The sequence below is a fragment of the Oryctolagus cuniculus genome, chromosome 7, assembly GCF_964237555.1.
Source record: "Oryctolagus cuniculus chromosome 7, mOryCun1.1, whole genome shotgun sequence".
Taxonomy (NCBI): domain Eukaryota; kingdom Metazoa; phylum Chordata; class Mammalia; order Lagomorpha; family Leporidae; genus Oryctolagus; species Oryctolagus cuniculus.
Window position 1 is genome coordinate 118,871,766 of NC_091438.1, and position 138,133 is coordinate 119,009,898.

Here is a 138,133-nt window from a genome sequence, read left to right on the forward strand (position 1 = left end):
AGAAGCTGGGAGGCACCAGGAGCACTGGAAACCGGGGTTGGCACTGCATCGATGGCTCAAAAAGACAGGTGCTCGTGCCCGCTTTGCCTCTCACTCACAGTCCTACCTTGGCCTCAGGCCTGAGCGTGTGCAGGGTCAGAGCCCTGCAGGGCTGGGTTAACCAGCAGGGCTCCTTCCCACCCAGCTGCTGATTCAGTCCCACCCCCAGGCCTGCACGGCTACCAAGCGCCCAGGTGCTGGCCTCTGACCGACCCTGGTTGTCCTGCCTGTCTCCTCCCAAGGGGTGCTGGGAGGCTCAAAGCAAAAAGCCATGTGAGTTAGGGCACTCCTGAGAGCTGACCGAACTCCCCACAGGAAAGGAAAAGATACTGAGGACCAGCGAGACGCAGCCCAGTCTCACAGTCAGTGTTCGGAATCTGGGAGGGGATGCTGGGTGGGAGGGCCGAGGCCTGGGAGAAGCCTGCAGCTGCTGCTGATGGCTTCAATTACCTCCCAAGCAGCCTCGAGCCCCCTGGCATGGGCCCCAGGCTGTTAGCAGCTTGTCTTTCAGATGAGGCAACACTACTTGGTGCTTGTAGCAGATGCTGGGAGTGTCCTGTGCCCCTTGCTGTTCCCCGTTCCTGTGCGTGCTGACCTGTGATTCTGCCCGAGGGTTTTCTCTGGCCTCAGCGCCTCTCAGGCCTGGCCTGCCTGCACGCAGGAAAGTACCAGGGAGCTAACACCCATTCCCCGACGGCAGACCCCAGTCAACGACCGCCAGATGCACACCCCGGCTCCCCGCCCCTTGGGGCACGTTCTGCGCTATTGTTCAGAAGTCCTTAGTGGAGTCGAGCCCTGGCTGAGTACAGCAGAAATCTGCTAACACATCCTGTGTTGGCTTCTTCCCCGCCCTGTCTCACCTTCAAACACTACTACAGGTGCTTTTCCTGATCACCTCTGAAACCACTTGTCTGAAATCCTTGTTTCCTTTCCTGGGGGAACCCGCCTTGGAGAGTATAATAAGAATGGTGCCTGCCATTCACTGAACACCTACTGTGTGCCAGGCATTGCACACATGCTCTCACGTGATTTCCATGACAACCCTTACTGGTGGTTGCTATCTCCCTGTGACCACTTGAGGTTGCTCAGGGTCAGAGAGGTGAGGCAGTCTGGCCAGGGATCCCCAATCCACCAGGGAGAGGGGGAGCATGTAGGTCAGACTCCTCTCTGCATCTGTTCCTTAAATGTTATTTATTTGAAAAACAGAGCAAGGGGTGGGGGGAGAGAGAGAGAGAGAGAAACAGTCTTCCATCTGCTGCTTTACCCCCCAAATACCCATAATAGCCAGGGCTGGGCCAAGCCAAGAACTAGGAACTCTGTTTGGGTTTCCCACATGGGTGGCAGGGACCCAAGTTCTTGAGCCATCAGCTCGTGCCTCCCAGGGGGCACATTTGCAGAGCGCTGGATGGGAGGCCGAGTGGAGGTGGCATCTCTGGTATGGGATGTGAGTGCCCCAGGGGCAGCCTAACCTGCTACAGCATGATGCCCAAGTCTGCAATACATTCAAGGGACCTGGGCATTCAGGCCTGGTCCTGTGACCCGTGGGTGGCCACGCCCAGAGAAAAGGTGGCGTGGACACCAGGATGTGACCCCTTTGGCCCCGACACTGTCCCCGTGGTAGACATCACCACCAGCAGCTGCAGTGGGATGACTTCCGAGGGCTGGTCCAGGATACTGATGGAGGAGGAGGCTGAGCTGGAGAGGAGACCTGCAATACCTCATGGTGACTGCAGCTGATAGGCTGGTTTGTGGCTATTCTTGCGGACTCCCAGGAAGAATTAGGGACCCCTGGAGATGGGTAAGTTCTTGCTTACGTAGGCAGGGGTTCAGGGTTACTGTCTTTTGGGTCAAAATTTTGTAACCCAGGCTTGGGAAGCCATAAAATATGAGGCTACATCTGACAACATTTCTACTGGGTTTCTGGGGACAGAAGATGGTCTTGGTGTATGGAAATGCAATGCTTTGCTTCTGGTTTAAGTTTCAAAGCAAGTCTCCATGCTGCACATCTTTGTTACAGGAGCAAGCAGTTGGGTCACGTGGTAGAGCAGCTCCCTTGATGGTACTCAGGGGCCCTCATCAGACGTCCCATTGCTGGGAGCTTTGAGAGCGTCTTCCTGCGTCTGGCCTCAGTCCCCTCATGTGTGACAAGCCAGGCGGCTGCACCGGCCCCAGGCTCTCTGAGGTCCCACGTTTGACAGGGCCCCTGGCTCTCCCTCAGTGCCACCTGGAAAAGCTAGGCAGATTCCTGCCCCAGCCGGGCCTGGACGCAGATCTGTAATTGAGCCTGCAGGGTCTCTGTGACAGGCAGAGCCCGTGAATCGCAGCCGGGGAAGCAGCCCAGGGAGACACAGTGTGCAGCTGCTCTTGCTCGTGCTCTGGGACAGCCTGTCCCTGGGGTTCACACGGAGAAGGCGGAGCTGCCACGGTCATTCCCCACGGTGCAGACACCCAATGGGCTGGAAGATAGGAGGCCCAGGAGTCGTGGTGGGGTGGTGCTTGCTCCTCAAAACCTGCAGACACAGACATGGACAACTTACACAAATTGGGGCTTGGACAGAAGGAACACACTGGCATGGAGGGGTCACACCCCCCTCTCCCCTCCTCTGGGTCCCTCCCTGGTTCTCAGACCAGAGCTTGGTGCACCCAGCACAGGCACCAGTAGAGAGCAGGCATCACTGAATACAAGTGGCAGAAAATAGTAATGACCTGGGCCAGGCCCTGTGCTTGTTACTCTGTTTCTATGATTTACTCCTACGTAAGCCCAGGAGCTACCCTGATGCTTGAGCCGAGAAGACACCTCCACAGCACCGGGTGTTAAAGAACTCGTCCAGGCTCACTTAGCTAATGACGAGTGGCTAAGGCAGGCTTCAAACCCAAGCCTGGGGTTTTGCTCCAGAGCCTGGGCTCTGAACCACGCCGGGAAATGACTGGTAGTGATGATGACAACAATGCAGACACCTGTCACAGGGACACGGGGGAATCAACAAAGGATGGGAGGAGTCGGCCAGGAGCCCTGGCAGAGGGAGCGTCAGGTACAGAGGAAGAAGCCCTTGCAAAGGCAGGTTTAGAAGGACTGCAGTGCAGAGGGCTGCGCTGGGAGATGACCCTGGGGCCAGGTCCCTGAGAGCCTCAAGCTAAGGTGCCAAGTGGAGGGGTACGGGCTCTAGCCAGTGGCCGAGGTTTTCAGCAGGGGCAGGGGCAGGGGCAGGCAGTGACATGGCGGGGTACCAGGCCCCTCCCAGTGGCCCTGTGGCCTTGGGCGCATCACTTCCCCTCTTAGGATCTCAATTTCTGTATCTGAAACGAAGTGATCTTTCCTACCTCACAGGGATGAGGCAAGGACTAATGAGACAATGGACAAAAAGGATTTTGTAGACTCCTGATTTTACAAATGCAAGATGGTGGGTGGGGTGGGAAGTGGCGGGCAGATCAAGTCAGCTTGTTTTACGTAGAGGCTCCCAGATTCACTCCAACTTCATTGCTACTACAAGCTGATATTTGCTATTGCCATCTGGCCTTCATTACATCACCTGAGGACACCCCAACTCTTCTGAATCGAAAGAAATTCTTTCTATTTCACAAGTGAACACACTGAGGCCCAGACAGGAGCCAGCCGCCCCAGGCCGGCAGCCCAGAGGGGCAGTAAAAGCAGAACCGTGTTACAGCTGCAGAGCTGTGCCCTGCCTCCTCTGCGTTTCACATAACCCTGTTCATATAGAGCAGTTGGTCTGAGCTGATGCCTACAAGTGGCAAACCATGGGCATACGGGGGCAAGGGGGCAGGCAAGGACTAGGCGCCATGGGGACTGTAACACCCGAAGTTGTCATTAACCTTGAAGGTCTACAGCAGGTCATAAATTCAAATTCTTCAACTGCATGATCAGTGTGTGCACCAAAAGCCCCATAGCGAGGAGTCCCGCCTACGGCCTGGTGTACGCATCTCAAGGCAACCTCCGGTTCTTCCTGTAGGGACAGCGTAGGCCCCAGCACTGACCTCAGAGTCACCCCTTCTGTAGCTCAACCCCAGCTCTGCTGCTGGAGGCTGACGGGTGCTGGAAAAGCCGCATCCTGGCTCTGAGCTTCAGTGTCCCGGAGGTAATACAAGGATCATACAGGGAACTTTGAAAAGGTCACAGAAAGTGAAATTAAAAGATAAGCTTATTTTGGTGCAAAAACAAAACCAAAACCAAAAAACCCTGAAATGCATACATACTTGTAACACCTACCTACAGGGATGTTGAGAGGATTAAATGAGACATTCCCAGACTCTGCAGGACACTCAAGGACCTGGTCACAGTGTGGTCTTGGGAAGGAGCACGGGGGCACAGGGAGGAAGACTGACTTTTTTGGGTAATCTTTTTTTTTAAAGGCTTATTTACTTATTTGTAAGGCAGAAAGTTACAGAGAGGTAGAGGCAGAACAAGAGAGAGGTCTTCCATTCGCTGGTTCACTTCCCAGATGGCCACAACAGCTAGAGCTGCGCTGATCCAAAGCCAGGAGCCAGGAGCTTCCTCCGGGTCTCCCACGCGGGTGCAGGGGCCCAAGGACTTGGGCCATCTTCTACTGCATTCCCGGGCCAAAAGAGAGAGCTGGATTGGAAGTGGAGTAGCTGGGACTCGAACCAGCACCCATATGGGATGCTGGCACTGCAGGTAGTGACTTTATCCACTATACCACAGGGCCAGCCCCAACCTTTGTTTTTTTAAGCAATGTGTATAGGGTTCTTTGTTCTAATTAATGGAATTTCAAGAATGAGAAATTGCTTGTAAAGCACTTAGGACAATCTTGGCACCTAATTAGACACAATATTATACTGATTTTTTAAAAAAGGTTTATTTGAAAGTCAGAGTTGCACACACACACACACACACACAGAGTGAGAGCGAGAGAGTGAGAGAGCGAGAGAGAGAGAGATTCCATCTGCTCATTCACTCCCCTAATGGCCGCAACAGCCAGGGCTAGGACAGGCTGAAGCCAGGAGCCAGGAGCTTCCTCTGGATCTTCCACGTGGGTGCAGAGATCCAAGCACTTGGGCCATCTTCTCCTGCTTTCCCAGGCACAGTAGGGAGCTGGAGCAGAAGTGGAGCAGCCAGGACAGGAACCAGCACTCATATGGAATGCTGGCATTGCAGGTGGAGGCTTAACCAGATATGCCACAACACTGGTCCCTATACAGTAACTTTTAAAGAACTCTGTGAGAAAGGACCCCTCCCAAAGCTAAATGCTCCTTGATGGAACTGAAGAGAAAGTAGGGAGCTGAAGACAAGTGGCCTTTCTCAGCCAGGGCACACCTGCCTTCCACTTGGCTCTGTGTTGGTGGAGCCCGGGCAGGAGCCAGAGAACCAGGGCATGGCAGCTTCAGTGCAGAGGGAGGCGGGCCCACCAGGAGGGCCGCACTGTCCGCCAGTCGCTGGTACAGCCTGTCTCTGTGGCCTATTGGCTCAGTCCCAGAGCCTCGTGGAGCCATCGGTTTTGCATGTATGGAATGAGGACAACACTAGTAGACAGTGTGCTGGGCTGCTGTGAGGGCTACACCAGGCAGCTGGGCAACAGAGCCCCCAGTCTCAGGTCCCACGAGGCCCCTCCGAGCAGCACCCCAAGCAAGAGAATGGCTCTGGACTGTGGCAGAGAGAATCTGAATGTAACTAATGGCGCTCTGCCTTGTCCCCTCGCAAGGAGGGGGTCGGTGTTTACACTTGTTCTACTTTGAGCAAAAGCAACTCCGACTGCTAAAAGCTGTGCTTCCCGGTGGGCTCCACACCATCTGCTGGCGCGTGCACCTGGATTAGCTGTGCTGCTGGGCTGCGTGCCCTCCAGGGGCCCAGCTGTGGAGTGGGGGATGGGTCCGGGCCCACCCTTGCATCCACACATTCATTCAGCGCATTTGCGCTGGGCCCTGTCCAGGCTATACCTGGTGCCGGGCACTGGAGAGACACGCAAGGTCGCTACTCCCAGGAAGTGTGTGCTTTGTGGGGAAGAAGCCAAAGAAGTAAGCAGAGGAACGGATAAGTGACTATGGTGAGTCCCGAAGTCCTGATGTGTCAGAGAGCGCCTTGGGTGGGCCTCGTTGGAGACAGTGGCGGTGGAACAACTCTCCCTGGGCCGGAAGGACAAGGAGGCCCCATGAGACCACCAGCGTGTGCTGGGCAAAGGGAAGAGCGGATGCAAACGCCCCAAGGACGGGGCACAGGCAGCGAGGCTGAGGGACAAAGCCCGGCGTGTCTGCAGACAACATGGAGACAGCGCCAGAGCGCAGGGTACTCGTGTCTGAAGCGCAGGCAAACAGGGTTTTATGCAGAGAGTGGTGGGAGCCACGGAGGGCTCTGAGCAGGGCAGCGGCAGGACTTGCCCCTGCGCTCACCGTGGCCACTGCTGCATGGGGAGAACTGATTATGGCAGGCGTGAGAGGCCCCCAAGGAGACCAGGTCCGAGGCTCCAGCAGGGGGACGAAGTGATTACTGAGCAGGGATACGCTGGGCAGTGGCAGTGAGACTGATAAAGTGTGTGAGGCCCTAGAACCGTCTCTAGCGTGTGGCAGCTGCTCACTGCAAGGTGGCCGGGGCTTGGAGCCCCCTCGGCCACATGGCCTCCCTACAGTAATACCTCTGACAAATACCAACATTGGATCAGCACAAGTACTGGCCTGGAGGCCGCTGTGGGCTGGCCTCCAGCATGCATCCCAAGGCCACGTGGGCTGCTCGCCTCCAGAGGACACTGCCACAGGCCGCGTGTGCTCTGGCTCGGATTTGCACCAGCCTTCGGGCTTCCCCAGAGTCTCACTCCGCGTCAGGCAGGACAGCGTGCGGTGCCTGCAGGGAGAGGGTCCGGCTTCCAAGCCAGGCGTAACCGTGGCTGAGGGAGGGTTTGGCTCCCGGTCCTGCCTGCTGTTCAAATTTGCTCATTCAGTGTTTGTCGAGCTCCTGGGCGGACCAGACTCCGCCGGGGATTCAGAGATGCACCTGACGCAGTCTGCCATGGAAGTCCCGTTTGGGTGGAGGGGAGAGCAGACACACTGGCCCGTGTGTAACACGTGCTCCGTATTTGTTGCTAACAAGCAGGGGCCCCCACAGTAAGCCCCTGGTATGTGGAGCCAGATTATTACTCAGGAGTTCCTTCGTCCTGAAATCCTTGAACTTCTCCAAGCATAGCTTCCCCGCCCCAGCATCCGGGGCCCCGCTTTGCTCGTCTCACGTGAGGCTACTCTTCCTCTTCCTATAGCTTGGCTACCGCCATTATCACACGATTTATTGTTCCCTCTTCTTAGACAGTCCTCAGCCTACGCAGTCGCACACACCCTCCCTTGGGCCTGGCTACCTGGTACCTGTTAAAGCCCAGTTAAAAAATCAGCATTTTGGGGTAAGCACTGTGGCGTAGCGGGTAAAGCTGCCGACTGCAGTGCCAGCATCCCATATGGGTGGCGGTTCGAGTCCTGGCTACTCCACTTCCAATCCAGCTCTCTGCTATGGCCTGGGAAAACAGTAGAAGATGGCCCAAGTGCTTGGGTCATTTGGGGAGTGAACCAGCATATGGAAGACCTCTCTCTCTCTCTCCTTCTCTCTCGGTGTAACTCTTTCAAATAAATAAATAAATCTTAAAAAATCAGCATCTGCAGAGCCTTTCCTGACTCCCTCCAGACTAGGCTCCTCCTCCACCCTGCACTGCGTGCCCCTTTCCTGTTCCTCTCTACCTGGGGCCTGGGACCTGCCACTGGGTGTGGCTCAGAGGAGCGGGTGGTCAGCCAGCACTGCCACTTGCGGGAGTGGGTACTGGTTTCTATGAGAGTTGCCATAACACAGGAGCACAGACTGAGTGCCTTAGGCCAAGAAATTTACTTCCTCACAGCTTTGGAGATCAGGATGTTGGCAGCTTTGGCTTCTCCCCAGACCTCTCTCTCTGGCTTGTGGCCGGCTGCGTTCCCGCTGTGTTTGTGTCTTTGCCTCTTGCGACCAGGCTGCCAGCCACACAGGATTCGAGTCTACCGACAGAACCTCTGTCAAGAAGCTATCTCCAGGGGCCAGCGCTGTGGCGCAGAGGGTTAACGCCCTGGCCTGAAACGCCGGCATCCCATATGGGCGCCGGTTTGAGACCAAGCTGCTCCACTTCTGATCCAGCTCTCTGCTACAGCCTGGGAAAGCAGTAGAAGATGGCCCAAGTCCTTGGGTCCCTGCACCCATGTGGGAGACCCAGAAGAAGCTCCTGGCTCCTGGCTTCAGATCAGAACAGCTCTGGCCATTGCGGGCAATCTCTCTCTGCCTCTCCTTCTCTGTGTAACTCTGACTTTCAAATAAATAAAATTAAATCTTTAAAAATAAAAAAACACACTACCTCCAAACAGGGCCTCATCCCTGGTACTGGGAGGTAGGACTTCAATGTGTGAATTTGGGGAGGGCCCAATTCAGCTCACAACAGGCTGTGAAGGGCAGCAGTGTCTGTGGCATCAGCGGGCAAGAGGCACAAGGGGGAGGCCAAACAAGCCGGCAGGTACTTGGCTGGCGAGCTCTTGAGCGCCAGGCCTCAGGCTAGATTTCAGCCATGAAGATCAAGCTGAGGAAGAGGAAAACTAACTCGCCACTTAGAGGGGCGAGAGCGCAGGGAAGGAGAACTCTTTGGGGCTGGGATAGGGGATATAAATATTGATCATGTTTATGAGATGTTCTCAATGGCTATTAGCTCCGAGCTCATTTTCCAACATAAATAAAAGAAGATAACCATTAAGGACTGAAGGTCTAAGAATAGGCAACAAAATACCTGGACTCTCATAAACAACAAACATTCACCCCCTTCTCCACCTCTGAGGCCATTTCAAGAAACATTCCCTTACTTGGAGGGGGAACTCACATGGGGAGAGGGGAAGCAGCTCCTCAAAGGCCGCGCGTCTAAGAGCAGGAAGCCGACTACTACCCTACTCACAGACAGCCACAGAGAGGTACAGAGGCAGAAATCTTGCCAATCACAGGACCTGTCAGGACCTGTTTCTCACCTGCCACTGTTATCTGTATATTTTCCTGATTAAAAAATAAGCAGTACATGAATTGTCTTCCCCGTGAAGACAAGAATCAGATCGCAGTGTATAAAATGCAGCAATGAGTTCACATGGACATAAATTATCTAACTAAGTGAGGGAGAGAGGGCAAATCCTCCGGAGAGAAGGTTCCAAATAGCTGAAGGAGGTCCCAGCTCTACTCTGCAGGAGGGGAGCCGTGGTGGGCCCCAGCCCGCCCAGCCCTTGTGCAGTCTGGATTTGACTTCTTTCCAAGGAATCAAGCACCGAGTGTGGACAGTAACTCACCATGGAAACGTACCTGTAAGCACCACCTTGACCAAGCATTGCTGGTGATTAGGTCAGGTGGTTACTGTGTGCTCACATATCCGGTATGACGTGAGGAGAAGGGTGCCTCACCTCCACTGTATTCTTCCCCAGAACCCATAATCCCAATTTAGTCAGAGGGAAATCCTCAAGCTCAAGTTTAGGGCCCGTCTACCAAGTACTTGTGGCCATGGGAAGAAAGAGTGAGACATGGTCATGGAGCAGGAGATCAGAGAGATGTGACGGCCAAGGCCAGCCAAGTCCTGGAACAGGAACAGGGCATTAGTGGGAACACTGCTGAAACCTGGCTAACAGGAATACATCAAGGGTGGGGTTTTAATTTTGACAAATGGACACTTTAAGGTATGATGTTAATAATAGTGAATAATAGTGGATACCAGATGTGGAGTATACAGGAATCCCACTTTTTGTAAGTCAAAAGTTATCACAAAACGTTTAGATAAGGAGAGAATGACTCTCCCCCCACCAAAAAAAAAAAAAACAAACAAAAAAAAAAAAAAAACAAAAAAAAAAACAAACCAATAACACCTTTCTCTTCTAAAACCTCTCTCTAAATTGGACATATATCTGTACATATCTTTTCCTTTTTCCCCACTATGGAAACAGCATTTTCCTTGCATAAATGGTTCATATTATACATATGGTACTGCAACTTCCTTTTCTTTTTCATTTAAAAGTATGTTTCCACGTCAGTACCTACAGATCTCCACTATCGAATATAGTAGCCACACGTGTGGCTATAAGCACTTGAAAATACAGACAGGTCAAACTAAGATGTATTATAAAATAAACACAGAGACAAGTACTCTCCCCCTAAAGAATATAGAGGGGAGTGTTTGTTGTAGCACTGTAGGTTACGCCACTGTTTGAGATGTCTGCATCCCACATGGTCTGCCTGTGATCAAGTCTCACCTCTGCTGCTGATCCAGCTTCCTGCTAATGCACCTGGAAGGCAGCAGGTGAGAGCTCAAGTACTTGGGTCCCTGCCACCACACAGGAGACCTGGATGGAGAGCTCGGCTTTGGGGTGGTCCAGCCCTGGCTGCGGAGGGCATATCCAACCAGCAATGGGAGATCTCCATCTCTGCTACTTTGCCTTTCAAATAAATTTTTAAATGAATAAACATTAAACTATATTAAATATCTCAGTAATTTTCATATTGATTACATGTTGACATGGTAACACTTTTCAGTATATTTGGCTCAAAATATATTATTAAAAATTCATTTATGTTTCTTTTTACTTTTTTTAAGATTTATTTATTTGAAAGGTAGAGTTACAGAGAGGTAGAGGGAGAGGGAGAGGGAGAGAGAGAGAAAGAAAAAAAAGTCTTCCATTCACTGGTTCACTCCCCAAATGGCCACCATGGCTAGAGCTGGGCCAATCCAAAGCTAGGAGCCTGGAGCTTCTTCTGGGTCTCCCACGCAGGTGCAGGGGTTCAAGGACTTGGGTTATCTTCTACTACTTTCCCAGGCAATAGCAGAGAGCTGGATTGGAAGTGGAGCAGCTGGGTCTCAAACCAGTGTTCACATGGGATGCCGGCACTGCAAGTGGTGTCTTTACCCACTGCACCACACTGCCAGCTCCTCTTTTTACTTTTAATGTGGCTCTTAAGTTTAAAATTACATATGTGATGTGGATTATATTTCTATTGGCCAATGCTGTTACACAGCCTAAATTTACTTTTTTTTTTTTTTTTTGCTACACAGTATTCCAGAATCTGGATACATTACAATTTCTTTATTCATTCTTTTTTTCTAATGTACATTTAGACTGTTTCTGAAGTTTTACTATTATCAACCATGTTGTAATTAAAATCTTTGTACATGTCTGCTTTGTATACACATAAAAAAAAGTAAACAGTAGCATATGAAACAAATCAAAAGCATGAAGCCTATTACCATCAGCAGACCATGTAGTTCATTTTTTTTTTTTTTTTTTTTGACAGGCATAGTGGACAGTGAGAGAGAGAGAGATAGTGGGAAAGGTCTTCCTTTACTGTTGGTTCACCCTCCAATGGCCGCCGCGGCTGGCGCGCTGCGGCCAGCGCACCGCGCTGATCCGATGGCAGGAGCCAGGTACTTATCCTGGTCTCCTATGGGGTGCAGGGCCCAAGCACTTGGGCCATCCTCCACTACACTCCCTGGCCACAGCAGAGAGCTGGCCTGGAAGAGGGGCAACCGGGACAGAATCCTGCGCCCTGACCGGAAACCACTGTCTTGACCCCTCAAGGTCAAGATTGCTTCCCAAAAGGTTAAGTTAATGGCTCTATGACGTCCACACTCTCAGAATATCAAGGTACACAGGTCCCTTCCCAAGCAGGAGCTCACACATGGTCAAACTTTTTGAGGTTTGAGTGCCAATAAGCTAATGAGCTCAAAGGCAAAGGCAGGAACCCACCCCAAGGTCTGGACTACGAAAACTACTGACATTCACAGAAGTAAGGTTCCAAAGAAGACTGTCAACACAGCATCCCTCGTGGACAGCACAAACATAAATTCAGGGGAAACACCTGTGGCATCTCAAACACTATGTAGTTTGGTATTCTCTTGAATAAAAGCAAACTTTTAAAAGATTTCTAAGACTGAGCCGGCGCCGTGGCTCAATAGGCTAATCCTCCACCTTGCGGCGCCGGCACACCGGGTTCTAGTCCCGGTTGGGGCGCCGGATTCTGTCCCGGTTGCCCCTCTTCCAGGCCAGCTCTCTGCTATGGCCAGGGAGTGCAGTGGAGGATGGCCCAGGTGCTTGGGCCCTGCACCCCATGGGAGACCAGGAAAAGCACCTGGCTCCTGGCTCCTGCCAGGATCAGCGCGGTGCGCCGGCTGCAGCGGCGGCCATTGGAGGGTGAACCAACGGCAAAGGAAGTCCTTTCTCTCTCTGTCTCTCTCTCTCACTGTCCACTCTGCCTGTCAAAAAAAAAAAAAAAAAAAAAAAAAAAAAGATTTCTAAGACAGAATGATGAAAAATAATGTGGTAAGCTGGCGCCGCGGCTCAGTAGGCTAATCCTCCGCCGGCACACTGGGTTCTAGTCCCGGTCGGGGCACAGGATTCTGTCCCGGTTGCCCCTCTTCCAGTCCAGCTCTCTGCTGTGGCCCGGGAGTACAGTAGAGGATGGCCCAAGTGCTTGGGCCCTGCACCCCATGGAAGACCAGGGGAAGCACCTGGCTCCTGCCTTTGGATAGGCGTGGTGCGCCGGCCGTGGCGGCCATTGGAGGGTGAACCAATGGCAAAGGAAGACCTTTCTCTCTGTCTCTCTCTCTCACTGTCCACTCTGCCTGTCAAAATAATAATAATAATAATAATAATAATAATAATAATGTGGTAAATGATTATATTATCAGCTTCCTTGTAATGAAATCCTATCAAATACACAGCATTAAAAAGTAATCAAAGGGGCTAGCACTGTGGCGTAGCGGGTAAAGCCGATGCCTGGAGTGCCAGCATCCCATATGGGCACCGGTTCGAGTCCCAACTGCTCCAGTTCTGATCCAGCTCTCTGCTTTGGCCTGGGAAAGCAGTAGAAGATGGCCCAAGTCCTCAGGCCCCTGCACTCATGTGTGTTTTCCTAATGGTGGGAGTGGGGTACAGAATCATTTGTCTTTTTTTTCCTTAAGATTTATTTATTTATTTATTTACTTACTTACTTATTTGAAAGGCAGAGTTAGAGAGAAAGAAAGAGCAAGGGAAATCTTCCATCTGCTGGTTCACTCCCCAAATAGCAACGGCCAGGGCTGGGCTAGGCTGAAGCCAAGAGAAAGGAACTCCATCTTGATCTTCCCAGGTGTGTTAGCACGGAGCTGGAGAGGAAGCAGAGCAGTGAGGACTCAAACCAGTGCTCATGTGGGATGCTGGTGCTGCAGGCTGCAGCTTAACCTACTGCACCACAACACACGTCCCAAGACTCACTTATTTATTTAACAAACAGATTTCCCACCTGCTGGTTCTCATTTGTCTTTTACTTTGGAGAGAATGTCCCTCGCATATCTGAGTCCACTGGCCCCTAAAAAATGTTACTGGTCTATCAGGCCCCTGAATTTTCACGGGGTTTCCTCACCCTCTCAGGAAAGCACGTGTCTCATTCAGGCTTCTAAGATACTTGCTGTTTCTCGCTCCTTTGGCCCAGAGTACGCTGCAGCAGTGAGATGTTCTGCACAATGCCTAGGCAGCACGGACCTCTTCACACCGTATTGTGAGAGGGCAAGGGAGCCAGCCCTAGGCAGCACGGGGAACGTACTCAGCCTGTTGCAAGCAAATGCAAACTGTTTCTGACTTTCCTTTCTGGCAGGGGAGGGAAAGGAATTCATTCACATCAATAGCAACATACACGTTCCTGAGAACATGCTGACACACTCGAGAAAGATGCCGCATTGGCACAGCTGCCCCAGGAACTACTGCTCGGTGGATTCTGCTGTAATCCCCTTTCAGGATCCTACTAGTTTCCGTGGGGAGCAGACCAATGACTGAAAAAGAGGCCTATGAGGGGCCGGCGCTGTGGCGCAGCAGGTTAGCGCCCTGGCTTGAAGTGCCGGCATCCTATATGGGTGCCGGTTCGAGACCTGGCTCCTCCACTTCCAATCCAGCTCTCTGCTATGGCCTGGGAAAGCAGTAGAAGATGGCCCAAGTCCTTGGGCCCCTGCACCCTGTGGGAGACCCAGAAAAGCTCCTGGCTTTGGATCGGCGCAGCTCTAGCCATTGTGGTTATTTGGGGAGTGAACCATCAGATGGAAGACCTCACTCTCTCTGCCTCTCCTCTCTCTGTAACTTTCAAATAAATAAATAAATCTTAAAAAAAGAGGGCTACAGGACCCCCTTGCCCCCGAATCCTTTAGGTCTTGAAGGATGGCATGAATCCTTTGCCATTTTCCCGATTACCAGCAAGGCTGAACATCTTTTAATGTTTACTGGCTTTCTGATTTCCTTTCCTTTGAATTCCTGTTAGTCATAATGCTTATTGTCTGTCTCCTTCACTAGACTGGAAGCTCCCTGAGGCCAGAGACGGCCTTACTTATCCCTGTGACCCTTGTACTTGGCACGTAGGAACTCGGAACATGCACACTGAATGAGTGACTTTCACAAGATGGAAAAACAGCACTTGAATGGGTACCACAGTCTTCTTGGCTCTTGAAACTGGTCTCCTCTGCTTACGGGTGAGTCTATCCCTGACAGCATCATGTCATTTTGGTTGATTTAAAAGAAAACACAATGTCATTCGATCAAACGGTCTTTCCTTTGAAATCATGGCAGTGTTACTTAAACTAATCGAAGCTCCCAAATCCTTGTTTTCTGGATGGACTCCCTTTGACGGCAAGACTGGGCAGTAACAAACTGAGCCCTCACCCCATCGAGCTGTGATAAACGCATCCAAAACACATTACAAATCTCATAGTGAGGCCCTGGGGCCTGAGGCAGCAGCAAAAGCAAACCAAGGTTGACAGGCACAAGTTTAAGAACATTATATTCTATAAATGAAAAAAGGCCAGCTGCCTGTTCCTTCACCAATAAACACAGTAAATGCATTATCTGGGCCTCCTGCCATTTTTCAAATCTGGAACTCTTTAATGATACCTGTTCGGGTAACTCTAAACTTCATTTGTCAAAGAAGAAAAAAAAAAAAACCACAAACCCACACACTTTAATTTACTGACTCTCAAGTGTTTCTTTGCTTTCCTTTAAATTGTTTTTTTTTTAATGTTTCAAACTTTTTTAGGTATCTGTACAAGAACATTCTCATGCTTCTGAAACACACGTCTTTAATTTTTTTAAAGATTTATTTATTTATTTGAAAGGCAGAGTTAGAGAGAGGAAGAGGCAGAGAGGAAGAGAGAGGTCTTCCATCCACTGGTTCACTCCCCAGATGGCTGCAATGGCTGACACCATGCTGATCCGAAGCCAGGAGCCAGGAGCAAGAAGCCCCTCCCACACAGGTGCAGGGGCCCAAGGACTTGGGCCATCTTCTACTGTTTTCCCAGGCCATAGCAGAGAGCTGGATCGGAAGTGGAGCAGCCAGGACTCGAACCAGCGCCCAGAACGGATATCGGCACTGCAGGCAGTGGCTTTATCCACTACCCCACAGTGCTGGCCCCGAAACACACATCTTGTTAGGCCCTGGCCTCCTCAAATACTTTCACAGACTGCCATCCTCTGGAGGTCGAGGCCAAACTCCTTGACGAGACCCTCCAGGCCCTGGTGACTGCTCTGCTCCATTTCTCACCACCACTCGGTATCTTAGAAGAGAGTACAGCTCCCTTGTACTATTTGCATTTACTGAAACCAGCCACGATCTTCACTCTGCTTTTGTACACAGACTGCTCCCGGCCCCTTACGCCTTGTTTCAAACATGATCTCCTACGTAAGTACTTTCCTCCTCTCAGGGCAGTGTTGATCACTCCTTTCTGCATTTTCTCAGTATTTTAAATAAACGTCTATAGAACACCCAATATGCTATGCCCTAATTATTGACTGGTGCGCCTGTCTCCCCACCAAACAGGTCCTCAAGCATGAAAATCAAATTTCACTGGTGTTTCCCCACTGCCAGTCCTTAACACACAAGATGAACAACACCTATTTGTTGAGTGTATGAACAAAGATAGACTCAGTCTCTACCAAAAGACAAGGAGCTCCAATTTAACCACTTGCAAGAAAAGCATCAGTGAACTGCCCATGCTGACTCCGATGGTGTTTACTTTCCCAAACTTCCTCCAGAAACTGAGCACACTTGGAAAACATGGGTTCACGCCTAGATTTACAGGTAACTCAGAGGCCCCAGAATACCTCTCTGCCCATTTCAGGCACATCTCTTTCATTTTTAACAGGCTAGGGCCCCAAGGCGCTTCTTATTGGGTGGGCAAGGATGTCTGCAAGGCTCCTCCCCTTCGGCAAGTGTTCAGAATAGCTCCATTAGTGATCATGGGAATTCTGTAGACGCATCAAGAAAACAGCCATAAACAACACGGCCTGCTTTCCAAATCTCCAAAGCACATCTCTGCAATCACTCTACTTTCTAACCATCACCACTAAAGACTTTCAGCCAGAGAGCGCTTTGTTTTCAACTTACTCTGGGTTCCTAAGTTAGCAAACTCTTTGATTGTTTATGAGGCTTCCTATGTCCAGTCTCTCTTCCTGCCCCAGCTTCTCTTCACAAAGCCTGTTAACACAAAACTGACCAGTTTCTGCTTGGAGTCAGCCCCAATGTCTTTACCCGATTCTCAAGTCCCTTCCAATCTGGTCCTGGGCCTAGGCCTGGCCTTTCTCTCCTGCCTCAGCTCCAGCCCCACTCCTGTGTGTTCCTCCTCTACTGCCACACTGATCAGCTTCCAGTTATCTCCATCTGAGTCTTTGCAGACCCTGCTCTCCCTGCCAGGCGTCCACTTACACCCTCCCATGAACTACTACTGCCCTTAGGACAGCACACAGGTGTCACCTACTCCAGGAAACATTCCCTGACTAGATTACATGGCTTTGTCTTGCAACCACATAACCAGTCATTCAACTATTCAATCAATAGTTAAGGAGACCTAGAATGTGTCAAGCTGTATTCCAGGTACTGGACTATGGCAGGGAACCAAAGATTCTGCTTTCATCAAGCTCCAATTGTTAAAGTGGAGGGATACACAAAATATAAATGTGAGGCTGGCGTTGTGGTGTAGCAGGTACAGCTGACGCCTATGATGCTGGCATCCCACATGGGCACTGGTTTGTGTCCCAGCTGCTTCACTTCTGATCCAGTTCCGGCTCCCTGCTAATGTCTGGGAAAAGCAGCAGAAGGTGGTCCAAATGTTTGGGCCCCTGCCACCCACATAGGAGAACCAGATGAAGCTCCTGGCTCCTGGCTTCAGCCTGGCCCAGTGCTGGCTCTTGTAGCCATCTGGTGAATGAACCAGCAGATGGAAGATCTTTCTCTGTCTCTCCATTTCTGTGTGTCAAAGTGTACTAAACATTCTGAAGAAAAATAAAGCAAGGTGGAGTATTAAAGGGTAGTCGAGAGGGTAATTTTAGTTAGGGTAATTAGTGAGGCTGTTCTGATAAGAGAAATCAAAACCCTGAATCAGAGGAAGGAGCATGCTTAGGATGCACATGTAAAACAGCAAGGGAACCAGGGGACCACAGGGGAGTGAGGTTAGGGAGAGAGCAGGGAAGCTGTTGTATAGCTGGTAAAGCTGCTGCCTACAATGCTAGCATCCCATATGGGCGCCAGTTCATGTCCCGGCTGCTCCACTTCTGGTCCAGCTCCTTGCTGATGACCCGGGAGGGCAGTAGGGGATGGCCCAAGTGCTTGAGTCCCTGCCATCCATGTTGGGAGACCCAGATGAAGCTCCTGACCTTGGTCTGGCTCAGCCCTGGTCATTGTGACCACTTGGGGGTGAACCAGCAATGGAAGATCTCTCTCTCTCTCTCTGTCTCTCCCTTTCTCTGTAACTCTTTCAAATAAATAAATAAATCTGAAAGAGAGAGAGAATGAACGAATATGTCAGAAAATGAGATCAAAGAGGCAGCCAGGGCTTACATCACTCTGGGTCCTGGAGGAGACAGTAAGAGCTCAGGATTTTATGCCAAATGAGATAGAAGCCTCTGGGAGGTTATAAGCAAGGAAGACATGATTGTCTTACATTTTTAAAGGTTCATTCTGGTTACTCTGTGGATAACAGACTAAGTGGGGAACGAAGAAGAGCACAGACATCTGGACGTCAGTAAATTCCACATGTATCTGTGGGCTACTCTATGGACAAATACGTTCCAAGTGTCTAAGATACCCAGTAAAACAGGCTTTCTGACTTCAAGGAAGTTAGTCTAGTGGGAGACAGGGTCCTAAGCATAAGCAAGGAACACAGGTACAGCAGAACACAAGGCTTTTACAGCAGGGGCCAGAAAAGGAATTAGGGAAGCAGAAACACATGACAACGCTCAGATGCTTCAAGAAATCTGATGCAGTCAGAAACTGCAAGCAGCCTCGTGAAGACGGAGGGTCAAGTTGGGGACAGAGCTTGGAAAGAGGTGAGAATGGCGAGGGAGGAGACCTTTATATTAATTCTTAGTAAAATTAGCCTAGATCATAGATAGCCCTGTACACCAAGGTTAAGGTGCTTATATTTTACCCTACATGTGATAGGGATCCACGGATGGGTTTCAGTGGAGAAGTGATGGATCACTAATTTTGTATTTGTATGTTTTCAATTTAAATATTTATTTATTTATTTGAAAGGCAGGATGAGATAGAGAGGGAAGCAAAGAGAGAGAAAGATCTTCCATCTGCTGGTTTCACTCCCCAGATGGCTGCAACGGTCAGGGTCTGGCCCAGGCTGAAGCCAGGAGTCTGGAACTCCAGATCTCCCACATGGGTGGTAGGGGCCCAAGGACTTGGACCATCTTCCTCTGCTTTCCCAGGCACATTAGCAGGCAGCAGGATCAGAAGTGGAGCTGCTGGAACTCAAACCCACACTCTAGCATGGGCAACTGGTGTCACAAGCAGCAGCTTAATCTGCTCACCACACCACCAGCCTGGGGTCTCTAATTTTGCCATGTCAGTTTGTTTATCGTGTGGAGAGGCAACTGTGAAGAGGGCAGGACTGGGGTAGAGAGAGCAGTTAGGAGGTGAAGTAGTCTTCTGGGCAAGTCCTGATGTGATAGCACAGATGAAGAGGCAGGAGATCCCAACGTATTTGGGGAATAAAATGTTTAGGACATGGCTAGCTGTGAGTAGATGTGGGTTTCTGCTGAGCTCCCTGGGGTTCCTACCTGAAGACTGAGAGAAGACATGTTACATCTTAGATGTCCCTGCGACATCCAGGAGATAGCATCTGAAACTAGGGGATAGGTCTGGGTTAAAGATACAAACTAGAGTATCACCATATGATATGAGCTGGGGGCAGGTGTTTGGTTCAGCAGTTAAGACACCTGCATGCCATATTAGAGTGTTTGGGTTTAAGTCCCTACTCTGCTTCCAATCTGGCTTCCTGCTAATGCACACCTTGGAAGGCAGTAGGTAAGAGCCCAAGTACTTGGGTCCCTGCCACCCACATGGGAGACCCAGATGGAGTTGTGGGCTCCTCACTTTGGCCTGTCCGAGCCCCAGCTGTTAAAGGCAACTGAGGAGTGAAATCAGTAGACAGAAGATCTCTGTCATTCTGCCTTTCAAATAAGTAAAAATAAATTTTTAAAAAAGAAACTGTAAGGATGGATTAAATCAACCAAGGAGACTGTCTACAATCAAAGAGACCTGGGTTCTGAATCTCAGAGCTGTAGCGCACTATCTGAGTCCTGAGTAAGTCACCATACATTTCTGAGCCGCCCTTTTCTCATCCCTAATTGGGTATAAAGGTTACCACAGTGCTGGCACATGGTACCCACTCTATTATTCTAGCGGGAAGCTGAGCAAGATGCCTCTGCTGGGGGAGCCTCAGGGGCTGGCGTGGAGCTCCTGCTCAGCAGCCCCTGTGCACCATGAAATGGGTACTCAGCAAACGGCTGCTGAACAAATGAGTGCATCTAAAAAGCTGAAACAGTGCTGCCTTCACGGAGCAGGTAAGAGAATGAAACAGGACTTTAAGCAATATAAAAAGATCCACGTAAATGTTAGCAAATCATCTTAGGAAAAGTACCTAGCACTGGGAAAGCTAAGACAATAATGTTAGCCCTTTCTCATCTATTCTTGCTTCTCAACCCTTTCTTCTTTTGGGGGATTTTAAATCTCCCTCTCTCCACTGGCTTCTTTTTAGATTACAGATTTGCTTTGGTCTCCTCTAATCTAAAATCCCTCCCTGGGTTATTACCTCCCTCACACTTCTGTCCCATCACTCTTTAATTTCACTAACTTAACCCTTTCTCAACTCAAAATACTTTTAAATCCACAAACCACTCCTTTTGTTTTAGGAAAAAAAACCCAGTTTATTATTTTTAAAAACCAAGTATCATTTACATAATTGTTCAAACAGGCCCATATAGAGGTACTTCATTTTAAATTATGGATGGATGTAGTTTTTTCGACTGCAATAATTCATTTCAAGAGAAATTTCATTATGTATCTTCCACTGAGCCCCAGACCAAGAGCGGCCGCCGTATTCAAATCAACCCTGAGGTGGGGGGAGCTGGAGGCCAGCTCCTCATTAGAAGCCACAGCATGGGGGCTCCAAGACCAACGCGGAAGGTCTTCCAGGGAGAGCTGAAACGTTCAGATAAGTGAGCTCTGGAAAGAAGGGGTAGTGTGCTGGCTCTGGCAGGCTCACCCCTGGGGTAGAGCAAAGAGAAGCGAAGGGGAGTTCTGAGAGGCACCAGAGCTATCTAAACTCAGGGGGATGGAACCGAGTGAGCAGCAGCAGTAATTGAGTTTCAGTTACCTGCAGGGTGGGGAAATAAAGCAGTAACTTCATCTGCCTGACATGGGGAAGTTTAGAGGTGTCCTTGGCGTACTCACAGTGAAATCCATCACCCTTTCACCGTGTTGGGTGACGGCAACCGTACGGCGCTTCCCAGTGACAGCCAGTGTGCGTCCTGTTAGGCAGCGGCAGCATGCTACAGCTAATGAAGCATGTTCCTGCAGGCCTGTCTCCCAGGGCTCTCTGCTTCCTCCCTCTGAAGGAATGGCACCATGGGAAAATTTAGCACAGCCCTCACCAGCCATCACCCAAACTCAAAAGAGTCTTTGAATGGCAGAGAGAGGCCCATTTCCTCTCTGCCTGGCCCAGGGTTGGGACCGTCCCCGGGTCACTTTTTGTGGGTCTGTACAAACGTGCCGACCGGCAGCGAGCCGCTCTTCACCTGAGCCCGGATTTCAGCTTGGTGCTTTAATGTGAAGACCAGAGCTCTCACCGTCCGCCGGTATGGCCCATTAATGAGGCGGGAGCAGAGATGAAACGTTTCCCGCTCAATATTTTCAACCAGTAGGTGATCCATCTAAAAAACAGCAAAATTATCAAATTAGGTCCTTGCATTGCATAAGGATTAAAAGCAAGAGAGGCTGGAGCACTCTGCTCAGAGGCCTCCATTAATCAAGTGAAATTCAAGGACATCTACTTCCTGCCACAAGAGAAACAGGAAGAGCAAATTAATTCCACCCTGGCAATTAAGGAACAAGGCCATGTGCTTTGTGACAGGGACCTCATTCACAACCCCTGCCGGGTGGTAATATTTGCCATTATAACAGGAAACTGGCCTGAACTAAGCAACGGGTACTGGGCCCTGTACTTTACCAACCAGGAAATGAAGACCAAGAGTAATAAATCAGGGTAACAGTTTATACTTTGTATGTGTGTTTAAGGTGCCTTTTAACCCCTTATAGCATTTTAGAAATGCTAGGTCTGGATCCTTACATGTGCATAGAGCAGTTTATAAATCACTTTTTGTAAGATTTATTTTATTTATTTGAAAGACAGAGTTACAGAGGGAGGGAGGGAGGTGGGGGAGAGAAAGAGAGAGAGAATGAAACTTCCATCTGCTGGTTCACCCCCAAAATGGCTAAAATGGCTGGGGATGGGCCAGGCAGAAGCTAGGAGCTTCATCCCGGTCTTCCACATGGGCTAGCCCAAGCACTTGGGCTATCTTCTGCTGCTTTCCCAGATGCACTAGCAGGGAGCTGGAGCAGAAGTGGAGCAGCTGGGACTCAAACTGGTACCCACATGAGATGCTGGTATCGCAGCCAGCAGTTTAACCTGTCACTACAACACCAGCCCCCCATTTTTCACATTTAATGCTTGAACTCTTAGGATCACATTTACAGATAAGGAAACTGGTTCAAAGGTGAAGGGTCTGGGGGTGCAAACGACTGAAATCTTTACTTAATGTACACTAAACTGATCTTCTGTAAAAAAAAAAAAAAAAAAAGAAAGAAAGAAATTTTCAATTCCCAACTTGACTCTCACTGGGATTAAACATGACAATAGGTCTGATCTGATTTCATCATCATTTAAAAAAAATCATCTATTATTTTTCACTTTATGTTTCTGTGTGGGAGCAAACTGTTGAAATACTTACTTAAGGTATACTAAGCTGATCTTCTGTATATTAAGATAATCGAAAATGAATCTTGATGTGAATGGAAGGGGAGAGGGAGTGGGAAAGGGGAGGGTTGTTGGTGGGAGGGACGGTATGGGAGGGGAAGCCATTGTAACCCATGAGTCGTACTTTGGAAATTTATATTCATTAAATAAAAGATAAAAAAAAAAAAAAAAAAAAAAAAGTGAAGGGTCAAGGTCTTACAACTACTAAGAAACAAGTGAAACGGGGACCTAGACTCCAGGCTGCAAAAGTTCATGTTTCCTCCCTTTCACTACACTTACTACCCCCTCAATAGTCCAGCTGAGATGGGCTGAATTTAGAGCGACCCCTGTAGGTTCAGCTGATCAGAGCAGGCCAAGGGGATGGGATCCCTAGAAATTCTAGGGTAATGCCGGCGCCGCGGCTCACTAGGCTAATCCTCCGCCTAGCGGCGCCGGCACACCGGGTTCTAGTCCCGGTCAGGGCGCCGGATTCTGTCCCGGTTGCCCCTCTTCCAGGCCAGCCCTCTGCTGTGGCCAGGGAGTGCAGTAGAGGATGGCCCGGGTCCATGGGCCCTGCACCCCATGGGAGACCAGGAAAAGCACCTGGCTCCTGGCTCCTGCCATCGGATCAGCGTGGTGCGCCAGCCGCAGCGCGCCGGCCGCGGCGGCCATTGGAGGGTGAACCAACGGCAAAGGAAGACCTTTCTCTCTGTCTCTCTCTTTCACTGTCCACTCTGCCTGTCAAAATAAATAAATAAATTAATTAATTAAAAAAAAAAAAAAGGAAATTCTAGGGTAATTAATCTGCCTCAGCCCCAAGCTATCCTAAGTCACAGATGGAAGCAAAGCCAGGTCTGGGATTTTGCTCACATGCTGTGGCCAGGCCAGGCTACTTGTCAGGGCATCCCAAACCTACCTTCCTCTCTAGGACCATCCCCACTCTCCCCCTCCCCAGTGCTGACCATGGCCCATCTTAAGCACTCCAAGCTGTGTGCTGCACCGCCCATGCACCAGCACATGCTCCGTTGGCAAGGTATACTTTTCCCTAGGAACCACGCTCTGCCTGTGTGTCAAAACATAGGCAAACAGCCTAATAAAAACACCCCAGCACAAAGGACGGATAGTTCTCCAGACTGCCACGATGACCTGAGCTTCCTCATTATTATCAGAAACCATGATATGGTCTATATACTGCATTTGTCTCTGTTGGTAGTAACTTCCTGAAAAGTTCTCTCTCATTTCTTTTTTCTTCCATTCCTTCCTTCCTGACCTCAGCCACTTATTCAGGTATTTGTCTAGCACTTGCTTTGTGCCAAGCTCTGCGCTTAGGCCAAGGAACAAGCAGTGACCAAGGAAGGCCTGGCCTTTGGGTCCCTGGGGTGGGCGGTGGGTAGGAGACAGAGATGGAAGCGGGGACTGTAACAGCGCTGAGCAAGTGCCAGGAAAAAAGAGAGGTGCGAATGCTGGCGAGCAGCTACAGCAAAGCCGCCCAACTCACAAGGGCAGCGCCTGGCTCCAGGAGGCAATGTTTAACCACAGACCTGGAGACAGAACAGGATCTGGGTGTTTGCTTCATGACGAATTCTCTAAGCTGTTCATCTCTGTTTTGTGTACTGTTCCATACATATATTGTACTTCTACATAAAAAGCAAAGTTTAAAAAGAAAACATGCCTCCCCCAAAAAAGGTCACTTGACATTTGATAAAATGTCCTAACATAAAAGACAAATAGGCAGTCCAGGGAACCATGGGGCAGCGTGACAGGTGCAGGACCAGCAGCGTGGTGGGAACAGGAAGCAGGCACATGACAGTTCTCATGCATGCCTCTTCTTAAGGGAGGACCAGTCAGAATGGAGAAAAATATGGGACATTAAAATGCAAATCACAAGGGAAAATGATTCATGTGCCATGTGTTAAGTCACTTACAAAGTGAAGAATGCCTAATTTATAACTGCCTTTGGGTAATACAAACCTACTCAGCAGATGAGTCCCTTCCAGTGTGTCCTAACCTGGTACCTCAGGTAAACCCCTTTGGTGAAAGGACCAGAGGCTCACCAAGACTTTGAGAAAAAATTTTTTTTTCTATGAGATATAACTATGTAAATGGGAATGGGAACAGGAATGTTGCAAGGAACCTAGGGGTTTACTGAGGGACCCAGATCCTTTCTTTGTGTTTCTCCTGATCTGCCTGGTCTCTTTCTCACATGCTTTGGCTCTTCTCTGTGGGTATTACTAACAGTTCTAACTGCCCTCCCCCTAGTGTACACATCTTCTCTAACCAACAGCTCTGCTTCCTCAAAATTCCTTCAACATCCCTTCCGTTTCAAGTTGTTTTCTTGGTATTTCCTGGTTCCTACTTCTCAGACACAGAGAATCTGATTTGTCTTCCTTATCTGCCTGTGCCTGTGTGTTGTCCAATCTTGGATGAACCGGCCATCTCTGGGGGAAAAACATAAAACATGATCACCTAGAGCTGTGCTTCTTCAAGGATTTTGGATTTAGTGGGAAATGGCCATAATCAAGCAGTGATGGCTGCCATCTGTAAGCTCTTTAAAAGCAGGGGAAGGAGTTCTTCATATGGTTATCCTAACTGCAGAACTTCCCACACTGTTTTGTAACTATTTGTCTACCTTCTTCAGGTGAATGCTTGTGTCTCTAGGGCCCACACCACATTGAATCCATTTATAAATCTCCTATGTCTACCACAGGTACTGGTAAACAGTAAGTGCTCAATAAATATTTATTACATAAATGTCCTTTCTCCATACATGCATCTCTCTCCATTCCTGCTCTTTCAATAACATCATGTATGTAGCAGATAAAATTCCTATTTTATATGTTTTGATTTTATGTGTATTTTCTTGTTAGCAAAATCCTACCCATCTTACAAGGTGAGTCCAGTTGCCATTTCTTGCATGGAAACCACCCAGATTCCTGTATTAGATTTAACCACTTCATATTTTGAGTGTCTATACACTTGCTAATGCCACTGTCTCTGATTTAACTAATTTTAGTTAGTCCCTTACAGGCTCTCAGCCAGAACATAGTAGGCTTTAATAGAATACAGAATGCAACTCATTTGTTTGTATTCTCCCCTGGTAGTCAGCAGATCCCTACAAAACACTTGTTGAGTTGAATAGCTGCTGAAAGCAAACTTTGTGTGGGTTTTCCAGTAGCATGAGTGAATTTGTACATATCTGCCCACACTTCTTTTTGACCACTTGAATACATTTATGAGAGAGCTGGTCAAAGCCAGGGGGTACAGTTTGAGGCCATTAAACAAAGAAAAAAGTAGAAGTCCCACATGGGGACATACCCCTGACCTGGATCTCATTAGCACCATCTGACAACCAACTGAGCCAACCAGCCAGTGTTTCCTAACTCTTAATGATACAGGCTCACTCTGAGAATCAGGTTCATTTTTTTAAATGACATAATAGGAAAATGATCACAGGTTGGAGGTAGGAAGAAGAGTGGATAATGAGGAAGGGGAAGTAAGAGAATGACACCACAGGGGACGTTCATACGAGGAAAGATCTAAAAGACAGGGAGGAACAAAGAAGATCTGGAAGGGAGAAAGTAAAAGGGAATGGAGCCCCGGTTTCAGTGATGGAGTTTTTATTCATCTATCCCATTATTCCAAGAACAAGGAAATAATCCATGGATCTAGAAAGCAAGCTCTGTAGGGTAATGAAGAGATGTACCTTTAGTTGTGTATATATTCTTCATCTGTGGCTTTTACTATTAAAGGCTATAACTGAAACAAGAAAGACGGAAACATCTTTCTCTACAAAAATGCAATCGGTACATCTGGTGTTTGCAAAAACAAATGCTAGGATCAAATTGAAAAGGCTGTTTTAGTACCTGGGTTGGTAACTTAGCCCACGGTTTACTACTGCCCGATAAAGTACATTTATGGAGATCTGACGCTGACTTGAATGTACTCAACACTGTCAAAGACCAGATACTGGATTAAGTGGTTCACTGATTTGTCCTAATATGGAAATGCTTTAGATGATGATAGGTGCTAGAACTAACTTTATGTAAAAATGTTTGTATTTATATTCTTTGACATGCCAAGCTAACAAAAATACTATCAAATGCCATTTGTGCAAGAAAAACAGATTGGTTTTGTGGTGTTTTTTTGGCCAAGGAAGACAGTGAGATGCATATTTTTAATTTTTAAAATTTACTCTTTGGGAACAAAACCATTCAGCTGTGCTTAATCTTGATATTTCTTCCAATTACATTGGAAAGCACTAACGAATGTATCACTTTTTTAACTTTGCTTTGTAACACTTGAGTGCTTACCACTTGATGTGCCATTTAAAGGATAATTAATGGATAAACTAAAAGGATAATTATTATAGAGTTTAATATAGCAGGCAAACTGCTCATTAATCCTTGCAAGCATAGCTTCGTTATTATCATTTACTTAAAAAGATACCACAGGGAACTGGTATTTACCACCACATTAACTACATATTATATACCCACACTGTATGTTTCTACAATAATTTTAGTTCATATAAAAATAAACTTTATTTAAAATAGCAAATCTTGCTGAATTGATATTCTGACTTCATATTTTGTTGTTCTTTGAAAGGTTTAATATTCATTTTAAAGCTTCCTTTAAAAAAGTTACACAAACTTACAGCATATCAATTCACCAAACTGTCAAAGACATTAAAAATTATAAACATGAAAAAATAAAGACATTAGGAAAAGATATACAAAATGACACTAACCGAAATTGATCAAGATTAAGGAGACAGGCCGGCGCCGCGGCTCACTAGGCTAATCCTCCGCCTAGCGGCGCCGGCACACCGGGTTCTAGTCCCGGTCGGGGCGCCGGATTCTGTCCCGGTTGCCCCTCTTCCAGGCCAGCCCTCTGCTGTGGCCAGGGAGTGCAGTGGAGGATGGCCCAGGTGCTTGGGCCCTGCACCCCATGGGAGACCAGGAAAAGCACCTGGCTCCTGGCTCCTGCCATCGGATCAGCGCGGTGCGCCGGCCGCAGCGCGCCGACCGCGGCGGCCATTGGAGGGTGAACCAACGGCAAAGGAAGACCTTTCTCTCTGTCTCTCTCTCTCACTGTCCACTCTGCCTGTCAAAAAATAAAAATTAAAAAAAAAAAAAAAAAAGATTAAGGAGACAACACAAATATAAATAATTATGTCAATTTTCTGCAATGCCATTTGAATAATCAATAAAAACATCTTACAGAATATTTGGAATATAATTTGCTTTACGCAAATCTCAGATAACTGTAGCTTGTCCAGATTCATTGAAAAAGCTATAATAATTTACTAAAAAAGGAAATGCACGAAAATGTTAATAAGATTATGTCTTGGTGGTAAGATCAATGGTGATTTTCTTTTCCTCTTCATATTTTTCTCATTTCCTATTATACATTCAAATTTTAAAAACCTAAAACTTTCTTTTGTAAACAAAAGTAAATGATATACAAAAGGTCCGTTTGCTTTTTTTGTGTGTATAAATAGTTGAGATAGGTTAAAATATCTTTTCAGAAAATGTAGTAACAGATCTAACATTTAAGCCATATTTTTGAATTGCTTCTTTTGTTAATAATATTAAATAACTCCTTAAAAAAATTTTAATAAGAATACCCTAGGATATCTTGGAGACAGGAAAAAATATATTTATGTCTGATTTTCCAGAATGTTAATTAGCTTACAAGACCTGTTGTTGATGACAATGACGATGAATATTACTGTTAATGCACAAAAATCCCTCTCCTAGCAGGAATACCTCAAACCATTAATAACATCCAAATTGCTGGTTATGAAGATGACAGGAAATATGTCTATCCGAATGATTTTATTTCCAAGAACTAAAGATGTGGGTGTCGTCAAAGAAATGGGGGAGTGGAATCTTACACTTTTACCTTGCCACTGATATTCCAAAACATAGTCTACCCTAGAATTTTTACTTGAGTGGGAAAGGAAAGAAATTCTGATGGGAAGATAGCAACATTCATGAAATATCCTCTAACCAGCAGGCACACACATCATTTCTTTGTATAAACGGCTAATTCGTATGACCTCACATGGTAGGAATTATATTCTCATTTTCCAAACAAGGAAACCAAGTCTCAGGGCTGGTGTCGTGGCACTGCCTGTGATGTACTCTATATGAGTACAGGTTCAAGTCCTGGCTGCTGTACATCTGATCCAGCTCCCTGTAATGTGTCTGGGAAAGCAGCAGAAGTTGGCCCAAGTCCTTGGGACCCTGTCACCCATGTGGGAGACCCAAATGGAGTTCTAAGCTCTCAGCTTTGGCCTGGTTCAGCCCCAGACCTTATTTCCACCTGGGAGTGAACCTGCAGATGTAAGATCTCTGTCTCTCCCTCTTTCTCTGTAACTCTGCCTTTGAAATATATAAATATTTTAAAAAGAAACAAATCAAGTCCCAGAAATCGATTTAAGGCATCAAAACTAAAAGGTACTAGTAAAAGGGCTTCAACTCAGGTGTTGCTAGTTCTAAAATGTGCACTCCTACGACACTGTCTCTCAGAATGCTTAAAGAATATCCTGTTTGAATAAATCCACAGCATTAAGATTACAAAAGCTAGGGACTGGAGTTGTGGAGCAATGGGTTAAGCCACTGCTTGTGACATCAGCATCTCACATCAGAGCACAGGTTCAAGTTCTGGCCACTTTGCTTCTGATCCAGCTCCCTGCTAGTGCACCTGGGAAGCAGGAGAAGATGGCCCAAGTGCTTGGGTCCCTGATTCTCATGTAGGAGACCAGGATGAAGTTCATGGCTCCTGGCTTCAGTTTGGCCCAGACCTGGATGTTGTAACCATTTGGGAAATTAACCAAATGGAAGATCTCTATCACTTTGCTTCTCAAAATAAAAGTATCATGAAAACATAAGGCTCATTTATCCTAGAATACCTAGCAATCATATTCTAACCAGGACATTACCTTTAATTCCAAGGCTTCTGACAGTAATTTTTTGGCATTTTTCCTAAAGGACTCAGTTTTGGGATCACTTCGAACTTCAATAGCAGGTCTATCCAAATGTTTTTCAATGAAAGTTTTCCACTCAGTATATACTTCTCCGGCAAGACAAGCCACCTCTGAATCTGAGTGTTTGCGCATCTTGTTCACAGTATGACCTGGAACAGGGAAAGAGAAACTAGAGGTAAGGTTCTTCTGTAGTAATCTGAAAAGCACAGGACTAGACAGACTGATGTGTGGCTCTAAGAAACTCATGCATGGGTCCAGAGCTGTGGTGCAATGGTTTAAAGCCCCAGCCTGCAGCATTGGCATTCAATACAGGTGCGGGTTTGAGTGCTGGCTGCTCCTCTTCTGATCCAGCTCTCTGCTAATGGCCTGGGAGAGCAGTGGAAGGTGGCCCAAGTGCTGGGGCCCCTGCACCCATGTAGAAGACCTGGAAAAAGCTTCTGGCTCTTGGCTCTGGATTGCCTCAGCTCCAGCCACCAGGGCCATTTGGGGATCAGCTCAGCTCCGATCATTGCAGTGGTTTGGGGAATGAACCAGTGGATGAAGACCTCTATCTCTTTAACTTTGTCTTTCAAATAAATAAAATAAATCTTAAAGAAAAAGAAGACTGGTATGGAATATTTATACATAAAATATAATTTAAAAAAAAAGAAGAAACTCACTCACATATCCAAGGTTCTTGTGCAAATGAGACTAATTTCACAAAGGCTGAAACAACAAGATAACCACTGGGAAGAGCCACCAGACCAGCGGATGTGGTAAGTCATAAAACAGAAGCATGACCAACTGATTCTCTTTTTAACTGTTTATTATTTGCATTTATATCAAGGAGTGAGACACAGAGAGAAAGAGAAATCAATATTCCATCTACTAGTTTACTCTGAAGTGTTCACAACAGCTGGAATTGGGCAGGCAAAATCCAGGAGCCAGGAACCCCATGTGGCGGGGCACAACACTCGAGCTGCCTCCCAGGATGTACATAAGCAGGAAACTGGATCAGAAGAGGAGGCAGGACTTGAACCAGGCACTCTGATAAGGGATACAGCAGCATCTTCACCCACTCTGCCACAATGCCTACCCCATATCAATAGATTCCTTAAAAGAACAAAAACAAAGGCATCAATTCCTTAATCTAAAAGTTACAATAAAAGAAAATTAATTATGCATTTTCTTGCTTTTTTGAGTGTATTTCAAAAAGAAACAGACAGTTCTCATTGAGAGAATGTTCTTTATTTAGCTAATAAGTGGGGAAAGATTGACAAATTAGAAACGATTTTTGCGTCTCCTGAAGAAATAATTCATTCAGTAGACAATCATCAGTCGATGAAATTATTACGTTCAATGAAAGGCTGATGGGGAAATGTAAAATGGGGGTCAAGATAAGCTTCATCACTTGAGTCCACTACTCAATGCCAGCTTCCCGAAAAGTGGGACCTTCGGGCAGTGGAAGTACTTCATAGCCCTACCTATGAAGCAGTCTTACACCATCCTCCCAAACAAGGGATGAATCACAATCCATTTAGTCATTAGGAGCTCACTTCCAGCTTATAGGAAGTATGAGAGAAACAGATTATAGAACAAATAAACAAATTCAGAACGTGGGATATTCCACAGGACTACAGACATGGTCTCTTCAATAGTCAGGGGGCTTTTTTTTTTTTTTTTTTTAAGGGATTAGGGCTAAGAACTGTTAGAGATTAAAAGTGTCTTAGAGGGGCTGGCGCTGTGGTGTAGTGGGCTAAAGTCTCCACTTGTAGCACCAGCATCCCATACATGTGTCAGTTTTCAAGTTCTGGCTGCTCCTCTTCCGATCCAACTCTCTGCTATGGCCTGGGAAAGCAGTGTTGGATGACCCAAGTAGTTGGGCCTCTGCACACACATGGGAGATCCAGAGGAAACTTCCTAGCTCCTGGCTTCAAATGGGCTCAGCTCCAGCCACTGTAGCCATTTGGCAAGTGAACCTTTCTGTCTGTAACTCTACCTCTCAAAATAAATAAAATATTTTTTTAAAAAAGTGTCCTTTGAATCCAAAGTACCAAGTAAGACATGTGATTCAAATCCCAACTGGAACAAATCAGCTGCTAAAAGACATTTTGAAATAAACAGGAATGTAACTATCTACTAGATATTAAATTATACAAAGAGGGCCAGCACTATGGTATAGCAAGTTAAAGTCCCTGCCTGCAGCGCTGCATCCCATATGAGTGCTGGTTCATGTTCCAGCTGCTCCTCTTCTGATCTGGCTCTCTGATGTGGCCTGGGAAAGCAGTGGAAGATGGCCCAAGTCCTTGGGCCCCTGCACCCCATGGGAGACCCCGAAAAGGCTCCTGGCTCCTGGCTTCGAATCGGCTCAGTTCTGGTCGTTGTGGTCATTTAGGGTGTGAACCAGCAGAATGGAAAACCTCTCTCTCTCTCTCTCTCCGGCTCTATCCCCCTCTGTAACTCTGCCTTTCAAATAAAGAAAATAATTATTTTAAAAAATTATACTAAGCGGCCGGCGCCGCGGCTCACTAGGCTAATCCTCTGCCTAGCGGCGCTGGCACACCGGGTTCTAGTCCTGGTCGGGGCGCCGGATTCTGTCCCGGTTGCCCCTCTTCCAGGCCAGCTCTCTGCTGTGGCCAGGGAGTGCAGTGGAGGATGGCCCAAGTGCTTGGGCCCTGCACCCCATGGGAGACCAGGAAGAAGCACCTGGCTCCTGGCTCCTGCGATCGGATCAGCTCGGTGCGCTGGCCGCAGGGCGCCGGCCGCAGCGGCCATTGGAGGGTGAACCAACGGCAAAAGGAAGACCTTTCTCTCTGTCTCTCTCTCTCACTGTCCACTCTGCCTGTCAAAAAAAAAAAAAAATTATACTAAGCAATTATTGTAATTTTTTTTAAACTTTTATTTAATGCATATAAATTTCCAAAGTACGACTTATGGATTACAATGGCTTCCCCCCCATACCGTCCCTCCCACCCACAACCCTCCCCTTTCCCACTCCCTCGCCCCTTCCATTCACATCAAGATTCATTTTCGATTATCTTAATATACAGAAGATCAGCTTAGTATACATTAAATTATTGTAATTTTGTTAAGCATAATGGCACTGCGGTTCCAAAAGCAGGTATCCATATTTTTTAGAGTTACTGAAGCACGTGGAGGTGGAAAGACAAAAGGTCTAAGATTCTGTTTTTGTTTTTGTTTTGTTTTTTAAAGATTTATCTATTTACTTGAAAGAGTTACAGAGAGAAGAAGGAGAGGCGGTGGCAGGGGGGAGAGGTCCTCCGTCCACTGGTTCATCCCCCAAATGGCTGCAACAGCCAGAGCTGTGCGCAATCGAAGACAGGAGCCAGGAGCCTCTTGCAGGTCTCCCATGCCGGTGCAGGGGCCCAAGGACCCGGGCCATCTTCTGCAGCTATCCCAGGCCACAGCAGAGAGCTGGACCAGAAGTGGAGCAGCTGGAACGCAAAAGATTCTGCTTTAAAATAATTCAGTAACAACACAAAAACAAAAAAGGAAACAATCAAATGGGGATAAAACTTAGTAGTCACTGAATCTAGATGATAAACATCTAGATGACAGGAGTTTGTGGCACTATTCACTTTATGTTTGCATATGTTTGAGATTTTCACAATATAATGGGAAAAACAGAGGAAAGGTCAAAAGTATTGATATATAAAAGTACTTAAAAATAAATATCTACAAAAGTCAAGGAAATCAAGTAAACATTTAAAACTTAAAAAAAAAAAAAGGAAGAATGTAAGACAGATAAAGTCAACAGTTTTCTTAAGTCAGCAGCAACTAGTCAGAATACAAAAAGGAGAAAGTTCTGTGTAAACAAACTAGTAGAAACCACCCCAGTTAGTAAAACATCCACAAGAGCGGTGTGTGAGTGTGCGCACACACTTCTTGTGTACTTCCTAACTACTCAAGACTCTGGAATTGCTCCAACCCCGTCCTTCCACACTGTAGCTAGAATGGCCTTTATTTAATTTCCATGGGTTTTCTTTTAGGGACATTTTTTCCGAGAACACACATTTGGCCATTTCACTCCTCTGCTTAATTCCTTCAATCACATATCCAAACTGCTATCTTTTCAGACAAGTCCCTTCACAACCTGCCACCCGCCCACCTACCTTCTGCTTTACTTTCCTCCACTCTCACGGTCAGCCTCATCTCAGCTACTTGTAGCTCCTAAAGTATTTGAATATTTTGTCTTGTTTCTTTTAAACACACACCCCAGCGAACATCCTATTTTTCTCCCCTCTTTATCTGGCTTATTTTCTTTTTCTTTCTTTTTTTTTGTTTTCTTTTGACAGGCAGAGTGGACAGTGAGAAAGAGAGGCAGAGAGAAAGGTCTTCCTTTGCCGTTGGTTCATCCTCCAATGGCCGCCGTGCCCAGCGCACCGCGCTGATCTGAAGGCAGGAGCCAGGTGCTTCTTCCTGGTCTCCCATGGGGTGCAGGGCCCAAGTACTTGGGCCATCCTCCACTGCACTCCCTGGCCACAGCAGAGAGCTGGCCTGGAAGAGGGGCAACCGGGACAGAATCCGGCGCCCCGACCGGGACTAGAACCCGGTGTGCCGGCACCGCAAGGCGGAGGATTAGCCTAGTGAGCCGCAGCGCCGGCTATCTGGCTTATTTTCAATGAGCCTTAAGATTCATTCAGGGGACCGGCGCTGCGGCTCACTTGGCTAGTCCTTCACCTGCGGTGCCGGCACACTGGGTTCTAGTCCCGGTTGCTCTTCTTCCAATCCAGCTCTCTGCTGAGGCCCGGGAAGGCAGTGGAGGATGGCCCAAGTGCTTGGGCCCTGCACCTGCATGGGAGACCAGGAGGAAGCACCTGGCTCCTGGCTTCGGATTGGCGCAGCATGCCAGCTGCAGTGTACCTGCCGTAGCGGCCATTTGGGGGTGAACCAACAGAAGGAAGACCTTTCTCTCTGTCTCTGTCTGTCTAACTCTGCCTGTCCAAAAAAAAAAAAAAAAAAAAAAAAAGATTCATTCAGAAGTCCCTCTCTTCCAGGAAGTTTTCCTTAATACCCTAATCTTGGTTGGTACCTCTACTCTAAGGTTTCTTAATACCTTATCAGAATAATTAGTATAGTATGCTGTAATTATCTGATGAGTTAATCTTTTTCTTTTTTTTTTTTTAAGATTTTATTTATTTATTTGAGAGGTAGAGTTACAGACAGTGAGAAAGAGAGAGAGAGAGAAAGGTCCTCCTTCTGTTGGTTCACTCTCCAAATGGCCACAACAGCTGGAGCTGCGCCAATCCGAAGCCAGGAGCCAGGAGGCTTCTTCCAGGTATCCCACGTGGGTGCACTTGGGCCATCTTCTACTGCTTTCCCAGGCCACAGCAGAGAGCTGGATTGGAAGAGAGGCAGCCAGGACCAGAACCGGCACCCATATGGGATGCTGGTGCCGCAGGCAGAGGATTAACCTACTGCACCACAACACTGGCCCCAATCTCTTTTTCTAAAATTTTTATTTAAATATTTTTTGAAAGATTCATTTTATTAATTTGAAAGACAGAGTTACAGAGAGAGGCAGAGACAGAGAGAGAGGTCTTCCATCTGCTGGTTCACTCCCCAGATGGCCGCAACGGCTAGAGCTGTGCCAATACGAAGCCAGGAGCTTCTTCTGGGTCTCCCACGTGGGTGCAGGGGCCCAAGGACTTGGGCCACCTTCTACTGCTATCCCAGGCCATAGGAGAGAGCTGGATGGGAAGAGGAGCAGCCAGGACTAGAACTGGCGCCCATGGGGGATGCTGGCGCTTCAGGTCAGGGCGTTAACCCGCTGCGCCATAGCAGCGGCCTCTATTTAAATATTTGAAAGGCAATTAGAAAGATCTATGTTGAGCCGGCGCCGTGGCTCAACAGGCTAATCCTCCGCCTAGCGGCGCTGACACACCGGGTTCTAGTCCCGGTCGGGCCCCGGATACTGTCCCGGTTGCCCCTCTTCCAGGCCAGCTCTCTGCTATGGCCCGGGAGTGCAGTGGAGGATGGCCTAAGTCTTTGGGCCCTGCACCCCATGGGAGACCGGGAGAAGCACCTGGCTCCTGCCATCGGATCAGTGCGGTGCGCCGGCCGCAGCGCGCGTGGCGGCCATTGGAGGGTGAACCAATGGCAAAGGAAGACCTTTCTCTCTGCCTCTCTTTCTCACTGTCCACTCTGCCTGTCAAGAAAAAAAAAAGATCTATGTTGATTTGCTGTTTCCCTCCCCAGATGGCCACTCCAGAGTAGGTGGCAGGGACCCATCTTCCATTGCTTTCCCAAGAACATTAGCAGGAGCTGTACCAGAAATGGAGTATTCAAGACTTGAGCCAGAGCTCTGATGTGGGATGCCAGCTTTGCAGGCAGAGGCTTAACTTACTGTGCCACAATGCAGGCCCCTGGTCAGGCACCTCCTTTGCTCACCACCGTGAGCCTTGAAGGAACAGCTGTGACATATTCATCTCTATCTCCAGCAGTGAGCACAGCGGCAAGAGACAGGGACCAGGAAAGGAAGCTGGCTGAACAAGAGATCCACATGAAAAATAACATGTATTTCTACTGAGGGGAAAATATACTGTACTATGAGATAGAAAGATAAAAACTAAGATGCCAATATAGAAGTTAACTTGTAGATTTAGCGAAAATCTCAATAGGCTATCTTTATTAGAATGCAACCAAATGGGCCAGTGTTACAGTGTAGGTAAAGCCACCACCTCTGATGCAAGCATCCCATATGAGCGCTGGTTTTAATCCTGGCTGCTCCACTTCTGATCCAGCTTCCTTCAAATGATCCTGGGTCCCTGTGAATGTGCCTGGGAAGGCAGTGGAAGATGGCCCAAGTACTTGGGCTCCTGACACCCATGTGGGAGACCAAAAGGAGTTCCTTGGCTCCTGGCTTCAGACAGGCCCAGCTTCAGCTGTTGTGACCATTTAGGATTTAGGAAGTGAACCAGCAGGTAGAAGATCTTTCTCTTTCTGTCTCTGTAATTCTGCCTTTCAAATAAATAAATAAATAAATATTTAAAAAAAGAATCCAACCAAATATTTCTGTACCTTTTTTTTTTTTTTTTTGACAGGCAGAGTGGACAGTGAGAAAGAGAGACAGAGAGAAAGGTCTTCCTTTGCCGTTGGTTCATCCTCCAATGGCCGCCGCGCTGCGGCGGTGCATCGTGCTGGTCCGAGGCCAGGAGCCAGGTGCTTCTCCTGGTCTCCCATGGGGTGCAGGGCCCAAGCACTTGGGCCATCCTCCACTGGCCACAGCAGAGAGCTGGCCTGGAAGAGGGGCAACCAGGACAGAATCCGGTGCCCTGACCAGGACTAGAACCCGGTGTGCCGGCGCCGCAAGGCGGAGGATTAGCCTACTGAGCCGCGGCGCCAGCCTCTGTACTTATTTTAGAACTACAACTGGGCAAGAGTAAAAAACAGTATTCTGAAAAAGAGGAATTCTGAGGTACAATAAGCCTTATAAGGTATTAGAAAATATTATAAGGCAAGAAACTATTTAAAATTCCCACATTCCATAGTGCAGTGCCAGAGTTCAAGTCCTGGCTCAGATCCCAAGAGGCAGCAAGTGACGGCTCAAGTGGGTGGGTCCTTGTCACTCACATAGGAGACCTAGACTGAGTTCTTAGCTCCTGGCTTCAGTTTGAGCAAGGCACAGCTGTTGTAGGCTTCTGGGGAATAATCAAGCAGATGGGAGGTATCTGTCTCTGCCTTTCCTTCTTTCAAATAAATAAAAATTCTTGGGAGGGAGGGGGCATTGTGGCATAGCAGATTAAGCTGCAGCCTATAATGCCGGCATCCCAAACTGGAGAGCTAGTTCAAATCCCAGCTGCTCCTCAAATTCAGTGCCCTGCTAAGGCACCTGGGAGGCAGTGGATGATGATCCAAGTCCTTGGGTCCTTGCCACCCATGTGGGACACCCAGATGAAGTTCCAGGTTCCTGGCTACCGCTTGATCCAGCCATACCTGTTACAGTTATTTGGGGAGTGATCTCTTTCTCTCTTGGTCTCTCTTCTCCCTCTCTGTCATTCTGCCTTTCAAATAAATAATAATAAAAAGAAATTAAACTGTTTTAGTGAAAATAACAACAAACTAATGGTTAAAACACTATTTAAAACTAAGTCATGCAGCTCACTAGGCTAATCCTCTGCCTGCGGCACCGGCACCCCGGGTTCTAGTCCCAGTTGGGGCGCCGGATTCTGTCCTGGTTGCCCCTCTTCCAGTCCAGCTCTCTGCTGTGGCCCGGGAGTGCAGTGGAGGATGGCCCAAGTGCTTGGGCCCTGCACCCCATGGGAGACCTGGCTTTGGATCGGTGTGGTGCGCCAGCCATTAGCGGCCATTTGGGGAGTGAACCAACGGAAGGAAGACCTTTCTGTCTGTCTCTCTCTCTGTCTAACTCTGCCTGTCAGAAAAAAAAAAAAAAAAAAAACAAAAAGTAAGTCTTACAAAAATAGATGGAATGAGCTCAGCATTGTGGCATAGAGGGAAAAGCCACCACCTGCAACACAAGTATCCCATATGGGTGCAGGTTTGAGAACTGGCTGCTCTACTTCTGACCCAGCTCCCTGCTAATGAGTTTGAGAAAGCAGAAGATGGCCCAAGTGCTTGGGCCCCTGTACTCAGGTGGGAGACTCAGAAGAAGCTCTGGGCTCCTAGCTTCAGCCTGGCACAGCCCTGGCTGTTGTGGCCATTTGGGGAGTGAACCAGCAGATGAAAGTTTACTCTCTCTCTCTCTCTGTAACTATTTCAAATAAATCTTTAAAAAAAAAAAAAAAAAAAGATGGGGGCTGGCACTGTGGCACAGTGGGTTAAAGCCCTGGGCTGCAGCATCAGCATCCTGTATGGGCTCCAGATTGAGTCCTGGTTGCTCCGCTTCCAATCCAGCTCCCTGCTACCACACCTGGGAAACCAGCAGAGGATAGTTCAAGTCCTTGGGCTCCTGCACCCATGAGAGATACCCGGAAGAAGCTCTTGGCTCCTGGCTTCGGCTCAGCTCAGCTCCAGCCATTGTGGCCATTTGGAGAGTGAACCAGCAGATGGAAGACCTTTCTCTGTCTCTACCTCTCTCTGTAACTCTGTATTTCAAATAAATAAAAATAAAAATAAATCCTCAAAAAAGATAGACATATTTATGGAATAAAAAGTAAAGCTCAGACCTAAATTATGTAAGAATTTAATATAGAGTAAAAGAGGCATCATTGAACAAAGGGCAACAGAAAAAGGACTTAAAATTGGAGAGATGGTCAAAATACATAGGAAACTTCTCCAATTATGTCCCTGCATAGCCTATAGCTTATTTATTTATTCTCCACTATTTACTGAAGGCCTATTTGTGCTAGATAGGCAACTATTCCAGGCACTAGTCATGTAGGACTTGAACAAGAAATTGTCCCCACTTTAAAGATTCTATTAAAAAAATCCTAAAGGTAAAAAAAAAAAAAAAAAAAAAAAAAAAAGCCGGCGCCGTGGCTCAATAGGCTAATCCTCCACCTTGCGGCGCCGGCACACCGGGTTCTAGTCCCGGTCAGGGCGCCGGATTCTGTCCCGGTTGCCCCTCTTCCAGGCCACCTCTCTGCTATGGCCAGGGAGTGCAGTGGAGGATGGCCCAGGTGCTTGGGCCCTGCACCCCATGGGAGACCAGGAAAAGCACCTGGCTCCTGGCTCCTGCCATCGGATCAGCGCGGTGCGCCGGCTGCAGCGGCGGCCATTGGAGGGTGAACCAACGGCAAAGGAAGACCTTTCTCTCTGTCTCTCTCTCTCACTGTCCACTCTGCCTGTCAAAAAAAAAAAAAAAAAAAAAAAAAAAAAATCCTAAAGGTAAAAAAAAAAAAAAAACCCACTCTAAAAGGGAGACATGGATAACATAATATTAATTCTTTAACTTCACACTGTAAACAATTATTTATCAGGAATTTTTCTACTGACCAGGGAAAGGAGTACATCAATCCTTAACAATGAGGAGGAGAAATGCAGAGCACTCATTAGAAATGATTTAATGTACTTCCTTGCAGGCAGTGCATAGGAAAGTGCTTCTGAAACACACATTACTTAAAAGCAGAAAGTGCTACTGGGTACTTCCCCTTTCTGGGCAGAGCTCTTCACGTCCCTGTGAAACTCAATCAGAAAACAATTTCTGTGTGCTATTGGTCTGTCGTAGATGACATTCAAACACTTGGATGAGTATCTCCTTCATGCCTGTGCTGAGGGTGCAGAAGTGAGGAGGACACAGTCACTTGCCCTGCCAAAGTGTGCAGAGAAGATACACACAAAAATATTCTCTCCAATACCGTGTGCGGTGGCGAAAAGCTGAAACAACCTACAAGATCATTACTAAAGGTCTAAGATGTTAAATATGTCATAGTTCCTTTAAAAAACAATTACTTTGCAATTATTAAAACCTGGAATAGCTCTACATGTAGTAACATGGCCAGATGATCACTTCCTTCAGTTAAGTGAAAAAAGCAGGTCTCAAAAGAGCACACAGTATGAGCCAATATTTATTTTTAAAATTACATATGTGTATACATATAAACACCATATTTGTTTATATGCAGAGAAAAAAGTCAAAGAATTTACAGTAAGATTATTAACTTGTCTCTTCGGCAGGATGCATACATCTATGCTGTTCAGCTCGCAGTCTAGTGGGTGGGCTCAACATGTAAGCATTCCTAACGGCCAGGCTGTGCTATCACGTAGCCACATGGACGTGCCTCGGGAAAAGAGAGCCTTCCCTTCATGGGATCCCCACCTCATCCTTTTCTCTCTCCAAGAAAGGCACAGCTGCCCCAGCTTTCAGAAACGAAGATGTATAAGTCCCTCAGACAGAGTCCTACTCGCCAAATCCGGTGGAACTGACATTACTTTCTCTGTGGCATCTGAAGCTGCTGTGTTTTCCTTCAGAAATACTTTCACTGCCTTTTTTGAGATACCATGTGTTACTGACTCTCCCTTTCCTTCTCTATCTCTTCTTCTTTGCTAGATCTTCAATTATCTGCGAACCCCAGCTTGGGTGTTATCCTTTGTCTCTTTTTCTACTGCCTTCTCTGAGTAATCTTCCCCACTCCTATGGTCCAACTAACATTTGCAAGCAGGTGGCTTCCAATAATCTAACTCTAGCCAACAGTTTCCACTACGCAAAGACCCCAAAACTTCAATCCTCTACTGGACATCTTCACCTGCTTATTCTATAAGCACCAATAAGTCAACATTTGTTGTCATAAAATAGTACCACCACCCACCCATTCCTCTAGGTTTTACCGTCTTTTCTCATGTTCACTCAATCATGCCAAGTCATACAGATTCATTTCTTTAACATCCTCTGTACCTTCTCTTCTTGCCAAGCCATACAGATTCACTTCTTTAACATTCTCTGCACCTCTCTTCCTCCCCACCTTCCTGCTCATTCCTACTGCCCCTACTGTCCTTATCACTGCTCCACAGGTCTACTACAACAGTTCACTAAATATCTCCCAAGTATGGCCCTTCCTAACTCATCCTCTAAACTGAAGTCATGATGACCTGTTAAAAAAATGATTTGATAACGACACGCCCTTACCAAAAATCCTTCGATGGCGTTCCAATGCCTTACAGTTAACTTCTAGGTACAGCATTAAGGTTCTGGATAATCTGGAGCCTCTTCGGCCTTCCTCTCACCAGATCACCCTCTTCCCCCCTCCCCTCAACCCCAGCCCTTTCACCCCTTGTCCCCCACACACAAAGTTCTTGCCATAGAGAGCAGCATTCATGTCCTTGTTTTAGATTATACTCTTTGGCCTTCTGACATTTCTGTGCCTTAGCTCATAGTATTCCCTCTGACTAGAATACTTAAATGCCTACTTTCTCTTCTAACATCTTGAGAGCAGAACCTTTACCTTACATCAAGTTGTAGTCCTAGCTCCCAGAAGAGTGTTTAACACAGAAGAGACAATGTTTACTGTACTGAATCAAACAACTGAATAATAAATTATTTGCATTTGGCTTTCAAATTGGTTTAATACTAACATTTGAATATGAAAGCAGTTGATTGGGAAATCACACAATTACACACCAATTAATGGAACTATACTGTGAAGAACTGAATTCAAAGGTTCTATTGAAAGAAAACACTGGGGGCCGGCGCCATGGCGCAGTAGGTTAATCCTCCGCCTGCGATGCCAGCATCCCATATGGGCGCTGATTCTAGTCCCGGCTGCTCCTCTTCCAATCCAGCTCTCTGCTATGGCCTGGGAAAGCAGAAGATGGCCCAAGTGCTCTGGCCCCTGCACCTGCGTGGGAGACCGGGAAGAAGCACCTGGCTCCTGGCTTTGGATCGGCACAGCTCCGGCTGTTGCAGCCATTTGGGGAGTGAACCAACGGATGGAAGAACTTTCTCTCTGTCCCTCTCACTATCTGTAACTCTACCTCTCAAATAAATAAATAAAATCTTTAAAAAAAAAAAAAGAAAGAAAGAAAACTCTGTAATTCCTATCCACTGCTGAGAATCCTTACTGCTTATCAATACAGGCAAATTATCTCATCTAATTTTTCTAACTAAACAATGGATTCAGGGCCACTATTATATCTCTTTTTACAAATTATAAACTGAAGCTCTGCACAGTAACTTGCCTAAGGTCTCACAGCTATTAAGTATGGAAGACAGGATTGGAACACCTGATTCCATTTGAAGCAAGTTGATTCCAGGGCCTGCACACTTAACCACTAATATCCTATACTTACCTGCTATTAGGAACTGGTTATTAGAGAGTGTTCAATAAGGCTCCTTGGAGATAATGCTGTTCACCTTCTTAGTATTCTCAAACCAAATGCATCAGACCCTGAGAGGAGGCTAGAGGGTGGAAAGCATCAACTCTCTGGTCAGGGCAGTGGAGTCCCTGCTTCTGGCCTGCAGGGGCAATACACCCCACAGGTATGTCCACAGGAGCCATACCCAGACTGGTCCCACATGGAGGAAACCAGCCCAGGCAGGCAGAGCTATAGGAGCTTAAGGGGAATTTAAGTCTAGCAAAAGAGAAGAATCTCCAGAGAGTGAGAGCAAGAAAGGCAATCCAAGGTGCCGGTGCTGAGGCGTCACGAGTAAAGCCACCACCTGCAGTGCCGGCGTCTCTTATGGGGTTATCTTTTTATATTTTTAAGATTAATTTATTTGAAAGGCAGAGTTATAGAAAGGCAAAGGCAGAGGCAGAGAGAGGTCGGTCTGCCATCCGCTGGTTCACTCCCCAAGTGGCCACAACAGCCAGAGCTAGGCCAACCCGAAGCCAGGAGCCAGGAGCTTCTTCTGGGTCTCCCATGCAGGTGCAGGGGCCAGAGTACTTGGGCCATCTTCTACTGCTTTCCCAGGCCACAGCAGAGAGCTGGATCAGAAATGGAACGGCTGGGACTCTAACTGGTGCCCATATGGGATGCCAGCACTGCAGGTGGTGGGTTTACCCTCTACGCCACAGTGCCAGCCCCTAAACAAATCTTAAAACAAAAACAAAAACAAAGAAAGGCAATCCAGTCTGGGACGAGGAAAGAAGAGAGGAGATCTGAGGAATTCCCTTCTAGAAAAATATGGAGCAAAATCGTAAATCTTAGCTCATAAAGGAAATTTCACGGCAACATTAATGACAGCCATTGTGCCAAACACTTTATCTATCTTAACTTAGTCTTCAGAACAACTCAAGGAAGTGAGTGTTTTTGTAATTTTCCATTTTAGAGGCAAAGTACCTGAGGTACTGAGAGGCTAAGTAATTTGTGAAGCACGGCAAGAAACAGAGTCAGGTTTCAAATCCATACACAGGGAGTCCAGTCTAGGACTCACGCATCCAGCCTATGTTACTGTGTCCTCTTGATCTGGATGAAAAACATGAGGCTCCATGACCTTTCCCCAAGGTCACAGGAAGTTAATGGTCTGCAAAAAGTCATTATTTGCTTCATGAACTTTACATTTTTAAGTAGGCAGTGTCACTGGCTGGTCTTACAACCTGGGTCAAGTCCCCTGGTTTTAAGGTCAAGGGGCTTCTACCTTCCAGCACACTGTTAAAGACAAATTTCCTGCGGGAAGCAGTCTCTTGTTCATTTAACAAACACAACCAAATACCAGACATGTACCAGGCCCTGTTTTTGGGCACTTGGATAGAACACTGAGACACAGCCCTTGGTAGTGTTCAAGGAGCTCTTGGTAGGTCCAAACACAAGGGAAGCACTATACTTCCTAAGACGATATTGAACAGAGAACCTCATGAAGGGCCAAAAGGATAGAACAATCAGTTGAGCTGGCAAAGGGGCCCAAGGATACCATAAAAGGGGTAATACTTATCTCTAGTCTTGACAATGATTAAGGAAGGCAGAAATGGGAAAAGGAGCAGAGTGAGCAAGAGCACAGAAGCCTGAAATAGCAAGGCATAATTTAAGGATTATGGTAGGCAAAACAATGGTCCCCGAAGGTGTCTATGCCCTACAACTCAGAACTCATGACAATGTTACCTGACATGAGAAAAGGGACTTTTGTAGGTATGCTTAAGGTTAAGGACCCTGAGATGGAGACATTAGCCTGGATTTTCCACCTGGGCCAAATCTAATCACATGAGTCCTTAATATGGAAGAGTCAGAAAAGTGGATAAGAGAGATGGGATGTGGGAAGAATTTGATCATTGCTAGTTTTAGGATGGAGAAAGGAGACCACAAGTCAAGGAATGCAAGTGGCTTCTAGAAATTGGAAAAGGCAAGTAGTTGTTGTTGGAATTCCATTCCTTTATGGATACTGTCCACAGAGCTTCCATAAAGGAATGAAATTCCAACAACAACTTGATTTTTACTTTCTATGCATCTTTAGGTTTTAGGAGGCAGTATAACATGGCATAAAAGTATCAGCTTTTTAAAAAAATAGATCCATTTTATTTATTTAAAAGGCAGAGTTTCAGAGAGAGGAAAGGAAGGAGAAAGAGATGGAGAGAAAGAGAATGAGAGATCGATCTTCTATCCACTAGTTCACTCCCCAAAAGGCCACAACAGCTAGGGCTGGGCCATGCTGAAGCCAGGAGTCTGGAACTCCATCTGGGTCTCCCATGTGAGTGGCAGGGACTGTAGCACTTGGGCCATCTTCTGCCATTTTCCCAGGTGCGTTAGCAGGGAGTTAGATTGGAAAAATGGAACTGATGGGACTTGAACCAGTGCACTATACAGGTGTTGGAGGTGGCACTTAACCCACTATACCATGATGCCAGTCCCAAGAGTATCTTTGCTTTGCCACTTATTTGGTTGTCTGATCTGGGACAAACTACTTTCAACTCTCCAAGCCTCAATTTTTCCATTTGTAAAGTGAAAAAAAAAAAATAATTACACTTCCTTTCAGAATTGTTATATAGACCAAATGAGGTCACATATGTATATATAATCAATCATAATTGAAAATAAAGCAACTCTGAAACCAGATCAATACGAATGACATAGTTTCCTGAGAATATTCATATACACAGTACTGCAAAGTGAAGCTTGCCTGCTCACCGGGTTGACATTGCAAGATCTTAATTCCACGGCCTCATCATCAGCTGTCTGACGGATACCTCCTGACCACTAGTTTTCTTTATAACAAAGGCACCCATTCACAGAGGCCCTGTAACTGCTAGGTCCATGGGCTTTTTCCCAACTGGCCTTCAGCTTCTCTTGAGAACAAGGAGGCCCTCACAAGCGCTGCCTACACAAGCACTCTCCTCCACGGCCTGCTTGTCCCTGTACTGCCCTGCCTCTCTTCCTCTCTCTAGCCACACTCCCTCAGCTTCTTCCACTGGCTCTTCTTCCTCTTTTCACGTCTCTACCATGATTTTTCCCCCAGGTCCAGGCTTCAGCTCCTTAATCTTTCTTTTTACTCAGAGAATTCACCAACTTATGTGATTTTAAACAAATACTTCCTGGAAAATGACTTCTCAACATGCATTTCTGGTTTAAACTTCTCAGTTGAGGGGTGGCATCCATATGGGTTGCCAGCTCCCTGCTAATGGTCTGGAAAAAGCAACAGAAGATAGCCCAAGTGCTTGGGCTCTGCGACCTAAGTGGGAGACCTAGAAGAAGCTCCTGCTTCAGCCTGGCCCAGTCCTGGCTGTTTTGGCCATCTGGGGAGTGAACCAGCAGATGGAAGATCTCTCTCTCTCTCTCTCTCTGTCTCTCCCTCTCTCTTTAACTCTGAATTTCAAATAAATAAATAATTCTTAAAAAAAAAACAGAAACAAAAAAATTACCAGTTGAGATTCAATTCCACATCTTCAACTTCCTACTGGACATGTCTACCTAAACAGTTTACATTAGGGCAAAATGCTAGGCATAGTAATGAAAATGCAAACACTAGGGTGAGACTGCCATTTGAAATATGCAAAGCTCTAAATTCTGATTTACAAGAGGTAAGACTGAGCAGATGGCAGACCCATAGAGATGGTCCAATAAAATAAAGGCACATATGGCTCAAGTACAGGGCACAAAGGCAGCCTGCTCACCAGGAAGCAACACTGCCCAAGAGATCTGGGTTCTCATCACATCTCTGGCACTAACTCACTGTGTAGCCCTAGATAAGTCACTTCATTTCCCTGGGTCTCAGTTCTCCTGTTTCTAAATTGAGCTAGTTAAATGGAATTATAAGGATTACAACATTGACATTTTTACAAAACTCACAAAAATGGATGAGAAAAAATTATAATATCTCAATTATAAATGGACAAAGAACACAGATAATGTACAAAAAAAAAGGACTAAGTACTACTGAAAACAATTCATTCTCTACAGCAAATGAAAATAAAAGGCTATTTTCACCTAGTAAATCAGTAGAATTTTAAGAAAGTGGTAGGATTAGAAGTAAATTAGAACAAACTTCCTAAAAAACTAAGAAGAGTGGGCTTTTGGCACAGCAGTTAAGATGCTATTTGGGATGGCTGGATTCCATGTCATGTCTGAGTTTGAGTCCTGCCTCATCTTCCAAGCTAGCTTCCTAATAATGTGCACCCTGGGAGGCAGTAGTAATAGCCCAAGTACGTGCATTCCTGCTACCTACAAGGGAGACCGTGATGGAGTTCTTGGCTCCTGGATTTGGCCTGACCCAGCCCTGGCTGTTGTCAGCATTTAAGGAACAAAACGGTGGGTAGGAGACCTCTCTCTCTCCCCTCCATCCCGGTCTTTCAAATAAATAACTAAATAAAAAGGCTTTTAAAAATCTTTAAAAAATGAAAATCAGGGGTTGACGCTGAGGTGTAGTAGGCTAAGCCTCCACTTGTGGCGCTGGCATCCCATGTGAGCGCCGGTTTGTGTCCCAAGCACTCCTCTTCCAATCCAGCTCTCTGCTGTGGCCTGGGAAAGCAGCAGAAGATGGCCCAAATGCTTGGGCCCCTGCACCCACATGGGAGACCCAGAAGAAGCTCCTGGCTCTGGATTGGTCCAGTTCTGGCTATTGCAGCTATTTAGGGAGTGAACCAGTGGATGTAAGACCTTTATCTCCATCTCTCTTTCTGTCTGTAACTCCACCTTTCAAATAAATAAACAAATCTTAAAAAAAGAAAAAAAGAACCAGGACAAAAGATCCATGACCAAGAGGAGTCTGGATTAAGGCTTCAATTAAGCTGGTTTTCTGGCTAAGTGTTCTGAAGCAACAACAAAAGACTGAGAGTTGAGCTTTAGGGAAAAGCACCCCTGTTAGGGGAGAGCGGACAAGGACAGAAAAACCAGAGAAAGGCAAGAAACAGGCATATAGAAGGCTAGATGAGCCATGGAGAAAATCTTGTCCAACTTTGTCATTTTCCCTCATTTGACAAATATATCCTGAACTCCCACCATATGCCACATTAATGCCTCAAATATACTTGCTGAGTAAAATAGCATGGTCCTGGCTGGCATGGAGTTAACGCCTAACAAATAAAAAAAAAAAAAAAGAAGTAAATAATTAAATAAGTCATTACAAACTGAGATAAGGGCTATGAAGGAAACAAGCACTTTAAAAATAGATAGATACAGAATTGGCAACCAGTTCAGTGTCACTTATGTCAACAGAAAGAGTAATCAATGGTTTCAAATTCACGGTTCTGGGAAGATGAGAACAGAGACAAGACTGTTGGATCTGGATGGGATGAAATCACTCGTGTCCTGGCAGAGTAGTAGCAGTGTGGGAGAAGCCAGCTTAAAAAAGCTTTAATGAAGAGGTGGGAGGGCCAGAAATGGGGGCTTGTATCAATCATTTTTAAAGGAATTTGACTGTAAAAGGAAGAGAAATAAGGGTCTGGAAAGTGGCAAAGACAACTAAAGGGAAAGATCTGTACAAGTCTGAAGGTAGGAAAAAGCCCATGAAGCGGAAGAGCGAGGCGACAAAGTCCAGTCCACTCCCCCCAATCGGTTCTCTGTCATCTCCACCGTCCTCCACGTGTTCACAGTGTCTCATCTCAATGAGCACAGCCGTACTTGGTCCTCACAGTTCACTCTCTCCCTGCCTTCAACTTTCTGCTCAAAGGTCTCTCAGTGAGGCCTACTACTGCTTCTCTCATAAACGTTCATAATCCTGCACTTGCTCTGCTTTTCTCTTTTCCATAGCACTTTAAACAAAACACTGTCTCCTCACTAGAATGTAAGTTTCACCAGGGTGGGGATTTTTGTCTGTTTTGATCATGGGCTTCCAGAATAGTGCTTGGAATGTGGCAGGCATTCAATAAGTATCAGCTGAACAAATGCCTGACCGACCTCCTATCTGATCTCCTTTCTCCATTCCTTCCCTATACGCTCTTCTGTTGGCCACCAGAAACCCATACCATGTCATTCTATAGTTTAAAGACATTAAACTGTTCCAACAGCATTTTTTCAAAAGCTCATATGTGTTGCTAACAGATACTCACTTAAAGAAAATTCCTTGGAAAATCTTGGATAAAATAAATTAAACAGGCTTATTTATTGTGAGATTTTTCCTGGCCTATAACATGAGAACATGCACTGAAAATTTGTAAGGGACACAAGACAGTAACATAGCATTTTTTCCAATTTATTTGAATCCAGAGCTTTTTCTTCAAAGTATGCCCAAAGAAATACACACTTGAAACTAGCATATAGGGTAAGCATATAAGGAGAGCTGATTAGTTCTCAAGTTTCTTTAAAACCAGGCTCCATCTCTACCCAATTCTGCCTACCCTAGTCATGCATCCTAGACTTTAGCGGTGCTCAGGATTTTTAAGTTTTCATTCCCCCCTTGCTCTTATCTCTACTGGCAATGAGCTTGCCATTTACTAGGCCACTCTGACCCAGCAAAATTCTGCCTAACCCTATGAAAGCCCCTCCTAATTTACCCAAGCAGTAGTCATTATCCCCCCTATATTCCCACAAATCTTTGTACATCCCTCGATTTCAGCATTTTCACATTATTCATAATGATAAACTATATGCCTATTTCTTCAGAGAGAGTATGAGTGCCTTATAAATATGGAACATGCAGTATGCCCTAGCACCTAGCGTAAGGCATCATACATGGAAAGCCCTCAGTATGTGCTGAATGAAAGAATGACCCTAGATAAAACACACATATCAGATGATGATCCAAGGTGTTTGCTAATCCTCATCTTACTCATCAATCTCAACAATTTAGGGTTTCATCCTTTTATCTTTCTCCTACATTAACTTCTCTTACTTTACCAGATTCTTCCCACTACTATTCAAAATATTGAGTCTCTCCTGTCTTAAAAACCAGAATTTTCTTCAATTTTACTTCCTTTTCTGATATTGTCACCTTTTCCTTTTCTTTCAACACCAAACCTCTGGAAAGAGTTATGTTTTCATAATTTCATTCCACATTTCCTCCTTGTTCCTCAAGATTCTGCCCATAACCTTGCCTTTGAAACTCTTCTAACCAAGATAATACCTTTATTTTATAAAATCTAATGTATAGTTTTTAGACTTCGCTTACTTGGCATTTGACAACAATGGACACTGTTGTCCTCACATTTATCCCTTTGCATTCCATGACTGCATTCTCTTCCATTTCCCTGGTGACACCCTCTCAGTCACCAAGTCTGACTTGAGACCTGTCACTCAAACATTGGTGTGCTTCAGAATTTGGACTTGGTTCTTCGCTTTTCTTATAAACTCTACCTGGAAAAGCTTATCCATTTCCTTCACCTCAATTCCAAGCTATATGTTGATAATGACTCCCAAGTAGATAGTCAGTCTGTCCTTTGCTTCAGCCTTCTACATTCAACATCTTGGCCATTTCCTCTGGGATGTTCCACAGTAAGTCTAAAACTGAACTCATTATTCCTCCCTACTGCCAAACCTGCTGCTCCCCACCTTAGTAAGTGGTACTGCTACCCACCTACTTACCCACATCAGAAACCTGTGCTCAGCCTTCACTCCTTCATCTTCATTCCCAACATTCACTCTCTGGGTCTCCTGGATGTTACTACATGTATTTCTCTTGATTCCATGAGGCCACCCTCATTTCTCATTTGGATGTTTTAGTAGCTGGGAAAGCAGTAGAAGATGGCCCAAGTCTTGGGCCCCTGCATCCACATGGGAGACCTGGAAGAAGCTTCTGGTTCCTGGCTTCAGGTTGAGTGCCGCTCTGGCCATTGTGGCCACTGGAGAGTGAACTAGCAGATGGAAGACCTCTCTCTCTCTGCATCTGCCTCTCTGTAACTCTGTCTTTTAAATAAATTGATTAAAAAAAAAAAGTTAGCAAAGGCTAGAAGAATAGGATCAGGGAAGAGTACAGTAACCCAAGGGCTACTAGCAAAGCAGGGACCAGTCACTGTGGTGCACACTGCTGCTTGCAATGCTGGCATCCCATAATATAGTGCAGGTTCAAGTCCTGGCTACTCTGCTTCCAATCTAGCTTTCTGCTAATATACCTGGGAAGGCACAGCAAGATGACCCAACTAGTTAGGCCCCTGCCACCCATGTGAGAAACTCAAATGGAGCTCTTGGTTCCTGGCTTCAGCCCAGCCAGGCCAGCCCTGGCTGTTGAAGGCATTTAGAGAGTAAACTAGCAGGTGGATGCTCTCTCTCTCTCTGCCTTTCAGACAGATGCATAGATAGATAGATAAATAAATAAATAAATCTTAAAAAAGCCTAGCAACACTGCTGAAATACTTAGCTTTAGGCCCGTGGTAAGGTAAGAAAGCTAATCTTGGGACTCCCACACTGAGGTGGGATCCTTGAAAGGTGAGCTAAAGTACTCTAGGTCAGCGGTGGGCCCTGTTTTATGCAGAAACAAAAGAAGCTAATCCCCTTTAGTGGGAAGTTTCTTCCAACTTAGTCCCATAGGATTCCTACAGCCTGAAATAAAACAATGAGCTCACAATAAAAAATCAACAAGCACATGGGAAAACATGCACCATGTGAGTCAGCAGAAACAATACATAAGAGATTTAAATCCCCAAACACTATAAATATTATTGAAATTAAGAATATAAGAGCTATATGTTAAAGATTTAAAGAAATAAAAAGTACAATAACAAGACTGCAAATAACATGTATAGGACACGGGGGAAAAGGAAAATGGCAAAAATGAAAACAGAGGGGCCGGCGCTGTGGTGCAGTGGGTTAACGCCCTGGCCTGAAATGCCGGCAACCCATATGGGCACTGGTTCGAGACCTGGCTGCTTCCAATCCAGCTCTTTGCTATGGCCTAGGAAAGCAGTAGAAGATGGCCCAAGTCCTTGGGCCCCTGAACGCAGTGGGAGACCCGGAAGAAGCTCCTGGCTCCAGGCTTCAGATTGGCCCAGCTCCAGCTGTTGCGGCCAATTGGGGAGTGAACCATCGGATGGAAGACCTCTCTCTCTCTCTGTCTCTCCTCTCTCTGTATAACTCTTTCAAATAAATAAATAAACCTTTAAAAACAAATGAAAACAGAATTTGTGAAATGACAAACTGAGTGAATGAGTTAAATAACAGATTAGAGTCAGCTGAACAGAGAATTAGTAACTTGGATTAAATATATCTAAAAAATTACAGATTTCTGAGAGACAAGAATATAAAAATTGACACAAGCTGAGTGATATGGAAAATATAAGGCTTAACACTTGTAACTGTAGAATCTCAGAAAGAGGTAATAGAGAGAATGGAGGCTTTTTTCTTTTTCTTTTTCTTTTCTTTTTTTTTTTTTTGAGAAGTACAGAGAGTCAGACAGAACAAGCTTCCAACTAGTAGCTCACTGCCCCAAATGCCTACAATAACTGAACTGGGCTGTGCTGAAGCTAGAAGCAAGGAACTCAACCTAGGTCCGCCAGATGGATGGCAGAAACCCAACTACTTGAGCCATGATTTGTAGGAATTCGGAATCAGAATTTGAGACTCAAACCCAAGTATTCCAATATGGGACACGGATATCCTAATCTGTCTTAACCTCTACCAAATGTTCAAGAGAGGCATTTTTTAAAAAAGATTTATTTATTGATTTGAGAGAGTTAGAGGGAGGCAGGGAAGGAGGGAGGGAGGTGGAGAGGGAGAGGGAGAAGAGGGAGAGGGAGAGGGAGAGGCAGAGGGAGAGGGAGAAGAGGGAGAGGGAGAGGGAGAGGGAGAGGCAGAGGGAGAGGGAGAGGCAGAGGGAGAGGGAGAGGGAGAGTTAGAGGGAGAGGGAGAGGCAGAGGGAGAGGGAGAGGGAGAGGGAGAGGCAGAGGGAGAGGGAGAGGCAGAGGGAGAGGCAGAGGCAGAGGGAGAGGGAGAGGGAGAGGGAGAGGGAGAGGCAGAGGGAGAGGGAGAGGGAGAGGCAGAGGGAGAGGGAAAGGCAGAGGGAGAGGCAGAGGGAGAGGGAGAGTCAGAGGGAGAGGGAGAGTCAGAGGGAGAGGGAGAGGCAGAGGCAGAGGGAGAGGGAGAGGGAGAGGGAGAGGGAGAGGGAGAGGGAGAGGGAGAGGGAGAGTCAGAGGGAGAGGGAGAGGCAGAGGGAGAGGCAGAGGGAGAGGGAGAGGCAGAGGGAGAGGGAGAGGGAGAGGGAGAGGGAGAGGCAGAGGGAGAGGGAAAGGCAGAGGGAGAGGCAGAGGGAGAGGGAGAGTCAGAGGGAGAGGGAGAGGCAGAGGCAGAGGGAGAGGGAGAGGGAGAGGGAGAGGGAGAGGGAGAGGCAGAGGGAGAGGGAGAGTCAGAGGGAGAGGGAGAGGCAGAGGCAGAGGGAGAGGGAGAGGGAGAGGGAGAGGGAGAGGGAGAGGGAGAGGGAGAGGCAGAGGGAGAGGGAGAGGCAGAGGGAGAGGCAGAGGGAGAGGGAGAGGGAGAGGGAGAGGCAGAGGGAGAGGGAGAGGGAGAGGGAGAGGGAGAGGGAGAGGCAGAGGGAGAGGGAGAGGGAGAGGGAGAGGGAGAGGGAGAGGGAGAGGGAGAGGCAGAGGCAGAGGGAGAGGGAGAGGCAGAGGGAGAGGGAGAGGGAGAGGGAGAGGGAGAGGGAGAGGGAGAGGGAGAGGCAGAGGGAGAGGGAGAGGGAGAGGGAGAGGGAGAGGGAGAGGGAGAGGGAGAGGGAGAGGGAGAGAGATCTGCTGTTTCACTCCCCAGATGGCTACAACAGCTGGGGCTAGGCTAGGCTGAAGCCAAGAGTTGAGACCTCTTCTAGCTCTCCTACATGGGTAACAGGAGCCCAAGCACTTGAGCCATTTTCCACTGCTTTTCCCAGGCCATAAGCAGGGAACTGCACCAGAAGTGGAGCAGCAGAGACAGAAATCAGTGCCTATATGAGATGCTGGCAGTGCAGGCAGTGGCTTTATCCACTACACCACAACAGCTGCTCTGAGAGGCACTTCTACAGATAAATTGTGCTAGGCTGCTAGGTCCAGCCTAGCAGTGTGTCCTACTTCATAGTAGCTGGATTACAGCCCCAGCTCCAGCTCTTGATTCTAGCTGCCTGCCAATGTGTACCATAAGAGGCAGCAAGTAATGGCCCAAGGCTTTGGGTTCCTGGCTACCCTTGGAGGAGATGTGGACTGAGTTCCCAGCTCAGTTTCAGCCCAAGCCAGGCCCACCTGTTATAGGCATTTAGGGAGTTAACCAGTGGAGGGGAGCTCTATCTCTCAATTAAAAGTAAATAAATAATGGCTCTAAGTTTTTAACAAATGAACATGGAATGAATCTGCAAGTCCAGGAAGTGTAACAGATCTAGGATAAACAAAAAGTACACGCTGTGGTAGCCAGGCTACAGGGCAGCCCTTAGATTCCGACTTCCTGGTAGTCATACCTTTTTGTAGTTGCCTTCCAAATCATACTAGGATTGGTGTCTGATCCACAGAGAATGACAAGAATTGTGCGTCACTTCTGAGATTAGGTTATAAAAGACATTGTGGCTTCTGTCTTGGTTGTTCTCTCCTAGATCACATGCTCTAGGGAAAGCCACCTGCCATGTCCTAAGTAGCCCTAAGGAGAAGCCCATGCGATGAGGAACTGAGGCCTCCAGCCAGCAATCATGCCAGTGAGCCATTCTGAAGCAGATACTCACACCCTGGTCAAGCCTTCAGAAGACTGCAGCCCCAGTCAACAGCTCAGCTGTATCCTTTTGGGAGACCCTGAGCTGGAACCACCCAAATAAGCTGTTCCCAGATGGCTGACCCTCAAAAAAACTGTGTGAAATAATATTTTAATCAGTTAATTTTACACAGCAATGGATAACTAATATACATGCCAAGATCAAACAGTTTTGAATGGCTTACCAAGAGCCTTCTCCATGTGGTCCAGACTGTCTCTCCAGTCTCACTTCTTGCCACACTCTCTCCAGCACATCACATTTCAAACACACTAAACTTCTTTTAGTTTCTGGAATGTGCATGTGCTCTCCCACCCCCACATTCTGTACAGCTCACATGTTGTACCCCCTATCTGACACATTCTTCAACACCTCTCCCCTTCTCCCAACATATACACTTACTTGGCTAACTTCCTCTCATCATCACACTTGTTAAACTATCTGTTTTTCCATGAGACTTCAGGCTCCAAAAAGGCAGACAATACATATTTCCTTCATTATTATGCCAGCACAGTTCCCAGCACAAACAAGGACTCAGTAAATATTTGTCCCTTATAACTCACAGGATAGGGACAGACAGGAAGGCTAAAGGTTGAAAAATGTAAACGCTCTAAGGCAGTGGCCCAAATGGTATCTTTAGCATAGCAACTGACATAACTACCATAAAGGAATCAATAAACTCCTATATACCACACAACCTCAGGTTTAGGAAAGGCTTGGGGTGGGGTCAAAACTCAAAAATTAGATGGCTTCTGGCTTCTCCTAAGACAAGTCCTTATATGTGCCTTCATTATGACCCTTGAATTGAAATCTCTTAATATCAGATCCAATCATTCTTGTAAGCTCACTCACAATTATACCCAAAGGCCAATTAGAAATGATTTTTTTAAGATTTATCATCTATTTTACATTTGTAGGACAGTCCAACCTATTATGTTGATATTTAAAATCTGATCCCATATGGTAGTTGTGGTATGAGCCTAAATATGAATATATATATACACATAAATGCACAGTTATATACATGTCATAAAATATTAATCATTAGTACCCTCTACTGGTGGAAATTCCTTATCTGCTCATATGAATGATATTATTGCCCTCTAGTGACCACAACCTATAAAGACAGAAAATCCAGCAGCAGATGGAACAATCTCCTTGGCTACAATGATAGGGTTTTATGTTCTTTAAGCATCTCATTTTCTCAGATTCTGGTTTATATTACAGGGGTACAACTCTAAAACTCTTGGGGGGCCCTCTGGGGATTCCACACAACTCTTCCCAGCTGTTAGGGCCAGTGTGAAGCTGCTCTCTCTCCTATTTCTCATGAACAAGAGGTCAAGGGAGGCAGACAAGGCAATGGCTGCATCAGTGAGGGCAAGACAAGCAGCTGTGAGTGACTTCCCTGGACTCCCTGGGGAACCGGGAGCAGCTTGAAGAACACATGTTGGCTCTTCCTTGCATATTATCCACAGTTGAGTACTGTACTAAAATGGCAATTCAATGTAGTCTCTCACCTCTTAAATATCTCCAAAGCCTCAGTAAATGATGCAGTAGCAAACACTGCTATTATTTGGTTCTATAAACTAAGCTTTCTAAGTTATTTCTACTCAAGATATAAATCCAAATCTCTTTCCAGATGTAAGTGAAATGTCCCCTCCTCTATGAGGCCTTTTCTGAATTCCAAAGACATGACTGCTGTCCTTTGTGCTAGCATATACCTTGTATAAATCAGAATGGCACCCAGAACATGAATGTTTCCCTTTATAAGCTGCAAAACTGCACTGCCCCCATTTGTCCACATGTTAGGCTTACCTTCCAAACCCTAAGTTCCCTGAGGTCATGAAACATGTCTTAATCACTTCTGCACACTCAGCACCAAGCACACTCAAAATGTTATCCATATACTATTATTAGTCCACAGGATCACTACAGAAACTGAATGCAAGCATTGAGGAGCTTTTTTTTGCAGTTTGACAGAGTAATTTTATAACTACTAAATCTAATAAAATATTGGGAGCTTATATTTTGTATACTTCAATTCCATTTCTCAGATAATTTTTATTCTATACTATGGAAGTATTGACTGCCAACAAACGGAGAATTTTTAAAACAATGGTCCTTTACCAGAGATAGTTTGAAAAGCACTGATATGGCACATAATGTAATATTTGAGGAAGTGAAGAAAAAAAAAAACAAAATTCACTATTTTTCATAAAATTCAGAAGGAACATACCTATCCTTGTTGATTTTAACACTTCCCTGGAGGGTATTTTCTTCTTTAATTCTTGTAAGGCTTCAACTAGATTCTCTTTGGTTTGATTAGGAAGCTCCAACATAGTTTTCCATCTTTTTATGTCTTCTACAACCACAACTCTCTGGGAAAAAGAAAAGTCATTTGGAAAATGGAACATTTTCATTAGAAAGACATCTGCCTTCACCTGAGCTAATGGGGCTCCTATTGACATATGAATTATTGATTTTGACCTGAACTGAAGCACAGTGTGTCTGATGGCCCCAAATGATGCATAATTGCTTAAAAGCAGGTCCTGCTTACTGCAAATCAGGAAGAGAGTTGCATCTATTAGGAAAAGTGCAAGTTTTAATCTTACCATGTCGGACACTACTGGGCACTTAGCAGTGAGAGGCAATAAATATGAGAAAAGAGTAACGAGGCTGAGGTGAATCAACGCTATAGCTCACTGAAGAGTGTCTCCATTCATAGGCAAGGACAGAGAGCAGAAAAATCAGATGTGTTTATTTCAACAATAAGAAGCACTCTTCAACGGCCCCCCACCTCCTGCAGGATGAAACTCAAACTTTCCCTAGTAGAAAGAATCTTTCAAAAGTTCAGATGTGTAGAAAGGTATAGAGTAACCCATTTATAATAAAAGAAAGTTTAAGATGCTGCCATCCTATACAATCAAATGTTGTAACGTTTGAGTTCCTTTACATCCATCAACAAATCCACTCCCTTCCTTCTCTTCCTAGAACAAACTATCATCTCACAGTTGGTATACATCTTTCCAGTTAGTGTAAAATATTAACAATTAAAGAATCTGGTGAGGATGGGAAAGTTCTTTGTACTATGTTACAACTCTTCAGTAGTTTTGAAATTATCTCAACTAAGAGTGAAAGTAAACTAGGAGACAAAACACTGAAGGTGCTTTCATACTCATTAAAGAGATACTCACCTTGGATCACTACCTTGAGGAGGCGGGCTCAGTTAAGAGACTGGAAGAATTTATAAGACTCTTGTAAAGTTTCTTGATCTAGAACTAGTGTCTTCACATTATGAAAAATCCCACAGGAGGTACAACTAGGATTCATGTAATTTAAAAAATTCTTTTAATGACTGATTTTTTTTTATCTGAAGGAGAGACAGAGAAAAGACAGAAATCTATCCACTGATTCATTCCTCAAAAGCCCAAAACAGCCAGGGCTAGATCAAGCCAAAGCCAGGATCCGAGAACAGCATCCAAGTCTCCCACTTGGGTGACAGGGATCCAGGTACTTGGGCCATCAACTGCTGCCTCCCAGGTACACATCAGCTGGAAGCAGAGGTGGGACTCAAACCCAGACACTCCGATATGGGATGCAGGCAACCTAAGTGGTGTCTTAGCGCCAGCCCTTGTGTAGCTTTCTATATGGTAGTCTGACAGAAATCAACCAAAAAGTGTTGTCTCCGTCCTTTAACTAGGGTCTACTTCCAGCCTAGAAACTGCTGGAAAGGGGGGGTGTGATTCCCCTATTTCTCATCTTTGCTTCTCTTCCTCCCCAGTCTGCTTATCTGCTTTGGTTTCTGGCCCTTCTAGGTTCAAGCCTTAGAAAAGGAGGATAGGAAATCAGGCTTTAGCCCTCTAGGGACTTGGCAGACGTAAACTTTTTTTCCTCTCTTAAAGGGTCGTGCCTTGGAAAGCTCCCTTCTCGGAATCATGTGGCAATGCCTCTTCCAGCCAGCTGCTTGCAAGTCTGCCCTGAGGACCCCAGCTTTTGAGAACGCACTTCACACAGATTCTCTCTATAAGGATCCTTGTGAACCCAGCCACTTTAATTCAAGCCCAGGCCACCATTTTCTCCCACCATTGCCCACGTCTATGTCCTTAAAAATTCTGGGAGGGTAACAGCCTTCTCCATGTAGCCACTTCTCCCTTTGGAAACAATCACTCTTTTTTTTTTTTTTTTTTTAAACCTTCCCAGGCACAGGTGTAATGTGTTCATCAACTCCAGGAACTGAAGTCAAGTTCTCCAAGTGAAAATATCAGCACTCTCACTTAATTCAAAGGAATTCTTTCTCCTATTCCTTCAATTTCAATCTTCTATAAAGCGATGGGATCAGGACTCTGAAATTGTACTGCTGTTACAAGTTCTGCATAATTAAATGATCAAGAATCTCATTTAGGGGGCCAACACTGTGGCACAGCAAGTTAAGACTGCCTGAGGTACTGACATCCCATATAGGCCCTGGTTCAAGTCCCAGATGCTCCACTTCCAATCCAGCTCCCTGCTAATGGCCTGGGAAGGCAGGTGGCCTAGGTGCTTGGGCCCCTGCACCTATGTGGGAGACCTGGAAGAAGCTCCTGGCTCCTGGCTTCAGATTGGCCCAGCCCCAGCTGTTGCAGCCGTTTGGAGAGTGAACCAGTAGATGCAAGGTCTCTCGTTCTCTCCCTCTCTCTGTAAACTCTGCCTCCCAAATAAAGTTATAATATATAAATATATTACATAAATATAATAATTATTTATTTACTTGAGAGTTTAGAGAGAGGAAGAGACAGAGACAGGAGCTTCTTCTGGGTCTCCCACTTGGGTGCAGGGGCCCAAATAGTTGGGCCATCTTCTGCTGCTTTCCCAGGCACATTAACAGGGAGCTGGATCAGAAGTGGAACAGCCAGGACACGAACCAGTACCCATACGAGATGCCAGTATCAAGGTAACAGCTTTACCCATTGTGCGATGATGCCAGCCCCTAAATAATTTTTTTTAAAGATTTATTTATTTGAAAGAGAGTTACAGAGAGAGGTAGAGACAGAGAGGTCTTCCATCCGCTGGTTCACTCCCCAAAGCGGCCACAACGGCTGGAGCTATGCCGATCCGAAGCTAAGAGCCAGGAGCCTCCTCCGAGTCTCCCAAGTGGGTGCAGGGGCCCAAGGACTTGCGCCATCTTCCACTGCTTTCCCAGGCCATAGCAGAGAGCTGTATTGGAAGTGGAGCAGCCAGGACTAGAACCAGCGCCCATATGGGATGCCGGCGCTTCAGTCCAGGGTGTTAACCTGCTGTGCCACAGCGCCGGCCCCAAAAATTTTTAAGACAAAAAATGTCATTTAGGAATATTGTTTAATATCTATTGCTTTGTTTTTGCCTTTAGGGCACAGTCAAAATTCAAAGTCCTTTTTTATTATTCATTATAATATATAATAGTATTATTAGTGTTAAATGGTATGAAAAAGAAAAGAAGCCAAGGGGATGTTTTTAATAGGAAGGTGTAAATATCATGCTTTTGACATTAAATTTTTTTAAGATTTATTTATTAATTTGAAAGAGTTACAGAGAGAGAGAAGGACAGGCAGAGAGAGAGAGAGAGAAAGAAAGAGAAAGTCTTCCATCTGTTGGTTCACTCCCCAATTGGCCACACCAGATGGAGCTACGCTGATCCAAAGCCAGGAGCCAGGACCTTCCTCCGGGTCTCCCATGTGGGTGCAGGTACCCAAGGACTGGGGCCATCTCCTACTGCTTTCCCAGGCCATAGCAGAGAGCTGGATTGGAAGTGGAGCAGCCAGGACTTGAACCGGCACCCATATGGGATGCCGGCACTGCAGGTGTCAGCTTTACCCACTATGCCACAGTGCTGGCCCCAATGATGTATTTTTTTTAATATTTATTTATTGAAAATCAGGTTTAGAGAGAGAAAGAGACAGAGAGATACTGATTCATTCCTCAGATGGCCACAATGATCCTCAGATGGCCAAAGCCAGGAACCAGGTGCTTCATCCAAGTCTCCATGTGGATAGCAGGGGCCCAAGCACTTGGTCCATCTTCTACTGCTTTTTGCAGACCATTAGCAGGAAGCTGGATCTGAAGCAGAGCAGCCGGAACACAAACTGGCACCCATATAGGTTGCTGGTGTTGCAGGCAGCAGCTTTACCCACTAGGCCACAATGTGCCCCCTCCCCTATTCCTGTGATCCATTTTAATAGTATTGGACATTATTCCATTATTTTTATATACAAATGTCTCAGAATTTCAACATCTATTTCCCCATGGGTATTTGGGGGTTTCCTTCTGCCATTATTTTTCCTGTTGTAAACATGGCTTCAATGAGGTTCTACCAATGACAGTTTCCTTTGTACATTGTCTTCCATCCTTTTAAACTTTCTGGGTATTTTGCTTTAGCATATATTGCTTTATTTTGCTTCTGACTATATCTGAGAATCTTAGGCATATTAAGTCCATTTGTATATATATGGTTACTAATTTTAAAATCCCTATTATATGTTTTCTTTAATATTTCTGTATTTTCACCTCTCTGTGATACCTTCTAAGCAATTTTTTTGGATCTAGCTTTCAATTCACTAGTTCTCTAGTTCTCTCTCTCTCTTTTTTTTTTTTTTTTTGACAGGCAGAGTGGACAGTAAGAGAGAGAGACAGAGAGAAAGGTCTTCCTTTTGCCGTTGGTTCACCCTCCAATGGCCGCCGCGGCCGGCATGCTGCGGCCGGCGCACCACACTAATCCTATGGCAGGAGCCAGGTGCTTCTTCCTGGTCTCCCATGGGGTGCAGGGCCCAAGCACTTGGGCCATCCTCCACTGCACTCCTGGGCCACAGCAGAGAGCTAGCCTGGAAGAGGGGCAACTGGGACAGAATCCGGCGCCCCGTCCAGGACTAGAACCCGGTATGCTGGCGCCGCTAGGCGGAGGATTAGCCTAGTGAGCCACGGCGCTGGCCTTCTCTCTCTTTTTAAGGTTTATTTGAAAGCCAAGGTGACAGAGAGAGGAGGAGACAGAGATCTTCCATTTACTGGTTCACTCTCTAAATGGTTGCAATGGCTAGGACTTGGCCAGGTCAAAGCCAAGAACCTGGGACTCCAACTGGGTCTCTCATGTGGGTGGCAGGAGCCCAAGTAGTTGGGCCATGTTCCACCGACTTCCCAAGTGCACTAACTGGCATTCATATGGTATGCTGGTGTTGCAGGTGGCGACTTAACTTACTCAACCATGGTGCCAGCCCTCCCCCCGCCAAGTTTTCTCCTCAGCTATGGCTTGTGTACCTTTAACCTATTTAATGCATTTCTGCTTCAACAGAAATGATTTTATTTTTTTCCTCCAAATCTGTTTTCTTTTCATAGTGTGCTGTTCTTATTTTATGATTTCTATTCCTCTCTTTATCTCAGGGAACATTTTAAATGTATTTGGCTTAAAATTTCTTCAGGTTGTTCTCATTATTTCTATTTGCTGGGGTAGAAATTCTATTACTAACATTTGCAAATTTTCCCTTCAGATATTTTCTTACAGAGTTTATAATTTTTGACCATGAATTCATCTTTAAGGGGGAATATTTCCCATGAGAGTTCTGTGTACTCTACAATATGAAGAATCTTATCAGGGAAATCTCCCATTTGCCTCTGCCAAAGTCTTTGAATTTTCTTGGTTCTAGTTCAGTTTTTATGTTAATTTTTTTAGCTTTACAGATAGTGTGAATTTAAATTACATATGGTAAGAAGTCTATGGTTCTACTTTATTATAAATTAATTTTCCATCCAAAATCTGGAGATTATAATCTTCATACTGCTTCCTGGGGCCAGTAGACAGAGTTTCTTAGCTCATTTTCCACAAACATCATAATCCTATTCTGGCCTCTAGCTTCATATGTGAGGTCAATTCCAATTCCCCATATCACATGAGCTTCAAGTTCTATCTCATATCTCCATACTGATCTTAAAACACCAGTCCCAGGCTAGGCACTGTGACACAGTGGGTTTAACGAATGCTTGGGACACCCATATCCCATATTAGAGTGCCTAAGATCAAGTCCCCCCTCTGCTTCTAATCCAGCTTCCTGCTAATACAAACCTTGGGAAGTAGCAGATGATGGCCCAAGTATTTTTGGGTCCATGCCACCCATATGGGAGATCCAGATGGAGTTCTTAGCTCTTGGCTTCAGCTTGGCCCAGCCCTTCTCTCCATTTCTTCCTCTGTCACTCTCCTTTCAAATAAATACGTCTTTTTTTTTAAAGCCCTCCTGAAATGGGCATTTGATCTAGCAGTTAAGATGCCAACTAAAATGGATGCATCCCATATCAGAGTACCTGAGTTCCAGTTCTGGCTCTTCTTCCGACCCCAGCTTCTTGCTAACGCACACCTTGGAAAGCAGCAGGTCATGGCTCAAGTGGTTGGGTTCCTGCCACTCACAAAGGAGACGTGGATTGTGTTCCAGGCACCTGGTTTCAGCCTCACCCAGCCTTAGCCATTGCAGGCTTTTGGAAGTGAACTACCAGATGTTAGCCCTCTCGGTTTGTCCATTTCTCTGCCTCTCAAATAAAATAAAAATACAAAATAAACCCAGCTTCTAAGCATTATATATGGTTTTAACATTCCTTGAACTGTTCAGCTTTAGCTCCCACTTTTAGCTCTAGGATGAGATTTACTCTCTCTTCCTCGAAGCTGGGGATTTCCCCTTCTTACTTTCAATCAAGCTCAGCTCTTTACTGGATACCTTAAAAACAAAAGATTTATTTATTTGAAAGGCAGAGTTGCAGAGGAAGACAGAGAGAGATATCTTCCATCCACTGCTCACTCCCCAAGATGACCCCAATAGCCTGGGTTGGTACATGCCAGGGTCAAGAGCCTAGAACTCCATCAGAGTCTGCCACATGGGAGGCAGGGGCCCAAGCATTTGGTCATCATCTACTGCTTTCGCAGGCACATTAGCAGGGAGCTGTATCGGAAGTGGAGCAGTGGGGTTTGAACTGGTACTCATAGGGGATGCTGGTGTTGCAGGCAGCAGCTTAATCTGCTGTGCCACAATGCTGGTCCCTGTATTGGAGACTCTAGTATTTCCACGTGGTTGGAATCAGGTTAGGGGTTCCGTATCAGATCATCTCAAAACGGGTAACTACAGAAGTTCAAACTCTTCAGCGTGGCATAAAAGGTCTTCCATTACTTGGCTGCTGACATCCTTTCTGGTCTCCTAATTTGTTCCAGATACACCAAACTATATGCAGTATCCAAAATGAATCACTGTACTTCAAACCCTTTGCCTGGGATGTTCTTTGTCTAATACACACCTATTTGTTTACTTATTTATTTTTAAAATTTCATTTACTTGGAGGGAAACACAGAGAAAGTTCTTCCAACTGCTGGTTCACTCCCCAAATGGCCACAATGGCTGGAGATGAGCTGATCCAAAGCCAGAAGCCAGGAGCTTCTTCTGGGTCTCCCATGCAGGTACAGGGGCCCAAGGACTTGAGCCGCCTTCCACTGCTTTCCCAGACCATAGCAGAGAGCTGGATTGGAAGAGGAGCAGCCGGGACTAGAACCAGTGCTCATATGGAATGCTGGCTGCTGCAGGAGGATTAACCTACTGCGCCACAGTACTGGCCCTACATCTATCTATCTATCTATCTATCTATTTATTTACTTATTTATTTTTTAGAGGCAGAGTGGACAGTGAGAGAGAGAGAGAAAGGTCTTCCTTTTGCCATTGGTTCACCCTCCAATGGCCGCCGCTGCAGCCGGCGCACCACGCCTATCTGAAGGCAGGAGCCAGGAGCCAGGTGCTTCTCCTGGTCTCCCATGGGGTGCGGGGCCCAAGCACTTGGGCCATCCTCCACTGCACTCCTGGGCCACAGCAGAGAGCTGGCCTGGAAGAGGGGCAACCGGGACAGAATCCGGTGCCCCGAATGGGACTAGAACTCGGTGTGCTGGCGCCGTTAGGCGGAGGATTAGCCTAGTGAGCCACGGCGCCGGCCTCTATTTATTTTTTAAGACACTCTTGAAGCATCATTTCTTCTATGAAGGTGTTTGCTTTTTTTTTTTTCTTTTTTTTTTTTTTGCCTTCCTCCTATCTAACCATACTCCCCTTTGGATCCTGTTGCGACTTGGGACAGACTGCTATTACTACATCTATACTTTCTGTATAAACTTACGAAGTAGGTTGTCTTCCCCATTAGATTCTGAATAACTTAAGAACCTCAGCAATTCCTTCCTTCCTTTCTTTCTTCCCTCCCTCCCTTCTTCCTTTCTTTTCTCTCCCTCTTTCTTCTTGAAAGACAGAAACACAGACAGAGCTCTCATCTGCTGGCTCACTCCCCAGATGCCTAAAATCAAAACTAGAAGTTGGAAGCCAAGAATGCAATGCAGGTCTCCAATGTGGGTGAAAGGCACCCAAGTATTTGAGCCATTACCTGCTGCCTCCCAGGGTGCACATTAGCAGACAGCTGGAATTGGGAGTGAAGCCAAAACAAAAATCCAAGTACTCCAATATGGGACATGGGCATCTGAACCAGTAGGCCAAATACTCACTCCTGGAACAATTTATTTATCTATCACCAGGGTATTAGTAGGTAAAACTGAGCAAACTTTTACCTTCAAGACTCAGTACTGGGGCCGTGCTGTGGTGTAGCAGTGCCTGCATCCCATATGGGCGCTGGTTCGAGACCCAGCTGCTCCACTTCCGATCCAGCTCTCTGCCATGGCCTGGGAAAGGAGTGGAAGATGGCCCTAGTGCTTGGGCCTCTGCACCCGTGTGGGAGACCCAGAAGAAGTTCCTGGTTCCTGGCTTTGGATCAGTGCAGCTCTGGCCGTCGTGGCCAATTGGGGAGTGAACCAGTGCACGGAAGACCTCTCTCTCTGCCTCTCCTTCTCTCTGTGTAACTCTGACTTTCAAATAAATACATACACCTTAAAAAAAAAAAAAAAAGACAGTACAGTTTTAGGGTAGAAATAGGAAAAATAGTCCCTTCCAGAACAAAAGAAACCCATATATATATATGTATATATATATATATGAAAGAAATGTCTCCTAATATCTTTCTAAATACAAGCCAGAAAACAGACATTTCAAATTCTTACCTGAATTATTCAGGACACAGATGGACACAAGAGAAATGGACCCAAAATATCAATAAGGAAGCTACAACGAATAGTGGGACGGTTTTTGCCAGAAAGAAGATGTGCTCTCCAATATACCATCTGGTCTTACAGTTGTGGATGGCTGAAATATCAGGTTTGACAAAACCAATTAGAGAAAATGATTTACTCAAAAGCAATAACATGGGAACTATTTCACTGGTCAGAGCAGGAAACAACATATTGGCTAGTCAATTCTATAAAGGTTTATAGAGCACTCTAAGTGCTGAACCTAAAAGTATTAGCATATTCTAGGATATTTTCATAAAAAAATAAAATCTATTGTAACCAACAGAAGAAATCATTTCCCTTTAAGGGAGCAAGAAGAAATTAACCAAATTAACCTTTACCATTTAAACATGTATTACATAAGCCCTAGTGAATATTAGTTTTATTCAATGTGATAAGGCTATGACAAAATCACTTGTAAAATTCTGATAAAGAACCACAATGGTCCTAACATTTGAAGATTTTTATAACTATTCAGCTTGGCATTCATAAACTTCTAGTTTAGTTCCCCTTTTGGGGGCACACTATGAACCCAGACTGTTTAGTTAAAACCCCAGCTCTGCCATTTATATATGTAAAACCTTAGGCAAACCACTAATACTTGATCTCTCTGTGCTTTAGAGTCCTCATCTATAAAATACAAATGATAAAAGCATGAATTTCACAGAGCTATTATTAGGATTTAAAGAGTTAATATAAGGGGCTGGCGCTATGGCCCAGTAGGTTAATCTTCCACCTTTGGCACCTTGGGCACCAGTTCTAGTCCCAGCCGCTCCTCTTCCAATCCAGCTCTTTGCTGTGGCCTGGGAAAACAGCAGAAGATGGCTCAAGTCCTTGGGCCCCTGCCCCCACCTGGGAGATCCAGATGAAGCTCCTGGCTTCAGATCAGCCCAGCTCCAGCCACTGTGGCCATTTGGGGAGTGAACCAGCAGATGGAAGACCTCTCTCTCTCTCTCTCCCTCTCTCCCTCTTACTGTCTGTAACTCTACCTCTCAAATAAATAAATAAAATCTTTTTTAAAAATAGTTAACATAAGTAAATATTAGCACAATGGCTGGCCCACAGAAATGGGATCAACAAATGTTACTAGTTACCATTATTAATACCATTACTAGCGTCATCATCATCATCATTCTGGGCTTTAGTTGGACTACATAGTTTCTTTATTCTTACATGAGAAGAGAAAACTACGTGCCAGGCACAACGCACAGCCCTTCCAACACGATGATCCTGCAGATTAGGCATTTATATTCCTGACAAAACTGATGGGGAAACTGAGGCCTGAACATTCAGCAGATTCTTGGTATTAAACCATGACGTTAGCATGTGGGAATAAGTTATTTGGCAGAGAGTGGGCTTATTAATACTCTAGAATTGACAATTAACTCATAGTTTTTAAAGTATGTTTTAAAATTTTTTCATTTAGAGGCCAGTGCTGTGGTGTAGTGGGTAAAGCCACCTCCTATGGCGCTGGCACCTCATATGGGCACTGGTTCAGGTCCTGGCTGCTCTACTTCCCATCTAATGTGCTCCCTGCTAATGTGCCTTGGAAAGCAGCAAAGAATGGCCCAAATCCTTGGGCCGCTGTACCCATGTAGAAGACCCAGAGGAAGTTCCTGGCTCCCGGCTTCAGACTAATCTGGCTTCAGACCAGCCCATCTCTGGCCTTTGTGGACATCTGGGGAGTGAACCAGTGGATGAAAGATCTCTCTCTCTCCTCCTCTCTCTGTAACTCTGCCTTGAATTTCAATTAAATAAATAAATCTAAAAAGTTTTTTTCGCTTATTTAATCAATCTATTTATTTGAGAGGCAGAGAAACAAAGAGAACTCCCATCTACTGATTCATTCTCCAAATGCCCAAGGCCAGGCTGAAGCCAGGAGCCAAGAACTCAACCCCAGTTTCCCATGTGGGTGGCAGGAACCAATTACTTAGAGCCATCATCATTCAGTGGGTCTGCCTTGGCAGGAATGTAGAACCAGGAGCCAGAGCCAGGAATTGAACCCAGCCATTCTGAGATGGGATGCAATTGTCTTAACTGCTAGGAAAACATCTGCCCAATTTTTTTTATTAAGATTTATTTATTTATTTATTTGAAAGTCAGAGTTACAGAGAGAGAGGGAGAGATAGAGAGATCATCCATCTGCTGGTACACTCCCCAGATGGCCACAATAGCCAAGTTTGGGCCACCTTGAAGCCAGGAGCTTCATCCAGGACACCCAAGTAGGTAGCAGACGCCCCAGTATTTGGGCCATCTTCTGCTGCTTTCCCAGACTATCAGCAAGAATTTGGATGCCAACTCTAGGAGCCAGGAAGCGAACCAGTACCCATATGGGATGCCAGTGTCACAGGCAGAGGCTTTACCCACTAGACCACACTTCCCACCCCTCCAACTTGTTTTTAATTTGCCACTGTGTACATATGGAAGTACTGTGCATGAATAAAGGAAACAGAACAGCATATCATATACCACTTATTAAATCATTATATGCCAGTATTTTTGTCTACCTAGCCAGATCGTCAATCTCCTCAAGGTGCCTTGCCACATAGCCTTTTCTGACTACTGAAACACTGAGCTCTCACCGCTCTTAACTCTGTCTATATGACAATTTTGTAATAGATCATGTATGGTTTTTGCATATCATGTATTAATTTCTTCCATGAAAGCGCATATTTTGAATTTAAATTTCTCTTGCATTTACTATAACATCTAGCATAATATAGGACATAAAAAGCTATTCAGCAGTATGTGTAGAATGGTATATTATCAAAAACCCCTGCAAGGGCACACCAAAATAAGGATGAATATTGTTCATTAAATAATTTTTCAAAGATTTATTTATTTAATTGAAAGGCAGTGAGGCTGGTGCTGTGGCGTAGTTGGTAAAGCCGCTGCCTGCAGTGCCGGCATCCCATATGGGTGCTGGTCTGAGTCCTGGCTGCTCCACTTCCGATCCAGCTCTCTGTTATGGCCTGGGAAAGCAGTGGAAGATGGCTCAAGTCCTTGGACCCCTGCACCCGTGTGGGAGACCTGGAGGAGACTCCTGGCTCCTAGCTTTGTATTGGCATGGCTCCAGCCATTGGGATGATTTGGGGAGTGAACCAGCCGATGAAAGGCCTCTCTGTCTGCCTCTGAACTCTGCCTCTCAAATAAATAAATAAAATATATTTTTTAAAAAAGGCAGAGTTACAGAGGCGCAGCGAGAAAGAGAGAGATAGAGAGAGGTCTTCCATCTGCTGGTTCACTCTCCCAATTTCCCTAATGGTTGGAGCTGAGCTGATCCAAAGCCAGGAGCCAGGAGCTTCTTCAAGTCTCCCACACAGACGAAGGGGCCCAAGCACTTGGGCCATCCTCTGCTGCTTTCCCAGGCCATTAGAAGGGAACTGGATTGGAAATGGAACAGCTGGGACATGAACCAGTGCCCATATGGGATGCTGGTGCTGCAGGTGGCAGCTTAACCTACTATATGCCACAGCATCAATCACTCATGAAATAAATTTTATATACAATGTAGCTGGCACTGCATTAACTCTTAGAGCAGAATTAGAACATAGCAAGATACTGAGGAGTTTTAGTGGACTGGGAAAAACTACAGGTAACCACATACTTACAATATAGTAAAATAAGTGCCACGACAGACTATTGAACCTAGTGTTAGGAGAGTACTGAAGGGGAAAGGATTAACACTTCCAAGGACCCAGAAAGCATTTCAACATTTATTAACAACGATTTACTGACTACTTATTGTGCGCCAGGCACTGTGTAGGTCCAAGGACACGGAGATAAATAATCAAGGTCCCTGAACACATGAAACTTATCATCTAGGATTAAGGGAATATGGTACTTCAGTGGGTTGACAGGTAAGTAGGAATTCACTCTGTAAAAAGAAAGAGAAGTGCTTTCCAGGAAAGGGACCAGCATCAAGCCAAAGAAAGCCCTGGAGACATGAAAGAGACTATCTTACATAAAGAACAGCAAGAAAGGACATATGGCTGGAATGCATTCATATAAACGTGTGAATGGTGAGCCACAAGAGATGAGATGATAAGGCATGGTGGGGTGGCACAAGAAATGTCTCATATGTCATGTTGAGTCTTTTAAAGTTTTAGCTCAATTGCTCATTTAGGAAAAAATATTGTGGCCTACTATATGACACATTCTGGGAACACAAAATCAGAAAGATACAGTTTCTAAAGACGCTGAGAGTGTAGCAGGGCACAGGCATTTAAAGAAACAACTGGGCTGGCGCCGCGGCTCACTAGGCTAATCCTCCACCTAGCGGCGCCAGCACACCGGGTTCTAGGCCCGGTCGGGCCCCGGATTCTGTCCCGGTTGCCCCTCTTCCAGGCCAGCCCTCTGCTGTGGCCAGGGAGTGCAGTGGAGGATGGCCCAGGTGCTTGGGCCCTGCACCCCATGGGAGACCAGGAAAAGCACCTGGCTCCTAGCTCCTGCCATCAGATCAGCGCGGTGCGCTGGCCGCAGCGTGCCGGCCGCGGCAGCCATTGGAGGGTGAACCAACGGCAAAGGAAGACCTTTCTCTCTCTCTCTCTCACTGTCCACTCTGCCTGTCAAAAAAACAAAACAAAAAAAAAAAAAAACAACTGTATAAGTAGGTGTAATGATAGAGGCATGTGAAACTTATAGTCATGGCTCAGAGAAGGGATTAGACTGGCTCTGTACCCCGGGGAGAGACAGGCGGTCAGCAAAAGTCTCATAGCAGACTCTCGAACTAGATCATGGGAGTCAAACAGGATTTCATAAGTAGTAATAATAATGAGAACAAACAAATTCAAGGACTTGGTATGTACCAGACTCTGTTCTAAGCATTCTACATATGTAGCCATACTCAAACTTCATAAACAGATATTATTATTAATTCCCATTTAATAAATGAGGACACAGAGGTCAAATAAACCAGCCTGATGTCACAAAGGTGGTAAGTAGCAGGGCTAGGATTCTAACATAGGCAGTTCTGAGTTATTACACTGTGTTTCCTCCAAGATAAAGAGATGGTGAGGCCAGCGCTGTGGCATAGCAGGTAAAGCTGCCGCCTGCAGTGCCGGCATCCCATATGGGCACCGGTTTGAGACCCAGCTGCCCCACTTCTGATCCAGCTCTTTGCAATGGCCTGGGAAAGCAAGAGAAGATATCCCAAGTTTTTGGACTCCTGCACCTGTGTGGGAGACCCAGAGGAAACCCCTGGCTCCTAGCTTCGGATCAGCACAGCTCTGGCCACTGCAGCCAATTGGGGAGTGAACCAGCAGATGAAAGACCTCTCTCTCTCTCTCTCTCTCTCTGACTCTCCTTCTCTATGTTAACTCTGGCTCTCAAACAAATAAATAAACCTTTTAAAAAAATAGAAAAAGAAATGAGGGTATTCCAGGCAGACAGAAGATTGTATGCTATGGTGCAGAGGTGAACAAGCACGATGTCTTTGTGGAACTGTGAGAGGATGACAACGATGGTGAGTAAACAGTAACAGCTGCAGTGGGGATCGGGCCTAGCAGTTAAGAGGCCAGTCAGGAACACTCCCTGCATCAGAGCGCCTGGATCTGAGTTCCAACTCTGTGTCTGAGTTGGAGCTTCCTGGTAATGCCTACCCTGAGATGCAGGGGTAATGGCTCAAGCAGTCGACCTTAGTCAACAGAGTATGGAACTGCTCCAACTGAGAAATAACAAGATTTTTAAATCAAAGTGAAAGACACGAGTATTGGCAAGAAGAGGCGTTATGAAGCAGAACTGAAAACTGGATTTAAGAGAAAAGAGTTAACAATGGTTCTTAAGACGGGTGTTGTGGCACAGTGGGTTAAGCCACCGCTTGGGATACCTGCATCCCATATCTGAGTGTCTGGGATCAATTTCCTCCATGGCTTCCAATCCAGCTTCCTACTAATGCACTAGGAGGCAGCAGGTAACGGCCCGAGTGCTTGGGTTCCTGTCACCCACATGACCTGGATGGCGGTCCTAGCTCCTGGCTTTGGTCTCACAGTCCGGGATGTTAAGGGCATTTGGGGAGTAAGTCCATGGGAGGATGCTTGCATGCTCGGACTCCATCTTCCTGTCTGTCACTCTGCTTTTGAAACCAATAAATACATCTTAAAAAACAAAACAAAACAAAACAAAAAAAAAAAACATGGTTCCTAGTTCGAATTACTCGGTAGATAGATACAGAAGTAGGAGAAGAGGAACAAGTTTGGAAGAAAGCTAACACATTTAAGGGGCATGTTAGCTATTCCACATGCCTGTTATTTATTCAAATTTTGTAATGTTCACATCACTAACTTTCATCATCAAACTGATTCCCAGCTGGGGCACAAGTGGGGACTCAAAAGGGAGGAAGGGTAGGTGGAAGCACAAGAGTAATTCAGAAAGTGTGGAAAACTTGAATTAAGAGACATGTTTATTTTGATGCAAAAAAATTTGGAACCCATCCAGTTTTTTCATAATACACATTTTCCATGAACTTTTGGAAGTACCTTCACTGTTAATTATTTAAGCAGAATTTGGTTCCCCAAACTCATGTAGACCTTTAAGCCTTAAAGTCTTTTGTTAACAGTTAATGAATTAATGTTAATGGTTAATGGATTAGGGTGGAGGACTGATCCTGTTATGGTGTCTGAAGGTGGGCCCTTTGGGAAGTGACTGAGTTACGTTGCTGAGGTAGAGCCCCATTATGGAATCACAATGGCTTTATGAAGACACCACACAGAGGGTAGATGAAGAGTGTGTTCCTTGTGACTCTCTGCTTTCTGGCTCATCACATGATCTTCCCTCCATATGTGTATACCATCCATTGCCCTCATTAGACACCAGGCTAATGCATTGCCATGTCTTAGACTGTGAATCTCCAAAATTGTAAACCAAAATAAAACTCCTTATTTCCTAAGAAATCCCTCTCAAGTATTTAGTTAAAAAATAATAAAAAGTTATTGGGGCCGGCGCCGCGGCTCAATAGGCTAATTCTCTACCTAGCGGCGCCGGCACACCGGGTTCTAGGCCCAGTCAGGGCGCCGGATTCTTTCCCGGTTGCCCCTCTTCCAGGCCAGCTCTCTGCTGTGGCCAGGGAGTGCAGTGGAGGATGGCCCAAGTGCTTGGGCCCTGCACCCCATGGGAGACCAGGAGAAGCACCTGGCTCCCGCCTTCGGATCAGCGCGGTGCGCCGGCCGCAGCGCACCAGCCGTGGCGGCCATTGGAGGGTGAACCAACGGCAAAAGGAAGACCTTTCTCTCTGTCTCTCTCTCACTGTCCACTCTGCCTGTCAAAAAAAAAAAAAAAAAAGTTATTGGAGTGTCTAGATTTGCGTCCCAACTCCATTTCCAATTCCAGCTTCCTGCTACTGTGTACCCTGTGAGGGAGCGGGTGACTGCTGGTTCAAGTACTTGGGTTCCTGCCACTCATGTGGAAACCTGTATAGAGTTCCTGGCTTCGGCCTGGTCCAGCCTCAGGCATCTGGGGAATGAACCAGCAGACAGAAGATCTCTCTCTGATTCTGTCTGCGTTTCAAACAAATGAAAATAAATAAGTAAAAATTAAAAGAAATTAATGAAACTAAAAATAAGTAATGCAATGAAAAGCTAATACACTTGTATATTAGAATCTGGGTGTTCATAGGTATATGTGTATGTGTAATCTAATTATTATCCCCCTCCACTGTCCTCCACAGAGTCTGATATCACAATGTCTCCTTGAGAATCGCTGTCTACTATATCTATGAATATGCCGATAAAGAAGATGCTGTTGAGAAAAATGAATGTGTCCCATGAAGTCACAGAACTGTAAGACTAGGAGACTTTAAAGAACATCTGCACTTACTAGGTGTCAACCAAGAGCTGCTTGGAAATACACAAGAGCATTTTTGGTTGTCATAATGGGAGGTGCTACCGACATTTAGTGCCTGACAGCCCAGGGATGCTAAGCATCCTGGAAGTAGAGGACAGCTCCAAATGTGAAAACTGCAAGGGCCAGGCATTGTAAAGTGGGTTAAGACACTGCCTGTGACCCTGCATCCCATATCAGAGCACAGGTTTGGTTTAAGTCCCAGGTGCTCTGCTTCTGATCCAGTTCCCTCCTAATGCATATGGTAAGGTAGCAGAAAATGGCACAAGTGTTTAGGCTCCTGGCTTTGGTCTGGAACAGCCTTGGCCACTGTGGCCATCTGGAGAGTAAACCAGCAGATTTAAGATCTCTCCCTCCCTTCCCTGCTCCTTCTCTCTGTAACTATCTTTCAAAAAAAAAAAAAAAAAAAAAAACTAAAAAAAAAGTGCAGAGTTTTCAAAAAGTTCACAGAAAACACTAGTTACGAAAACTATGCATGGATTTAAAAATCAATAAGTTTATCTTTTAATACTTTTCCAGGAGTTTTTGAAGCTCCCCTGTATCTTGCCCCAAACCACAACTGCACCCTTTGAAGAAAAACTTTAAACTCCACATCACATAGATGAGGGAACTGACATCCCAGAGAAGGCAATGACTTAGCACCCTCCTGCACAGAAGGGCCTTTTACTCAGGGCTTTTGTCCATATGCCTTTTTTTTTTTTTTTTTTTTTGACAGGCAGAGTTACACAGTGAGAGAGAGAGACAGAGAGAAAGCTCTTCCTTTTTCCGTTGGTTCACCCCCAAGTGGCCGCTACAGCCAGCATGCTGCAGCTGGCACGCTGCACTGATCCAAAGCCAGAAGCCACGTGCTTCCTCCTGGTCTCCCATGCGGATGGAGGGCCCAAGGACCTGGGCCATCCTCCACTGCACTCCCTGGCCACAGCAGAGAGCTGGACTGGAAGAGGAGCAACTGGGACAGAATCCAGCGCCCTGACTGGGGCTAGAACCTGGGGTGCCGGCGCTGCTAGGCAGAGGATTAACCTAGTGAGCCACAGCGCTGGCCATATGCCTTCTTTACTGCTTTCCAGTGTGGTTCTGGCAGGCTTGTGGGCCATCACACTGCCTTGTTATCACAGCCCATCTTCTCTAGTCCAAGATCCCCACCTTCTCTTTACAGAGATTTAGGCTGGAGATGCAGATGTGAAAGTCATCAGACGGCCGACGCCACAGCTCACTAGGCTAATCCTCCGCCTTGCGGCACCGGCACACCGGGTTCTAGTCCCGGCCGGGGCGCCGGATTCTGTCCCGGTTGCCCCTCTTCCAGGCCAGCTCTCTGTTGTGGCCCAGGAAGGCAGTGGAAGATGGCCCAAGTACTTGGGCCCTGTACCCCATGGGAGACCAGGATAAGTACCTGGCTCCTGCCATCGGATCAGCGCGGTGCGCCGGCCGCAGCGCACCGGCCGCTGCGGCCATTGGAGGGTGAACCAACGGTAAAGGAAGACCTTTCTCTCTGTCTCTCTCTCTCACTGTCCACTCTGCCTGTCAAAAAAGAAAAAAAAAAAGTCATCAGCATAGAAAGCCTTGAAATGGGTGAGGTCACTCTGACCAAACATAAAAGCAATACACAGCTCTGGGGACATAAACATTCAGAATCTAATGGAAAAAGAGGAACCAATAAAGGAAATTGAAAAGAAAAAGTCAGAAATGTAGGCAGAGAGGTTCAAGATGACATAATGAACTAATGATAAGCTCTGCTTGTTTTAAAAATAATGACCACTTATCAGTACCTACCTTCATTGACTTATTGAATGTATTCTTTGTTTCTTCCTTGCTAACACAAATCAGAATTGAATTTGAGGTAGGCAAGGATCCATTAAGTCTCTTTCCCAGTCTCAGCTGTGGCTGTGGAGGCCATGTGATCCATCCTCACCAGTAAGATGAGTGTGGTTGGGCACCCCCTCTCACGCCTGACTGAGCTTCTATAGGGCATAGAGAATCCTATTTGGTAGGTACTCTAACATTCCTAACAGAAAAGAGAATTTTTCAAAATAACTAAGGGAGCTTGTCCTACCAGCTGGCGAGCATAGCATCAAGTCCAGCAATTAGAAGAGCCTTAAGAGGCACAGGAAGTGATACCCGGAAGTCTGTATGGGGTTGGAGGGAAACTACAGAGCGGGCTGGTACACTCTGGGGAGTGGTTACAGCTTGAAACAGTCCATAAGAGAACCCCTCGAAGCCTCCCTGCTACACAGTCCCACACCCCTCTCACCTTCAGAGATTCAATCGTGGCCTGCCTGTAAGTCTTCCTTCCAGCATCTTTCTTCCGAGGGCTACTCTGGACTCTGGGCGTTCGAATGACGAATTTATCCATGGCCAGGGGACTTCCACTACCTTCACGTGCTTGCAGCGTGTTCTGCGAGAGAGAGAGAGAGAGAGAGAGAGATGCTAAAGCTTCCCCGAGACTGCTGGGATGTGTGTTCCCCAGAGCGACACGGCTGGGGTCTTGGGGAGCACTTCTGGATTACGGGAGCCCTTGGGTGGGACTGCCAGGAAGGCTGCTCCTGGAAAAGCAAGCTCGTGCCGAGAAATCAACCTGGGCACAGTGATCGGTCTACTTCCTGAGCTGGGGGGGGGGGGGGGAGTTCCTGGCTTCCAGGGGTGCACACCATGGAGGGCGGTCCGACATCGCGCCGGGCGCTCAGCCTGCAGACTTCGAAACCCTCTTCCGACCAGGACTGGGCCGGTTAGGGATCCACTGGGCTCAGCGAAGCCCGCCTCACCACCGCCCATCACAGCCGCGGGCCCAAGGATTGCCTTGACAACCAGCACTAAAGACTACCGCTCCTCAGCAGGGACCATCCCCAGGAGCACCTGCCCGGCGCTCCCAGGACGCTAACCACGACGGTCACGCTCTGGACCCTCGAGCGAGACCAAACGGGCACCCGACACGGGTGTGACAGGAGACCCACCAGGGAGAACAGCCTTTGCAGCAGCAACAGCAGCAGGGCCTCCTCAGAGCGCACCCTCTGGGCCCCCAAGGCTGGGTCCGAACGCTGGAACCGAACCGATGCCCCTCGCCCCGACCACGGGTCCACAGAAGCGGCTCCCGGGACGGCGCGCTCGGGGACCCCGCCGGCTCCCGCCCCGGCATGCACTGCGAAGGGAGCGCGCGGCCGTGGTTTCCCGAGAGCGCGCGCCGCCGCCGAGAACTACCCGCCCCAGCCTGCCCCAGAAGGCGCGCCGGCCGCGCTAACACTCGCGATGGTTGTCGCCGCCTCCGCACTCCTGCCTACGAGTTCGTGGACACCGAGGGGGAGCAAGAGGCTGCGGCTCCGGCGGAGGCGGAAGCGGAAGCAGCGGGCGGCGGGGCGGGGAAGGGGGCCGGCCCCGGAAGGAGGAGGAAACCCTGAAAAGAAAACAGCAACAAGCCGAGCTGCCGTGACAGAGGGGGACAAAATGGCGGCGCCGAAGGGGACCCTCTGGGTCAGGGCCCAACGGGGGCTCCCGTCGCTGCTGCTGCTCACGATGGCCCTGGCCGGGGGCTCGGGCACCGCTTCGGCTGAGGCGTTTGACTCGGTTTTGGGCGACACGGCGTCTTGCCACCGGGCCTGTCAGTTGACCTACCCACTGCACACCTACCCCAAGGTAGGGCCGGTCCGAACCGGGCTACGACCCTTCCTGGCTCCCCCACCCCTGCGTGGGCTCTGGGACTCTGGCGGTTGAGCGCGCCCCTGTTATAACCGCTGCCTCCCGCCGGGGTGGCTTCTGCCTCCCTCCCTAAGCCTGCCTGCACCCCGTCCCTGCCGGAATCACCGGAAGTTTGTGCTGCACCAGGCTGGGGGGACACAAAGATGGGACAGACCGGGTCGCGTTCGCGTGGGAGCCCGCCGGGTCCTCGCGGGCGGGAGGCAGGCGCGTAGCCGCTGCGTTGCTGCGCCAGGCCGGGGGAGGCATTCCACGTAGCCGCCCCCGGGCTCAGCGGCGCGTCGTAGGGCTCTCCCGTTGTGCACTTGCTGTGTGCGGGAGACGCCGCGCCCGGGGGGACGCAGAAACTTGGCGCTCTGTGCGGCTGGCGGGGAACCCCTGGAGGCCGACGGGAGGCCGCCTTCCTAGGGCTTCCCAGCTCGGAGAGGGGGTGACGGGGTCGCCCCCGGCCCGGGCTGCTGCCTCTTACAATTCCACTCCCCCTCCTCCAGGCGCTCTTTCAGCTTCTTAAGAACAGTGTTTACTCAAGATTTTAAATTGCTTGGTGTCTCTCCCCACACCTTCGCCATATATAATTTGGGTGCACACACCCTACGGGTTATAAAAGCTTCTGCTGATGTTGCTGGGTTTTTTTCTTCTTGTCCCTGACACACACACACACACACACACACACTCTCTCTCTGTGGGTTATAAAAGCTTTTGCTGGTGTTCTTGGTTTTGTTTTTTTTTTCTCCTCCTCTCTCTCTCTCTCTCTCTCTCTCTCTCACACACACACACACACACACACATATACACATGCACGCTGTGGGTTATAAAAGCTTTTGCGGGTGTTGCTGGGTTTTTTCCTCCTTGTGCCTTCGTCTTCTGTAAGTTGTTTGCTTACCCATTGTGGCTGGCCTCTCTGCCCTCAAACTACAAAGTGAAGTTGAGGATGTTGCGTGGTGGCAAGTGCTTTCAGGTCCTCCAAATGAAAAGTGCTCAGTGCTGTCACTTCCCGTGCTGTACTTATTGCCAGTTTTCTCATTGCCTGAGGCTTATATCTACCTTCAAGGAAAAAGAGTGGGGGGATTATCCTAAATCATTATGTCAATCAAAATAAGAAGTTGTAACTTCCAGATTGAATATTGCCCCTTTCTTTGATAAACTTAACATCATTAAGAGGATTGTATGAGGAAACTTATTAATATTGATTTGATCTAGAATTGGGCTGAGACTTTATTTTGTATTGTTCTAACGTGTTTCCTTTTTTAAGATGTTTTTCCTAGCAAATTTGTAATATGAACCAGAATGCTGGGAGAACAACGAAATTATTTGAAAGGCTATACATTCCTGGAATCTTTTGATACTTTTTATAATATCTGTTGTTTTCTTTTTGGGAAAAAAAAGATTTATTTATTTGAGAGGCAGAGTTACAGAGAGAGGAAGACATAGAGCAGTCCATCCGGGGACACAGAGCAGTCCATCCGCGGTTCACTCCCCAATTGGCCACACCAGATGGAGCTACGCTGATCCAAAGCCAGGAACCAGGAGCTTCTGGTTCTGGACCCAGAAGGTCTCCCATGTGGGTGCAGAGATCCAAGCACTATGGGCCATCCTCCACTACTTCCCCAGGCCATAAACAGAGAGCAGGATCAAAGTGGAGCAGCCAGGACACGAAATCAGTGCCCACATGGGATGCCAGTGCCACAGGCAGAGGCTTAACCTACTGTGCCACCAGCACCGACCCCTGATATCTGTTACTTTCTAACAATTGGTGTGATACCTATAAATAATTTTTTACTTACTCATTCCAGCTATTTTTTTTTAACATTTATTTATTTGAAAGAAAGGCAGAGACAGAGAGGTCTTTCATCTGCTGGTTCACTCCCCAAATGGCCGCAATGGCTGGAGGTGGGCCTATCTGGAGCCAAGAGCTTCTTCAGGGTCTCCCATACAGATTCAGGGCCCAACCTCTTGGGCCATCTTCTACTGCTTTCCCAGGCTATAGCAGAGAGCGGGATTGGAAGTGGCACAGCTGGGACTCGAACTGGTGCCCTTATGGGATGCCGGCGCTGCAGGCAGTGGCCTTTACCCACGCCGCCAGCCTCCCAGCTGTTCTTGACAGGAACTCCAAATCCTCTGACCCCCTGTATGTCTGGTCTTAAAACTTACTCTCTACTTAAATCTGTTTGCCAAATATAAAGCAGGGGAGGGGAGTTTATCATGTCATTATCTCTAATTCTCAAGACAGCCCTGCAAAATGAGTTTTACAATTAAGTAAATTGAGGCTCCAAAAGGTTAAGAGACTTGCCCAAGATCACGTAACCGAGAATAAGTGGTAGGGTAGGAATTCAGTCCTAAAATGTAATACACCAGTGCTGCCTCATGTTAATTAAGTTGCATCAAAATATTTTTGTTTCACGATTTCTGTTGGGCCTGTCTTTGAATTATTGTGCTTTGCAGCTAGGAAAATGCAATGTATATTATAAGAAATTAGATTAATTTACAAGTCCATATTGCCTCTCTTGGTTTGATATTTGTAATTGCCAGATAGAAATCTCATTTTAATGACTCTTTTTCAGAATTAATATTGCATTGCAAGAAAGTAGAATACTTTTCCTGTTTGTAAGTAGTTACTTTTAAATTATCTTTTATCTTTTAACTGTGCTCAAAAATATAATTGCACAATTTGCCTAGGTTCTAATACAACTGACATGTTGTGTTAATAACAAAGCTAATTAGAGCCAACCTAATTTTTTTTTAAAGATTTATTTTTTTATTTATTTGAAAGACAGAGTTACAGAGAGAGCTAGAGACAGAGAGAGAGGTCTTCCATCCACTGGTTCACTCCCCAATTGGCCGCAACAGCTGGAGCTATGCCAATCCAAAGCCAGGAGCCTCTTCTGGGTCTCCCATGTGGGTGCAGGGGCCCAAGGACTTGGGCCATCTTCCACTGCTTTCCCAGGCCATAGCAGAGAGCTGGATGGGAAGTGGAGCAGCCAGGACTTGAACCGGCGCCCATATGGGATGTCGGCGCTTCAGGCCAGGGCTTTAACCCACTGCACCACAGCACCAGCCCCCAACCTAATTTTTTAACAGTGTGGGTTCTGGAACCTTACAAACCTAGGTTCCATTTCTAGCTACACTCTTCCTGTGTATCCTTGATGATCAATTCTCATAACTTTTTTGTTGTTACTGTAAAGATTTACTTATTTGAAAGGCAGAGTTAGAGAGATCTTCCATCTGCTGGTTCCCTCCTCAAATAGCCACAATGGCCAGGGCTGGGTCAGGAGCTTGGAACTCCATCTGGTCTCCCACATGGGGCACAGGGGTCCAAGTACTCCAGCCATCTTCTGTTTTCCCAGGAACATTAGAGGGGGCTTGCTTGAAAGTGGAGCAGCTGGGACTTGAACCAGTGCTCATATGGGATACTGGCATATACCTTGTGCCACAGTGCTGACCCTTATAACTTCTTTTTGTCACATGTGGGGGAGAAGAAACTTCATACCTTGCAGAGCTAGTGTGAGGATTAAAGATAATACGTGACAGTCTTAGCACAGTGCCTAACACACAGCCACAGATAATTATTTCTTCTGTCACATGTTATAAAACCAGTTTGGTGTGTATAGTATTACTACCATGAATAATTAGAGAATAATTAGCTTGACTTAGCTCATGATAAGAAAATGCATATAGGGTTTGGTGTTGTGGCGCAGCAGTTAAGCCCCCTCCTGCAATGCGAACATCCCATATGAGTGCTGGTTGGAGTTCTGGATGCTCCACTTCCCATCCAGCTCCCTGCCAGTGTGCCTGGGAAAGCAGCACGGGATGGCCCAAATACTTGCTTGGTCCCCTGCACCCACATGGGAGACCTGGAAGAAGCTCCTGGCTTCAACCCAGCCCACTTGTGACCATTTGGGGAGTGAACTAGTTGATGGAAGATCTCTTTCTCTCTCTATCTCTCTCTGTAACTCTGCCTTTCAAATAAATAAAAATAAATCTTAACAAAAAAAAGGAAATGTATTTAGGCTCTCAGTTCTCTCCTGAGATGCCTGCCTGGTCTATCGGATATACTTTTCCTCATTAAACTTTGCTTCAATATTTACCTGCAAAAAATGGATATAAAAGCTATAGATGTTATCATTGATGGACAATCTCTTTACTTAGCTGATATTCAGTATGGTGGGGAGCATCATTTCCTTGTGCCTTAAAGCAAAGGAAATAAATGTTTAAAATATTTTATTTATTTATTTGAAAGAGTGAGAGATCTTCCATCACTCTCCAAATGCCTGCAACAGCCAGGGCTAGAACAGACTGAAGCCAGGAGCCTGGAACTCTTGAGTCTCCCATGTGGGTGGCAGGGACCCAAGTGCATGGGCCATCATACGCTGATTTCTCATGTGCATTAACAGGAAGCTGGATTGGAATAAAAGCAGCCAACACTCAAACTGGCACTCTAAGTGGAATGCAGTCATTGCAAGTGATCTCTTAACTGTGCCACCATGCCTGTCCCAGAGGATGCATTTATATCACCTGACCCATCATATGAAATATTTACTGGACTTGGAGTGATAATATAGAACATGAAGTATTTAAAATAAGGATGATTCTTGAGAGCTATTGATTATCTACCCTGTGCCCAGTGGTGTAGTAATGTTAAAAGTTACCGTGATGCTTCGTACATGTGTGTTTTAAATGTTACTGATGTTACGTCTATTCATTAAATAATACTACATAATAGTAATTCTATTGTAGATATAATGTATAATCCTCCTAATAAGGAGGATTGACTTAAGAGTGTTGTCCTAATTTTAAAATAAGGAAACTGAGTCACAGATTTAGTAACCTGCCCAAAGTGTACAGAGTAAGTAATGAGGCTGAGCTCAAACCAGGGCTGATTGTTGAACCAAGGCTCTCTTCACTGTGCCCCATGCTTTTCTGAAGTTGGTGCTGTGTGCTTTATTGGATTGGTTTAACAAAAGAAAGCATCTCTGAGAATGAAATGGCTTGTGGTCTAGCTCATACTAGTAAATTCGCTCATGCTTTCTCTGTGCAAATAAGGAGTAAGTGGTACTCCAGAGAAGAGAGAATTCTTCCACTGTTTTACAAAACCTTGCAAGAGCTCCTCAGGTATAAACTCCTAACAATAAATGCAAGTAGCACTGAGGTCCAAAAAATGTGCTACCTTCAGTTATATAATAAAGCATATTTAATATTAGACTGCAGCCCTCACTTCATACGGGATTATTACTGCTGCAATAACCCCTCTGTTGGGAAGAAGTGTCTCTCTTTATTCCATTGGTTGTTATCTGGTGTAAGAACATGCTGTTTCCTTGTTAGTGCCTGCCAATTTGAACACAGTAGGTCACACAGTAAGTGGAAGGGGCTTCCGCGTGTGCCCTTGCTGGTTTCCAGTACCATGTGTATTTTACCAAAGAAAAACCTGTCGAAGATACTGGTCTTAGTCTTATTAAGCAGCTCATATTTTCCAGTAATGGAGAACTGTGCGTCCATCCTATATTGAATTCCCACGCATGTGCAGTGATGCCTCTAATGTTTTCTATTTTTAAAATCCATTAAAATGATTAACACTGCTGTTTATTGAGCACATTCTATGTTCCAGACACTGTTCTAGGAATAACTATCTTCCAGAATTATGAAGGGTTTGAAGGTAAAAAATATTGTCCCCTTTTATGATGTGAAAACAGATTTTGACAGGTAAAGTAACCTGAACAATCATCTAAAAAGTTTGATCCCAGTCTGGCTAATTATAGTAGTTTCCTGTATCACCTTGTTGCTCTTGTTTGTGTTTTCAGTTAAAGTAAGCCAAGTTCCATATAAGCATTTTTATACATGTATCCCTTACTTTGTCAGGGCCTTTGTGTCCCCCTGTTTCCTGAAAAGCCTGATGACATGGATGTGGCAAAGTATATCATCCCACCTGGAGTACTTGCTTACTACTTTCTGCCTTGGTTAAAGTCTTAATTATACCACTGTTACTTTTATTTTCAATCCCCCCACCCACCCACACACACACAAATTGTGCCACAGAGTATGGGAAAAGGGTGATATTTTTACCCACTAAGCTTTTTTTGTTGGTGTCACTTTTAAATAAGGATCTAAAACTTATTTATATGGCAAAGGTTTGGGGTGTGACCTGACTCTCTAATTCTTTTCTTTCAGCTGTAAAATTATCAGTCTAAAATAAACATACTAACTTTGCTTTCTTTTTAACTGTTTTTCCCGTGGGGGAAAAATAATGTGTTTTGATAATCTTCCCTGTTCTTGGCCTTCCTAGGAAGAGGAGTTGTATGCGTGTCAGAGAGGTTGCAGGCTGTTTTCAATTTGTCAGTTTGTGGATGATGGAATTGATTTAAACCGGACCAAATTGGAATGTGAATCTGGTAAGATGCTGTGCTAATGACATTATCTGTTTATGACACTGGGGTTTTCTTTGAGTTGTGTTAAGCTTTTTGTCTATTTTCCTTAGAAAACAACAAACATACTATTTAAACTGCTTATCCAACATTGTAATTATTATGAATTTAGTTTTAGTAGCTGCTGCTACAAATTTCATGGACTTTAAATTTCATCTGTTTGTTCAGACAGTGTTTATTTTGTACTATGGATAGGACAACTTTGTTTAGCCAAGCATTCTGTATTGAAAAACAGGGTAGTAATTACTACTCATAATTCATCACTACCTTTTCATAGATAGTATAATTTTCCTAAGCCTTTCAATCAACTCTTGGCTGACTTAGCTCCAAGGTTTTTACTGAATCAAGCCTTTGACTCAGTATTTAATAGTGTATTATTCTTTGTTGATCATGCCAATAAAAGAAGTAACCAGAGGCTTTGTCTGTTAAACCACTATTCTTACCTTTGCTGAAAGAGATGGGTTTATTGAAAAAACAAAAGCCTGTAATCAGGACACAATGCACATTTAACTTTGTTAAAATTATACTGGTATTTTCTCCATTCATTACAGTTTATTCATTGTAGCATGAGGTATCTTTTCCCTTGTCCCTGTGTCATGACTTACATCTAGTCTTATATAACCTTCTTTTATGGTTCAGTCTTCTAACTGCCCGTCTTTAAATGTGAACAGTGCTGTTCAGTTTATTATCTGGCACCTCTGAGAAGTAGATTAAAATCTGACTGAGTTGAGAAGAAAAATAAAATTGTTACCGTGGTGAAATGTTATATAAAAAGAAAGTCACTTTAATGAACTAAATGAAGAGACTGTGTCCATAGGGACCCATTTCAACTTTGAGGCACCTGCTGTTAGAATTTAGGATGTCAGACAGATTGCTTTATTTTTCCCTTGCTGTGTGAATACCCTTGCTTTTCAATTAAGTGATCCAATTCTTAACAGTCACATCAAATATTTGTATAAATCACTACTATATGTTATTTCATTCAACCCTATATAGTGGGTAGTCTAATTTCCATTTTAGACATATAGAGATCAATAGTCAGACGGTATACATTTCTGCCTCGGTCTCAAATATAGCCATCAGATGATAAAGCAAAAACTTTGAATGGCATCTTCAGGATTGCTAGTTCATTGCTTTTCTACTACGCAAACCTTAGGTGTGAAAATCACTTTATATGAGTATGATCTTGTGTAATAAATAAATTAATACTTGAAAGATTTGACTTGTGAAAGGGAGATAATGTGGGGTTTTATTAACACAATGCATTTCCTACTGTTGCCAAATACAGAAATTCATATTGATGAAATGCTTTTTTTAGTATAGTAAATTTCTTTATAAAATGCCAAGTCCCTTTTTTATTCTTACCTTTTTTTCTCTCTCCTTCTTTGTAATTTGACTGTTTTTCTTTTACAGCATGTACAGAAGCATATTCCCAATCTGATGAACAATATGCTTGCCATCTTGGTTGCCAGAACCAGCTGCCATTTGCTGAATTGAGACAAGAACAAGTACGAAACAATACTATCTTTCAAAATTGCCTGTTTGGATGGCACTGACTTTTATTGCTTGAAATGTTTATCACCCACTGGCAGTATATTTTATATTTGGTTTACAGCAAACAAAATTATGTTTGCAAATAGGAAAGTCAATTGAATAATTACTTTTGTATAGTGCTTCACTGTTGAAAATTATATACACATCCACAATCTTATTTTGTTTCCTCTCAACAGTCCAGTGAAAATATTATCACCATTTTATGTAAACCTGAGATTCAGAGAAATTGATATTTCAGAGCCCTTTATTTTCATCCCAGCTATCATTGCCTTAAATCATCATCATTTCTGACATTTTTAATAAATTAGCTTCCAAGCTGTTTTACCACTTATCCCTCTCTAGTCCATACTTTATTCTGGGCCCAGACTTAGTTTTTTCTTCCAAATATCATGTCATCCTCCTATCTTGGATAGTTGTAAAGCTCCCAGTTACTTAAAAGTTTAAGTCTAAACTGCTTATCACATTATCACTCCCAATTCCTCTCCAGTGTCATCTTAGAACTCCCTACCCTCTCATACTGTATCCTACAAATATAATGCAAAAACTTTTAAAATTTTTGCATAGGAAATATACTCACATGGCATAAAACTCAGAAGGTACAAGTATTTGGGGAAAGTCTTCTACCCCTGTGTCTCTTAGCCACTCAGTTTTCCTCCACTCATATACAGAGATATTTTATGTACATACAAAGATGTGCATATGTATTTTTGGTGGCAAATTGAAGTAGCCTGGATTTGAAGCTTTACCATAGTTATATAGGTTACATGGATAACTAAGAGTTTACTCTAATGCTAATGATTTTGGTAGAGTCATTTAATTGTTTATATGCTGTCCCAATAAGGATTTGTTGAAACTCAATTATCTCGAATGTACATATATTAAAATTGTATTTCTCATGATTTAATTTTTTTTTTTTAAGCTTATGTCCCTGATGCCAAAAATGCATCTACTATTCCCCCTAACTCTAGTGAGGTCATTCTGGAGTGACATGATGGACTCTGCACAGAGCTTCATAACCTCTTCCTGGACTTTTTATCTTCAAGCTGATGATGGAAAAATAGTTATTTTCCAGGTAACAACCATGCTTCACAGATTCTTCTAAATACAGCAGCAGATAGATATGTCATAAACAGTATTTTGCTATAGGACTGTGTACTCGGTCATTTATAAATATTTGTTATCAAATAATAATTATTTATTTGGCCTTCATGAAAACATTGGGTGTCAGAACATATGATTAGACTTCCCTCTGCTCAATGGAAGCCTAGTTCTTATCTGAGTCTTAAATTGAGTAGTGGTTAAATTGATGAAATAAAGTTTTTAGATACAGAAGATAAGAATTAATGTGAACATAAATAGTCAAATATAGGGATATTAGAGAAAAGCAATATGACAATATTTAGTTTCATGGTGCTTTTTTGAGTTAAGTCTTATAAAAGAATTCATTGAATTTACCATATGATGTGATAATAATAGCCGCTAATACTTGAAGGCTTTGTTGTAGAAAGCATCTTATGTATGTAGTTATCCTTGGGTATATATGGGGGATTGGTTCCAGGAACCCCTGCCTATAATAAAATCTGAGGATGCTAACGTCCTTTATATAAAATTGCATAGTGTATGCATATAACCTCAGGTATACAGTCAGTCATTGCTAGACAGCATAGACAGGAACTGGTTCTAGAAATGCATCGACATACAATTTCATTGTTGTGTGAACATCATAGAAGGTACTTAGACAAACTAAGACAGCTATGACATAACTAAGGACTGTAATCTTATATGCCATCTGTCCTTGACTGAAGCATTGTTATGCAGCACATAACTGTACTTTAAATCATCTCTAAATAACTTTTGATACCTAATACAATGTAAACACTATGTAAATAGTTGTATTGTTTAGGGAATAATGACAAGAAAAAAGTCTGTACATGTTGAGTACAGGCACAGTTTTTTTCTAGAATGTTTTCTGTCCATGGTTGGTTGAATCTGTAGATGTGGAACTATGGATATAGAGCTCCAACTATATTATCTCAAATCTTCAAACTTATCAGTTGATATTATCCCTATATTATTGACAGTAAACTGAGAATCTTAACTTGTTTAAGGTCACACTGCTAGTAAGTAACAGAGCTAGGTTTTAAACTCAGGGAATTTTAACTCCAAGACCCACATACCATCCTATCATGCTACTTTCCTTTTTTTTTTTTTTTTTTAAAGATTTTATTTATTTATTTGAGAGGCAGAGCTATAGACAGTGAGAGGTAGAGACAGACAGAAAGGTCTTCCTTCTGCTGGTTCTACTCCCTAAATGGTCACAACAGCCGGAGCTGCGCTGATCCAAAGCCAGGAGCCTCTTCTGGATCTCCCACACGGTACAGGGGACCAAGCACTTGGGCCATCCTTTACTGCCTTCCCAGACCATAGCAGAGAGCTGGATTGGAAGAGGAGCAGCTGGGACAACTAGAACCAGCGCCTATATGGGATGCTAGCACTGCAGGCAGAGGATTAACCTACTGTGCCACAGCGCTGGCCCCAGCTACTTTCTTTGTAATTCCTCAGTTTTGCCAGTTATACACAAATTATGTTGCATTATATTCCTTTCTGGTAATAAGTAAGGCATGCCTCTTGATATAATAAATTATTGCTAATTGGGTGATGGTTTGTTATATGATTTTTAGTACTATCCTGAGCCTGGAGTCCCTTGTGCTTAGTTTAGTAATCAGTAAAACACAGAAAATTTCTGTTTAAATTCATAAGCAAGTACTGTGTCCTATAGCTACTTATGTTACTTAAGTTGAATCTCAAGAGTAGAACTCTCATTCATTTCTCATTAGAGGTGAGATTACTTTGTTTCTTTCTGAAATTTTTCTCAAATTTAGTGTGAGTGGGATGGACAAACTTCCATTCCAGGGGATCAGACTTGTATAGGAGAGTGAAAGTTTGGAGTGTTTGGCTATAATTTATGAATTGTTCATACTTAGAGAAGAATTAGATGAAAAAGAGATAATATGTGTTAAGCAAATTATTATTAGTATGCTAAATTATTCCTGATCAACTAGAATTAGAACTTACTTTTGCAAGGTATAGTATTTAATGTAATATTTTGTTACAGTGTTTCTTTTTCTCTCTTTTTTAATGTTGTTCAGAAAATTACACTGACTAAATAGTTGATGCCAGAAATCTGTTTCTTTGCCAGGCACTGGAGCTAATGTTTAGGAAAGGCTGTTAAAATATATTGTGGTTAATGTGTTTTATTTTGTATACCCTACTGTTTTACTCTTACTTCATTTTAAATGTTTACATAGATGATATGTTGTAGAACTTTTTACTATAAAAAGCTAAAGAAGTACAAATGACTTAATTGCTTTCATTATCATTTTAGTCTAAGCCAGAAATTCAGTATGCACCACAGTTGGAGCAGGAGCGTACAGATTTGAGAGAATCATCTCTAAGCAAAATGTCCTGTAAGTTTTATTTGAAATAGCTTGCATTAAAACATGAGTAGTGAAATCTGTTGTGGTAGAGTTGGCTGTGTGTGTGTCTTTACAGCAATAGGAAGTGAAAGATAACTTGTGATAGAAGGTGAACAGATCATTTCTAAAACAGTGCTCTCAAGCTTTCATGTGCTTCAGACTCTGAAGAGCTTGTTGAAACACACAGTGCTGGGGCCCACCTCCAGGGTTTCTAATTTCCTGGGTCTGGGAGCAGATCTGAAAATTTGCATTTCTAACAAATCCCACATTTTGCTGATGCTGCTGATTGGGGGACCACACTTTGAAAACCAGCATTCAGAAAACACTTAGTTTGCTTCATGGGATGCCTTGAGTGTAATGAAATATTCTAGTTTCTCCCAATATGTTAAACAGTGAAACTCCTGAGAAGTATGACTTCCTATTCTATTTTAATTTCCATGCCAGAAGTGAATTTTAATTCATAGGAATATAAAATACGAAACTAAAACAGAACTTAGCCTTTAAAATTCACTAACTCATGGCTTATTTTTTATGTTGATTGAATTAACCTGATTGCTTTTGTGGGCGAATGATAATGGCACATAAGGCCAACTTTAATTAGATTAAATTCACCAGGTTTTGTTGCTCAAGACCAAATATAATTAAACAGAAGGTATCATATTGATAAAAATTTGAAAATAATACAGGAACTCCATTATGTGGTAAAATATCCATTTGGTTTTTGATGTGCCAGAGCACTTAGGTACATTATAAGATGTGTCATGTTGTACATACAAAGACAGTTGGCTATCTTGAGATTATATAGATCTAGAAGTAATCATATGAGACTAGCTTTTAGGATATTATAAAACTTTCACCTCATTATTTCAGCAGATCTGCAGATGAGAAGTTCAGAAGCACACAGAAACTATCTTGAAGATGGAGAAAGCGATGGCTTTTTCAGATGCCTCTCTCTGTATGTATTCCTTTATAAATATATAGGAGATAAAATCTGTGTCACAGAGGTACATTCATTTTTATTATCTTAAAATTATATTAGCAGCTCAAAAGTGGAAAAAGGGGCAGACATACAGTATCTGGGTTCAGCACCTGGCTCTGCTCCTAATTCTAGTTTCCTGCTAATGCAGACTCCAGGAGACAGCAGTGATGGCTCAAGTAATTGGATTCCTGCCACGCATGTGGGAGACTTAGGTTGAGTTCCCAGCTAGAACAGGGAGCCAAGAACTCCATCATGGTCTCCCATATGGGTGGCTGTGTCAGAAGCAGAGCAGCCAGGACTCAAACCAGCACTCAGGATATGGATATGGGATGCCAGCATTTCAAGGTGCAGTTTAACCCACTGCACCATACCACTGGCTTCAATGTATTTTAGTGTTGTTCTTCTAAATCTAACATTTTAAAAAATAATGTCAGGAGCTGGCACTGTAGCGCAGTGGATTAATGCCCTGGCCTGAAGCACCAGCATCCCATATGGGCGTGGGTTCAAGACCCAGCTGCTCCACTTCCAATCCAGCTCTCTGCTGTGACCTGGGAAGGCAGTGGAGGATGGCCCAAGTCTTTGGGCCCCTGCACCTGCATGGGAGACCTGGAAGAAGCTCCTGGCTCCTGACTTCGGATCAGCGCAGCTCCGGCCGTTGCGGCCAATTGGGGAGTGAACCAGTGGAATGGAAGACTTTCTCTCTCTCTGCCTCTCCGCCTCTCCTCTCTCCTCTCCCCTTCCCCTCTCCCATCCCCTCCCCTCCTCTCCTCTCCCCTCCGCCATCCCCTCCCCTCCCTTCCCCTCCCCTCCTCTCTCCTCTCCTCTCCTTGTGTAACTCTGACTTTCAAATAAATAAATAAATCTTTAAAAAAAAAAAAATGTCGTCGGGGCCAGCACTGTGGCTTAGCAGGTAAAGCTGCTGCCTATAGTGCTGACAGCCTAAATGGGTCCCAGCTGCTCCACTTCTGATCCAGCTCTCTGCTGTGGCCTGGGGAAACAGTAGAAGATGGCCCAAGTCCTTGGGCCCCTGCATCCACGTGGGAGACCCAGAAGAAGCTCCTGGCTTTGGATTGGCACAGCTCTAGCTGTTGCAGCCAATTGGAGAGTGAGGCAGCGGATGAAAGACGGCTCTCTCTTTGCCTCTCTTTCTCTGTGTAGCTCTGACAAATAAATAAATAAGTCTTAAAAAATAAATAAATAATGTTAAGTGTTAGAGTAGAAAACAACTGATTTTATAACTAGAGATGTTCTTTAGATGTTTCTGTGCATAAGCATGAATTGTTTTAATGATGTCCTACATTTAAATATATTATTTTTTTTAATGCTTTTTCCAGTTAGTGATCTCATTTTACTCTTAGAACATTGCATTGTGATAAGTAGGTGGATGAGAAAGGTGAATGGAGTATCTCCAAAGTTACACCATCTTTTTCAGTTCTAACCCAGCTTTTCTAATTTTACATCTTGTATATGCATGCTGTTCTTCCATGGCTGTCTATTTCTTAAAGGGTCATGATTTTTCCATTATTACATACAAGATTAGCCAGCCATTTAGTGAAATCTTGTCTTTGGACTCTTTCTGCAGTGCCTCTTTTCATTGTACCACATAGCTGTTATGGAGACACCTTCGAAAATTGTGGTCACACTCACTTTTTTCACTGGTCATTTCTTTTTGGACAGTCTTGTGCCAGGCACTGTACTTTGAATTTGAGAACTAGGAGAGCTGATCAGTCTCTGCCTCTGTGGTGTTCTCATGTTTAGCCAGACACGAAAATAATGAGCATCATAATGATGATTGTTACACAGACATACAACACATGTCTTAGATACAGAGTACATGGAGAGCATACCTAAGTCTACTAGAGGTTTCAAGGGAAAGATTTATGGAAGAGGTAGAAATCAGTCTTAAATGATGAGTAGAGATTTTTGCTAACTGTAACTGAAGTCCTTAAACTTTTATTTTAGACATACTGCCTGGCTGAATGTATGAGGTGTATCGCTATGGTATGGTATGAAGGGTCAGGAGAGTCAGAAATTTGTCCAAAGCAGATAGACAGGAACCAGTGAGAAGCAGGAAAGTAATCAGGTGTGTCAAGAAGAGGCCTCTATGTGAAGGGTAGATTGAAGACTAGGTTGGAGAGCTTTGATCACTCAAGCCAGAAATCAAGAGACCGGATCGAGGGCAGTGAAGAAGAACAAGAGTTAAAGCAGGAGGTTGAGAACTGATAGGATCTAGTCATTGTTTAATTGTGAAGGTTGAAGAAGGGGGACTCTAAAATGAGCTCCAGTTTTCAGGCTTAACTTAGTTGCTACAGCAATCCAGAGATCAAATATATCCTCCTCATTTCATGCTAGGTAAATTGCTTAGTATTCATGTTGAGGCTGGAACATATGTAGCAAAGTAGGTATTTTTTCTTCAAAGTAGTTTTTAGTGTATTACCTTTATGAATTGGAATACATAAAGCAAACCATCATGTTCAGTGCACTGTGTCTCCAGTATCCACCCTTTGCTGGGAGGCAAACAGTAACTGCATACTATATCCCCAGCACATCCATGTGTTTGCAAACCAAAGGAATGGCTTCTTGTGAGTGTGAACCTTTTATTGGGCCGAGTTTGATGAGTGGGGATCTGAAAATTAGGGACTTACCTGTGTTACACAGCTTTTCAGAGACTGCTAGATATTAAAAAAAAACAAACTTGAATTTCCTGTTCCTTGAATCTTAATAGGTCAATTATGAAAAAAAACCTCCAGGTACTGACTCTTCCTTGGCCTTCTAACTTAAGATATTTTAATCAAAAGGAAAACGCAACTATCTTTACTGAGATATGCTGCAGTGGTTACAGAATGACTCATAATAGATGTGCTTTTTAAAATTGAAGTTTAATTAAATTGTAGCAAATTAAACACTTGAGATGTTCTAGGAAATTTTGCTTCTAGAATCCTGTTACAAAAAACTTTATAAAACAAATGGTCATTTCATACTTTATTCCATACCTTAACTTGTTGAAATATTGAGTTTTTTTAAAAGTGTTTTATTGTAATATTGATTTTTTCTTAAAGTGGAAGATAATATGTGACTTTTTTTTAAGATTTTATTTATTTATTTGAAAGTCAGAGTTACACAGAGAGAGAGAGAGAGAGAGGTCTTCCATCTGCAGGTTCACTCTCCAGTTGGCCGCAATGGCCAGAGCTGCGCCGATCCGAAGCCAGGAGCTTCTTCTGGGTCTCCCACACAGGTGCAGGGGTCCAAGGACTTGGGCTATCTTCTACTGCTTTCCCAGGCCATAGCAGAGAGCTGGATCGGAAGTGGAGCAGCTGGGTCTTGAACTGGTGCCCATATGGGATGCCGGCACTGCAGGCGGCAGCTTTACCCACTGCACCACAGCGCCCCAATATGTGACATTTTGTATAACAGTTCAATTTACGGAACACTTTTATTTGCCTTATCTCATTAGTAATTAGAAATACTCTTGACAATAGTTTAGTTTAATTTTATATATTTAGCAGAAAATCAGTATGTCTGATTTTATTATTTTAAAAATGACATAGCTGGGGTCAGCGGGTTAAGCCACCACCTGCAACCCCAGCATCCCATGTGAGCGCCGGTTCTAGTGATTTAGCCCCCTGCTAATGCACCTAGGAAAGCAGCGCAAGACAGCTCAAGTGATTAGGCCCCTGCATCCACATGGGAGACCTGGAAAAAGCTCCTGGCTTCAGCCTAGCTATTGTGGTTATTTGGGGAGTGAACCAGTGGATGAAAAATAAATCTTAAAAAAATAAAAAGATATAGCCATAGCCATGTTACAGAAACTTTGGAAATAGAGGAAAGAATCATAGCACCCTGGCCAGCACCGCGGCTCACTAGGCTAATCCTCCGCCTTGCAGCGCTGGCACACCGGGTTCTAGTCCCGGTCGGGGCGCCGGATTCTGTCCCGGTTGCCCCTCTTCCAGGCCAGCTCTCTGCTGTGGCCAGGGAGTGCAGTGGAGGATGGCCCAAGTGCTTGGGTCCTGCACCCCATGGGAGACCAGGATAAGTACCTGGCTCCTGCCATCAGATCAGCGAGGTGCACTGGCCACGGCGGCCATTGGAGGGTGAACCAACAGCAAAAGGAAGACCTTTCTCTTTCTCTCTCTCTCTCTCTCTCTCTCTCTCTCACTTTCTCACTGTCCACTCTGCCTGACCAAAAAAAAAAAAAAGAATCATAACACCCTAATATAGTAGCTGTTATCATAATATTTCCTTCTATAAGAATGTTTTTAAATAGTTTTAAAGGTAGTACAGAATTTTTTTTTTTTTTTTTTTTTTTTTTTTTTTTTTTTTTGACAGGCAGAGTGGACAGTGAGAGAGAGAGACAGAGAGAGAAAGGTCTTCCTTTTTGCCGTTGGTTCACCCTCCAATGGCCGCCACTGCAGCCGGCGCACCGCGCTGATCCTGGCAGGAGCCAGGAGCCAGGTGCTTTTCCTGGTCTCCCATGGGGTGCAGGGCCCAAGCACCTGGGCCATCCTCCACTGCACTCCCTGGCCATAGCAGAGAGCTGGCCTGGAAGAGGGGCAACCGGGACAGAATCCGGCGCCCCAACCGGGACTCGAACCCGGTGTGCCGGCGCCGCAAGGTGGAGGATTAGCCTATTGAGCCACGGCGCCGGCTCTAGTACAGAATTTTTTAATTGTGTTATTAGACTAAGTAGGTAACATTGATTGTCTTTAGTTAAATTAAGAGCCTCCTAGTTTTTACATTATGAAATTTTGAGCCACTGTCTTGATTTTTTTTTTTTCCCAGTAACTCCGGGTGGATTTTAACCACAACTCTTGTCCTCTCGGTGATGGTACTGCTCTGGATCTGCTGTGCAACTGTTGCCACAGCTGTGGAGCAGTATGTTCCCTCTGAGGTAAGTTTAATTCTGGCCCTTGGGCCACTCAGACACTGACTTTTAAATGCCTTATTTACTTAACTAGAAAAACAAGGCCTTTCTGCCAGTAGAATAAGAGAGGATTTGAGGATTCTAATTTGGTTGGATTGGCACATGTGAAAATTAGCAGGTATGCAGTACAAGAATCTCTGGTCACATTTTTTTGTGATGCTGGCTGCCAGAGTTGATGTAATGTCTTGGTTCTCCAAGACTGAAGGAACCTGGTGGTATCCATTTCTGAGATGGTATTTTGGAGAGAAGACTTGTAGAACCACTTAAAATCTGAAATTAGTGGCCACAAATGTAAGGGGTATTTGCTGGTTTAGAAGCATCAAGGGATCCGGGGTGCTGTGGCATAGTGTCTAAAACTACTGCCAACTGCAGTGCCAGCATCTCATATGGGTGCTGTTTTAAATAATGTTTTTAAATGAAGTTTTTTGTTTGTTTGTTTGTTTTTTTGTTTTTTTTTGACAGGTAGAGTTATAGACAGTGAGAGGGAGAGACAGAGAGAAAGGTCTTCCTTCCATTGGTTCACCCCTCCAAATGGCCGCTACAGCCAGAGCTATGCCGATCCAAAGCTAGGAGCCAGGTGCTTCTTCCTGGTCTCCCATGCGGTGCAGGTGCCCAAGCACTTGAGCCATCCTCCACTGCCTTCCCAGGCCACAGCAGAGAGCTGGACTGGAAGAGGAGCAACCAAGACTAGAACCTGGCGCCCATATGGGATTCCAGCACCAAGGGCGGAGGATTAGCCAAGTGAGCCACGGCACTGACCCCATTAAATAAAGTTTTAAATAATGGCGCTCTTGACCTGAACTTTGAAGAATGAGTAGTGAGGTTCAGATTAGCAGAGAGGAAGGTGGACAGTTTTCCAAGGTACAGACAAGAAAGAATAAGCTGTTAGGGAAGTTAAAAGGCTTACTTTAGGAAATTAAACCAAATGGATACAGTTGGACTGGATTAGGAGAACTTTGAATTGTGGAAGTTACAGAGAATAGGTAAATTTCTGCAGAATTCCTTTGTTTATGATATGAATGTATTGGTAAAATTATCTTGTTACATTTATTTAATATGTTCCCTAGTGTCCATATTTCAGTCACTTTATTATTCCTGATAAAACTGAAATTATATGTATCTTAATGTAGGATTGTTTTTATCTATTACTTTGTTGAGCTGCTTCTTGTAGTCCCAACTCTTATGGCAACAAACATATAGTAAAACATCTTTGTTAACCACCTCCCAAACCTGTGCCATTTTATTCCCTTTCTTCTATCCCTATTTTTTCTCCTTATTCCTAAGATGCCCCTTGTGGGGTGGGGGAGAAGACACACATAGACTTTGGTCTGGCTATTGCCAGGAAAGACTTATGGGGGGTGGTAGGGCTTCCACTGTAATTTGCCTGAATTCACTGCAACCTGGATTCTGTCCCCAAACTTACCATTGGGCACTGTTTAAGTATTTTGTGTAAATTGGTTCATTTAGTCTTCACAGAAATCTGTTACCTATCTTCATTTGCCAGATGGGAGAACTACAAGGAAGAGTTTATAATTACACCAGCGAGTAGTAGAACTGGGACATGGACTCTAAGTTAGTCTAAGTTAGTCTGACTGAAAAGTGTTTGCTCTGAAGTCCCATTAGTTAGCCTGCAATTATAGTTATGTGCTTCTTACCAGAAGCTGATACTCTACTGCCTTCCTTGACACTAGGAAGACACACAGCTGTGGGACCATGTGGCTCATGTTTTTGAGCCAGCATGTGCAAACTCTGTTATCTGACATCTTCTTGGATGGCAAGTTCCTGTCTCCTGTCTTGACTCAGGGAAGAGACCCCCTCTTCAGGTGGTGGTCACACTTACAGTGCCTCTCATGGTGGTTATGGTTACATCTTGTAGACCTGGAAATGCTTTCTGCCTTTTCAGATGATTCTTGATCTTTCTCTTTCTTTTAGATACATCTTTGCTGTGATGAGTTTTGTTTTAATTATATAACTTTGATTCTGTGACAAATTTTCTCCCCTTATTTCTGATTTCCATATATGGAAATATACGTCCCCCAGACCCTGGTGATCATAAATCATGAACATCCACAGCACACCTGGGGGTCTGTTGGTTGCTATTACATTCTTTCCACATATCATTCACAAGGGTGTTACTCTCCTGTCCTTCTGTAGAACTCTTTTCTTCCTACCCTTATCAATTAAAATTGTGGCTGTGCCTCAGAGGACCTATATTTTTCTAAGGGCATGCATTTTTTTAAGTATTTTTTAATTATTTATTTATTTACTTGAAAAGCAGAGTTACAGAGAGAGGGAGAGATCTTCCATCTGCTGGTTCATTCCCCATATGGCCACAATGGGTGGAGCTGAGTAAATCCCAAAGCCAGGAGCCAGGAGCCAGGAGCTTCTTCTGGGTCTCATGTGGGTGCAGGGGCCCAAGCACTTGGACCATCTTCTGCTTTTCCAGGTACATTAGCAGTAAGTTGGATTGGAAGTGGAGCAGCCAAGACTTGAAGTGCCCATATGGGATGATGGCGACACAGGCAGTGGCTTTACCCACTGCACCACGGTGCCAGCCCCTGAGGATGCATTTTCCAGACAGCTGTGGAAAACAGTCAGTTAGATATACTACTTTTAGACTTAGTATTTTACGTATACTTTGTATAATAAAACATTATTATATTTATTTATTTGTAAGAGTTACAGTGAGAGAGGCAAAGACAGAGACATCTTTCCATCCACTGGTTCACTTCCCAGATGACTGCAATGGCCAGTGCTGGGCCAAGCCAAAGCCAGGAGCAGCTTCTTGGTCTCCCATGTGGGTGGCAGCAGCATAAATACTTGGGCCATCTTCCACTGCTTTTCCCAGGCCATTAGCACGGAGCTGGATCAGAAGTGGAGCAGCCAGGATGTCAACTAGCACCCATATGGGATGCCAGTGCTGCAGGCAGTGGCTTTATCCACTAGGCCACAACACTGGTCCCCAAAATATTATATATTTAATATAGAAACTTACAAGGTCCATATAAAAAGGTGGAAAAAGTATTATTCAGTGAGTCATCTAGAGCTTTACTTAGTGTTTACATTTTAGTGGATTTCTTTTCAGGATAAGCAATTTATAGTACATATTAATATCTTATTTCCCTTTTTAGATTATTATAGTATAAATATTTCAGTCTTTTTTGGTATTTTCTCCTTTGTTCACTGTACAAAGAAATTAGAATTTTTTTATAAAAAGATTTATTTATTTATTTGAAAGTCAGAGTTACACAGAGAGAGGAGAGGCAGAGAGAGGTCTTCCATCCGCTGGTTCACTCCCTAGTTGGCTACAAAGGCAGGAGCTGCGCTGATCTGAAGCCAGGAGCCAGAAGCCCGGAGCCCCAAGCCCCCTCGGGGTCTCCCACGCGGGTGCAGGGGCCCAAGGACTTGGGCCATCCTCTACTGCCTTCCCAGGCCATAGCAGAGAGCTGGATGGGAAGTGGAACAGCCAGGTCTCAAACCGGTGCCCATATGGGATGCTGACACTTCAAGCCAGGGCATTAAGCTTCTGTGCCACAGCGCCGGCCCCAGAAGTTAGAATTTTGTGCTAGGAAAGTTACTCTTGGGGCCAGCATTGTGGTATAGCCAGTTAAGCCGATGCCTGCAATGCTGGCATCCCATATGAGTGCTGGTTGGAGTCCCAGCTGCTCCCCTTGTTTTTTCTTTTTTTTTTTTTTTTTTTAAGATTTCTTTATTTGAAAGGTAGAGTTGCAGAAATACAAGAGTCACAGAGAGAGAGAGAGAGATCTTAAATCCACTAGTTTATTCTCCAAATGGCCACAACAGCCAGGCTGAAGCCAGGAGCTGCCTCCAGGTCTCCCACGTGGGTGCAGGGGCCCAGGTCCCTGGTCCATCCTCCACTGCTTTTCCAGGCATGCCAGCAGGGAGCTGGATTGGAATTGGAGTAATTGAGACTCGAACCAGTTCCCACATGGGATGCCGGCACCATAGCTTAATCTGCTGAGCCACAGTGCCTGCCCCTGCTCCACTTCTGATCCAGCTCTCAGCTAATGCGCCTGGGAAAACAGTGGAAGGCCGCAATGCTTGGGCCCTGCCACCCACATGGAGATCTAGGTAGAGTTCTTGGCTCCTGATTTCTGCCATTGGAGCCACTGGGGAGTGAGCCACTGGATGGAAGGTCTCTCCCTTTCTCTCTCTCCTCTGTCTGTATCTCTGCCTTTCAAATAAATAAATCTTTAAAAAAGAAAAATTTCCTCATGGGCAGGCATTGTGACACAGTAGGTTAAGCCTCTGCTTGGTACTCTTAGATCCCATATTGGAGTGCTAGTTTTGTGTCCCCAAACCTTCACTTCGGATCCAACTTCCTGCTAATGTGCATTCTGGGAGGCAGCAAATAATGGCTCAAATGTTTGGGCAGCTGCCACCCACATGAGAAACCCAAGTGGAATTCTGCGTCCTGGCTTTAGCCTGGCCCAGTTCTAGCTGTTGCAGTCATATGAGGAGCGAACCAGCAGTTGAAAGATCGCTCTTACTCTGTTGCTCTGCCGTTCAGGTAGATGAAAATAAGTGCTTTTTTTTTTTTTTTTTAATTTTTTTTAAAGTTACTCAGATTTTCTTGGCCAGAAGTCACCTTTTTAAAAAATAATGTTTTTGGCCGGTGCCGCGGCTCACTAGGCTAATCCTCCGCCTGCGGCGCTGGCACACCGGGTTCTAGTCCCAGTTGGGGCGCCGGATTCTGTCCCGGTTGCCCCTCTTCCAGGCCAGCTCTCTGCTGTGGCCCGGGAGTGCAGTGGAGGATGGCCCAGATGCTTGGGCCCTGCACCCGCATGGGAGACCAGGAGAAGCACCTGGCTCCTGGCTCCTGCCATCGGATCAGCGCGGTGCGCCGGCCGCAGCGCACCGGCCGCGGCGGCCATTGGAGGGTGAACCAACGGCAAAGGAAGACCTTTCTCTCTGTCTCTCTCTCTCACTGTCCACTCTGCCTGTTAAAAAAATAATAATAGGCCGGCGCCGTGGCTCAATAGGCTAATCCTCCACCTTGCGGCGCCGGCACACCGGGTTCTAGTCCCGGTCGGGGCACCGGATTCTGTCCCGGTTGCCCCTCTTCCAGGCCAGCTCTCTGCTATGGCCAGGGAGTGCAATGGAGGATGGCCCAGGTGCTTGGGCCCTGCACCCCATGGGAGACCAGGAAAAAGCACCTGGATCCTGGCTCCTGCCATCGGATCAGCGCGGTGCGCCGGCTGCAGCGGCGGCCATTGGAGGGTGAACCAACGGCAAAAGGAAGACCTTTCTCTCTGTCTCTCTCTCTCACTGTCCACTCTGCCTGTCAAAAATAATAATAATAATAATAATAATGTTTTTTTACTTGAAAGAAAAAAACAGATGGGATATGGGTGTCCCAAAAAATGTCTTAACTGCTGTGGCAGATACCTATTCCAAAAGTCACCTATTTAAAATCTTCATGAAGCTTTTTCATGGGCTTTGTTGTTGGAACATGAGTTATTTTCCATCCATAGTAATACAAGACTCCATTTTAAGTTTGGTAAGTTTGATAAGCCCTGGGGACAGCACTGTGGCATAGCAGGTTAAACCTCCTCCTGTGCTGGCATCCTATATGGGTGCTGCTTTGAGACACAGCTGCTCCGCTTCCTATCCAGCTCCCTGCTAATGTGCATGGGAAAGCAGTGGAAGATGCCCCAAGTGCTTGGGTCCCTCCACCCATGTGGGACCCAAAAGAAGCTTTGAGCTCCTGGCTTTGGCCTGGCCCAGCCTTGGCCATTGCTGCCATTTGGGGAGTGAACCAGCAGATGAAAGATTCGTTCTCTCTCTCTAACTCTCTAACTCCGCCTTTCAAGTAAATAAAAAAAAAAAAAAAATTAAGTTTCTATAAGATAGCTCATCCATGAGCAGTGTTACTTGTGGGTTTTTTTATGTTATGTAGAAATATGATCCTGGGGTGTTTGTGCTGCCCTTGGCTCACAAGTTTCCTTTTAAATCACCATAAACAAAGCTTAAAATGGTAGGGATAGGCCGGCACCGCTGCTCAATAGGCTAATCCTCTGCCTGCAGCGCCGGCACACTGGGTTCTAGTCCCAGTTGGGGCGCCGGATTCTGTCCCGGTTGCTCCTCTTCCAGTCCAGCTCTCTGCTGTGGCCCGGGAAGGCAGTGGAGGATGGCCCAGGTGCTTGGGCCCTGCACCCGCATGGGAGACAGGAGAAGCACCTGGCTCCTGCCTTCGGATCATCGTGGTGCGCTGGCTGCAGCAGCCATTGGAGGGTGAACCAACGGTAAAGGAAGACCTTTCTCTCTCTCTCTCTCTCACTGTCCACTCTGCCTGTCCAAAAAAAAAAAAAAAAGGTAGGGATAAAGGTCAGAAATGTGATCTTAGAAATTGAAGAGCTGCTTTGTGTTTTTTCTTATTTAGGAAATCACTGAAATAATTTGTTAATACACTTGACAAGTAGTACATATTCATCGTGTATGATTTGATTGTAAGGGCCAGAAGGAGGTAGCCAGCCAGGAATTCCATTTCCTTGGTTGATCTTTTTTTTTTTTTTTTTTTTTTTTTTTGGTCCTTGGTTGATTTTAAAGTAGTGAGATTTGAGTGACTTACAAATTTTTTTTATCTTTTCTCCACTTTTTTCTTATTTCTTTTTTCACATTTATGTTGTCATTTTTTAAGCCTCATGGGATGAAGCTTTCTCTTGTCGAAGTGTCTGTTTAAGGTTATTCAGTTTGGTGGTGGTCTGTCAGGCAGGACCTTGCAGGAGAACTGCATTCAGCAGTGTTAGCTGCTCTTCCTAGAGGTCAGGCAGCAACAGAGGGTAATGGCAGGGCGCCGACCTCGTGCCGCCTCACTACCTGCGTGCTCCCTTCTGGCTGTTTCTGGAAGAGCAGAGCAGCATTCTGAGTTATTTGTCAAGACCACAATCACCTGATGGCATTCGGTCTGTTAAGGGATAAGAGGACTCCTAATACCTACCATACATGTTAGTAAATCACACACAGTTATGCCTGATACCATTCATGTTAGTAAATCACTCACAGTTATGGATAACAAAAGTACCCTTTTCAAGGAATTGGCGCTACAATGAAGAATAAGACCAAGAACCTTCCTCTTTAGAAGCTTCAAGTCTCATAACAGAGTTAGACAATCAGGAAACAATGTAAGTGCTGCCACTTAATCCAGGTTCTGTTAAGCAACTGAGTTTTGGGGGCTAGCATTCGGTGTAACGCTGAAGACTGTGTTTGTGATGCCCACATCCAAGAGAGGAGTTCTTGGGTTCAATACCAGGCCCTGCTCTCGATTCCAGCTTCCTGCTGACTGCGCCCTGGGAGGCAGCAGATGATGACTCAAGTATTTGGGTCCCTGCTACCCACATAGGAGACCTAGATGGAACTCCTGGCTCCTGGCTTCAGCTTCACCCGGTCCCAGCTCTTGAGGGTCTTTGGGGAGTAAACCAGTTTGGATGGAAGATCTTTCTCTCTCTGCCTTTAAAGTAAATAAAATAAATAAGACTTTTTTTTTAAAAGGATTTATTTATTTACTTGAAAAGGCAGAGTTTACAGAAAGAGGAGAGAAAGAGAGAGCTTCCATCTACTAGTTCATTCCCCAAATGGCTGCAGTGGCTGGATCTGGTCTGATCTGAAGCCGGCAGCCAGGAGCTTCTTCTGGGTCTCCTATGTGGGTGCAGGGGCTCTACTACTTGGGCCACCTTTCACTGCTTTCCCAGGCACATTAGCAGGGAGCTGGATCAGAAGTAGAAGAGCCAGAACTTGAACCATTGCAGACCGCAGCTTTACCCGCTACACCACAGCACCAGCCCCAAAACGTAAGAAATTTTAAGAAATTGTGGCCAGCGCTGTGGCTCACTAGGCTAATCCTCCGCCTGTGGCACCGGCACACCGGGTTCTAGTCCCGGTCAGGGTGCCGGATTCTGTTCCAGTTGCCCCTCTTCCAGGCCAGCTCTCTGCTGTGGCCCGGGAAGGCAGTGGAGGATGGCCCAATTGTGTGGGCCCTGCACCCGCATGGGAGACCAGGAGAAGCTCCTGGCTCCTGGCTTCAGATCAGCGCGGTGCGCCGGTCGCAGCGCGCCAGCCATGGCGGCCATTGGAGGGTGAACCAACGGCAAAAAGGAAGACCTTTCTTTCTGTCTCTCTCACTATCTACTCTGCCTGTCAAAAAATTAAAGAAATTTTAAGAAACTGAGTTTCAGAGAAAGAGGTTAAGTAACTTATCTAAGCCCAAAACCTAGCTGGTGACAGAACTAGGCCTAAAGCCCACACACATATTTACTTAGTAAATTTATATTTTTTAACTTTTCGGAGTAGTGCAGACATATGGCATAAAATTAAGTCTTTTTCTTCCTCAATACTTTAGGTAAACTGCAGTCAATAGTTTTTTAAAAATTCTCCAGTTGTCATTTTTTAGTTTTATCATTTTTTATTTTATCAACTTTAGACATTATCTAGTGTATCTTCCTACTGAGGGATGGGAAATATAGTTCCCTTATGCTGTCTTCTACCTCACCTTTCTCTCTTTACTCTCTGATTTTTGTAATAGATACTGTTATTTTGTGTACTTTTCATGATTGCTTTGTAAAATAATCCTTGCTACCTTTTCTTCCCCCCTTTTCCTGTACTTCTTTCCATTTTCATTGGGTATTATAACTCTCAACAATAAAATAAATACTGTATATTTACTTCCATGCTTTTTAGGTTAATTTGAAAAATTAAAATGTATTAGGCAGTAGTTTTCATACTGTGACTATGTGAATACTTAACAGTAGGACCAAATACTATGATTAGTGATTAGAGACATGTTAAAAAAAAAAAAAATATATATATATATATATATGTATGTATGGGGGGCCAGTGCTGTAGCCTAGCAGGTAAAGCTGCTGTCTATAGTGCCAGCATCCCATATGGGTGCTGGTTCAAGTCCTGGCTGCTCCACTTCCAATCCTGCTCTCTGCTATGGTCTGAGAAAACAGTAGAAGATGGCCTAAGTCCTTAGGCCCTTGCACCCACGTGGGAGACTTGGAAGCCTCTAGGCTCCTGCTTCATATCGGCCCAGCTCCAGCCATTGCAACCATTTGGGGAGTGGACCAGCAGTTGGACCACCTCTCTCTCGCTCTCTCTCTCTTTCTCTCTCTGCCTCTGTCTGTCTATAACTCTGGCTTTCAAATAAATTTTTAATATATATATATATATATATGCCTGAATTCTTTAAAGTTTTCCCAGGAGAATGTTCCAAATACCTCCACTTAATGGATCTGTTTGTTTTGTTGTACCTTTCTTCCCATTTTCTAAATCATCTCAACTGTTGCTGTTTCTTGTATTCTGTGTTGTTTTCTTTCAAATATTTTGCTGGAATAGCGTCTTAATTTTTTTCATAAAGAATGCTTGGGTGGTAAACTTCTTAACACTTCTGAAAAGATACCTTATTGTATTATTGTGTCTGATTGATAATAAATCCTTTTACTATTAGTAAGAAAGCTAAGATCTTAAAGGACTTGATCACTTAAGATATTCAGCAGACACCGAGAATCAACGCATATGAACTTGGGAGCATTCCTGGGCCACCTTGCTCCCTGCAGACTTGAGATTAACCATCCCACATAGAAAAAAGAAAAAAAAAATTTTTTTGAAGACTTGATTGAAAAGATTTTAATTATCCACATTACTAATGGACTTTGTTTTTCATTTGCAGAAGCTGAGTATTTATGGTGACTTGGAGTTTGTGAATGAACAAAAGCTAAACCGATACCCAGCCTCTTCTCTTGTGCTTATTAAATCTAAAACTGAAGATCATGAAGAAGCAGGGCCTCTGCCTACAAAAGTCAATCTTGCTCATTCAGAAATCTAAGCTTCTTTTTTTAAGAACAGCGTGATAGACATCTAAGTTTCCATTCCTCATAGAGCTTTTTGAAATGGTTCCATTGGATATAGGCCTTAAGAAATCAATATACAATGCAAATAAAGTTACCCAAATCCATGAAGACTGTATTTGCTGTAACTTTACCTGTATTTTTTTTCTAGTAATTTAAAAAATGGATGTTTGGGATTATATTTTTATTTTACTAATATCTGTAGCTACTTTAATTGTTATTGGCATTAGTATTTTTCCCTTTCTTCGTCAAATTCTATGAGCTGATCATTGTTCTTCCCTACCTCCTACCATGATACTGTCAATTTTACCTTACTCCATAAGCTGAATACTTAGTAGGATGTAGTGCTTCTGCTCAGAAATGGCCCCTGAGCCGTAACTTTAAATTTAGCAGGAAATGCCCTTTAATGACACTACATTTTCAGTTGTATTGAACTGAAATCATTAAAATTTTATTTGAATAATTATGTGCTGAAATCTGAGTATCTGATTTTTCTGGTCTTTCTTCCTACCCTTACCCAACTCAGAAAACATTTAAAATGGTCTGTGTTTATTGCTGTTTAATACAATAAATATAGGGGTACATGCTGAAGCAAAAATGAGCCTCTTGACAATACATACTATGTTATTTTGCACAAGCTATAAGTTTTTGTTGAATGAATCCTTCCAAAGGACTGTTTTTCCTCTATTAGATAGCATCAGATTCAAGGTAAAGATATTTTCAGAGAAAACTCTTCATTCTGATGGTAAGAGACTTCTTTGATTTAGAATTACATATAGATTTCACTTGGCAAAAACTGTTAACTACCACTCCTTTACCTGTGCAGATTTAAACATAAAAATGATTCCACATAACACCAGAATCTTGCTGTGACTCAGTGTCATTATGCTGTGAACCAACTCTCCGACGGTCCTGTGTCCCACTTTCCTTTCTTGTTTCTTTTTCTTTTTTTTTTTTTTTTTTTGACAGGCAGAGTCAGAAAGGTCTTCCTTCTGTTGGTTCACTCCCCAAATGGCCACTACAGCCGGCGCTGTGCCAATCCGAAGCCAGGAGCCAGGTGCTTCCTCCCGGTCTCCCATGTGGCTGCAGGGCCCAAGGACCTAGGCCATCCTCCACTGCCTTCCTGGGCCATAGCAGAGAGCTGGACTGGAAGAGGAGCAACTGGGACTAGTACCTGGCTCCCCAACAGGGACTAGAACCTGGGATGCCGGTGCCACGGGTGGAGGATTAGCCTAGTGAACTGCGGCGTTGGCCGTCTCGTTTCTTTTTGCTTCCCGTGTAAAATGTGCCTGAGACAGATACCTTCATTCCTTTTCAAAGTATTGATCCATTTTCACCAAATTATTTCCCTTGTTTGTAAGACAGTTCCTTACAATTGGAAACACCCAGTAGCAGACACTCTTATATCTGTCTCCTCCCTTTTAGTTTAGCATCACTAAACCAGACTGACAGTTTCTTTTCTTTTTTTTTTTTTTTTTTTTGACGGGCAGAGTTAGAGACAGAGAGAAAGGTCTTCCTTCCGTTGGTTCACTCCCCAAATGGCTGCTAAAGCTGGCGCGTTGCACTGATCCAAAGCCAGGAGTCAGGTGCTTCCTCCTGCTCTCCCTTGGGGGTGCAGGGCACAAGCACTTGGGCCATCCTCTACTGCCCTCCCGGGCCACAGCAGAGAGCTGGACTGGAAGAGGAGCAACCGGGACTAGAACCTGGGGTGCTGGCATCATAGGCAGAGGATTAGCCTAGTGAGCCTCGGTGCCAGCCAAGACTGACATTTTCAAAAAGACAAATTTCACTTTTTTTTTTTCAAAGATTCTTTTTTTTTTTTTTTTTTTTTGACAGGCAGAGTGGACAGTGAGAGAGAGAGACAGAGAGAAAGGTCTTCCTTTTGCCGTTGGTTCACCCTCCAATGGCCGCCGCGGCCGGCGCGCTGCGGCCGGCGCACCGCGCTGATCCGATGGCAGGAGCCAGGAGCCAGGTGCTTTTCCTGGTCTCCCATGGGGTGCAGGGCCCAAGCACCTGGGCCATCCTCCACTGCACTCCCGGGCCACAGCATTTATTTATTCAAAGAATTAGATCATTCCCCTAATGGCCACAGTGGCCAGGGCTGGGTGAAGTCAGAGCTAAGAGCTTCATTCGGGTCTCCCACATGGGTGCAGGGGCCCAAGTACTTGGGCCATCTTGCATTACTTTCCCAGACACATTAGCAGGGAGCTGGATTAGAAGTGGAGCAGCTGGGACTCAAACCTGTGCCCATATGGGATGCGGGCACTGTAGGTGGCAGCTTAATCTGCTACACCACAGCACTAGCCCCTGGGTTTCACTTTCCAAAAAACGAAAAAGAAAATTAACCCCCATAAGTATGCAACATAAAAATGTTTCTGATCTTGAAAATTCAATCAAAACAATAAAACAGCCTCCAGGCCACTCCTTAAAGTAGCAGTTGTGACTTGGGTGGGCCCAAATTATTGGCTCCTTGCTTCCACCAGGAAGAGACATCTGGAGAGTCTTCACTAGGCCAGTTCTCAACACCACAGGCCTCTGGTTCACACCTACCCCACTCCTGGAGTCCTTGCTTCAGGGTCCCTCAGCTGAGAGACACGCATGCAGACAATTAGAAAATAGTCATTACCACGATGAATGATCCTAGGCCTGGGTTCCAAATCTTTTAACAAAACTGTGTGGCACCTTTTATCTGATAAATTTTTTGGTAAATCAGAAGTTACTGGGGCTGGCACTGTGGCACAGTAGGTTAAAGCCTCAGCCTGCAGTGCCAGCCTCCCATATAGGTGCTGATTCTAGTCCCAGCTGCTCCTCTTCTGATCCAGCTCTCTGCTATGGCCTGGGAAGGAAGTAGAGGATGGCCCAAGTCCTTAGGTCCCTGCACCCGCGTGGGAGACCCGAAAGAAGCTCCTGGCTTCAGCTCTGGCCATTGCAGCCATTTGGGGAGCGAACCAGTGGATGGAAGACCTCTCTCTGTAACTCTTTCAAATTAAAAAAAAAAAAAAAAAAAAGGTTACCAGATTATCTGGTTTCAGTGTTGTCTCAGAAACAAGTGATGCATCAGTCTGCTATTGATCACATAAACATAAAACCTTGTTACTCTGAGTCATATTCAAGCCAAAAAGAAACAATCCACCATTTGTTATTTGCCTTCAACTTAGATAAATGAGTCATTTCTATGAAGATTTTTTTAATCCATAAATAGCTCCTTTGTAATTTTTGTGGACCGTTAAGTATCAAGACCACATATTGTGGGGCTGGCACTGTGCCTTAGTGGATTAAGACTCCACCTATGCTGCTGGCATCCCATATGGGCCAGGGTTCAAGACCTGGCTGCTCCACTTCCGTTCCAGCTCCTTGCTAATGGCCTGGGAAAAGCAGCAGAGGGTGGCCCAAATGCTTGGGCCCCTGCACCCACATGGGAGACGGATAGAGCTGGCTCCTGGCTTCAGCCTGGCCATTGCTGCCATTTGGGGAGTGAACTAGCAGATGGAAGACCGCTCTCTGTAACTCTCAAATGAATAAATACATCTTTAAAAAAAAAAAAAAGACCATATATTGGGAATCATGGATCTCGAGGTTTCTAGTTATTTGCACCACCACACGAAGGCCATTTCTGCCTGGAGACCCTAGTTTACCTGTTCAACAACCACTTGCCAACCCTGAGGGAAAGTAGGCTCCAATTGCTCAGAGTCCAATGAGAGGGACAACTACTGTGGTAAGTGCTATGGCAAGATGGGCACATAGGAGGAGCCTAAACTTCTGAAAGGAACAGCCAGGCTTAAACCTGGAGGCGGAGGCAAGCGGGGTGTAGGGAGCAGCGTTGGGGCAGTGGAGACGGGATGCATAAAGACTGAGGCCAGCGAGTCCAGGACTGCGCATGGTTCAGTTAGCTGAGCTACAGCCTACAAAAGCACCGTAATAGATGGGGCGAGATGCGTCAGGTAATAATGGGCTTTACTAGACCTGCGCTGGATTCTGAGTCCAGCAGAGAGGTGTTGGAAGGTTTTAAGCATGCTTCCGCCCCAGTGAAATCCACTTGCCCTCAAGTCCTGTCCTAGGGTCTGACTCCTGGGAGCCCTAAGTTGAAACGCACCCTTCGTCTAGTCTGTCTCCTAGGGAGTGGAAGCAGGCACTGAGGCCCGGGAAGGGGGGTTGCTTGCCCACGTGAGAGCCGGCTGCAGGGCCTGACCAAACCCCGTTTTCCTGGTGCGGGGCTCAGCTGTTTCTCTGTAGCTCCCCGCTTCCTGAGGGCTGCCCCTATGTCTGCCCTCCTCACCCTTGTTCCCAGGGAGTGGGCGTTTTATTTCCCAGTGCAAAAGAAACGGCTGGCCATAGGTGAGCAATCTAGGGGCATCAGAGGCAGGCTTCCAGGGGACCCCAGCCTAGAACCCCTGGGCTGGTTTCTGGAGGAGGACACCTCCCCTTCTCCCTTGGTCTGGGCTCTGGTCCAGAGTGAAACGCTTCTGGGACGATGGTCTTCCTAGCAGGGAGCTAGGCTGCTGGGGAGACTGCAAGTGGGTAGACAGATGGGTCGCTGGGGGGAGGCTGCTGCTGTGGTGCAGCAGGTTAGGCCACCGCCTGCAATGCCGGCATCCCATTGCAGCACCAACAGCAGTTCCCAGTCCTGGCTGCTCCATTTCCAGTCCAGCTCCCTGCTGATGCACCTGGGAAAACAGCAGAAGATGGCCCAAGTATTTGGGCCCCTGCACTCACTTAGGAGACCTGGAAAAAGCTCCTGGCTCCTGGCTTTGTCCTGGCCCACCCAGCCATGGTGGCTATTTGGGGAGTGAACTGGCAGAGGGAAAAGCTCTCTCTCTCTCTCACTCTCTCTCTCTTTCTCTCTTTCTCTGTCACTCTGCCTTTCAAATAAGCAAAATAAATCTTTTTTTTAATTTTAATTTTTTTTATTTTTGACAGGCAGAGTGGACAGTGAGAGAGAGAGACAGAGAGAAAGGTCTTCCTTTGCCGTTGGTTCACCCTCCAATGGCCGCTGTGGCTGGCGCGCTGCGGGCGGCGCACTGCGCTGATTCAATGGCAGGAGCCAGGTACTTATCCTGGTCTCCCATGGGGTGCAGGGCCCTAGGACTTGGGCCATCCTCCACTGCACTCTTGGGCCACAGCAGAGAGCAGGCCTGGAAGAGGGGCAACCGGGACAGAATCCGGCACCCCGACCAGGACTAGAACCTGGTGTGCCGGCGCCGCTAGGTGGAGGATTAGCCACGGCGCCGGCCGAAATAAATCTTTAGTAAGGGATCACTAGAGCCAACAACCTGCCCCTGCCTCATCCCCACCCCCAGCACTGTCTCAGAGAAAACTAGAATGCACTTTGCCATATTTTAATTTTATTTATTTATTTGAGAGGCAAAGAGACACATAGAGACAGACAGGAGAGATCTCCCATCTGCTGATTCATTCCCCAAATGCCTGTAACAGCTGAAACTGGACTGAGCTGAAACCAAGAGCCAGGAACTCCATCCCAGTCTCCCACGTGGGTGGCAGGACCTAAGCACTTGAGCCACCTCCACCTGCTGCCTCCCAAGGTGGGCACTAGTGGGAAGCTGGAAGGGAGTGGAGCTAGGACTCAAGACCAGGTACTCTGAGACGGGACGCAGGTGTCCTAACCACTAGGCCAACGCCTGCCCCGCCACGTTTCGTGTGCTTGTTTTGTTTTAGCAGTTTTAAGTGAAAGTTGTCTCTAAGATTACTTTACTCTGGCATCTTCCTGAGTGCTGCTTCCTCACATTTGCCCTTCCCCTGTCAGACTCGGTGAGACCTGGCTTTGCGCTCCAGGATCCTTTTACGTGCTGTGCAAAGAGCGTGCTTTCAAGCTGAGAGGCCGCCCACTGCCAGCGCCATCCCGGTGATTCCGCCAGGGCCACCTCTGCCACCTGTCCAGGTAAGAACAAAAGAGGCTGCCTCCTGGTGGCTCTGTGCCGCAGGGCAGGGGAGGGGTGGCTTCCTCCTGGGCCGGGTTCCTGAGAGGCTGCACCTGGGGACCTGTTTGACGTCCAGCGCTGGGCTCTGACCACTCCTGAGGACACTGTGCTCCCTGGGACCTGTGACACTCAGAGGTCGGAGGGGGTAGAAAGAAAAAAAAAGGATCTTTTTTGTGGTCTTTGTCCAGTTTCAAGCCAGCAGGAACCACCCTGTTGGATGACTGCCACAAGGACAGGTGTGCCTGTGGCCTCTCCCGCCGCACCTGTTCAGTGTGGATGGCAGATTTTTTCCAGTAGCCCCGGGCCATGCTGCCCATCTGCCGGCCCTCACGGTGTCCTCGCACCTCTCGCACTGCGCCTCCTTTCACACGGGCGTGGAGCACACCTTGAGCTTCTGTCTCAGCTCTCCCGGACGGGGGAGACTCGGCCTTCCTGCATTGCAATGCCTCCTTCAGCCACAGAAGGGTTGAGCTTCATCTCAGCCACAAATGGGAAAAGCCCCTGCCACATTTTTAAAGAAAATGATGAAAAATTACAGTTGCTTTATAATTTAGTGGGAAATGCATATTCTTTTTAAAAGATTTATTTATTTACTTGAAAGGCAGAGTATGTGTGTGTGAGAGAGAGAGAGACTGTCCATCCGCTGGTTCACTCCCCAAATGTCCCCCACAGCCAGAGCTGTGGTGATCCGAAGCCAGGAGCCTCCTCCGGGTCTCCCATGTGGGTACAGGAGCCCTAGGACTTGGGTCATCCTCTGCTGCTTTCCCAGGCCATAGCAGAGAGCTGGACTGGAAGTGGAGCAGCCAGGACTCAAACCGGTGCCCATGTGGGATGCCACAGGCGACCACTTTACCTACTATGCCAAAGCACCAGCCCTGAATTATCTATTTAATTAAATGACCCTTCTTATTGGCCACTGACACAGTGACCTGTGCCATGACTGGCTGCCTCTTCACACGCTGAGGGCTGCCGGCTCCCAGTCTCACCGCAGGCCCTGCAAAATCGCTGGGCTTAAGTCTCACCCCTCTCACCTGCTGTGTGACTTGGGCCAGTCTCCCTCTCCGAATCTCGGCTCTGCTTGCGGTCTGTAAGAGGGGAATGAGGATTGCAGCCTTGGCGTGTTGCTCTTGGACTGCAGAGTGGGGAGAGGCCTGGCGCATCAGGACCCTGCTCTCCTTTCCTCTGCCTGGGAGGGCGTGGCCAGGGCGAGGCCCCTCCTCCAGGCTGCCCTGGTGACAAGGGAGGGAACCTGCCCTGTATCCCTGGAGACTGGACGCTGAGAGCTGGAAACATGAACAAGGTCTTCCCCCAGGTAAGTGCGGCCCTGCGTAGCTCCTGATGCAGGAAGCAAACTCAGGTGAGGGCAGGAAAGGGGCCAGGTTAATACTGCACCTGCCCCAGCCACTGAGGTGAGTCAGCTCCCACCCTGCCCCAGGGGCTCACTCCCAGGTATCAGGCCCCACACGTGACACAACTGGACAGTTCAATGATGAACTGGGAGGAAGCCGGGGTGCAGGTGCACAGGGGCCAGGGGAGTGGATGATGTTAGGAGATCAGGGAAAGCCTCGCTGGGGAGCTGCCTGGGCAGGTTTGAGGGGCGGATTGTGGCAGGCAGGCAGTGGAAGAAATGGCGCTCCCAGCATGGGGCACGGGGGACAGGTGTGTAACTGTGACACAGTCAGGGTGACTTAGGGCGATTAGCACCCCGCGTTGGGAGGGTCCAGTGATTCCATCTGAAGCTGTCCGTGACCCCTGAGGCTGCTGACTCCCTTACCCAAGTACACCCCCTGCTCTGTTCTCTTGGCAGGGAGATGGCACTGGCAACGCTGCTGCTAGGACCAAAACACTCTCCAGAGGGGAAGGTAAAAGGCGGGCACTCCCCACGCCCAGGGGGGCTGCCTGAAGCTGGGCTGGGGGCTCTGCGGGAGCCCAGACCTCTGCCTCCCACTGTGGTGTCCTCTGCTCCCGGCGTCCCGGCCAGCCAGGTCCACAGTCACTTACTGAGCACCTACTAGCGCCGCCTATCGCTCAGGTGCTGACAGTGCACGCAGTACCCACCGGTAGCAGCAGTGGGTGACCTGGGCAGTTCTCTTTACCTCTGAGGGACGATGTGAGTCAGGATCACACGCTTCTTTAGCGCCTGCTAACACGGCAGACTCACTGTGTGGCTAGGACAGCACTCCGTACCTTCACTGATGGGGTGTCTCCCATGTGTTCCGTCTCGGCCCACGTTGCAGCAAGGGGAAAGAGCCCCGGAGAGATGACGCTGCCAGCCGCAAAGGATCAAGCCCCTACTGTGTACCTGGCACCACAGGGTCTTTTTCAACCCTCAGGGCCCCTCTGAGAGGGGGGCCCTGTTGTGGGCAGGAACAGCTGAAGCCATGAAGTTAGGCAACCAGGCCAAGGTCATAACGCTGGGAGGGAGCTTTGGGGGCCGGAGGGTGCAGGTCTCGAATTCCGAGGTAGGGCAGCACGGCCCTTCTGGTGGTAGCGCCCCAGTGCCCTTGTTGCTTCAGGCTGGTGTTTGTGGATTTCCAGGTGCGGGCTCGTGGTGGGGGTGGGTGTGGAGCAGAGGCCCTCCCCTCTAGCTCCAGCTCCAGCTCCAGGGAGAGGCTTGGCCACCGAGGGCGTCCAGCTCAGCAGTGCAATGTCTCGAGTCTCTCTTGTGACCACACCTTGCACACGGCTGGCCAGGCCACACAAGTATTGGAGGAGCGGCCTCTGCTGGCCCAGTGACACGTCGTCTCCCTGGTTACCTGAGTGAACCTGTGTTTGCCAACAGACCCGGGAGCCGCTGACCCGGGCTGCGGGAATCATCTGTTTTACTAACTTATCTTTAAAGATCTATGTATTCATTTGAAAGGCACAGAGAGACAGAGACAGAGAGGGAGATCTTCCCTGTAAATGGCCAGGGCTGGGCCAGACCAAAGCCCGGAGCGGGAACTCCATCCCGGTCTCCCACGTGGTGGCAGAGACCCAAGCAGTTGAGTCAGTATCCACTGCTTTCCCAGGCAGGGAGCTGGATCCGAAGCCAGGCAGCCGGGGCGTGACCGGGAGCACACAGGGGATGCAGCCTCGCGGACACAGCTTAGCCTGCTGTGCCAGATGCTCCGACTGAGATTCGTCTGCATCGCCCACTGTCTCCTCTCCCCGTGCACACCCATCCTGGGCTCCACCCACGCCAGGCCACTTCCTGTTCCCCGTCCCCCAATCCTGGCTGCATGCCACCCAACAGGCCGTTCCTCCTTCCACACCCTCACTGTGCCCTCCCCAACCTGCCCAGCCCCCCTACCCCGGCACCTGGCCCATGCTTCTTCGCTGCGCTGACACCTGGCGCTTGGGGCTGGCAGCACGTGGGCACGGGTCCACCTGGAGGCAGCTCCGGGGAACTAGGAGGGGTTTGAATGAAAATGACCCACGCGGATGCAAACTGGGGGCCTGCCCTTGTCTCCCTGACCTCTGGGGCAGCCTGTGCACTAAGCACTTACAAAGCACCTACTGTGTGCCCGCCTCTGGCCTGGACTCTGCTGTCACAGGCATCGGTGAGACCTGCTCCTGCCCCCTTGTCCGCGGGCCTGAGACCCGGACAGGACGTAGCTCACGCTCTCCCTCATCTGTGCCCGCCCCTTGCTCCTAAGGGCAAGGGCCACAGTGACGGCTACTTCTGTGCTCTCTGCAGAGCAGGGCGCCCAGTGGGTCCCCAGGGAAGCTTTCTTTCCTTGTTTTGCAAGCAAGGGAGAATTCAAGGAGCAAAGTACAGGCCTGCAAGAGCAGAGGCGGCCGCAGTCGCTGCTGTTCCACCGTGGTTAGAATGGAGCTCGGCACACGGCAGGTGCGCCTGGGCCACAGCTCCGTGCAGACCCCCTCCCACACCACGGACTCTCGGCAAATGCCGGGGTAGCTCCTGTGAGCCCCACTTCCCACCTGAGGAAACTGAGGCACACGGAAGTGAAGGGACTCCCCGCAGCCCCGCTGGAAGGCAGCCGGCAGCCTGGCGGGCTCCCAAGTGGACAAGCAGCCAGACGCGTGGAGAGGGCATGGGTTGTGGCTTCAGACAGGGACTCGCGTGCCAGCCCCGCAGGCAGTGATGTGGACATCCCCGCCGAGCTGCAGGTTCTTCATCAGTAACTTGAAGGACTTGGGGTTTCTGCCCTGTCTTAGGGGTTGGAGCCACATGTGCCTGCCCCTGCCTGTGTCCTGAGGAGGTGGATGGGAGGCTGGGGCGTGGAGCAGAGGCCCAGGCCACGGCCAGGCACCTGGCGAGGGGTGGCTCCGGACAGTGGCACAGAGCGGTGCAAAGGTGTCCCTGCCCCAGCCCATGCGAGGGGGAGGGGCGGCCGACAGGGGTCAGGTGCGGGGCTGGGGGACCCCAGGACCCCAGCCCTGGTGCCCATGCCTGTGTCTCCCTCACAGCAGACTGCAGCCCCCTCTGCTGCTCGCGCCGGGGAGCCTGCCTCTCGGCCTCTCTGCTGCTCCTGCTGGCCACTCTCGCCGCCCTCGTCGCGCTGGCCATCATCCTTGGACTCCCGCCACGCACGCCAGGTCTGGGGTCGGCGGCGGGAGGCGGGGGGGGGGGTGTCAGCAGGGGAGAGCCAAGGGGCCACAGGTGCAGGAGTCCTGAGCCCGCCAGACTTCTCCACGAAGTGACTTTGGACAGACTCCTGTACACCCACAAACACACGGGGGCGCTATAGAAAGTTCGCGGAAAGTGTGCATGATGAAAAAACCATGCATGGAGCTCAAAAAATATTTGCACCAAAATAAATGTATCTTTTACTTTTCCGCGAGTATTCTGAGGTCCCCTTGTGTGTGACTCTGAGCCTCCATTTGCATACCTGTGATGCGAGTTTATCGAGAGGCTCTGCCCTGGAGTCCTCCTTCAGGAAGCCTTCCTTGAGCCCCAGGTTGGATTAGGAGCCTTGTCTCCCCACACTTGCTCTCACCTTGCCCCAGTCCCCCTGGGAGGTCTCATCCACCTATGCACCTGTCTCCACCCCAGAGATCAGGGCCATGTCCAGTACATTCCAGCAACCTGGCCCCAGTGGCTACCAGCCATGACGTCCCTCTGAGTAGCACACTCAGACCAGGCTAGCGGGAGGGCTGAGTCTGGAGCAGCGGCTCTGGTCCAGTCTCAGAGGCAGGATGGCCCTTGGAGAAGCCACAGGGCACTGAGCATGAGGGGAAAGAGGGGAGTGGTTGGTGGAGGGAGTGTCAGGACAAGCCACTCAGGCACAGGGAACAGCATGCGAGCAGTTCCCGGGGATGGAGGAGGCGTGAGGACCAGCAGGGAAGGCGTGTGGACACCAGTGGCTGGGGCAGTGGGTGAGCTGGGAGCCCGGGGCCTCCAAGGCTGCCCTGGGGAGGGAGTTGTGGTCCAGGAGCCATGGAAGGGCGTAAGCTGGGGGCTAGGGTCACCTTCTCCTCTCTGAGTGATCATTTCATAGCCAGGCAGGGCAGGTGGAAGGGAAGGAGGTGGGGGAGGAGGTACCATTCACAGTCTGTCCCAGCCTGGGCGGGGTACGTGTGGGCTGCAGTCACACACCCACGTGCCTGTGTCTGCGTGTGTGTCTGTGCAACGATGCACATCTACATGCATGTGCCAGCGTTTGCAGGGGTGTGTGAGTGCACATACCTGACTGTGTGGGAGTATTTGTATGCACATCTGTGTGTGTGTGTGTGTGTGTGTGTGTGACAACACCAGCACCCCTGAGAGCCAGCTCCCTCCAGCAACCCAGGCTGGTCTGAGGACCAAGACAGGGTTAACGTGCGCAGGACACAAAGGTGCTCTCACCCCCACTCAGTACCTGTGTGCACATGTGGGTCTGGGGGGGCCCACCCAGCTCATCCACCATTTCTCTCCTTTAACTCCTTGACACAGCCTAGGGGAGGGTCTCCTATTCCCCTACGGTGGCTGATGAGACTTTTCAGGGGAGTTTGGGGCCCAGTGGAACGAACACAGATCAGTGCTGTTCAGGCAGTAAAATTGGGCGCAGAGGGAAGGGGCGCTGACTGCACTTGAACTGGCACCGGCAGGTGCACCGCAAGGGCCGCTTCAAGGAACGCAGCGTGGCCCTGGCAGGCGGCTGCGAGGTGTGGCTGGGTTTCAGCAAGGAGAGGTACTCCTGGCTCTGTACCCATCCATTTGCTCCCCACCGCAGTTAGGTGGGGAGGCGCTATGGTCCCCACTGGCCGGCAAAGCAACAGAGGCTCTGAGAGCTCAGGTCACCTGCCCGAGGCCAAGCAGCGGGAAGGGGACTAAGCTGGGGCTCAAACCCCACCTGCACCGCTCAGTCCCGGGTCCTGGGTTTGCCCCCTGCCCAGCCCCTGCCCCAGCTCAGCTAGGGGGTGCTCCAAGGAGGGAACCTGGTCAAGTCTGACGTCTGCCTAGCTGGGTGACGCCCTTGTGAGCACCCTCTTTGATCCCCCGCCATTCAGGGGCCCAGGCCTGTGTGACACGGACAAATAGGACGGGCTTCCTGTGCCACGACCGGAGGAGCTGCATCCCGGCCAGCGGGGTCTGTGATGGCATCCGCACCTGTACCCACGGCGAGGACGAGGACGAGGCCTTGTGCCGTGAGTATCTGCCTGCTCCTGCCCCAGCCCCAGCCCCAGCCTCAGGGGTCACCTGCCCCCGACCCTCCCTGCAGCCACCCCAAAGCTCCGCTGACCCTGAACATACCTCACACCCTCGTGTCCACGTGTCTCGGATGATGGGTCGCCCCCAGCCAGGAACACCTGCCCCCACCCTTTCCCAGCCATGCACACACATGAGTCACCTCCACTCTCAGAGAACCTGTACTCATCCTCGAGGCAGTGCTCAAGCGTTACCTCCTCCAGGAAGCCTTCCCTGACTCCCACACCAGGTTAAGTTCCTTCCATTGGGCTCCCACAGCCCCTGAGCCTTCCTGTGTGTCAGCCCTAGTGACAATAGTTGTCACCCTCGATTGGCACCTCTGCCACCCCTGTCAGGCTGTGAACCCCCCCGGGGCAGGCCTGGTCTGTTTGATGGTGGGGCTGCAGGGCCCGGGACAGAGGGCAATCAGGGTTGCTGAGTGGATGAGGGGGTGAGTGACTAGAAAGGCCTGGGCCCACGCCTGAGAGAGCTGACAGTTCCCACGGAGAGGAGGCGTGTCTCCTGGAGCAGGCATGGAACCTGCGGGTCAATGGCAGGACCCACAAGAGGGAGGGGTCGGGGATGTTGGGACCGGGGGTAGGTGGTTCGGCACAGACCCTCCAGTGCAGAAGCGATCCTCAGAGTCACCCAGTCAGCTCCATCGGGCCCGACGGTGGCCGCCCAGCCTCGGCTTGCATACTCCTGGGATGGGGAGCTCACTACACATGGAGCAGCCACTCCCAGCATGAGGTCTTCCTCGCCCAGAGCTCAGAATGGCCAGTGGCCGGTTGTCTCTGGCTCCAACTCTGCCCTCCATCAGCCCCGCCTGCCCGGGGCGAGCCGTGTTTTAACCCCTCTCCCGTGATCATCGGCTGCAGGGCAGAGATTCGGAGATAGCGCTCTTGCTCCCCAGCCCACACCCTGGCCCCCGCTCCTCCGTGCCCTGTTCCTCATCCTCTCCAAACACGTCCCCAGTTATTCAGCACAGGCCCCAGGCGCACCCAGGCCGCCTCTGGCAGGGTCTGGCCACCCAAAGAGCACGGGCTCGTCCCCTCCCCGGTCTGGGCTCCTGTGCCTCTAGTGATGGGGCCGCAGTGCGTGTGAACGTTCTGGAGGCCTGTCTCACAGCTGCCTGCCGTGGAGCTGACGTCCAGGCAAGGGGCAAGCCCACATTCCCGAGCGCTGGGGCACAGGTGTGTGGTCTCACACGGACACTGTCGCATTCCCATTGGAGGCGCCTCCTGGAGGGGACTTGAAGGTGTTATGACTCCAGAGAAGGGTGAGGGAGGAGTGATGCCAGCAGCGGCATGGGGGTGTGGGGCCGGGGGCAGTGGCTCCCAGGGCTCCTCGCTGGGGGTGCTGGAGAGAGCGTGCCTCCCTTCCACTGCACCCCCTCCCCCTCCCCAAGCCCCTTCTGCAAGAGGTGGGAGATGCCGCTGAGTGCGGCAGCTGCTGGCGTGGTCAGGAGGATCCACCTCTGGCCCCCTCGGGGCAGCCGTGCCGGCACGGACTTCCTCCCACCCCGTTGCTCCCTCTGCAGGAGACGTACCCCGCAGCCTCCCAGGCTTCCTTGTGGCCCGCTGCGGGGACCCAGCCTCCTGGATCTACTCAGACCAGAAGTGTGACGGGACCAACCACTGCGGTGACTGCTCGGACGAGCTGAGCCCAGGTGGGGCTCTGGGCAGAGGCTGGCCTGGGGCAGGGCGCTAGAGCATAGAGGCTGACCGGGCGTCTCGGGGGTCCTAGGGACGGGGTGCTCACTACCACCCCCGTGGCTCCTTCTGGAGGTTCGTGGTGGGGACGCCACGGCGAGGGGAGGGCACGGAGGAGGACCCTGGGCCTTGAACCTGAGTTCCCTCATCTCCTCTGCCCCTCCCCACAGCTCTGGGGGGAAAGCAGGCAATCAAGCCCCGGCCCCAGCTCACATGCTGGCCAACAGAAGCTCCCAGGGGAAAAGGCACTTGCTACACTGAGGGAAGGGCAGGGGCGGCCACAGGCACAGACCACTTAGTTTGCTCTAAGTTCGATCAACAAACACATCCTGAGCACTGCCGGAGCTGGGGCTGACACCAGAATTCAGGCACATTCCTACTCCCAGGACCCCATCTTACACTAAAAGGAAGTGCCAGAGCCCAGGAGGAATCAAGGGAGACTTCTTGGAGGAGGCAGCATTCAGCAGGCCTTAGAAAAGAGGCAGGGCCCCAAGCGGCCGAGGCTGGGTAGGCGAGGAGGACTGGGGGGGCCCAGGGCGCAAGGTAACGGAGAGAAGTCTGCGAGGCGCCTCAGTGAGTCCTAGTGGGTTGGTGTGGCTGGAGCTGGGGGTGGACGGGAGAAAGCACAGGGCAGGCGATGTGCACCTGTTAAACCGTGAGTCCTGCCTGCCTGCCTTGGCTGTCTAACAACCGGAGCCAAGGAGGAGACCGAGGCTTAGCCGGGTCGAGCAAGGTCACCGCGGCAGGATCAGGATTACAGTCAGCTTGTGTCACGTGGGCCGGGGTCTCGGGAGCTGTGGCGGGGTTCCGGGCTAGGGAGGGGCCTGGGACACAGGGCCCAGGACCCAGCAGCTGTTCTCTCCCCAGTGAGTGCGTGCCCGCCCTGCGGCCCTGGCTGGTGGCGCTGCCCGCCCACCGTCTTCAAGTACTGCAGCTGTATCCCGAGGAGCCTGTGCCGGGACCACGTGCAGCACTGCTCCGACTGGTCAGACGAGTACTCCTGTCCCGGCCTCTAGCCTCCACGCAGGCCCAGGACCAGCGATGGAGTGGCGCCGACAACCTGCTGGTGACTGTGAGCAAGGGAGGAGGAAGGAGCCTTCTGCACCTTACCTGTAGTGGGATCTACACACCGACTGAACAGCGATCGCCTCTTGCACACCTCCAGTGACAGGGAGCTCACTACCATGCCAGACAGCTTCTCACAAAGATGGGGGCAATCTGCCTGTCCCTGGGGACCGAGGGCGAATCCTGCTCCTCCGCTCTGAGACAGACTTGTAGCTCCCGAGCTGGGCCCCCTGAGGGAGAGCTCTGGGTCCTGGATGCAGCCCCGTGGGGCCACCTCATGCCCATCTGGCACCTGTGGCAGGTGTTACTGGACTTGCACGCAACCTTAGCATTTCTCTCCACTGAGCTACCCTCGCAGGGCACCCAGTGCTCGCAGACAGGCCCTGTGGTCCCACCCTGGGAAGCCGCACCCGGGGGCTCCACGCTGCGTGATAAGAGACTGGGAGGCACAGCCACCAAGGGGCCCCTCCCCACGCCCCGGCCACGCCCCCAGCCCCGCCCTGGCCCCCCACCCCACCCCACCCCAGGCGCCCAGCTCTCCTTACATCAGGGGCTACATTCGGTCCTGGAGTCCGAGTGAGCTGCTTCTCTGCATGCCTTCGCAGCACCCAGGCAGGCAGGATGGACATCCCCACTAGCCAGATGGCAAAACTGAGGCCTGGAGCAAGGGAGATGACGGCCCGGGACCATTCATAGAGTCAGGGCTGGCAATGGGACGCCAGCACAGGCTGTGGCAGCCCCGCCCAGGGGCCCTACCGGCCACCAGTGACTATACACTGGCAGGTGCGGTCAGGGATTTTAAAAGGTCGCCTCAGCAAGTGTCCCTCCCTTAGTCTGAAAGAGGCCCCGGGGATCCGGCCAGTGGGAGGGTTCCCGGCGAGGGAGACAGACGTGCCCCACCCCCGGAAATCAATAGAACTGATGCTGTGTATCAGACTTCCTGTGAGTGTTTCCAAACCTTCTCCTCTTGTTATCATTATTTTTAACTTTATCTGAAAGACAAAGACAGTTTTCTTCTATCTGCTGGTTCACTCCCCAGAGAGCCGAACCAGCCAGGGCAGGGTCAGGCTGAAGCCAGAAGCCTGCCGCCACCGGCTGCCTCCCTAGGCGCCCATTAGCAGGAAACTGGAATCGGGAGCAGAGGAGCCAGGACTCAAAGCACACCAGGCCCTCCAACGCCACCACTGAGCCAGACACCTGCCCCTCGTGTGAGATCTACAGAGAAAAGGGGCGTCCCGGAGCCCGGCGCTTTGGTCCCTTCACTGCCTCGCTCATCCGTTCCTTCACGGCCTCCGCACACTGTGCAGGGCCAAGCCGCGGGCCAGTGCCGGCCCCCAGGGAAGAGGCTCCTAAGGAGGTGGCACCTTGCACCGTGGAGGGGCGAGTGGGACAGCAGGAAATACTGGGCGCAGGGCAGCAAGGAGTGAACCTTACAGAGCCAGGACAAGTGCATTTCTGGCCCCCTCCAGCCGGGGACCCGCTCCCGGAACAGGGCCCCCTCGGACCCTGCCTGAGGCATGGGCAGCTCCAGGCTCTGCAAGGGCAGTGCAAGCCGCAGGAGTCCTCTGGTGTCCCTTGTTCTGATGACCCGGCTGGAGCCTTCCCTCCCCAGGAGGGAGGGAAGCTGGGGGGTTGGGAGGCTCTCCGGGGTAGCGGTGGGGGAGGAGGGCATCCCTGCTAGGCAACCGGGCCCCCGTGGCCAGAGCATAGGGTGGCAGGGAGGGGACAGGCAGTGATGAGGTGAGAGAAGAGAGCTGGCCACGACAGCTCACCATTCTGTGCTATCTCCAGGGAGATCAGGGAAGGCTTCTAGGAGGAGGTGGTGCCTGAGCAGGGTCTTGAAGGATTGGGAATGGGCCAGGTGGGGAGCAGGGATAGGGCCTGCCAGGTTGAAGAGATGGACTGGTCAGTGCAGGGCAGGACAGGGGCGTGTGCGGGGGCTTCCCGGACGGTGCAGGGAGGGTGCCGGGAGTATGCAGAGAGCCTTGTGTTCTGGGCTGTGCAGAGGGCACGTGACTGGGGGGCCGCAGGGGCTGGCAGGGGTTTGCAGCAGGTGGGGTGCCACTAAGGCGTTTCTCCCCACACGTGATCCTTGCTGGCCAACCTGGAGGAAGCAGCAAAGCGCCAGGCAGAAGGAGGGCCAGGTGCAGCACTGGAGGCTACCCTGGGTGGTAAGGAGCCAACGCTCAGTGGCGTCTGGCCCGTGCCCAGCACTGCAAACCTTCCAGAAACTTCCTGTGGCTTTGCTCAGTGGTCTGCATCCTCTGCTCCTCTCGACCACCATTCTGGGAGCCTGGGCTGGGCCCTGCACTTTGCATAGGCACAGAGACACCAAGCAACCTTGCCTGAAATCACACAGCTTTTTAGAGGAAGAGCCAGGAGCTACACCTTGATAGGCGCAAATCCAGAGCCTGCCAAGCTCCTTCTGACGCTTCGCTATCCCAGCCGGGTGCCCCCCTCACCAGGAGGAGAGCTGGAGCCCAGGCCAGGGGGCCTCAGCCTGCAAACGGGAGGTGGTCGCGTGTTGGCCAAGGGACAGGCATTTGTTCTTCCCTTGCTGATTGGTTCTTCCTTTCAGAAGGGAGCAGGTGTTGGAGCCCGTGTCGTGGTGCAGTGGGTTAAGCCTCCACCTGCGATGCGGGCATCCCACGTAAGCACTGGTTCGAGTCCCGGCTGTTCTGCTTCCAATCCAGCTCCCTGCTGATGGCCCAAGTGCTTGGGCCCCTGTACTCACCTGGGAGACCCAGACGAAGCTCCTGGTTCTTGGTTTTGGCCTGATCCAGCCAGCCTTTGCAGCCATTTGGGGAGTGAACCAGCCACCTCCGGAAGGCGCGGAGCGAGGGGTGCTAGGGCAGCCAGTCAGGCCCCTCCCCTGGCTCATGTGGGCAGAGCCGCCTGCAGCAGGAACCAGCGTCAATATTTGCCATCTCTCAGCCTGCCTGGCCCCAGCTCGGAGATCAGTACTTTCAGTACAACAGGTTCCTGGCTGTGCAAACACGCGCGGATAGATTAATGGAATTTAAAGTGGCTCAGGCTCGGCCCTAGGGACCGGCCTGGAAATCTGCTCCGGTTTAACTGTCTGCCGCCACTGTTTGCCGAAGACTCTCCCTGCAGCCTTACGCTCACAGAGGCGCAGGCCTTCGAGCCAGCCAGGAGCTCAGGGCCCCGCCAGGCTTTTGGCAAAAGAGGACCCCCTCTCCCCAGAGGGCGGAGGCCCCGGCGCAGAGTTCTGAGGGTCCCCAGCAACTCCTGGTCCTGGTGCGGGTCTGAGTCCTTTTGGAAACAATTATGTACATACATGATCATTATATATAATTATATATATTACATACAGTGAAATGCACAGATCTCAAGTACACAGTTCAGTGAGGGTTATTTAACAGCCTGGTTGAGGTATAATTGACACACAATAAGCCATAATGTTAAAGCGTACACTTTCTTTTTTTTTTTTTTTAATTTATTTAATGAGCATAAATTTCCAAAGTACAGCTTATGGACCACAATAGCCTCCTCCCCGCCCCGTGTCTTCCCTCCCATCCACAACGCTCCCCTCTCCCACTCCCTCTCCCCTTCCCCTTCACATCACAATTAATTTTCAATTATCTTTATATACAGAAGATCAATTTAGCGTATGTTAAGTAAAGCATACACTTTCATGAATTGACATCTGCCTAGGAGGGGACAAAAAGTTCCTGGGAAATGGAACCACAGGTAAGCTTGCTCTGAGGAAACCCTCAGAGGTTTCCTTCGACTCCTTGGTAGTCCCTCCCTCACACCCCCTCCCCCCACCCAGCTGGGCAACCACTGTTTCACTTTATCAGTACAGAAGAGTTTGCACTTTTCTAGAATGTTCCACTCATGGGATAATGCAGTTTCTACCCCTGTTCTATTAAGTTGGAGAGGCAGAGAGGAAGAGACAGATGGATAGAGAGCTTCCACCTACTGGTTCACTTCCCAGACGTCCACACCAGCCGAAGCTGGGCCAGGTTGAAGCCAGGAGCCAGGATCTCAGTCTGGTCTCCCATGTAAGTAGAAGACACCCAACCTCTTTAGCCATCCCCTACGCCACTCGGGGTCTGTATCAGCAAGGGCTGAATGGAACTGGGACTCAACCCCAGGCGCCAAGGCACTCCCATATGCAATGTGGGTGTCTGTGGGTTTTTGTTCTGCTGCCAGGGAAGGCAGCAGAAGATGTGGGAGATTAGGATGGAGTTCTCGGTGCCTGGCTTTGGCCTGGCCTGGCCTGGCTGTTGCAACCATTTGAGGAGTAAACCGTAGATGGAAGATCTTGGCCTCTCAAATAAATAAACAAATATTTTTAAAAAGAGAGCAGAAAGCTTTTAGTTTGATTAAGTACAATATATAAATTTTTAAAATAAATCATGCTTTTGGTGTTATAATTTTAAAAAAATCATTGCCTAGAGGCCTGTTTTGTAGCACAATGGATTAAGCCATTATCTGCAATGCAGGTATCCCATGTGGGCACCTGTTCGAGTCCTGGCTGCTCCACTTCTGATGCAGCTCCCTGCTAATGTGCCTGGGAAAGCAGCAGAAGATGGCCCAAGTGCTTGGGCCCCTGCCACCCACATGGAAGACCTGGATGAAACTCCTGTATCCTGGCTTTGCCCTGGTCTAACCCTTGCCAATGCAGCCATTTAGAAAGTGAATCAGCAGATGGAAGGTCTCTCCCCCTCTCCCTGTGACTCTGCCTTTCAAATAAATCTTTAGGAAAAAAAATAATTTTGACCTATTTCTTGTACCATATGCAAAAATTAACCCAAAATGTCTCCTAGATCTAATTATGTATAGCATAACATAACATATATAAAGATTTATATATTTATTTGGGAGGCAGAGTTACAGACAGAGAGAGGGAGAGACAGAGAGAGAGGTCTTCATCTGCTGGTTCACTCTCCAAATGGCTGCAACGGCTGGGGCTGGGCCAATCCAGAACAGGAGCCAGGAACTTCTTCCAGGTCTCCCATGTGGGTGCAGGGGCCCAAGCACTCGGGTCATCTTCCACTGCTTTCCCAGGAACATTAGCAGGGAGCTGGATCAGAAGTGGAGCAGCTAGGACTCAAACCAGTGCCCATATGGGATGCCGGCACTGCAGGCGTGGAGGCTTAACCTACTAGGCCACAGCACCAGTGCCCCTAGATCTAATTATAAAATCTAAAACTATAAACCTTCTAGAAGAACAAGTAGGATAAAAGCCCTGTGGCCTTGGGTTAGGGGCCCAAGCACTTGGGCCTTCCTCTGCTGGCTTCCCAGGTGCATTAGCTGTGCCGCAACGCTGGCCCCTGTTTTTACATGTACCCTCACAATGCCTTCTGCCTTTTGATTGGGATATTACGGTCATTTATGGTATTTAATGTGATCATGGATATGGTTTCAATGTGCTCACAGTTTGTTTTCTCTTTGTCCCATCTGTTCCTTGTTCCCTCTTCCCCGCCTTTACGTGACTCTGTCTGAGTTAAATACCATTTATCATTGCGTGTTACCCCCGTGTCGGCTCATAAACTAAAACTGCACTTCACTCTGGAGGTGCCCTGGGGTTTCTGCACAAACCTTCCACTTAGCCCTGGCCCCTCCCCCAGTGCTGTTGGCGCATTTCACTCCTGTGAGTGGGAGAAGATTCTAGAATCCTGCCCTTCCAGCCCTGTCCAACTGCTGTGACACTTTACAACCCACCGCTGACATTCAAGCAGCCGCTCGCCTTCACAGACGTTCAGACACCAGGAAGGAGACGTTGTGCGTTTAGCCCGTGGTTCTTTCCAGGGCTCTTATGTTCGCGTACAGATTCACATCCCTGTCTGGCATCGTTCTCCTTCTGCCCGAGGACTTCCTCTAGGAGGCTCTGCTGGTGGTAAATGCCTTCAGTGCCCTAAAGAGGTTTTTTCACTGAGAAGTTTACTGTTCCTTTAGGCCTATGTGAAAGGTGTCTTTTCTTTCTTTGGCTGTTTTTAAGATTTTCTTGGGTGGGCACGTGCCCAGGGGTGAGCTGTAGCTTGGGAAACCCACCTCATGTATCAGAGGGCCTGGTTTGAGTCCCGGCCACTCTGCTTCCAGTTCAGCTCCCGGTTACTGTACACCCTGCAGGCAGCAGCTGATGGCTCAGGTATTTAGGTCCTTGCCACCCACATATGAGACCAAGATGGAGCTCCGGGTTCCTGGCTTCAGCCCAAATGCCCAAGCCAGCCCTGGCTGTTACAAGCATTTGGGAAGTGAACCAGCAGACTGAAGACTGTCTCCTCTCTCTCTCTCACTCTCCTTCCTTCCCTATTAAGATGAACAAACTTTTTTTTTTTTTTTTTTTTTTTTTTGGACAGATAGAGTTAGACAGTGAGAGAGAGAGACAGAGAGAAAGGTCTTCCTTCGGTTGGTTCACTCCCCAAATGGCTGCTATGGCCAGAACTACGCCAATCCGAAGCCAGGAGCCAGGTGCCTCCTCCTGGTCTCCCATGGGGTGCAGGGCCCAAGGACTTGGGCCATCCTCCACTGCCTTCCCGGGCCACAGCAGAGGGCCAGACTGGAAGAGGAGCAACCGAGACTAGAACCTGGTGCCCATATGGGATGCTAGTGCCGCAGGCGGAGGATTTAACCTAGTGAGCCACGGCGCAGGCCCCGAATAAACTTTTTTTTTTTTAAACCAACTTTATATTGGTTTTGAACAATTTGATGATATGTGCCTAGGTGTGTTCTTTTTTTCATGTCTTATACGTGGGCTTCTTGGATTTGTTTTCACCAAATCTGCAAAAAAAAAACAAAAAAACAAAAAAACACTTTTTCTCTTTTTTTTGTAGGATTTTTTTAAAAAAATTTATTTGAAAGCAGAGTTACAGAAAGAGGGAGAGACAGAGATCCTCCATCTGCTGGTTCACTCCCCAATGACTGGGTCTGGGCCAGGCCGAAGCCAGGAGCCAGGAGCCATCCAGATCTCCCATGTGGGTACAGGGGCCCTAGGTCTTAGGGCATCTTAGAGCATCTTCCCTGCCTTCCCAGGAGCATTAGTGGGGAGCTGGATTGGAAGTGGAGCACCTGGGATGTGAACTGGTGCCCATACGGGATGCCAGTATTGCAGGCTGTGGCTTAACCCACTGCACCACCATACCAGCTCTGAATCTGCAAAATATTTAATCCTTATTTCTTTAGATCCTCCTGTTTCATTTTCTCTCCTCTCCTTCCAAGTCTCCAGTTACACACATACACACTGGGCTGCAAGATGTTATTCTTTTTTTTTTTTTTAAAAAAAGGTTTATTTACTTATTTGAGGCAAAGCAATAGACACATGGAGGGGAGGGGGAGAGAGATTTTCCATTCACTGGTTCACTCCCAAAATGGCCTCAAGGGCTGGAGCTGGGCTGATCCAAGCCAGAAGCCAGGATCTTCTTCTGGGTCTCCATGTGGGCGCAGGGCCCAAACATCTGGGCCATCCTTCAGTGCCTTCCCAGGCTACCAGCAGAGAGCTGGACCAGAAGTGGAGCAGCTGGGATTTTAACCGGCGCCCACAGGATGCTGGTGCCGCAGATGGAGGTTTAGCCCCCACTACAACACAGTGCCAGCTCAAGATGGGGTTCCACAGCTCACTGATGCCTCACTCATGTTTTACACATTATTTCTCCTCTGTGTGTTTTGTTTTAAATACTTTCTATTGCTGTTTTCAAATTCACTACATTTTTTCTCCTGAAATATTTAATGTGCTATTAATTTCACCTTAGATAATGTTGTCTTCACCTGTAGGAGTTGGACTTGGGTCTTTTAAATCTTCCATATATTTCCTTAACTAAATTTCCTTAATGTTTCAACATACGCAACACAATTATATCCTTCAATGTCTCTTTCTGCTGAGTCCACCTCTGTATTAGTTCTGAGTTGATGCAGATCTATTGATTTTTCTCCTCATTATGTATATTTTCTTGCTTCTTACAATGAGTATTAATTTAACAACTTTATTGAAGTATAATTTATGTACCATAAAATTCACTTGTTTAAAACATACTTTTAGTATCTTCATAAAACTGGGCAACTCATATTTCCTTTTTTGAAAAAAAAAAAGTTTTATTTATTTGAAAGGCAGATACAGAGAGAGAGAGAGTGGGAGAGACAGAAAGAGAATCTTCCATTTGCTGGTTCACTCCTCAAATGGCCCCAGTGGCCGGAGTTGGGCTGGCTGAAGCCAGGAGATAGGAGCTTTATCTGGGTCTCCCATGTGGGTGCAGGGGCCCAAGCACTTGGGCCATCTTGTGCTGCTTTCCCAGGTGGATTAGCAGCAAGCTGGATCGGAAGTGGAGCAGCTGGGTCTTGAACTGGTGCCCATATCAGAGCACTGGTATGAGTCCTGGCTACTCCACTTCCAGTTCAGCTTCCCATTAATGGACTCGAACGGGCAGCAGAAGATGACCCAAGTACTTGGGCCCTTGCCACCAATGTGCGAGACCCAGATGGAGTCCCAGGCTCCTGGCTTCAGCCTGGCCCAGCCGCAGCTGTTCTGCCACTTGAGGAATAAACCAGTGGATCTCTCTCTCTCTCTCTTGCTCTGCCAAATAAACATTAAATCTTCATTTAAAAAATTATTACCTAGGATTAACTCTTGCCCACTACTGGGGCAAGGCTCTTTGAATGCCATCCCCACTACCCCGCGGATAACGAGGCTCTTCCCAACCCGTGAGTCCGTCAGGACCCCGCTTCTTTCCCTGGCGTGGGGGAGCTGCCAGCACTCGGCTGGGCACTCTGGGACGTCCCCGTGACTCTCCCGCTGGCCACGTCCTCCTCTCCTGCACTCTGTCCTGTGAACTCTGGCCGCTGCCTCGCTTTCCCCCGCTCCTGCTAATCACTTAACTTCAGGGAGTCTGTGGGCTCTGCTACGTTTTCTCTTTAGAAATCCCTGTCCTGGGGACGGTGTTGTGGAGTAGCTGGTAAAGCCACCATCTGCTGGCTCCTGGCCTTAGGCCTGGTCCATGGGGCCATCCGGGGAGTGAACTAGCAGCTAGAAGATCTCTCTTTCTATCTTTCCATCTCCCTCTCTTTCAAATAAATCTTTTTTAAAAATATTTTTTATTTATTTGAAAGGCAGAGATACAGAGAGAGGAGATAGGTCTTCCATCTGCTGGTTCACTCCCCAAATGGCTGCAATGGCTCAGACTGAGCCAGGCCAAAGCCAGGAGTCCAGAACTCCATTTGGGTCTCCCACTTGGGTGACAGGAGCCATCTTCTGCTGCCTTCCCAGACACATTAGCAGGGGCTGGATCTGAAGTAGAGCAGCCAGGACTTGAAGTGGTACTACAATATGGGATACAGGTGTCGTAAGCCAGGACGTAACTCACTGCACAGCAACACCAGTCCCTTTTCCTCTCTTTATAAGAACATTTAATTCCATCGTGGGAGCTCTGCCCTTGTGACCTAACCCAACTCCAATTACCTCCTAAGGACCCTACCTCCAAATACCACCCCACGGGGAACTAGAGCTTCAACACGTGAACGTGAGAGCCAGAGCCCACAAACACTGTCAGTGCAGCTTTCTCAGTTACCCCACTCGGTCGTGAGATCCACGCCTCGCAGGTTTGTTCTTAGTTCATCCAGGACACAGGGCACCACTGCTTCACTCTGGATGAAGACAGACGTGGTGACCTGCACCTCGTGTGTTTGCCGGGTGGGAGGAGGGAAGAGAATGCGATTAGGCCTGCCACGGTCTCCATTTCAGCCTGCTCAGAGCCACTGGAAAATGCTGGACATTGGGGCCAGTCTGACCTGGGATTCACCCCTGCCCCCAGACTTTCCTGGAATGTCCATCACAGCAATGAGCCTTTTTTTCCCCATCTGCAAAACACGTGCCTACTCATTCAGCACTTCAGTTGGAGGGTGTTTTCTAAAAGATTGATTGATTTAAAAGGCAGAGTTACAGAGAGAGAAGGAGAGACAGAGGGATCTTCCATCTGGTTCACCCTTCAAATGGCTGCAACAGCTGGGAGCTTGGAACTGCATCCAGGTGTCTCACAATGGGTGGCAGGGCCATCTTCTGCTGCCTTCCCAGGCACATTAGCAGGGAACTGGATCAGAAGCGGAGCAGCTGGGACTCACTCATACAGGATGCCGGAGTCGCAGGCGGAGGCTTAACCTGCTACGTCACAGCACCGGCCCCAAGTTGGAGGATTACTGTCTCCCTCCTCCCACCAACGTCATCCCGTTTCTCCAAGAGGCGTGCTGGGATGCGCCCCATGACTGGAGGGACGGAGGGTCCGCTTGTGTGAAGTACACGTGCTAACCCCGGCCAGTGCTCCAGAAGCAGAATGCACTTCCACGGCTCCCCAGCTGGCCGTTGCCAACTTCTGGAAACCACTGCTCTGCGACCTGGCTCAGTGATTTCCTTGGTGAGGGCCACAGCGCTCGCCAGATGTGGCATTTTGCTAACTCACGCTACCCCTTTCTCTTCATCTCATCAGCAGTACATGGCATGATTTCTTTTGAATTTCCTTTTTCACCACGTCACAAATGCCTTCAAGTTGATTAGGAACACCTGACAAGCCTGGAAGGGAGCAATCCCAAACCTCTGAGGTCTGGATCGTCTATGAGCCAGCCCTGCCTCCGAGTCACCTCCCAGCATCAGAACACTTGAAGAGAAGCACCTTTCTCCCCCTCCCAAGTGTTGTGACTTTAGAAATTTCCTCCTAGGGACTGGCGTTTTGGCACAGCCCATTAAGCAACCGCCTGTAACACTGGCATCCCTTAGGAGCACTGGTTCAAATCCCGGCTGCTCCACTTCTGATCCAGCTCCTTGCAAATGCGCCTGGGAAACCAGTGGAAGGTGGCCCAAGTGTTTGGGCAGAGTTCCTTCTTCTTCTCTCAAGGCCTTCAACGGATTGGCCAGGGGCTCACCCACATGTCGGAGGGTGATCTGCCCTACTTCAAATCTGCTCACCTACAAAATACTCCTACAGAAACATCTGGACTGGTGTTGACCAAACAACTGGGCACCATGTAACCGTCCCAGTGAGTCAGCTTCTCTCTGCTCAGCTTCCCTCTGTAAAACGGTGAGCTGTGACAAGGTGCTAGGATTCTCTGAAGAAATCATTAGAATTCGGTAACATCTGCCTTAGGCTTTAGAGTTGAGCACACTTTTCCTTACATCCCTATCATTGAATTCCGACAACAGTTCTACCAAGCAACTTGTACTGTCTTCTTTTCCACATGGGACGGAATGAAGATCCAGGGAGGAGAAGAGATTTGCTGGCAGGTGGCAGAACCTGGACTGCAGCCTGGTTCCCAGTTACAGCTCATCCTGCTGGGCCAGAGAACTTTCTCTGAGAGGAGAGAGAGAGAGACAGAGACAGAGAGAGAGACAGAGAGAGATGCCGAGACTTCTGCTACAGAAACTTGGAATAAGTCCTTTGCAGTAGATGTCAAAATGGCCTGGTCAGGCCAACCTAAGAATCCAGAACATAATCTCTCTTCTCCAGTTGAGAGGTTCAGGTGTGGTGGGGGTGCAACACCTGGTATAGTAAGAACGACCAACCTGGGGCTAAGGCTGACTTTCAAATGGCACAGGTGACAAAAGATGGGTGTTAAAGGTGGCCAGGGAAGCTGGGCCATCATCCTTTACTTATGAGGACTCAGGTAGCACTTAACATTGCCAGAATATTCTTAGAAATCTATTCTGAAGCTATTTCCTCATTTAACTCCCAGACCAAAGCTGCGAAGGCACCTTCCAAGGAAGGACTAGAGGCAGAGCAAGGCCTTCTAGCCAAGGCTTCTATTTGGATTCCCTTGGTGCTACTTCTGCTCACTCACAGCACCCCGGAGCTCAGTTTAACACTGTTAGGGCAGAACCAGAAAGGAATCTGCTCCGCAGTCCCTTGCGATTGGGAAAACATCACTTGCTCTTTAGCACTGCTGGGCCTTCCCGTCCTGGTGTGTCCCCTCTGCCTGGAGGCTCCGGGGAGGCCCCATTGCCTTGCCTCTTTCAGGATCGGATCAGGCTCCTTCCTTGCATGGCTCCAACCTCTTGCTTCCATCGTCCCTTCTCCTATTGATTCTGATCCTCCTGCCTGGATCCACCGGGCTAATGCAGGATATTCTTGAGCGCCTTTGCTTCATCACACCTGGCAACAAAGGGCCTGTTACCATGGAACGTATTCCCGGACATCTTGGGAAGACAGCATTGCATAGCCCAGCACAATGGGCAATGACCCACGGAGGGGCCTCTTCTATTTCATTTTTGAACCCCAAGACCCTAGTTGCAACCAGAAATTGGAAGTTTTACTCCCTTACACAAAAGTCTGCAAATTGTCTGTAGTCCTGGTCTCCATTTCCTCATTTCCCACTCTCTTTAACCTATTACAGTCGTTTTTTTTTTTATTCTTAGTTTTTTCTTACACATTTTCACCTCTAAACATATAATATGTGCATTCTTGTTTTATCTCCACCTCCAGCACGCACTCCCCGCCCTGTCCCCAGGTGTGTTGAGCTGTCCCCTCTTCCTCAGCCGCCCTCTGTAACCCCTCCATGCATTACCAACTGAAATGACGCCCTCACCCGTCTCCCAGTATCCTACCCCTTGGCCCCTTTTCTTCAGTCCTTGGAGTATGAACTTGGCTTGCTGGCTGACTGTCCTGTTTCCTTCCTTCCTGCTAGGATCTCTGCATCTTTTTCTTTTTTGAAGATTTATTTGTTTGAAAGTCAGAGTTACACAGAGAGAAGGAGAGAGAGACACAGAGAGACAGAGAGACAGAGAGAGAGGTCTTCCATCCGCTGGTTCACTCCCCAATTGGCTGCAATGGCCAGAGCTGAGGTGATTTGAAGCCAGAAGCAGGGAGTTTCTTCCGGGTCTCCCATGTGGGTGCAGGGGCCCAAGGACTTGGGCCATCTTCTACTGCTTTCCCAGGCCACAGCAGAGAGCTGGATCGGAAGTGGAGCAGCCAGGACTCGAAGCGGCGCCCAGAAGGGATGCCGGCACTGCAGGCGGCGGCTTTACCCACTACACCACAGCGCCCCCACCCCCCAGGATCTGAGCATCTTAAAAGCAAATTGCTGGCTGGCACCGCAGCTCACTAGGCTAATCCTCCGCCTGCGGCGCCGGCACACCGGGTTCTAGTCCTGGTCGGGGCGCCGGATTCTGTCCCAGTTGCCCCTCTTCCAGGCCAGCTCTCTGCTGTGGCCAGGGAGTGCAGTGGAGGATGGCCCAGGTGCTTGGGCCCTGCACCCCATGGGAGACCAGGAGAAGCACCTGGCTCCTGGCTTCGGATCAGCGTGGTGCGCCAGCCGTGGCGGTCACTGGGGAGTGAACCAACGGCAAAGGAAGACCTTTCTCTCTGTCTCTCTCTCACTGTCCACTCTGCCTGTAAAAAAAAAAAAAAAAAAAAAAAAAGCAAATGCTGCTTTCTGTTCCCTCAGTGTTGAGTCCCCAGCAGCTGGTCCATGCTAAGTGTTCCACACTTTTCAGATAAATGGCTCAGGGTTTTTGTTTGCGTGTTTGTTTTTGGTGAATGCACGAAAAGAAAAAATTGGCTTACTGTCAATTCTCACAAAGACTCTGATTCAGTAAATATGGGTAGGATACAGAATTTTCATTTAAAAAATTCCTCAGAAGGCTCTAGGGTAGAGTCCAAGGGACTCCTTTGGAGACCACTAATTCATTCACTCTTGCATTATGGAAGTAGGCAGCCCTCCCTCCTTTAAAAATTTATTTATTTATTTATTTGAGAGGTAGAGTTACAGAGAGAGGGAGAGACATAGAGAGAAGTCTTCCATCTGCTGGTTCACTCCCCAGATGGCCACAATGGCCAGAGCTGGGCTGATCCAAAGCCAGGAGCTTCCTCCAGGACTTGCACGTGGGAGCAGGGGCCAAGCACTTGGGCCATCTTCCGCTGCTTTCCCAGGTGCATTAGCAGGGAGCTGCACGGAAGTGGAGCAGCCGGGACTCAATCCGGTACTCATATGGGATGCCGGCACTGCAGGTCAGGATTTTAACCTGCTGCACCACAGCACCGGCTCCAATAAATAAAATCTTTTAAAAAAAATAGCTTTATCCTCGCATGTAAGTTAAACACACTTAGAAATCACCCCATCTGTCTTACACAGGTCATAAATTCTTATCTCAATCACTAACACACAACATCCCTAAAACAAAGGCAGACTTCAGTGACTCCATTGTGGAGACTGGAATGAACCAAATGTTTGAATCCCCAGCAAGGAAGAATGTGAGCCTTGAGGAAAGGATTAAAGAAAAATGAAATCTGAGCTTTCAGTGCACACCGTGTATCAATCCGAAGTCACTCTGAGGCCGCTGTGGAAGAAGATCTGCCTTCCCACGTGATCAGAACGGGCACAGTGTTTGAGGAGTAACTCCAGAGGCCACTTTTGTTGTTGTTAAATTTATTTGAAAGGCAGCGTGAGCAGAGAGGGAGAGACGGCGAGGTCTTCCATCTGCTGGTTCACTCCTCAGATGGCCGCAGTGGCCAGGCTGAAGCTCCTTCCCAGGCTCCCACATGGGTGTAAGGGCTGTTTTCTCAGACCATTAACCCAGAACTGGATTGGAAGAGGGGCAGCCAGGACACGAGCCGGCACCCATGTTGGCCGCCAGCATCACAGGTGGTGCCTTTACCTGCTGCGTCACAGCGGGAGCCACTCCAGATGACGCCCTGACACCACAGTGCACTACAGGCACCAAGGTGAGGTGGTGTGGGGGCGGGGATCAGACTCAAGTCTGACTACAATGTATGCAAGTTTGACAAGTAAGGCTGCCTCTTTATTTGCTGTGGCGACTTGGCAGGGTGTCCACCCAAAGGACTTTTTTTTTTTTTTTTTTTTTTTTGACAGGCAGAGTGGACAGTGAGAGAGAGAGAGAGAGAAAGGTCTTCCTTTGCTGTTGGTTCACCCTCCAATGGCCGCCGCAGCCGGTGCGCTGTGGCCGGCACATCCTGCTGATCCGAAGCAAGGAGCCAGGTGCTTCTCCTGGTCTCCCATGGGGTGCAGGGCCCAAGCACTTGGGCCATCCTCCACTGCACTCCCTGGTCACAGCAGAGAGCTGGCCTGGAAGAGGGGCAACCAGGACAGAATCCGGCACCCCGACCGGGACAAGAACCCGGTGTGCCGGCGCTGCTAGGTGGAGGATTAGCCTATTGAGCCGCGGCGCCGGCCCCAAATGACATTTCTTAAACAATCAACTTTACTTTTGCAAAGGAAAAAAAAATCTACACAATACTTACCTTTTTCATTTTACAAATTATGGAAATCAGGGCTTTTGATAGGATCCCAGGTAGCAGGCCCCCGTGGTGGAAGGAGCACCTTGCCTAGCTCTGAATATCAAGTAAAACACCAATTGGATCCAAGAGGTACATTTACTAAAATCCAGGCTGAGCTCCATGGCATTTCCAAATGTCGAACCAATCTTCTCAATTTCTTGAGGTATTTTCTCCTTTATTTTTATTTAGCAGTAACCCAGCTTTTAGTTCACCTGTTCACCTTTTTTTTTTTTTTTTTTTTTAATTTGATGGGTAGAGTTATAGACAGTGAGAGAGAGACAGAGAGAAAGGTCTTCCTTCCGTTGGTTCACTCCCCAAAAGGCCGCTATGGCCGGCACTGCGCCAATCTGAAGCCAGGAGCCAGGTGCCTCCTCCTGGTCTCCCACGCGGGTGCAGGGCCCAAGCACTTGGGCCATCCTCCACTGCCTTCCTGGGCCACAGCAGAGAGCTGGACTGGAAGAGGAGCAGCCGGGACAGAATCCGGCGCCCATAAGGAATGCTGGCACCATAGACGGAGGATAAACCAAGTGAGCCACAGCGCCAGCCCCCTTAGTTCACCTTCTAAAGACAGATGTGGTCTGGGGCACCACTGCCCAACAGAAGCACAACCCACACCACAAATTGTCTGATTTTAAATTTTCTAGCCACATTAGAAAAATAAAAACAGGTGTAATTACTTTTCACTGCCATTTTAACATGTAATCAGTACTAAACACCATGGTATTTCACTTACACTTTTGGGTCCTAAGTCTGATTCAGGTATCCAGTAGGTAGTCTTTTTTTTTTTTAAGTTTTATTTATTTATTTGAAAGGCAGAGTTACAGAGAGGCAAAGGCAGATAGATAGAGAGAGAGAGAGAGAGAGAGAGGTCTTCCATCTGCTGGTTCACTCCCCAGATGGCCACAATGGCTGCAGCTGTGCTGATCTGAAGCCAGGAGCCTTGAGCCTCTTCCGAGGTCTCCCATGCAGATGCAGGGAACCAAGGACTTGGGCCATCTTCCACTGCTTTCCCAGGCCATAGTAGAGAGCTGGATTGAAAGTGGAGCAGCCAAGACTCGAACCAGTGTCCATATGAGATGCCAATACTGCAAGAGGCAGCTTTACCCACTAGGCCACAGCACCAGCCCCTCCAGTGGGTATTTTATAACACATTTCAATTTGGCCTAGCCAGATTTCAGGTACTCAGCGCATCCAGGGGAAGGAGCTGGCATTGCGGCACAGAGTTAAGTCACTGCCTGAGATGCCACCAGAGGAACACCAGTTTGAGTCCTGGCTGCTCTACTTCTGATCCACTTCCCTGTTAACGTCCCTCGGGAAGCAGCTGACAATGGCCCAAGTTGGGCCCCTGCCACCCATGTGGGAGATGCAGATGGAATTCTAGGCTCCTGGCTTTGGCCTGGCCCAGCTCTGGCTGATGCAGCCATTTGGAGAGTGAACCAGTGGATGGATCTGTGTCTCTAACTCTTTTAAATAAATAAATAAATCTTAAAATAAGATCCATGTAGCCAGGGCTGTATTATTGGCCAGTGAAAGTCTAGTACTTTGCTACTCATGGTGGCCCACAAAGGAGCAGCACTGGTGCCCGCTGGCCACCAGTTAGAAATGCTGAATCTTAGGCCCTACTCAATCAAAATCTGCATTTTAACAAGATCTCCAAGTGATTTGTGAGTACATTAATGTTTACAAAATAACTGATGCGGGGGCTGGCGCTGTGGTGCAGCGGGTTAACGCCCTGGCCTGAAGCGCCTGCATCCCATATGGGTGCCAGTCAAGTAAGTCCTGGCCGCTTCATTTCCGACCCAGCTCTCTGCCATGGCCTGGGAAAGCAGTGGAAGATGGCCCAGGTCCTTGGGCCCCTGTACCCGCAGAGAGGGAGACCTGTTAGAGGCTCCTGGCTCTGGACTGGTGTAGCTCTGGCTGTTGCAGCCAATTGGGGAGTGAGCCACTGGATAGAAGACCTTTCTCCATCTCTCTGCCTCTCATCTCTCTGTGTAACTCTTTCAAATAAATACATAAAAAAAGCTTTAAAAAAATAACTGATTCAAGGCAGAGGTTGACAAACCATGGCACACAAGGTACTCCAGTGAGCCCTTGTTTTTGTAAATGAAACCTGGAGTACAGCAACACTCGTTATGCATTGTCTATGGCTGCTTTTGTGCTTCACATGCAGGGCTGAGTAGTTGCTTTCAAAGCCTCACACATTTACAACCCGGCCCTTTACAGCAGAAGTTCATCTCAACAAAGAAAGGAGCCTCTGCCTCTTTCTCAGGCAAGTCACTGGTCTCAGGTTCTTGTCTAACTAATGCGAAGATTCCTGCGGTTCACTTAACAGTCAGGATTTTAATAAATGGGAATAATTACTTAAGAAAGTAATGCAGGGAACTGGCATTTTGGCACAGCAGGTTAAGCCACATCAGAGAGCTGGTTTAGGTCCCCGCTACTTTGCTTCTGATCCAGATGCCTGTTAGTGCACCTGAGAAGGCAGAAGATGGCTCAAGTGCTTGGGCCCCTGCCACCCAATGTGGGAGCCCAGGATGGAGTTCAAGGCTCCTGCCTTGGCCTGGTAAGGTATTGTGGCCATTTGAGTAAACCAGAGTATGGGAGTGCTCTCTCCCTCTGCTACATATATATATATACACACACACACACACATATACATATATATATATATATACATTTTTTAAGAAGGCAATGTGGGTGGTACTGTGGTGTAGTGGGTAAAGCCATCACTGCCTGTACTGCCGACATCCCACATGGGCGCCATTTCCAGTCCCAGCTGCTCCACTTCTGATCCAGCTTTCTGCTATGACCTGGGAAGCCAGTAGAAGATGGCCCAAGTCCTTGGGCCCTTGCATCCACATGGGAGACCAAGAAGAAGCTCCTGGCTCCCAGCTTTGGATCGGCTAGCTATGGCCATTATGGCCATTTGGGGAGTGAACCAGCAGATGGAAGACCTCTGTCTCTCTGCCTCTACTACTTCTCTGTAACTCTTTCAAATAGTAAATAAATAAATCTTTAAAAAAAAAAAAAAAAAAAAAAAAAAAAAAGGTGGCATGGTGTTGGATGGAAGAGTATCAATCCTGACTCTGACTTATAAGTTCTGTGACCTTGAACAACTCACTTAACTTCAGGCTGGGTGAGTTTTCTCAACTCTAAATTGAGGCTGGCTCCTATCTTCCATGGTGGTTTTGGAGAAAGGGCACACATCACATAAAATTCATATATATATTCTACTCCATTCATATATACATTACATTAGATGGGTCGATATTCTTTAAATTTTTATTTTCATTTTTTTTTTAAATTTATCTGAAAGGTAGAGTTACAGATAGTGAGAGGGAGAGACAGAAAGGTCTTCCTTTCATTGATTCACTCCCTAGATGGCCACAACAGCTGGAACTGTGCCAATCCAAAGCTAGTCTCTTCCTGGTTTCCTACGCGGGTGCAGGGGCCCAAGCACTTGGGCCATCTTCTACTGCTTTCCCAGGACATAGCAGAGAGCTGGATCAGAAGTGGAGCAGCCGGGACTAGAACCAGTGCCCACAGGGGATGCTGGCACTACAGGTGGAGGATTAACCCACTGTGCCATGGAGCAGGCCCCTATTTTCATTTTAAAATGAGAGAGAGACCTTGTTCATTCACCAAATGCCCACAATAACCAGGGCTGGGCCAGGTTGGAGCCATGAGTCTGGAATTCCAACTCCCACGTTGTAGGGGCAGGGACTCAAACACTTAAGCCATTATATCCTGCTGTCCAGGGTACCCATTAACAGGAAGCCAAAATGGCCCATGGAGCTGAACCGCAAACCCAGGCACTCTACTAGGGGATGTAGGCATCCTAAATGGCGTCGTAACCACTACAGTTGGGCCAAATTGTAACAGGAACAGGCCATGCCAGGCTGCTGTTAGTTCACTTGGCCTTCTGGCCTAAACTGCTGCTTCCTGTGGCTCCAACCTATAATCCATAAGCAGAACTCAAGGAAAGGGGC

At 47.4% G+C, this 138,133-nt stretch overlaps 3 protein-coding genes and 1 non-coding gene across 10 annotated transcripts; 3 read left to right on the forward strand and 1 right to left on the reverse strand.

Annotated features, from left to right (window-relative positions):
- Positions 1-1,213: 1,213 nt before the first annotated feature.
- On the reverse strand, positions 1,214-76,702 carry TCEANC2 (transcription elongation factor A N-terminal and central domain containing 2). Of its 5 annotated transcripts, none has more exons than XR_011390696.1 (6): positions 76,476-76,702; positions 74,932-75,075; positions 55,953-56,094; positions 29,281-29,474; positions 13,011-13,163; positions 1,214-2,549 (listed from the first exon to the last, which is right to left on the reverse strand). XR_011390696.1 is itself a non-coding variant. In XM_070078464.1 (5 exons), the coding sequence occupies exons 1-5, from the start codon at positions 76,614-76,616 to the stop codon at positions 13,071-13,073; spliced, it is 714 nt and encodes a 237-aa protein (XP_069934565.1). In that variant the 5' UTR covers positions 76,617-76,702; the 3' UTR covers positions 12,966-13,070. The 5 variants fall into 5 exon arrangements, 3 of the variants coding, with proteins under 3 accessions (XP_069934565.1, XP_051713703.2, XP_002716014.2); XR_007924063.2 differs by lacking the exon at positions 1,214-2,549 and adding an exon at positions 9,511-9,608; XM_070078464.1 differs by lacking the exon at positions 1,214-2,549 and having other exon boundaries at positions 12,966-13,163.
- On the forward strand, positions 75,924-104,063 carry TMEM59 (transmembrane protein 59). Of its 2 annotated transcripts, none has more exons than XM_008265217.4 (8): positions 75,924-76,307; positions 82,645-82,750; positions 84,197-84,291; positions 85,257-85,409; positions 87,723-87,804; positions 88,684-88,768; positions 93,572-93,680; positions 103,405-104,063. In XM_008265217.4, exons 1-8 carry the CDS (start codon positions 75,924-75,926, stop codon positions 103,558-103,560), a joined length of 1,170 nt encoding a protein of 389 aa, XP_008263439.3. In that variant the 3' UTR covers positions 103,561-104,063. The 2 variants fall into 2 exon arrangements, with proteins under 2 accessions (XP_008263439.3, XP_002715127.4); XM_002715081.5 differs by having other exon boundaries at positions 88,687-88,768.
- A 4,819-nt stretch (positions 104,064-108,882) lies between these two features.
- Positions 108,883-123,481, forward strand: LDLRAD1 (low density lipoprotein receptor class A domain containing 1). 2 transcript variants are annotated; one of them, XM_008265219.4, is made up of 6 exons: positions 108,883-110,830; positions 111,326-111,380; positions 113,935-114,060; positions 115,954-116,091; positions 117,672-117,800; positions 118,711-123,481. In XM_008265219.4, exons 1-6 carry the CDS (start codon positions 110,810-110,812, stop codon positions 118,857-118,859), a joined length of 618 nt encoding a protein of 205 aa, XP_008263441.2. In that variant the 5' UTR covers positions 108,883-110,809; the 3' UTR covers positions 118,860-123,481. The 2 variants fall into 2 exon arrangements, with proteins under 2 accessions (XP_008263441.2, XP_002715657.2); XM_002715611.5 differs by having other exon boundaries at positions 108,886-110,830; positions 113,932-114,060.
- On the forward strand, positions 109,576-109,666 carry LOC127493869 (small nucleolar RNA SNORD88). Its single transcript, XR_007924406.2, has one exon. It is a non-coding gene; the product is annotated as a small nucleolar RNA SNORD88 (small nucleolar RNA).
- Positions 123,482-138,133: the final 14,652 nt, after the last annotated feature.

What these genes read in the sequence shown, in the direction of transcription:
- TMEM59 (XM_008265217.4), top strand. Translation starts at nt 75,924, where the DNA reads ATGGTTGTCGCCGCCTCCGCACTCCTGCCTACGAGTTCGTGGACACCG. An exon ending in CTGAATTGAGACAAGAACAA is followed by an intron (nt 84,292 to 85,256) that starts GTACGAAACAAT and finishes TTTTTTTTTAAG; the next exon opens with CTTATGTCCCTGATGCCAAA. An exon ending in ATCTCTAAGCAAAATGTCCT is followed by an intron (nt 87,805 to 88,683) that starts GTAAGTTTTATT and finishes TCATTATTTCAG; the next exon opens with CAGATCTGCAGATGAGAAGT.
- TCEANC2 (XM_051857743.2), bottom strand. Translation starts at nt 76,616, where the DNA reads ATGCCTCCCCCGGCCTGGCGCAGCAACGCAGCGGCTACGCGCCTGCCT. An exon ending in CCACGATTGAATCTCTGAAG is followed by an intron (nt 56,095 to 74,931) that starts GTGAGAGGGGTG and finishes TCTTTTTCCCAG; the next exon opens with AGAGTTGTGGTTGTAGAAGA. An exon ending in CAGAAGCCTTGGAATTAAAG is followed by an intron (nt 21,253 to 29,280) that starts GTAATGTCCTGG and finishes GCTGTTTTTTAG; the next exon opens with ATGGATCACCTACTGGTTGA.
- LDLRAD1 (XM_002715611.5), top strand. Translation starts at nt 110,810, where the DNA reads ATGAACAAGGTCTTCCCCCAG. An exon ending in AACACTCTCCAGAGGGGAAG is followed by an intron (nt 111,381 to 113,931) that starts GTAAAAGGCGGG and finishes TCTCCCTCACAG; the next exon opens with CAGACTGCAGCCCCCTCTGC. An exon ending in ACTCCCGCCACGCACGCCAG is followed by an intron (nt 114,061 to 115,953) that starts GTCTGGGGTCGG and finishes CCCGCCATTCAG; the next exon opens with GGGCCCAGGCCTGTGTGACA.